Source organism: Bacillus rossius, chromosome 1 (assembly GCF_032445375.1).
Source record: "Bacillus rossius redtenbacheri isolate Brsri chromosome 1, Brsri_v3, whole genome shotgun sequence".
Lineage (NCBI taxonomy): Eukaryota > Metazoa > Arthropoda > Insecta > Phasmatodea > Bacillidae > Bacillus > Bacillus rossius.
In genome coordinates this window covers 36,910,495-37,016,006 of record NC_086330.1, presented here as the reverse complement: position 1 = coordinate 37,016,006, position 105,512 = coordinate 36,910,495, and the positions used below count along the sequence as shown (strand labels likewise).

At 38.8% G+C, this 105,512-nt stretch overlaps 2 protein-coding genes across 3 annotated transcripts; one reads left to right on the top strand and one right to left on the bottom strand.

Annotated features, from left to right (window-relative positions):
- The first annotated feature begins 18,271 nt into the window (after positions 1 to 18,271).
- On the top strand, positions 18,272 to 63,090 carry LOC134534781 (activating signal cointegrator 1). Its single transcript, XM_063373362.1, has 12 exons — positions 18,272 to 18,616; positions 20,534 to 20,652; positions 28,794 to 28,936; positions 39,518 to 39,599; positions 40,857 to 40,975; positions 41,232 to 41,380; positions 44,367 to 44,530; positions 47,282 to 47,421; positions 51,979 to 52,157; positions 54,970 to 55,091; positions 62,644 to 62,838; positions 62,923 to 63,090. Exons 1-12 carry the CDS (start codon positions 18,534 to 18,536, stop codon positions 63,015 to 63,017), a joined length of 1,590 nt encoding a protein of 529 aa, XP_063229432.1. The 5' UTR covers positions 18,272 to 18,533; the 3' UTR covers positions 63,018 to 63,090.
- A 2,247-nt stretch (positions 63,091 to 65,337) lies between these two features.
- On the bottom strand, positions 65,338 to 92,529 carry LOC134534788 (ubiquitin carboxyl-terminal hydrolase 30 homolog). 2 transcript variants are annotated; one of them, XM_063373376.1, is made up of 10 exons: positions 92,293 to 92,529; positions 90,456 to 90,564; positions 89,579 to 89,737; positions 88,890 to 89,059; positions 82,589 to 82,750; positions 81,282 to 81,473; positions 69,521 to 69,664; positions 68,645 to 68,706; positions 68,026 to 68,127; positions 65,338 to 66,291 (listed from the first exon to the last, which is right to left on the bottom strand). In XM_063373376.1, exons 2-10 carry the CDS (start codon positions 90,562 to 90,564, stop codon positions 66,186 to 66,188), a joined length of 1,206 nt encoding a protein of 401 aa, XP_063229446.1. In that variant the 5' UTR covers positions 92,293 to 92,529; the 3' UTR covers positions 65,338 to 66,185. The 2 variants fall into 2 exon arrangements, with proteins under 2 accessions (XP_063229446.1, XP_063229454.1); XM_063373384.1 differs by lacking the exon at positions 89,579 to 89,737 and having other exon boundaries at positions 92,293 to 92,501.
- Positions 92,530 to 105,512: the final 12,983 nt, after the last annotated feature.

Below are 105,512 nucleotides of genomic sequence, written 5' to 3'. Positions count from 1 at the left end.
CAGAAGTGTAAAGGAAAATTTAAACACTTGGCATTCCTTCACCAAAACTTGTCTGAGAATGAGGAATTGTGTGATCAATATTCCTCTTCCACCTTTCAGAAACCGATTACCTCACACCTGAGTAAAACTCCCTTAAAAACGAAGTAGAAAAAAACATTCGCTCAATATCAGTGAAGGCAGCATTTTCTTTCGGGTTGTGCAAAGTGAACTGTTTCAGCACCCAGGGCCAGATTTAGGGGACGGTCCCCACAAATCCTTTGATATTCTTTTTTCGCTGTTTTACCTTTACCTACATTACTTTGTACATACATGATTATATTATTGTTAAATATTAACAGCAATACTCATTAACACTAAAATTTAATTTCATATAATTCTTGTCTCCAATTATATTTTGTCGTTTCCTGCATTTGGCCTCGGCCCCCTTGTGAGAGTGCTACATGCTCATCCCTGAAACAAACACGGCTGCCCCGACACCGCAGGGTATTCTTTACCTCATCTCTATGCATAAGCTAGTATCCTGTAAGATGTGATGCACCCGTTGCCAATAGATGGCAGATGCTGCAGAATGTAAATAAGTGGGATTCATTGTATCATTACTCAGGGAAGGAGCAAGATTCTGCTCGTGTTGGGAGCATCCTGAAAATTAGAAATTAACATATGATCAGGACAGTTAGAATTAACTTAGGCTAGGAAAAAAAAACTTATTTATAGTAGAAATGTTAAATTTAATAATTATTTTTCTCTCTCATGCTGAGTGAATTGGTTGAAACCAGTGATAGATTTAAAGATCGTAAAGAACAGCAGAATATTGATGGGAGCAGTGACCAGTAGAGGTGGGTTGTTACAGCAATTTTCGGTATCTGTCCTAGAGGTGGGTTGTTACAGCAAGTTTGCTAACAGGGCATGCTGAATTGCCCCCACGAGTTCCACCATTGGTGGGCGGTGCCTTTCAGTTGCTCGCTGGTGCGTTCCGCCCATTCGTCCGTGGGTATTCCGGACCTAGCCAGTCGCGTTTCACAATGTTTCAGGAATGTGGTAGGGTCTTCGTGTGCAATCCCACTGAACTCGGGCAGCACTAATTTGCTCTGGTTCCACGATGGTCGCGTGGGCGAACAGGAGCTTGGTCCGGTTAGTGAAGCTAACATTCTAGCTCGTGTTGGGTTTGGTGCGGCATGCACATAAGTCGGGTACGATGTGGTCTTCGTGTCGATCAGCGTAGTGCTAATCTCGGTTTTTACTGTAGTGGGTGATATGGGCATCTTGGTGGGTTGCAGCAACCATGGCCGTTCGTTAGCCCCTGCCTCTTGCTTGCACCCGCCCCATGGGCAGCTGGTCACTTTCCCTGTCAGTGTGCATTGGCATGTGCTGTACCATGGTAGTGTTCCTGTCAACAAGTCTACTTCCCTAGGCAGTAAGCGGTACGCACACACGGTAGTCGCCGGCGGTGACTGCATGTTGTTGATTAGCTGCTGGGGGTAGTGCGCGGTGTTCCGCGCTTAAGTCAGTGAATGGGCGTGGCAGAGACGAGTCCGCTGGCCGGTCGCGCGCGCCGGGTCGGGCCGCTGGCTGAGAGGCGCCCGGACAGCCGCACAAAGAGGAATCGTGAAGGATTAGGGAGGGGAGCGCTGCCCGGATGACCGCGCGAAGCGGTGAGCGTCGAGGGGTGTGGGGAGGTGGAAGAAGAGTGCCCGGACAGCCGCACAAAAGGGAGAGCGGGAGGATGCGAAAGAGGAGCGGGGTTGGGGGTGGGCGCTGTGCTGTGACGTCAAGTGTCCGCGCGTCCCTTGTTCCGCCGGCTCGCCTTTGTCCAGGATGCGGAAGGAGACCCTTTGTCCGCTACTCTGGCCGCGCCTGCCTGTCTGACCCCATTCACTTGTCGCTCGCAAAATGGCCGCTTATTGCCCACGCCGTGGTCCGTTTGAAGATAAATGGCTGGAAACTGTTAAAAAAGTTCGGTTTTCGCCACACGCAAAGGGCGCCAAATGCCGTCACCCGCAGTCTCGCGATCGAGACCCGGGGCGGTCCTAGTGGTTTTAGTGGCTCTTAATGAAATCTCCGGCGGGCGCCAGGTTAATTTGCGTATTAACTGAGGTGGTCGTGGGTTTTTGCCCCTGCGTGTTCCACTAGGATCGGCGGCTGTTTATGGTGGAAGGGTGTCCCTGCTTTTAATACGCACTGGCCCTAAACAGTGTAGAGGACTGTTTCCTAACTGTTAAGGGGGCGTCTATGAAATAAAGAAAACTTTATTTAGGTGCTGGTTTTTAATCCCGCATCTCACAAAGTGTGGATGGGCACAAGTTATACAATTACACTTGACAAATACGCTGACATTACACACACTCGCACTGAATAATTAATTACGTGTTACGTTGCGGCACTTGCAAATAAGATCCCTACATGGGTTTGGGGGTCGTCGAAGAGTTTGAGTGGGTTAACTGCCACTCCCGTGATAAACTGGAACTAGCTTCATGCCCGGGCTCACCTGTGTGAGTCGCGGGCCCACGAAGGTAATATTAAGAGACAAGTCTTTAAGTTTGTAGTCTGCAGGCGTCTGCTCAACGAATTATATTAAGTTCTGTTCGCGGGAGTCGGCCCGGACAGTAAGGTGACTGCGTCGCGAACCGTTGTTGCGCGACGAGCAAAAATTAATGGGGCCGGGTTAAGCCCTGCACCGGAAGAGGGCACGGGGGCATGCGGGGAGAGGAAAAAGAGGTTTTAATGAATTATAATATTTACCAGTATGAAGAATCAGGAGCACAAAAGTTGAAGTCTGCCCGCGGGATCACACGTCCGCCCCGGCCCGTGAGTAAAACTCTACTGCCGCTTTGTGCCGGCTTGGGGGGGGGGGGGGGAGGAAGCATCATGACGCGCCGAACTTTCTAATGTGCCGTTATTCCAAATTTATAATTATAATTAGACTTTATTATTTCTAGAACCTTCATAACTTAATGACATCTGTCTGGATTAGTTGGCGGAAGGCCTATAATAATACATAATAAAATTGAGATTAATAATATTCGAAAATAGAAAGTCAAGCTCGAGACTGTCTGTCACTTGTTGACTACTCCAGTGACTATTTGCAGGAGAAAACGGGGAGGTTAATTAGGTTGATTTATGCCATTGTTAATTATTAGCGGAAGGCCGCAAGGGATGTTCCGAACATTTATGAATTGCGGTTTCCCACGGGGAAAACCGCTGCACCCCTACGACGCACTTTCACTCTTAAGGGTTGTTTTGATAATTAAAAATCACTTAATTACTTCCAGTAATTAATGAAGCATAAGAGCTGTTTGGTGGAGTTGGCCTATGGGCATAATCTATTTAACACTCACCGACGTCGTCGGCTCGCTTGACTCACGTGACCTGGGCTAGGGTTGCGTTCCGTAGCGGGGTTTAATACTGGCGGGTGGAGGCCGGGAGTTATGGCCTTCGGATGGACGACGACACATATTTCTAATTTGTAAAAATACTTTCTTATTTTGTTTCTGTTCCAATCTCAGACTTTGTCTACACACACAATACCTTTAATAAACAGTAAAAAAACTTGGACGACCAATTTCCAAATTATACTTTACTTAATAAACAAACATCGTTCTTTGTAACGTAAATTCATCGAATATACGCGCATATGCGTAAAACATACGAAAAATGCGAGTAACGTGATGCAGCCGTATGTAACATTTCGTTACTCGTTACTAGATGGCGCACCTGTTACTCAGTACCGAATACATACGATTTGCTACAGCTCTAGATCTATAAGTGGCTGAAGTTAACCACGTGGTAGCGAAACAACACGCTAACTGCAGAAGAGGTTATGTACTGACGTCGTCCAGCCGAAGGCCACCCTAAAGCCCGACCTGCAACTGTCAGTATCCAACCCCGCTAACGGAACGCGCCCCTAGCTATGGCCCACCCGAGTCAGGCGAGCGCCGCGGTACTTAGGTATTTCAACGCCCTTAATTAATTGGCAAGACAAACTACATCTGTTACACAGTAAATTCACTAAACCTTAATGAACCCGCCACATTTAATTAATAACACCATGCAACACAAGTGCGACATAGGAGTGCCCGGGTCACTCACGTTTGACTTTCTACTAAAACAGCTGTGAGTGCAACCCTTGCGGCCTTCAGCCTAAATTCAGTAGTGAAATATGTGACGTAACTCAAACCGCCCCAAATTAGCATTATCATTCGCCACTGGAGTAGTTATTAAGAAACAGACAGTCTCCAGTTTGACTCTAATATTCAAACTTATTTTTGACAAACTTATTAAATGTCATTTCTAAAACATATATAGATATTAAATTAATCATTATGTTTTATTATGTAAATTTAGAGCCACTTAAATTTAGTTAATTATATAGATTTTCACGAATAACGGAACTTTAGAAACTCTGGCGCGACAGGGAGCTCACCCCTCCCCTCGCGCCAGGGCCAGACGCCAGTACAGCGCGACTTGCTGACCGGGACGGACGCACGTCCCACGGGGAGCCATTATCTTTCGCATTCATCGAACTTCAATCTGGTAATTATAGTCACAACCGAACCCTTTTTTAAATACTCCCCGTGTGCGCCCGGTCCTTTTCCGGTGTAGGGCCTAACCCAGCCGTGTCAATTTAACACGCCCCACACAACGCATTACGTGGGGCCGTGCAATATACGGCACGGGCCGACTCCCGCCACCACAGAACTTTACTTAATTGCTTAGTGCACAGGCACTAGCTACATTAAAGCGTAGACGTTGACGCCGTCCCCACTACCCCTGATTATATAGACGTGATTTTGTTAGGTTCGTGTTCTCAGGGAAGGTTCGGCCTTGTGGCTAGAGGTAGGGGTCAACGCAGTAGGGCCCCCCGAGCTGTTGAGGCCACTCGGGACGCCTGAATAATAACACAAAACCTCTTCAGATAGTTGGTGAATTTAATACAGCACAGCCCAATACATGGTGCTGCCCGTTCTGGCCGTAACGGTTTGCCCGACACGACTAGTCACACGCGCAGCTCACTTCCTCAGTGGCGGCTCACGATTCTTATGCGCGTGAGGGGCAGACTCGTATACGTGACGCGAAAGTTACAAAAGACACTGACATGGCACACGATATTTTGAAGCACAATACACTACACTAATACCTAGCTCTGGATAAACTGGGCTAGCAACACGTAGGCCCGTGTCTCCGGCGACTCTACGTGGTGACTAGGTGTGTCCCAGGGACTGAATCGTTATTAAGTTTGGTGGCGCACTGCCGTACGACGGTGATACATAAGCCCTGACATGACGAATTACACTTAGGCGAACAACTATTCCACTAACACATTACACTTGATAAACTGGGCTAGCAACACGTAGGCCCGTGTCTCCGGCGACTCTACGTGGTGTCTAGGTGTGTCCCAGGGACTGAATCGTTATTAAGTTGGATGGCACGTGTCGCCTGCTGGCTGCCCCGTGCGGGCCAAAACTAAGTAGCCTGTAGGCTAGGTTGGGCGTGAAGCGCCGACGTAAAAACACATACTCTCCCCACAGTACTTACGTATGACGTAAAACACTCATCTCGGAGCACTGATTGAATTAAGTTAAGTACCTCATGGTAAATTTAGGCCGACCGCGGAACTGTACAAAAGGTTGAAAAGAAATTACACTATGGAAAACTACATGTCGGTGAATGCAAAGGTTGAAGGTTCCGCGTTGCGCGCAGGCTGCCGGCCTGGTTGAGCTCTCGAAGGACACTGCAGGTGTCGCCGCGCACGACCCCCCTCCCCCGCCCCCCCCCTCCCACGGAAACGTGTGAATTTCGCGGGAAACTGAACCGGCCAGGTTCGGGACAAAACGCACATTGAAACATGATTTTGCAAAGACTTAATTATTAATTAATTAATAAATAATGTTTAATAAAATCCTGTGGAAAAACATAATTATAACAATTTGTTGTAGTGCGGCGGAAGGATATGCCACACCCGGCCGGATCCTTGCGCCGGTGTAGCACTCGTTGTATGGCGTTCGCCTCGTCGCACGAACTGCACTTTGCTGCGCGCACGGGCGCGTTCGGTGCACACGCTTTTGCGAGACGTTGATGAGGCATAGCGGTCTATGCGACAGAGGAGCATTGGCGGTCGGCGTCAACGTGTTCTTAATTTAATAGCGAGCCGCGGTCCACACAGGTGGGCCCGCGCGTCGCAACTTACCAATTACGGGATTAGCCGATTCTAATCGAACTCTCTCCCTCAGCTGCAACTGGCGTGAGGGCATAACGTTAGTGACGGCGCGTCAGAGCGCCTCGTGTGTAATGGACAATGTACTTTATGTTAGGGAATTCGTGTGATTGTAAGTGCCGTGTAATTTTCCAAAGTATTTAAAATCTACTCCGCACACTCTGTGCGTGACGTGCGAACGACAGTGCAAACCGTGTATATTATTTCTAAACCCCACCAATCCAGTTAGGGATCAGCGTCCTATGCTGTGTAGGGCCAGTGGGGCAACAGGCATCAGGGATCCCTAGCATCATCACCACCGCCGCAGTTCCTAGTGGGCCACGCAGAGGCCTTCGAACCTCACGACCCACCTCGTGGCTAACCCCCCGCGTTAGCCTGGCGCCCTCCCGGACATGTTTCCCCACAACAGAACAGCCTTCCCGCTAGGAACACCGCTGAGTCTCGAACACGAGAACCCGGGCGACGGCATTACGTAGCCTGTATTGTTTACAAAACTAAGCGGCAACTATTTGTTTCGTTTCTTTTCCCCAAATAGAATTTGTTTACTCTCTCAATTATAATTAAATATATGGAAAAATTAACGGGAATTAATACCTTACATAACCTATTCCTTACAACAAACAAATCCGTACCAGTACTTGAGTCACCTAGATAGCCGACTTCATGGAGTATTACTTATATCAATGAATAAACATGGCTTGTTTGACTATGAATACTTGCGAAACAAGGCAAACTTATTTCATGACTGTGAATTCGTATTGAGCAGTACTTATTTGACGCAGTGCTTCGTGAAGTATTACTTGAAGTAGTCCTAATAAGCAGTGCTCTTTTTGTTCGCTATGAATTTGACGTCGTCCGACCGAATGGCACCCTAAAGCCCGACCTGCAACCGCCAGTATTCAACCCCTCTAACGGAACGCGCCCCTAGCCATGACCCACCCGAGTCAGGCGAGCCACCAGCAACCAAGGTAGAACCCGGCCCCCCCAAAATAAACAGACCGTCATTATAACCAACCTCATTAAAAAACAGGCATAGATTATTAAACAGTGTTACGTAATTATTTGAAGTTGGTCAACGAAAGTGCGACGTAGGAGTGCCCGGGCACTCACGTGTGTAACTACAGCAATACGCGTGTGTGTTTTCCCCTGGCGGCCTTCTGCCTGAATCAATCAATCAGACCTTATGACATAATTATTCAAACCTTGTGTTGCGTCATTAACCTCACCAGAGCAATCTGACAAGAGACGAACAGTCGCTGGTGTGACGTAAAAATTCAAACATGATAATTCTTAAATATAATAACTTTCAATTCGTAGAAGGGACGAATGACCTTGATTCAGCCTTTATAATTAATATAAGAATTTCACATCATTAAATTCTCTTATTAACTTATCAGATCAGAAATTAACGTAATGAGGTCAAACCTGGCGCGAGGGCCACCGAGCCTCGGCCGGACGCCATGACATGACGCCAGTTCAACGCGACTCGTGGACCGGGGCGGACGCACGTCCCACGGAGAGACATCATCCTTTGTCCACACCGAGTTCACTTCTGGTAACTATAGTCATTCTTCAAACCCTTTTAATAATTTCTCCGTGTGTACCCGGTCCAGTTTTTCGGTCCAGGACCTAATCAGGCCGCATAAATATCACCCCCCCCCCCCCATGCACCACACTTGGTCCGCGGGGTAGGTGCATTATCCGGTACGGGCCGACTCCCGAGGACAGAACTTTTGTTAATCTCAGTAGCTCCGGCGCTGACACTCCCCGTAAGGGAACCCTTGAGCGAATTTAGCTGCGGTCCGCGCGCCACTGCCGTGGACGCGAGCACCGCCTCAATACGCAGATTTACGGGATTGGCCACCTCCAATCACCCTCACCTCTCGTTGAACAGCCAGGCTCAGAAACGCCTAGGGACATGATAATACGGAATAATTAGTGACTTTGTAACATTTCTTTGTAACCTTGTGCAACGCACCCTCATGTAACATTTTCTTTTGTAAACTTGTGCAACGCAACCTCGTGTAACATTTCTTTTGTAAACTTGTGCGACGCATCTCTCCACGTAACATTCGTAAACTTGTATAATGCAACCTCGTGTAACATTCCTTTTGTAAACTTGTGCGACGCATCTCTCCACGTAACATTCGTAAACTTGTATAACGCAACCTCGTGTAACATTCCTTTTGTAAACTTGTGCTACGGTAATTCAGTAACTCTCAGACTCAGTTGTGTGTAATTGTGTAATTTGTATCTTGTAACGCCACCTATTGTACGACGCGGCGTGTAACCAACAACGTTACACCAGAGCCACTGTCGACTGAATAAATGACGCACGTCATTTATTACCTCACTTCAGCGTACGCTTCTTTAAACCTGCTATTCCCAACCACCGCCGAGTAGGGAACTCCTCAAACCCACGCAACACCGCCGACGGTCCTAGTGGGCCACGCAGGGCAATCGACCCCACGACCCAACTACCGACTAGCACCAGAGCTAGTCTGGCGCCCACCCGGACTCATTACATTTGCAACAGCCACTCCCGCTAGGAACCGCACCGGGACTCGAGCCCGAGACCCCGGACGACGGCAAATTTAATGCCATACTTAAGCATGCATATAAGCACTACTTTTTTCAAGTATTGCTTATATATCACCACTATGAATTCCGCCCTAAGAGAATCTACTTGATTTCACAATAAATTATTTATTGGAAAACTCGACTGAAAAAAATTGGTCATTTTATTTGGAAAATAATTTGGGGGCATGGGGCCTCCGCTCCTCTGTTGCCCCGAGGCCTCCAGACCTCCAAATCCGGCCCTTACAACACCAGTATTTTCAACTGTGTGATAAGCCATGTGCCTAAGTCCTATAGTTCAGTGTGTTATTTTTAATAATTGTGTAAGTTTTTTTAGTACACAAGCTCAATTTTTATTTTATTTTCTAATGTTTTTTTAATTTTCCAAATCCACTCCAAAACTTCAAAAAATTCCCCCCCCCCCCCCCCCCCCCAAAAAAAAGTTTCTTTTCACCACTGATCATTATCTAAAAGTATCTTACTATCTGTAAATACATATCTAGCAAAAAAAATAGTAATACAAATGGAGTAGGTACGTACAGTAAAATAACTGTAAAATACAAATTGATGTCGCTCCTACTTGGTCTTAATTTGCCGTCGTCCGGGGTCTCGGGCTCGAGTCCCGGTGTGGCTCCTAGTGGGAAAAGGCGGTTCTTGATCTGTGTTGTCCGGGTGGGCGCCAGACTAGCTCGTTTCTAGTCGTGAATTTGGGGTCGTGGATGTATGTGCCCCTGCGTGGCCCACTAGGGCCGGCGGCGGTGTTGCGTGAGATGATTTTAAATAAGAGGCGTGGAGTTGAGGTGGTGGTGTCGTACCTTTTATTCATAGGAACGAGTCGTACACAATGCAACACTCTACAGAGGTCCCCGGGGGGGGGGGGGGTTTATTCGTTATTCCGTGGCACCGTATTGTTTGTGTTCCGCGTTACGTGGCCTCGGACGCTGTTACGTCTCAGACGTCTCACTGGGTACGCAGGTAACGTAATTTCGTAACACAAGGGCGGGACACAAAATACACTGAATTAAGGGGGCGCGCACAGGTTACGTGGCACTCGTTACTCGGGTAACGTAAGATAGCAATACAAAGTACGGGACACAAAATACACTGAATTAAGGGGGTACGCACAAGTTACGTGGCACTCGTTACTCGGGTTACGTAAGTTATTAGCAATACAAAATACGAGATACAAAAGTACACTGAATTAAGGGGGCGCGCACAAGTTACGTGGCACTCGTTACTCGGGTAACATAAGTTAGCAATACAAAATACGGGATACAAAAATACACTGAATTAAGGGGCGGGCGATTGGAGACTGCCAATCCCGTATGCAAATGTCTCGGCGCGGGTGTTGTGCCCACTGTGGTGAAACACGCACCACAATTAAGTTTGTCCAAGTTCCCGTGCGGGTTTGTGGTCAGCGCCGTGCGCGTGACCTTAAATAAAGTTCTGTACGTTGCGGGAGACGGCCCGTGCCGTATGCTGAAGAGCAGCCCCGCTGACCAAGTGTGGTGCGGGGTGTCTTTAAATTGATGCGGCCGGATTAGGTCCTGGACCGAAAAAAGGTACCGGGTACTCACGGAGAGGTTAAGCAATAAAAGGGGTTTTGTTAATTAGTGACTATATTTACCGGACGTTACTTTCAGTGTAGACAAAGGATGTTGCCTCTCCGTGGGACGTAGGTCCGCCCCGGTCCGTGAGCTGCGCTGAACTGCCGAACTGGCATGGCGTCCGAGGGAGGCTCGGTGTCTCTCGCGCCTGGCGTGACCTCATTACGCTAGACTCCAAACGGGTGTGTCTGGAAGAGATTTTATTGTCGCTAAAATCCTAATTTAATGTTTCAGGAGGAATGGGTACGGTTCTTCTCTTGTCTACTCAGGTTTCCGCGGTTTTGCCTTTAATTGCTGTTCGGCTCGCCTGACTCGGGTGGGCCATGGCCAGGGGTGTGTTCCGTTAGCGGGAGCGTATACTGGCGGGTGCAGGTCGGGCTCTGGGGTGGTCGTCGGCCAGACGACGTCAAATTAAAGCTGGGTCCCAACTCTGTCGACAGCATGCCTCCTATCCAGACACAGCTGTTGTCACTGGCCTCCTTGTTGGTAGAAATTAATGTTTTGTGTTTGAGAATTTTTAACAAAAGGAAAACCAAAATCGTCAAGTGTAAATTGTGAATTTCATTTTTCAGCACAAGTTAAAACAGACTGGATACAAATTGTTAAATTAAGTTGTAATCGTGACATATCTTCCACTCTGTGGATGTGGAAGTTGCATCCTGATGTCCTAATCTTGAGTCCATCATGTTTACAGCCAAGGCCATGTGTGGTCGCGAAGTGCTCTGCCATCTTTTGTGTCTTTAAATTATTACTATCGTCACTTATACATTTCAGTAGTTTGTGTACTATAGTCGTCCAGGCTGAGCCCCTGTGGTGTACTAGGTGGTCCAGCTGCTCTGGGGTACAGGGGTTCGAGCCATGTGGCTCTGTCCTCCCAACTCTGCCTCGCACACCCGCACAACCACTCGCTCCGCTCGCTCGCAGCCGACTGCCGCGCGCCCGCTCCTGGTCTGCCCCCTCCCCTAAATGACTATACTGCCCCGCATACGCGTAACTGGCAGGAGGGTCGTCGTCGCATCATAACGGCCTGTAGGAAGCCAGGGCTGCACTTGGGTCGACGTCAAATGCCCCCCCCCCTCCCGCGAGGCTGCTATGCACACCGACGTTTCTCAGTTAGGCACAACATGCCGCACGTGGGTACTCGTCGAACACTGTGTGAGTCGGAACTGAGGGGCCTACTTCACACTACTCCCAGGAGGGTAGTAAGTTCATAACACTGCACCTGGGTCTCGGCTTGTTGTGGCATGCTGGCATGGTTAGGGTGGGACACACATAATCGCTCAGGTAGTAGGGGATCCTACGTGACCTTAAGGAACGTCCTGAAGGGTCGGGTTTGCTCCCCGCTGACCTTGTTGGTGCTGCCTGCGAGTTGAGGACCATAGAAGGAGGCCGCACCCTAGGGTTGACCGTCGCCTGCGGATACAAGTCAAACAGTGTGAGGGTCGGGTCGTCAGCGATGCACTCGCTTACAGCCTGCTGCCTCTCTGGCTACGGGTAGTACCCCTCCTCTAACCTTAGATTCGTCTCGCCATCCGACAGGTGGCACTTGGAGATGTCGACGTAATTCTCAGAGAGTGGATGTAAGAGAGACCCTGTCCTTCCTCGGACTCCTCCCCTTCGTCCTCCGCATCCGGCTCCACGAATGTCACCCAGGACTCAATCGTTCCCATCCAGGGGCTCTGAAGGCGAAGAGGTGCCTCAGCTAACCGCCCCTCACTCTCACTGTCCCTAGGCTCCGCCACTGATGGCTCCCTATACTCCCGCCGCCCCCCGTTGCTGGCGGCCCCTCCTCTCCATCCCGTCTCCAGGTAGTCCATGGTCACTTCCAGGCCCTGCCAAAAGTCCTGGGCATGAGGCCCCTGACATGCCCCCTCCCCTCTGGCCCTACTGGGCACTCCCACTCCCGCAGCCGTGGGAATCGAGTCCATTGTTGAATCAGGTGGTGTAAAATCCAATGTGGTGTCAACTGGGACCGAGTTTGACAAGTCCATGTGTTCCGCAATGTCTGTGCCAGTGGGCGACGGGTCCGTTTGGAGTCCCCTGCCTCCCTAGGGGCCTGTGGACATCTCCCCCTATGCGATTTTGGAGACCTGGTTTCTGCAGAATGAGATGTCATTGGTACAGTTGGTGGCTTGTCCTCTATTCTGGACAGCCCTGTGTCCACCTCTGTGTCCGTCACGCGTCGCAGGTCCTACCTGTGTATCTTTGCCGGTCTACCGCTTGGCGTCTGTACAAGGTAGGAGGTAGGTCCAGCCTGACGCAGAACCAGTCGGGGCCCTGCCCCTTTTGGCACCAACCCCGCGCAGAACTTCTTAGTGCCTGATGACAGGGGATGTTGGCGCACATACACCTGCTCACCAGGCGTCAGCGTGGGCGGCGGCCTACCCCTCTGTGGCGTGTGCTGATGGAGGTAGGTCTCCTGCCACAGCCTGGCCTGCTCCCGCTTCCCTGCCAGCTCTGTCCGCAGCGTCTCGCCCCACCCGCCTGCCGTAGCAGCTACCACCATGTGGCACTCGCCCAGCAGTGCCAAGTTCTGCCCTTGGACTAGTTCTGCTGGCAGGTACCCCATGACCCTACTCGTCCTACGTCTCAAGTAGTACAGGAGGGCCGGAATATGTGTGTCCCCCTTGCTGTGGTCCTCACCCAACAGGAGACAGAGCTGCGCCTTGATTTCCTGGTTCAGTTTCTTTGTTGGATTGGCCCTCGGGTGGTATGTGGGGGTAGTGTGGTAGTCTACCCTCCACCTTCGTCATGCCTGCTTCCACCTGGCTCCTGTGAACTGGCAGCCATTGTCACTTAAGACCACCACTGGGTAACCAAACCGAGGGTAGATTTACCCTTCCAACAGGGCTATCAGCGTCCCTCAACCCACCTGGTGAACAGGTATGTGACAAATACGAGAACACATTCTCCCCTTGCTGCTCTGGGGATAAGGGCCCATAATGTCTAGTGCTATGGTGTGGAAGGGGAACTGGGGTCGTCTGGGATGCTGCTGCTCCTCGCCATCCAACCTCCTCGCCTTGCAGTGCTCACAGTAAAGACACCTCCCCATGTACTCCCTGACGTCCCGGGTCACCCCCGGCCAGTGGAATTTGGTGGGCAGCGCCTATGCTGTCTGCTCCGCGCCGGGGTGCCCCACGAGCTGGTGGTTCGAGGAAGTACGCGAGGATGGCAGCTCGAGCTCCCTCCGGGGCATAGATTCGCCACATCTCCATGTCTGCAGGTGCCCTACTCTGCAGGACCCCGTCGACCACTCTCTGGAACGGCAACACCTTGGTGCCACACACCTCCACAGCATCCTAGGTGGCAGCATCTCCCTGCTGCACCTGCTGAACTGCACTGATGAGGAGGTCGGCTAGGGTGTCTACTTATTTGGGACTGGAGTTCTTGGGCTGGTGTGTCACGGTATACAGGGCCGCACACCCGGACGACTCCCCTATGGAGGAGGAATGGCCGTGAGGGGGAACCAGGTACACCCAGGACTCTTCATCCTCGTACTTATTAGTCGGGTAGGGTGCAGGGAAAGCTCATCAGCGAGCTGGTTTGCCTTACCCGGCACATGCTCAACTTGGAAGGCATAGTTCTGGAGGGTCATTGCCCACCTAGTAAATCTGGACTCACGCCCCTGCCTGGTATTCAGCCACCTGAGACATTAGTTGTACGTCCTCAGGGTGGTCTCCTTGCCTTCTAGGTAGTGCCTGTAGCGGCTGACTTCCCACACTACCACCAAGCATTCCTGCTCGTTTATGTCATAATTCTTCGCAGCCGGCCCGAATTTGCAGCTGGCGTACTCCAACACTCTCCGACCTGGTATAGCACCACCCCCATGCCCCCCTTGCTGGCGTCTATCTTCAGGTACAGGGGCTTTGCTGGTACTATACGTGAGAGGACGTGACTCTCCCATACAGTCGCTTGACGGCAGTCAGGGCACGGTCTGCTTCGGCTTTCCACCTGTACTTCGTCTTGGGCGAGAGTAGGTCTGTGATAGGGGCAGTCACCGTCGCGAAGTTCGGGATGAAAGAGCGCAGCCAATTCAAGAGGCCCATTAGGTACTGCAATTCCTTCCTCGTGTGTGGGGCGGGTTTGGTATCTATCAGGTCCAAGTGCTCTGGCAGCGGCCGGCAGCCCTCCGCATTGACCATATGTCCCAAGTATCGGAGCTCCGCCGCCCCGATGCGGCACTTACAAGGCGAACATGTTAGGCCATGCCTGGCCACCCGCTCGAGGACCATGGTGAGGTGTCGGGTGTGGTCCTCCAACGACTTGGACCAGACGATCACGTCGTCTAGGTAGGCTATGACGAATTTGCCAACGAACCCATCCAATGTGTTGACCACCATGGTCTATAACATCGCGGGGGCGTCCATCAGCCCGAACGGCATGGCACAGAACTGGAATCTGCAGCCATCCAGGGCGATGAAGGCTGTTTTGGGGCGGTCCTTGGGTTTGACTGGGACCTGCCAGTAGCCACTCTTTAGGTTCAGTGATGTGAAAATGGTGGCGTCACCCAGCTCCACAAGGGAATCTGCAATGTTTATAACGGGTGGGGGTGCAGGGATAGTTACAGAGTTTATGGGCTTAAAATTCACACAGAAGCAGAGAGAACCATCTTTCTTGGTGGCCATAACCACTCAGCTATTATAGGGGGATTCACTAGGCTCTATCACCCCATCCCTGAGCATCTCCGCAATCTGCTCCTGTATGGCTTTCCACTCGACAGGTCCAAAACTATGGAGCTTCTCGAAGAGGGGTTGATGGGGAAGAGGGGTTGAAAGTTTGTAATTTACGAGTTTTTTTATCCAAACTATTTGTGCTCAATTTGTCATCTACTGGGCTGTCCCATGGGAGAAGTTAGGAAAGTTTTTGCCTGGTGAGTTCTCAAGGAGGGTTCCTGTCCATGTGGCGAGAGACAGCAATTATGAAATTAAGTACAAAAGATACAGAACAACATTGGAACATAGAGTGACGAGGTGGGTTATGGGTACATGGAGGAGAAGGGAATGGAAAGAGGTGGAAATGCATAGTCTGACAGAAATGTTTAAGGAGCCAGGCTGAGAAGTATTACAAGAGAAGAGAAAGGTGAAAAGGTTAGTCCAACTGTATTAGGTGGTAAAAGTAGAACGGGGCTGAGTCAGCTGGGAACTAGGGTACAAAGATTTGGGCATACAGGGCAGAGAGAACACAGGTATAAGCTATAGAGGGTATGGTGGCGGATGGAAAGAGATAGGAATGCTATTCTTGGGTGGACAGGGAGGGAGTGGAATGGGCTGATGAAGGTGTTGAGGAGTGTAAACTATTGCATCCTCGGCATCTCCTGAATTAAGGGCAAAACCCATTGCCTGGGTTGTAAATGTACTTTTCCTGAACATTTTAAGCTAGTGTAACCATTAGCTAAGTGTACGCTGTCCATCCATCAACTAGTGGAATGGGGTGGCAGTGACTGCAATTATGTCATGCAGCAGTGACTCCGTCCGCACCGCCGAGCGAGCAGTTTGACGTCGTCTGGCCGACGACCACCCCAGAGCCCGACCTGCACCCGCCAGTATACGCTCCCGCTAACGGAACACACCCCTGGCCATGGCCCACCCGAGTCAGGCGAGCCGAACAGCAATTAAGGGCAAAACCGCGGAAACCTGAGTAGACAAGAGAAGAACCGTACCCATTACTCCTGAAACATTAAATTAGGATTTTAGCGACAATAAAATCTCTTACAGACACACCCGTTTGGAGTCTAGCGTAATGAGGTCACGCCTGGCGCGAGAGAGGCCGAGCCTCCCTCGGACGCCATGCCAGTTCGGCAGTTCAGCGCAGCTCACGGACCGGGGCGGACCTACGTCCCACGGAGAGGCAACATCCTTTGTCTACACTGAAAGTAACGTCCGGTAAATATAGTCACTAATTAACAAAACCCCTTTTATTGCTTATCATCTCTCTGTGAGTACCCGGTCCCTTTTTTCGGTCCAGGACCTAATCCGGCCACATCAATTTAAAGACACCCCGCACCACACTTGGTCAGCGGGGCTGCTCTTCAGCATACGGCACGGGCCGTCTCCCGCAACGTACAGAACTTTATTTAAGGTCACGCGCACGGCGCTGACCACAAACCCGCAAGGGAACTTGGACAAACTTAATTGTGGTGCGTGTTTCACCACAGTGGGCACAACACCCGCGCCGAGACATTTGCATACGGGATTGGCCGTCTCCAATCGCCCGCCCCTTAATTCAGTGTATTTTTGTATCCCGTATTTTGTATTGCTAACTTACGTTACCCGAGTAACGAGTGCCACGTAACTTGTACGCGCCCCCTTAATTCAGTGTACTTTTGTATCCCGTATTTTGTATTGATAACTTACGTTACCCGAGTAATGAGTGCCACGTAACTTGTGCGCACCCCCTTAATTCAGTGTATTTTGTGTCCCGTACTTTGTATTGCTAACTTACGTTACCCGAGTAACGAGTGCCACGTAACCTGTGCGCGCCCCCTTAATTCAGTGTATTTTGTGTCCCGCCCTTGTGTTACGAAATTACGTTACCTGCATACCCAGTGAGACGTATGAGACGTAACAGCGTCCGAGGCCACGTAACGCGGAACACAAACAATACGGTGCCACGGAATAACGAATAAACCCCCCCCCACGGGGACCTCTGTAGAGTGTTGCATTGTGTACGACTCGTTCCTATGAATAAAAGGTACGACACCACCACCTCAACTCCACGCCTCTTATTTAAAATCATCTCACGCAACACCGCCGCCGGCCCTAGTGGGCCACGCAGGGGCACATACATCCACGACCCCAAATTCACGACTAGAAACGAGCTAGTCTGGCGCCCACCCGGACAACACAGATCAAGAACCGCCTTTTCCCACTAGGAGCCACACCGGGACTCGAGCCCGAGACCCCGGACGTCGGCAAGTTACAACTGAGACACATACACTACATCCAAGGACATTAGAGTAGCCCTGGAGTGTAAAACATCTTAACCAAGGGAGTCAGCAAGCTTCTTCTGACTCGAGTACTACCCAAGTCATATATCTACCCAGAGGCAACGGAGGCAAATACCACTGGAGGAGTATGCCCTAGAGGGTGGTCCACTCCGTGAATGAGTTCCTGGTGGCTGTCGGAGGCCAGAACCGAGGATATGTACTGGGGCCCGACTCCAAGCCTGGTGGTTGTCCCATCATCTTTGAGGGATCTGCGATGCACCGTGAGAGCATGAGACGAGTTGGCGAGAGCTAGAACTCGGTACTATTGTAGTTAGGCTTCGAGGGCAGCCAGGTTACAGTCTAGCTGGGACTGGTGGCTGGATGCAGGTTCCTGACATATAACGGCTATCGTTGGGATTCTGAAGGCATCCCAGGAAGGCAGCTGCATCATTCCCCGACTCCTGATGTGGACATATCTTACCCCGTGCTTTCTGCATCATACCCACATCACCCTGTTAGCTTTTTCCACATGCCTTGTGGAGACTCCTTTCCTCTGAATAACATGTCCGTCCCCTGCTTCTATTTCTTTATCGCTTCTGTCACTTGTTTTCTTATTTTCTCATCTATATATATAACCCCCCCCCCCCCAGACATTTTTTTCACTCATCATCCATTTAACTTATAGTCTCAATATTTTTAATGTTTTTTTTAAATGACATTGTCATCTCTATCAGGAATTTTTTTATTATGTATTGATATAAATTTTTCTTTTAGTCATAATGTTGCATACATTCTGCTAATCGTCATTACCTAGCTTTATTTTCTCTGTAAGTTTTGAAAACAATTATTTCTTATGAATTATTGATTAAAAAACCCTGGTACCTATCTATGAAGTGAGTCAAAAAAGTGCGCGCGTAAATATATTATCTTAGATAATTCATTAAGAGACAAAAATGTTAAAAAAAAAATTAAAAAAACCTGCCTCAGATAGGTTACCTTGGAGAGGGCTCGGTATTTAAAGCCAGTTGCTTTTTTTCCGCTACATTCTTGTTAAATTACGACGTTGATTTGGCAACCCTTATTGAAAGAATTTTATTGCGTGAGGTTTTACGCTGATTGGTATTTTATTTACCAATTAAAGTGATCGCATTCTAACCTTACTTTGTTGTTCTAGGTTTTGATAGTTTCTGAATTTTGTCAGGAAATTAGTGAAATGTCGCGTGTCGATCTGCATGGTTGGGTGGATGAGCAGTTATCATCTGTATTAAATTTTCCTGTTCCTGAAGATTTGATAAGGTATTCTTTTATATATGTTTTTTCTTAAATAACTGATAAGTAGTTCTATAGTGAACTGAAGCCAAGTTAATATTTTAATATTTTTGGTGTTGTTAGAATATTACTTAATTACCAGGGTAATTTTGAAGGAGAGTAACGTTTTTGAAAAATAATAAAAAGATTCCAAAATGATTTTAGTTATTTCTCATATATTTTTTAATCATTCCTTCAGAGGGTATTGTGATACTTCAAGTAGTTTACCATTTTAAAGAGTGCAGTTAGGTAGGTTAGTTACATTACAAATACATACTGTGATTTCGTGAGAATGCTTGTTTAGGTTAGGTTAGCTTATTTTAAAAATACTTAAAAATAGTTTGAACATTTTTGCTGGTTTTCACTGTTTTTCATAGAGAAACCATAAGAATTGAAGAGAAAGATGAATACACAAACACACATAAAAACAAGCCAAAATCAGCATAATTCAAAAGTTTAATGAAAAGACAGCACAGAGGAATTTAGTGTAAGGAACGGCGCAGATGAAACACATTGGGCTGACAACGATGAGGCAGTTATAAAAGTAACAGAAAATCACAAACAGACGAACTTAGGGCTGGAACTAAACATATATTTTGACAACTCTATAGGAAAGCACAGATAAACACAGCTTCCTAAGACAAAACAATGTAATGTTTTGAGAACTAACATCTGCCCTCTTCTTAAATCATAAAATGACTGATATAGGACACTGAAAAAAAAAAGGGGGGGGGGGGTTATATCAGAATTGGGTTATCTAAATAATAATAATAATAATGTATTTTTAAATATAATTTTTTATTATTTTAATTAAAAGGTCTAATTCCATTCTAATAATAACAATAGTTTACTCATTGATGTTTCTTGTGATTTACAGGAACAAAAAATTGTATGCTAATCAAGATTTTATCTTTTTAATTACCTGAATAAGTTTTAAATCATACCTAGCTAAATACTCTTCTAAAATTTAATTAGTGAACTGTAGTCCAAGTGGAAAAAAAAGAAAGAAAAATTTTATTTTATTTATTTTTATTAAAGAAATACTATTCTATGGGAAATCTAAGATTGTACTGTAAATCCCCATTCTATGCAGAATACTTTTTCTGTAGGGAAATACCCTTTCTGTGGTTAAGTCCCAGTCAGATGTGCAGATTTGCAGGACTTCATTTCTTTGATGTTATAACTTTTCTGTTTCAACATGAGTGGTAGAAGGCGGGATATTGTATGACTTTCATTCGTACATGCTGAGAACCAAAATAATTAATCTGATAAAAAATTGCTGGTTTAAAAAAAAAATCTTTAAAAACTTTTTTTTCGACCCTGGTTTATGTATGTTTTACCTCCACTCCTAGGGTGGCCAATGGCAGAGGAGGACCCACCTGATTGGTCATGCACCTAAGGCATATGTTATTCGTTGGTGTCTTGCAGTGAGGGTTGTAAGTTGGCAATTATTTTTGTTGAATTAGTTTCTGCTGATTTTGGCGTGTTTTTGTATTTGTCTTTTTATTTCTTTTGGTTTCTCTAAGACATACAGTAAATAGTGCTTTCAGAATGGCTTTTATCTGTGGGTCTCATCAGTTAAGTATGTGTTTTAAGTGCAACCTATATTTTTTCATATCTCATAGCACCATTGCACACACGTGTGTGTCTACATCAGTAAATATGAGACTTAGGAAGCTGTTAAAATTGAAGTAAGTAGGTAGGTATTATACTTTTCAACCCCACTTTTAAGGACTTCCATTGTTTTTAATATTTGAGATGGACTAAGGGTATAAAGTCCTTTTTTGGGCCAAAGACTATCTTGCTAAGTTGGTTTCAAATTTTTTTTTTTTTTTAATGTTATTAAATATATCCTGTGATACTATTTATATTATTAAATGGTATTTGTTTGTCACGATTTTGCAGGTACATTTTAGCCATTGAAAATGTTAGAGATCTAGAGGATTATCTGAAGACACTTTTGGATTTCAACAACTCTCAACACCGCAGATTTTTTTCTGAATTGCTGGAACAGAGACAGCTAGGTAGGTATGCCTAGTGGTGACATTTATTAATACAATTTTGAAACAACCATAACTACCTACATTTTCTTTGAGTTGGGAACATCCTGAAGTGGGTTTGTGCTGTTGCAAGTCATTATATAATTTTTACATTAAATACTTCTAAAGATGTTGACTTTTTGAGTGGCTTAACTTAAATATATATAGGTTTAAAGTCAACTCTACTGCTTACTTAAATATATGTTTTGAATGTATGTCATAAATGATATTTTATTATATTCTTTCAAAAATTAGAAAATTTATGAGTATTTTGACTGTAATTTTGACAATAATGTACAATTTTCTGAAAGAAGGTAAAACTATATATAGTTAATATTATGTAGCCAGTAAAATACGATGTTTTCAGTAATCCTATTTATTATTCTTATTGGTACTGCACAGAAATGTTACAAATAATTTTATTTTGGCAGCTACTTAATTAATTATGTACATTATTTGGACCTCCCTAGATGCACCACCAAAAGGACCGTTGCTAAATCGACAATTCTGCTTTTAAGATGAAGTGTGTTGAGTAAGTAGGTAGGGGTTATATACAGCAGCCGTTTCCTTAAACTCAATAATTTAAACATGTATTTCACTATCAGATTGGAAGTAACAAAATACAATTGGAAATTGTAGACTTTGTAGGTTGAAGAATTGTGAAAACCAAAACTAAGTATGATTTTCTCAATATATTTCTCAGTTTTGACACTGCAAATAGGCTGAAAACATTTGTCATAACAGCTTGGTTTTAGTATGTGCCCGTGATAAAACACTTGTACGATTCTTGTTAGTTACAGTCTGTGGACCTGAATGACTGGTAATGTTGATTACCTAGTATAAAAAGCAAAATGTCCTTCTGCAGAACTAATGGTTAAATATGTATGTTGTACAGTGAAAGGTTTTTAATTGGGCATGTTCGGAACCACAGCTTTGTCGGATTATTGAACATCACATAGTCTATAGGGAAACAAAAAAGATGAGTGTTACTGTTTAAAAAATGTTTCTGCTATCATTTCGTGTTCTTGATTCAGATTTCTACTTCAAAAAATCATTATGAAAATCTAACACCAGAAAACAAGAAACACTGTACTGAAAAGAAAACTGACAGTAATGATACATTCTGAGCAGGGCTGGCTGATTTCAATCACAATAGTTTAAAACACAATAGTTTAAACAATGGTTTAAACCACGGTTTAAACAGTGGTTAAACTAAGTGGTTTAAAAATATTTTTTTTAAATAATGTATTTTTAAATAGAGTTCTGTATCTTAATTATTTTAGTCAAAGGTCTAATTCCACTCTAATAACAGTATCCTGCTCATTAATGTTCCTTGTGATTAACAGACATAAAACAAAAAAAAACAAATCAAGATCTTATCATTTAAATTATCTGAATAATTTGTAAATTATACCCAGCTAAACACTCCTCTAAAATTAAATTAATTAGTGAATTGTAGTCAGAACATTAAAAAAAAAGAGGAAATAAATAATTTTGTTATTAAAAAAAATCGTATTCTGTGGGGAATCTCTGACTGTACTGTAAGTCCCCATTCTGTGGAAAACATCCATTCTTTGGAGAATCCTCTTCCTGTGGGGGAATACCCTTTCTGTGGTTAAGGGGCCCGACTAGTCGGGGTGTATGATAAGCGCAATGCTCGCTGGTGTTTCTAGTGCGGTACATATAGACTTTAAGCGCAAGGTTGTGAACTGGCACACAGTCTACTCGTTGTTCATAGGACAACTGTGAAATTTGAGCTGTGACTGTAACATTATATGGCATAGAAATGAAAGTAAAGGAGTAATGCTAGTCCATTAAGTGCTTTCAAGAATCTGTACTGGTTGTTTTATACCTAAAAATTACTCTGAAAACACACCTTTTAGCCATTTTAACTCTTCTAAAAATATAGTTTAAAAACTTAATATGAAATCAAAAGTACTTTTCGGCTCTCAGTTAATTCTTAAATGCTTTTCATAAACAAACCCCACTCAGATGTCTTGAGTACCTAGTTTTTAAATTGCGTTGTTTTTCCTGAAGCTCTACGCACCGTGGGGGTACCTGGGTAGGCGGGTCCTATAAGTCCCTGTCAGATGTGTAGATTTTCTGGACTTCAGTTCTTTGATGTTATAACTTTTTTGGTTCAACATGAGTGGCAGAAAGCGGGATGTTGTATGGTTTTCATTTGTACTGACGTCGTATCTCCTGCGGCGGTAAAGCTTGGTCCCCACCCCGTCAGAACCGGATCCCGCTGGCAGAATGCACCCCTCGTGCAGTCCGCACGGAGAAAGTTCGCGCTACTGCCGCCAGAACGTGGCCTAGGGCGGGAACTCCTTTCCCCGAGAAAAAAAAAAGTGTGTCTTCTGATTAGTATTATGACTACATTCGTGATTGGTTCTCACAGCGCATGTTAACGGTGACAAACGTTAATAGCGTGGTTGGTGAAGAACTATGTGAAGTGTGTGGTGGCTTCCACCCCAGCGTTCCAGCGAACACAACAAGCAACAGGTAATTCTCTGGGAGAATTTCACCGGGTAAGAAAATTTTACATGAACAAGCTTTATTTGGAAGCTCTTGTATACCCGTAAAATAGTTTCGCTGCCCAAAGTTAATAAATTAATAATTGCAGCAAGTCCAGTGATCCACGTGGGGGCCGATAACTAGGGTTGCCATATTTTTTCACGGACCAACCGGGACAGTTCTGTCTTTTTTACTTTAGGTTTTGGGACATTCCATGTCAGATCAACACACTTTGAATTAAAATTTTACCTCACCATTTTAGAAATTCTTCAAATTTTGTATAGTGGTAGTATGTACTAAGAATAAGAAAAATATTAAATTTTAATTTTTTATCTCTAACGGTTTCCAAAATACAGCTATGTAAAGTTTTCAAAAAAGCGCTCAAAAACGCTGGACGAGCGTTTTTGAAATTGCTCTAGAAGCTGTTCTAATTAAGCTAGAAAGGTGGGAGTGGTGTCATTTTACTCCATTTTTAATGGGCTTTCTTATGAAATATAACACACCATAGGTTGTCATAAAATATTTTTTTCTAAACTTAAAATCAAAATTTTGATTTTGAATAAAACAAAAAGTGCGTCCCAAAAAATTTTGAAAAAATTCTTAAAAGTAGGTTGTACTTATGGGAAGCATGTGTCAAAATTTCAAAATGGGCATGCAATGGGTTCAATAGGTAAAAAATATTTGAAATGAGAGTTGATTTCTAAAATCAGTATGGTTTATGTAGTGTATGGTAGTATTAATTGTTTGTACATGAACAAATAGGCATTCCATTTACTTACTGAGTACAAATTCACTTGTTACTTGACATTGCCTGAGTTATTTTTAGTGTCTCTTCAGCTGTAAGTGTATAAATCCTTCCAGTAGGAGTTGTAGGATCAACTTTGCAGAGGACGTCCGTTACTGATATCCACAACACATCAGGCTTCCTTGGATATGAAAATGAAGCTGCCGGTCCAGGAGGGTGTAAAAATGTTACTTTTAATTCATCATCTTCTTCCTTCTTCTCCAAAACATAAGCAACCCACCACTTTTCATCATACACTGCTGGTATGTAGCCATTTACATCACTTATTAGCAATTTATCTGGTGATTTTTGAACAGCTACAGTGTCTTCAGTTTGACTTTCCGAAAAAACTTTAACTCTTAGTTTTGAGAGACTCAATGGTTCAGGTATAAAACAGTGGAATTTTTGAGTACCCTTAATAGTAATAGCCTGGTTGAAACGCTCCTCGAGAAACTTTTCAGATTCAATATGATCTTCTTGGGTTGAAAAGGTAAAATGTATTCCATTGATATTTTGTTTTGCCCATTCATAAAGTTGAATGGCTGTCAGGATTTGACTGTCATATGGCCGCTGTAGACTAGCATTAGCGGCTAGTCTCTTGACCGTGCCACCAATCCCATCACAAGGGCCCTTTCCATGAGCCGTAGCTGAGAAATGCCATTCAGCTTCAACATCAAAATCCTCTTTATGGTAGCACAAGTTTATGAAGTTTTTTTTGTTTTTATATTGCCCAGCACACCCGTCAGAGTAATAGAAAATCTTCTTTGGTAATGCCTGGAAATGTTTTGTCAAGAATTCAATAAGTTTCTTTTGAAACGTATAAACAGACACGGTATTGTGCTCCAAGCAATCTGATACCATAACAAAACTGACATGTTTGAGTTTGTCTTCACTTTTGTAATAAATTACAAAAGGGTGAAGAGTTACATGTTCATTAGCCCAGTGGTAGCTCTGAGCCTCGTCTTGTACCACAATTGTGTAGTTTTCGGAAAAGTCTAGGTTTATCACAAACTCTGATTCATTTAAATTTTCTTTTTTATCATTGATGAAAGCAGACTGCATTTTAGCAATAAAATCATGTTTTATTAGAGGTGAAAGTTTTTCCAAAAAGAAAGTGATAAAGTCTTCTGAAGATTTGTTTAAAGTCTCAAGAGTGCAACGATCTACAGACACCCATTGACGAAAGGTGACATTTTCTATCAAATTTTCTTCAAAGGCATCTTCAAGAATTGTTTGTATAGGTGTAACCCCAGGACAATCGTCACATTCACCCATGACACATGTTATTGCTGGTGGATTGCATTGCATTTTGACCAGACACTGCTTGTACGACTTCAATTCACCATTAGTTAGAGTTCCTAATCGGGCATTTTCTATAATCAACTTCACATTTTGGTGGATAGTACATACGCACACTGCATGCGTGCCACTTTTGCCTGCTAAAATACATTGTTTTGGTCTTAGTTCAGCAAACTTAGAGAATCCTACTTTAATGTGGGGGGATTTCTCCTTGAACAGAGTATAAGCTTCCTTCAGATTACACAAGATAAGACGTTTTGATATTTTGGTTTTATTTCCATTTGCCTCAACAACTGATACACAATCTTTTATGCCGGGCATTGCTCTGCTGATTTCATCATTTAGATAAAAGGAATGAATAGTATTTACAACATCTTCTGAGAGCGTCTTACCAGGCTTGGGATTGGGAGTCTCTAATATACCTTTCTCTTTTAAAATTTTTTTTGCTTGTCTTACCATATAGTTTGGCGCATTAAATTCTCTCATAATCTTCCTTATCCCCCAACCCTCTGGGAGGCAAGTAAGTATCATTAATTTCTTAACACGATTGTTTGAAACGGAAAATTGATCTTTGAGGTTTTGTAAAACTGATTGGTCAAGATCGTCCTCTTGACTGGACGATGATGGATCTGCTGCTACAAAAAGTTTTCGTTTCATTGCAGAGTGAATTTTTCTTGCTTTGGTTATTGCATACTGCTTGGATTGGATTTTCCTTTTGTCAATAGGAGACTCTTCTAGCTCCAAAAGAGAAGTATTCATTTGATCTACTATTATTTTCGAAATAGAAAAGTTAGGGTCCCTGTCTGAATCCGAACTGGACATTTCATCATTCAATGCCACTAAGCAAGGCTTAGCTGAAGGGCCAGGTTGATTGGCATTTAAGTTTGTCTTCAAAGCTGTAATTTCTTTCCTACATTTATTGCAAATCTTAGCTTCCTTTGGAATTTCAGGATATAAACTGCACATCCATGATGTGACATTTCTTAATGTCTTTTTATCCCTGACTGTATATGATTTTCTTTTTTTAAGGGATTAAAACATTGTAATCTAATAAACACAACTTTTTTCTCCATTTTTTAAAGTCTAAAATTTAAAATTGATTAAAACCGTTTTGCAATTTACAAGTTTCAACAAAAAATTGTCTTTAAATAATAATTAATTGAATAAAAATATTGACATGTATAATGTACATTACATAACTGTATTATCATTAGTACTCACTACTGTCACACATTACTAGTAGTTACACTCACTAATACTTTATCACATCACTGTTCTCAGCATAACTACTGATTCTACTGACAAGAGCACCAGACTCAGACGAACTGCTATGTGAGCTATTCTTGTGAGGTGCAGGTCTCAACTTGTCAGCAAAGCTTGCCCCCTCCCCCCTCAGGCCCTCTCCTTCCTGCCTGCTGGAGCAGATTGATTACAGTCTGAATGTTAGTCTTAAAACTTTCTAGCTTATTCTTTACTGTTTTTTAAAAATTACTTGAATGATACCTACATATTTTAAAATCCACTTATATAAAGACATTAACTAATAAACAGTCACCTCAATAATAAATTAATATCAATACGAACTTTCCCGAAGGTACACGATGTTGTTGTCGGGATAAATACGACCATACTGGACCATACCATCATGGCGACCCTCGATTATCGCTACATTGCTGCGTAAACAAAGTTTATTAATTTTTAAACTAATTCTAGTTTCCAGTTTACAGTTTTCATGTAGTTATTTTTCAAGAAGAGACTCTGCAAACTGTGCGAAATGAAAGAAAACTTCTGAAACGTTTTATTGTAACCATAACCATAGCCATAACTACCAACACCTATGTTTGTGTAGATTTATTATAGATAGTAAAATTATTAGCATTACTGATGTTGGTAAAATAGAACATAGTAAAATATCTTTACCAAATTAAAATTCCCAAAATCTCACCTTTTTGCAGATAATATTTAACCATGAAGCCATAATCTGCCCATTTTGAAATTTTAACTTATGCTTACCATTAATATAGCCTACTTGTAGGAATTTTTTCAAAATTTTTTGGGACGCACTTTTTGATATATTCAAAATCAAAATTTTGATTTTGAGTTTAGAAAAAAAACTTTATTACAACCTATGGTGTGTTATATGTCAAAAGAAAGCCCATAAAAAATGGAGTAAAATGATACCACTCCCACCTTTCTAGCTTAATTAGAACAGGTTCTAGAGCAATTTGAAAAACGCTCGTCCAGCGTTTTTGGGCGCTTTTTTGAAAACTTTACATAGCTGTATTTTGGAAACCGTTTGAGATAAAAAATTAAAATTAAATATTATTCTTATTTTTAGTACCTACTACCACTATACAAAATTTGAGGAGATTCCAAAGTGGTCATGTAAAATGGGTGTGTTGATTTGACATGGAATGACCCTTTTAGGGATGTCGTTTTCGGGGGGGGAGGGGGGGTGGTTATGAAAACAGTAATGTAAAAAACACTTAAAATATAGAATAGATAATCTTTGTTATTTTATTCATAATGGTACACAAACATGATATTTTTACGAAACAAAACAGTTTTCTACTTGTTGTACCACTCGTATTTTTCACTTGGCGACTACCGCGAGATTCCGTTAGTGCTCAGTACAAGTCGGGCAGTTTCGTAAGTGGTAGGTATATTTTGGCGCTGCTAGAGTGGGGAAACATATTGACAATGACAATACGCGGGATGCGTATTGGTTGATTCAAGGTTACGTCGACTGCAGGCTTCGCCTCCAACGGACTTCTCTGCTGCCGACTTCTGTAAATTTGTATTACTGTGTTACTTACCAAAATGTTACTGATCACACAAGAGCAGATTAATCATTCTCTGATCTAATAATTTTGCTCAATTATTTCCAAGAAACTGTGCCCTGAATCTAAACCGGGACAATTTCAACAACCGGGCGGGACACCGGGACAACCCAGTATATCCAGGACTATCCCGGCGAAACCGGGACGTATGGCAAGTCTACCGATAACCCACGCAACCACAATGGCTAGCCTGGTGCCCTCTTATAACTAAATCCACTAAATAATCCCCGCGAGCATTCACTGGGCTCATCCCGGGTCCCGAATCCGGGACTTCAGGTGACGGCAGTACATGCTGAGAACCAAAATAACTAATGTAGGTAGTAAAAAAAGTGGTTAAAACCAAAAATTTAGGGTTTCAACACAAAAAATTGGTTCAAACACCAAAAAAAAAAACTTTTTTTAAAATGTTTTATTTTTCCAACACTTATTCAGAGATAACAAAAAATACTGGCAGCGCAATAATGCAACCTAGCTGCTAAGGTAATAGCCAGAATCTACTTGAAGTAATGTGAACAGGAGTGGCTTGATTGGTGCCGGATTACTGAATGCACCAGACCACAGAACACTGGATTAAAAACCATTCACAGTTTATTTACCCAGTGTATATTAAGGTAGCCAGTATTTGACTCGATGAATAAGTATTTAATGAATGTTGTCAAGCAATTTGTTGTGGTTGTTTGTTTTAGCGATGAATGCCAATGTATTGGATGCCCATGGTTACAAGAAGCCACCCAAAGAACAGGATTTTGTCATGCCCAAACATGAGAAGAAGAAAAAATCAAAAATTTTGACGGAAGAAAATGTGGTATTCCAAAATCCTGCTGAGGAGGTAATGTTTGTTTGAATATTAAAGAATGTGTTTTATTTTATTATCACCATATGTATTTTTCATTAAGTTTTTCCCAGGAGGCATAGAAATTTAAATGATTAAAATTTAAATGATTAAAATTTAAATGATTAAAATTTAAATTATTTTATAAACTAAAATGAAAAAATAAATTATATAAATAATTAAACATAGCTATTTAACATAGCTGTGACACTTGTTATGTAGTAATATGTGAAGAAGAAGCAATTACATAAACAAGTAGTACATGTTTATTTCTTTAATTTATATATATATATATATATATATATATATATATATATATATATATATATATATATATATATAAATTTTAAGTGTGCAGCTGAATAAAGGTTTATACTACATTTAAACACATATTTTAATTTTGATGAAATACATTTGTGTGCTATCTCTTTTCTATTGTCATGAGATAGTGGCATTATTTTTCGTTAAGACTCTTATGGAGCGGAGCCCTCACAGCGATGAGCCGGGCCGGCCACGTGTTTCTGCCCTCCGGGAGGCGTGGTTTACAGCCGGGGGTGGAGTCAGGCGGGCAGACGCGACCGTGACGTACGTGCGGCCGACTGCCTGGGTGGGGAGAGTCTCAGGGTTTCCACCCCTCCTTTCCTTCACTGTGCATTTCTTAGCCGTGGAGGCATGATCTTGCGCGCTGCGCTGGGAGCGCTCGTCCACAGGCCTCGGCGACACTCGCTTAACTGTCTGAATAACTCTTATATGGAAGTTTATGTCTTTGAAGGCATCACGCCCAGTATAATGCCTGTTCCTAGGCAAAGAATGGGAAGTATAACATATTCATAAATGTAATTATTTATGGTTATTTTCATACAATGTTATCTATAATCTGTATTATTGTTTTTATAAAGACTTATTCAACAAAGTTTTTCAGAAAGAATTCAAACTCGCTATATTTTACAAACACATACCATAACCATATTTTTAGGGCCGTCAACAAAACCTAAATTAGAATTACGAGACCGGAATTCGATTTCGAATCCTTGGGAATGCAAGGTCATTGACTTACACATATTTTTGAACCATTTTATATCTGTTTTTATTGTAGATCTGAATCTTAATTGCCCCCCCCTCCCTTGAGACGTAGTTTGCGTGGTGTCAGAGTATTCTGAAACCTACACCCTTGCACCCGAAGTCGGCATGAGTCCAACTAGCTACGGATTTTTTCTTGTAGGTGGCGTAGTTAACACAAACAAAGATAAAAAAACATTTAAATTTGTTTAAATATTTCTATTTACCAAAACGAAAAATAGCGAAGGATATCTTCAATAATATTGTATGGAAATCTTACATTTTTGTATATATTTGCGTTTTAAAATTAATACTATACAAGCTGAACAAAAAGTGTTGCATTATTTTTTTTAAAAAATAAAGAAATAGTTAAATTATATTTAAACACAACTGTAAATAAATACATTATATATAGGCTATATGATCATTCTAATTTTCTAAATACACATATATATCATGATGGAATAAAATTCCATCAAAGACACACAAAATTAATGTATGAGTTAAGAATATATATAATACTCATATTCACTTATAACAACATATTTAGAACTTTGGGAAATATATGATAGAATTAACTTGTGAAATGCTCTCTACATGAATGCAAAAATACCTATTTTAAATTTTAAAAAAATGAAAGCGAATATTTCAGTACTCGCCAGAGGTGTGTAAATATCTCACCTCTGTAATGTGCAGATTAATTTATAATACTCAACTCGGACACGAAATTTAAAATAATTAAGATAATGCCAAACGTTATAAATATAAGTATATAAATTGTGTTTTCCCACTACAACGTTAAAAAAACCTATAATTTATTAGCCACGAAAACTATGTTGGATCAAATGTGGCAATGTTATTATGATAAATTAAAATCTAATACACTACGCAGACAACTGTTCTCCATGTAATGTATTACCTTTCCAACCTACTATCTCTAACACGTTAATTCTACTTAATAGACCTATATGAAATAGCAAGATTAATGACAAGTGTTAACAAAGTTTGAAAATAGGGTACGACTTTATGAGCTAGGTCTTAAACAACCCACTTATACAACCTCAAAGTAAAACTTAATTACGGAAAACAATTTTATATGCTTGCATGTTCAATAGATTCTCATACATCTATATAGTAATCAATTTTTGCTACTACATATGCTCCACTTTCAAGAATAATAGTAAAAATAACATTTAGCCTATATAAAAATAACATCCATTTGTTTTAACATTATGTACACTCGTATATTGGTTATTACATGATAAAAAGTTACAGTACCTACTTACAATTTATCTTTACACTGGTGATTATTAGGTACTTCTTCGTTGAACTTAATTTACATCTCTTATCTCCATTTTTCTGGTGTAGCGAGGGTCAACAAGTTCAGGTACCATGCAGTCATTATAAAACTGTACTAGTTTATTCTCCATTTGATCTTTCCAGAAAGTGTCGTCTCTTTGAATTTGTATAACCTTGATGGGGTGTTCTTTAAAAGTCCAGATAGCCAGTAGACAAAATTCTCAGTTGGTTATATGTAGTTGCCCCTGGATTTGATTATAATATTCATGATTTTTATTCAGGCCAGTAATTTTACTTTTGTCGCTGTTACATGCAAGATAACGAAGTTTACCATCCAACACTGCGTTGTCAATTTCAATGCCTGCCGCAGATAAAGGACATTTTATTTCAACCAGACCATGTTCCCCGACGCAGCCATCTGGAGTTGCTCCACGATATGGTAAATGCTTGTCTATGAAGAGACCACAGGGTTGTATGATAATATTCTCTTGTTTTTCGAGTTGCTTAATAGCAACTGATTCATTACTTCTGCCGTATGCAATTGCTGGGATATTGATTATATCGGGTGAGTATATAATACTTTTGACCAAATTTTTGCAGCTTGTGCTACTCGCCGACGACATATTCTGCCAAATTTGGAAGCTGCGAGCATTTTGCGCCTACGTTCCAGCCATTCGCCACTGCCGGCCTGAAGAAGTGTCCCTCTCTCTTTTTCTTTGCGCTCCTCATCTCAGTTTTCTAATGACTTAAACAGATTTTCTTTTTGTAAACGAAACTCTTCAATAGTCATATCAGGTTTTTCGCAGTTTGGGCCATAGTCAGTATCTCCTAGACTGGAATGTTTTTGATGTATGCTTTTTCTTGAAATAAGAGCTCGCTTGGCGCGCTTTCGTTTTGCTGCTGCTTTGTCTCTTTTTTTTTGACCGAGAAATTTCTAGTTTCTTCACAAATATGTTTGGACTGAAGCCATTACACAATGTCTTATGGAGTACAGAGTGAGGTTTCCTGGTGTTGTGTGAAACAACTGCGGCAGAGCATCGTGCTTGGTAAGATCTCTTTAGAGCATAGTTCATCCGTTTGCCACCGACGAATTTTGCAATGATTGAGTAGAACTGTTCAACAACATTGCTGCCAACGTCGTGTATTAAGCTTCGTGAATTCTAAGCCAAATATCGAACAGCTTTCATTATGAGATCGTATAACCCACAACTTGTAAGTTCCGGCACAAAATTTCTTTCTTCATCCTTAGGACCGGAACAAAAATACTGCAGGTCCGAACATTTTTTTGTGCTCTCCGAATACATGGCAGAGTTCATTCAAAATATTATCATGAAGAGATGCTATTTTTGTGGCAATGAGTACTTATTTCTTTCTATGTTTGACAGCCTCGCAATTTCAATATTTTTTGAGATAGCAGTTTCCTTAGAGCTGGAGACCCTATTCGGCTTTGTTCTGAAAGATTTCTTAGTTTAGTACAGTAGTTACATAAAATATGATTTCGGCACTCAATCTTTTCAACTGTTGTATCTTTGTATGGTCGTGCTTCCAAAATTTTCTTATCACAAAAGCTACTGTCACCATCAGAAATAATTTTGCTATATTTTACATTGTAAACTGCTTAACTGTGTTGAAAACCTTCAACAATAATATTAGCCTCCATGCTGCTAGAGCTTCCAGTCCAATTTTAATAACAAGTATGCACAGGAATTTCGTTTTGATTCGAAACTCGAGCACAAACAAAACAAAATTTGTTTTTTTACGGACATAAACAGAACTTTTCTTGTATGGAATTCTACTATTGCTGCCACGCCGGAAAGAGCATTATATTGAGTTCGGTAGGATCGTTTTGACCAACAGCCATCAGCAACAACAGTCAAAAGAGAAATACCATTTTCATCAACATGTCCTCTTTTTACAGCTAGTTCAGATTCTTCCTTCACTGCATCCTTCATGTTATCCATGGCAGCTTTCTCCCACCCATCACAAACTTTGTTATGTATTTTTGAATATGTTTTCGAAGACATACACGGAATACCTATACTAGCACATGTTTCTTCTAAATGCGAAAATCCTCCTTCCACACCCATTATTCCAGCAATAGCTCTGAAATTTACATCCATATGTGTTGATGCAAATATTGGATCATGGGTAGGCATTGAAAATTTTCCGTTGCACATGTTGCACTCAAAAAACAAAACTGACTGAAGACCATGATGTATTTCTTTAATGAACTGTAAATTGTTAAGTGAGCATCTGACAGCAGGATTGTGTGTCCAAGTTCTGTCATCTTTCTTAGAATATACCTACTGTATGTCTACAATACGATCTCCTTCAAGTGTCTGTTCACGTGGAGGCTCAAAACTGTGACTTGTTTCCATTAGGTCTTCTTTGGAGCTGGAAGTCTTGCTATAATGTTCTTCTGCGGCACAATAATTGGAACTGCCACATCTCTCATAATCTTCAGTGCCAATGCAAGGCCACTGCAAATAGAAAATACAAAAACTAAAACATTTGTAAATAATTTCACATAAATTGAAAACTTTATAATCGTTTGTACTATTAAGTTTGTTTGGATAATAGTTTAGCGAAATTAAAATACAAATGTATTTTCATTTTTTCTAAGTAATTAAACATAATGTATTGCACAAATCAAACCAATCAGACTGATATATGACATTTTAAATTCAGTATAAATGTGTGCTGTTTTTAACAGGTCACTATAAGCTATAAAATTTATCTATTGCATGAATAACTACGGTATTTATACATTTTTAAAGACAGTAGCCTCATAATGTTTAATAAGCAAAGAGTTATATTTATGGGACTGAGTTCAAGTTTAATGATATAACAGTATATCATTTTAAAAATTTGAAACCAATAATTTCAATTTATTTAATACGAATGCCTATAGTAGTTATATCCAAAACAAGTAAACATTATTTTGCCGTAGTTTAAGAACAAAAAAATAGTTTTTTTTAAATTTATTAATTGATTTTAATTGTAGGTGTACTTAAGGCATGTGTCTCAAGGTTTGTGAACTTAAGAACTAGTAATTAACACAATGTTATGATTTTGAAACAAGTTAAATTTGTTAAATGTATTTTATGTCTTTTTGTGAAGAAAATGTTCGTAAAAGTTGCTTGGAAATATCAATTCTTTTTGCCAAACCTGACAATTTTAGGGCGCTTAATGTGGCTTTTGCTTGATGGCATTTAGGATCGTATATTTAAATCGGTTCAGTAGTTTTGGCGTGAAAGCGCGACAGACAGACATACAGGCATACAGGCATACTTTCGCATTTATAATATTATTAATAATATTAATAATTAATATAAGTAAGGATTTACTTTGGAAATAATACTGTGTTAGTTTTATTCAAACATATTCTTTGAGAGTTAGGTATAAAAAAATCTAAGTTTATTTTAGGTAATTAAATGGGTAATTTTTATCTAGTACTACTTTAAATTTATACAATACTACTTTTCAAATTATTTTAGCTGTTTTGTAAACGGTGATGTAAAATAATCACATGATATTGCTATTATTTTAATATGACAGTATTTTGAATTATGATTAACTGAATCAAAAAAGACTTCTTTCTGTGTGTGTTCAGCAAATACAAGAAAATATTATTTATAATTTCATTTTTATAAATCAATATTTTGATCAAAGATTATTTCAATTTTTGTTCTAAGTAAACCTTTATGTAGGGCAAAGAACTTTTAATTTTTGTTCCAAAAATTTTACAAAGCATATAGAAATATACATCGTTAATTTTAAAAAATATATTTTGAAATATAAAAACCATTCATTACACACTTTTTATTTCTTGTGTTACAAATTTATATATTTTGAGCATTTGTTTTTCTAATTCATGCACGTATCATGAAAGTCTAGGAATTTTTTTTTTTACATTTGCAATTTCTGGTTAAACTGTATGTCAAAAGGAACCCAAAAATGGAAGAAGAAAAAACAGATTAATATAACCAACACAAAGAAAACAAGCCAAAATCAGCCAAATACCGCAGAGAGAATTCTGTGGAGGGAATTGTCAGAAAAACATCACAGCGCAAACGAACACTGTGGGCTGACAACGACTAGTCCTTTATTGAGATTTTTTATGGCACGCAGGGCAACCAGCAATGACGTGTACCCTAAAAAACATTTTGAATAAATCTTTTCCATTGCAAGAACCATTCAAATAACGCGTTGATTTTTTTTAGAACGTAATTCATACTCTACTGAATCAAGATATGTTTTTAAACGTCACTATTTGAAAAAAAAAAATTAAACAACTGTATCAGCACTAGACTTTAAAAAGTTATTCACTTTTATATTGTTTCACTATGCAACATACCTCATGCTCGTGAACAATAGGAGAATTGGTCATTAGGCAGTTGAGTTGTAATGAAGATTCGGCCACGCATTGGTTATTCTCAGGCCCAGACGAATAGGTTGGATCATCTGGTGGCATCTGTTTGAGAACTTTGTATGTCCAGTAAATAAAGCTGGATGAAATCATGTGAGTAATGTTCCGTAAATTTTCACCTAAAATTTAAAGCCAACGGCTCCAGCTTGAAAGAAAATGTCACTTTTCGTCCAACTAAGTATTAAAAACTAATACTTCACCCAATTTCAGCTGATTGTACTGAAAAAAATTAGTACTACGCTAGTTTGGCAGTTAACTGTAAAAGTTGGCGCATTTAATAATGGTTATAACATGGTATTTCTTGGACACTGTTTTTTTTAGTAAAGAAAAACAGTTTTTTACGTTTTCTTACTTAAAATTATTCTAGTGTACCCAAGTCTTTCCTCAAAGCCCAAACTTTAAAATTCTAGTTTGAGTGAGACTGGGAAGTGTAAGCGAGACAGAAATTATTTTTACAGGTATTAATTTTAAATACTTAACGTAACATTTTCTTTTTAGCTGGAGCAGTTAGACAACAATTTACATAAGCATTATTCAGGATTTACAAATTAAAAAAAATTGTAATAACGGTAGTGGCAACACCAGCACAGGCTGTAGATTTTGTCTGTTGTTTTTTTAACATACCTATGATTATAAGAACACATAACTTAAATGTTTTAATATTTTTCTGATAACTATTATTACTATTACTACAATTTTTTTTTTCAAAGATTACTCTTTTTTTTGTCCTTGTCTTGATCTACGTCATGAATTTCATCTCTGTTTGAAGATTGGGAATCAGTAGACCTATTAATAAATTCTTCTTCCTCAGGCTTTTTTGATGTAACATGAAATTCTTCTTCGCAAGTTTCTTTATTTCTGCACAATGTTGCTTGAAGATTCAGTCTTTTCCTGTGAATATATTAAATGAGTCACAAAAGCATTATTTAGTTGTGTGTGGCACATTATAGATAAAATTTATTGAATGGATAAATTACATTTAACGATGCAGTAGCCAAGGTAATGCGTTATGGCAAGAATAAGGATCCGGTCGTCCACCAAAAAGACAAAGTCCCTTTTTACAGTGTTATAAACATTGTGAGTATTATAAAGAACTTTTGTCTAAAACCAATTGAGAAGCTACATTCGCACACAACACAGCGGTTCGAAAACTATCATCTTTTTTCTTCGTTAATTTTATTTCAAATGTTTTGAATTTTTAAATCATTTCTTATATAAAGCAGTTAATTTCTTAAGTTCAAACACTTGATTTTGCCATTTAGTTTTGAAAGACTAAGAATAATTAACTACAAAGATTGCTTCGCAAATAAATACATTAAAATTATGTTTTACATGTTATCTTTGAAACGCAAATATAAAAAATCACTAGCTACTCTTGTGTTGGTCGTTCGACTTAGTGATTATGTTTGTATCGTATGCTGATTGATGGCGTACCGAAATTCGGTACACAACATGGAGAAAATTTAGCAGTCCTACAACTTTCTGTGCGCCGTTTACGTGCTGTTTTTCTGTGCTTGCACGTTTTTACCAATGTAACAGATGTTATTTGTTTAAAATTCAGTTTGTGTTTTTTTTTTTTTTTCGATGCACACAGGCGAAGACGCGCCTTTTTACCTCTTCTCCAGTCGGGTTTGCCTTCCATGCTTAAAGAGGATTAAATAATTTTTTTTAAAAAATACGCGAATATCAGACGTTTCCCGCCACGTGCGGGTTACTGTATCACAAACCAAACACTATCAACTTGAAGTATTGTAACTCGGCTGGTCAGGGAAATAGGCTCCGTCCACTTCTTCCTTCACACATCCCGCTACCTGTCGCTTCTTCCCCCCAACCCCCAACCCCCAGCCCACCGACCCAGCCTTCGCTGCCACCCCTCCGCAGGAATGTTCCCCCTCCACCCGGCCCAGGAAACAGGCCAGCTGCGCGCGACTTGACCACGCACCGAGCCCCGCCAGGGAGGGCCACTCTGCAGGGCCAGAAAAGCGAAAAACAGCGTTTCTTTGCGAGAGAATCCCGCGTGATTTTCAGCGGCGACAGTATGTTTTTAATATACCATTTTATTAAGCAAAAAATACTCTATGTTTTGGTGTAAATATATCCTTACTCGGAGCAATGCACTGAACGCAGTAATTAAGTGAATTATGGCAAATTAATTAATTTTTCTGTTAAATTTTATGAACATTTTTTATATTTTGATTTCATACGGACATGTGGACGTTCTTCCTTTATACTCCCTTAAAATCTCAGTCTCCTATCTCTCCCCAGTGTTTTTAAAAACACTTTTTTCAAGAACAATAATAAAGTATGTTCGCATGGTGGTACAGAAGACTCTTAAACAGTAGCTAACTACCTTGGTGTTCTCTGGGACAACACTTGTGTTTTCTGTGGGACAAGGGTCTGTATGTATCTGCCAGGTTGTGGGCTGTAGGCAAGCAATTGGCAGGGTTACGTGCAAAGCAGTTTTATTGAACTTATTTGTTCTGTTTGACATCGGAGACTTATATACTGTAGTTTTTCGTTGTAAAGTGATGTATACAAAGAATAATTCATTGTGGCCAACAATCCACCAACAGAATGTGAGAAACTATAGTTTCCTTCAAAATACAGTGTACATACTTCAACTATGGACATAAAATAAAATCAGGTTGCAAGTTTTTTACAAGTGAACAGAAACATTAATTTTTTTAATGCTAGAAATTTGGTTTGTTTGATTAAAACATTTAATTTTTGAAGATGTGTGTGATTTAGAATGACGTGTTGCCATGTTCTTTTGGTAAGGAGTCACACTTTGCACGACCTGCTGGGAGTCTTAACACTTGCAAATAGGCAAGCAAAATTATTTGCAACAATTTTAGAAATTCTCTAATAACTCTCTACCATAAGTGACACAGGAGCAAAGATGGTATTTCCAAACAAACCAAATGAAGGTGTTCGAAGCCCAGTTAAAGGTTAACTCCGTTTCCACTTTAAACAAAGACAAAATTTTACTAGCACCCAAAATTGGCTGATATCGGCTCGATACTCCAACCATCTTTCCAATACTCACTATACCAATTCAAATGGAAATTTACGCACACTTAGTTAAACTAATACACTGCTTTATCTGCGTGAACCCAACATAAAGTAAATTCTTAACCGGCAATGCAATATTTGGGTCACGTAAAATTACTAACATGTATCAAAAATAAACTCTGAATTTACATAACCACATTTGTAGCGGTGGCCCTACTGAAAGGCACCATACCATACTTTAATAAAATAAACCAAAGAACTAAAACAAACTTAAAGTTATTAATACTGTATTATGAAGTAAAGAAAATTCTTCTTTTCTTTTACACAATGTGACTGCACGGTTCCTACAGAAAATGTTTTCCACAATTCAAAAATATAAAATAGGTGTGTATGTTTTTAACTGTTTTTAGTTAGTGGAATAAGGTTTTACGTAAACTACTAGGTTGCTAGGGCTGATATACATATCCTGCTAAAGCTTTAACTTAGACCCTTATTCATTTGTATACTCCATGTGATTGAAGTAATGTGACTACTTTTGCTTCGGATTGTGAGATTACAGGAGCTGTTGTTTTCATAATATTCTTTAAAAATAAGTAAGTTTATACTTTCAGTTATATGTATTGCTTAGTTTTAGCTTAAAATTAATACTGTTATATATTGTAAGCTCTTAAAGATACAGAAAAGTAAAAAAAAAAAAAACTAAAGCATTGATGTGAGTTAAATGTTAATTTTTTTTAATCATATAGTATGTTCTCTAGCCTGATTTAATAAATTTGCAGACCATCCAAACCAAGAGGAAACAAAAGTATGTTAATTTGTATTCTCAAGAAGGTCAAGAAAAAGATGTAATACTGTTAAAAGGTAATATTTGTACTTATCTGAGGTATTTTTTTGCTTAAAATTGCAGATTTTATTCAATTCCATGTGATTCTATGGGCAATTCTGACTTTGAAAGAAAAGTCTAAAATTTACTATCTCATAGTTTTCAAGGTATCTTGACTTAAAAATCCGGTGATCCTCTCACCTACAGTAAAGAAATCATTGTAGTAATAACATTTTACACACATCATTACTTCTTTACTGCAAACATTTTGTGGGGATACTCATAAACTAGAGTTTGTACATGCAGTTATTCCCATCATAGTCATGGGGCCTGTTCAGCAGCCACATTGTAGTGCTGTTTGAAACCTATACTCTAATGGGGAAGACTAAATAGCATAAGTTATGCAGTATGAGCTACTCAATTTCTAGAGCTTTCCTAAAAAATGATGTTATTTAGATTTGAATCAGTGAACTTGAGAGTTAAGGGCGACCATCTTGACTCTGCCCAATCAATGCTGCTAGCTTTGAGGCAGCCACATTAGGAAAAACTAAGCTGTGACAGCATTGGTAACCTGACAGCACTTACCTATCACACCTGAGCTGCAGGTTGAGATAGATATCTGATTACATTGGATGGTCTTTAACCCGTCCATTCTATGATTCACCTCATTCTGTAATCTGGCATCAATCAAGGCACTCGCATTCAGATTATTTTGGGTGGATTTCGGTAGTTGACCTTGGTTCCCAGGTCACATTACTCCACTGCCGGCATTTTTAGTTCGCTCAGAGTTCACCGTTACTGTCATTCACACATCAGTTGTGTTTCCTGTTTTCTAGCAGTACATTTCCGTAATGATTTTGAAATGAATACGTCTTATAAATCGGGATGCGAGTTTGAAAAGTGGAGTATAACAAAAGTAGGATATATTTTGAAATGTTACAGAATATAAACTGGGCTTAGTACATTCAAGTTTATTTAAAAAAAAAAATAATTTATATATATATATATAAATAAAATTATATAGGAACTTAAACTACGACTATGGTGTTGCTAATTTATTTACACGTTAAAAATAAACTAATTATTGATAATAACTACAAAGATAATTTTAGTATTACAAAATTTTGTGTGGTAAAGTTTACTTTTTATAATGATTATGAATAATTTAATGACTTGACATTTCACATTCCAGTTTGTCGGCAATAAAAGGGTCGGCGCAGGGCTTTGCTAGTCGCGAGGCCCTGCTTGCCCACCCCTGGAGCCGCCCCTTGTAATAATGTGTATTTACTCCCTAGGTCGCCATGCGTGCGAGTGTCAAGCTAGCAAGCACCGCCTGATCAACAATTGCTTGAAGTGCGGCCGCATTGTGTGCGAGCAGGAAGGATCTGGTCCATGCCTCTTTTGCAATGCTTTGGTGTGTACACGTTTTTGCTTAAAATTTCTCCTAAATAAGTTAATTAGTATTCTCAATATGTTTATGACTAAAATATCATATATTTATATGCTATAATTGCTATTTTAGTTCAGATTATTCAGTAGTTAGTCCAGTCAAAGAAAGTGATGAATTAATTTTAATAGGAAAATGTTCAGGCCTTGGCAGTATCTGTATCAGAATCGGTTTTAAAGAAATCTGTAAAAATTACAAAATTACATTTTGTTTTGTGCACTAGGTTTGTTCTCCTGAAGAGCAAGAAGTGTTAAATTCCAAAACGAAGAAGGCGGAGAAGCTCTACCAAAAATTGGTGGATGTCAAAGACCCGCAGAACAGGGAAAAAGCTTTACAGCAACGAGATCGCCTGCTGGAATACGACCGCACGAGGTAGGACATGTGGTGCTCCAGTGCTGACACTGCACTGTCAAACAATCACAGTAAAACACAATTTAAGTGTTCTAAAATATGGGACAGCTTATAATTGCAGTGTAAATTAATTAGACCACCACTGAATTGTATATAGTCTTTCTTTAAAATACATTTATACTTAACTTTAATGTACTGTATTCAGTATGAAAACAAATTATTTTTGGATCAATTGTGCCTATGCCATGCTATAACAGTCTGTTATTAACACAATCTTAAATTCTTAACGCTTATAGTCAAATTTATAAGCTTCAGTCTTAGCGTATAAACTGAATTTTAACTGTTTACCACTAATGAAGCATTGTTACAACTTTTAAAATATATCATTCAAAGTTAAGGAAATGTGAAGTATATTACTTTTTCTGCTTTTTGCACTTAGACAACTAAATTTGTGCAGTTATAAAAAGATTTGATATTTTTTATGCAACATGATAATTGCTTGCCGCCTTTACCTGTAAATTTGTGTTTGACTGGGGAACTGGAAAAATTAGCATCTATAAATTTATATTATCTATTAGGTATTCTGAAATTATCAGTTTTAATGCAACATGTTTGAAACTTAATAATTACATTTTAAATGTTTGAAAACTAAATATTCATATATACAAATATGTACCTATAAAAAAAACTCTTTTTCATTTTTACACAAATAACAATTTGTAAATGCTAAAACATCAAAAATACTAATGTTGATTTTACTTTTAAAAAAAATAGGTGGTGCAAAATGCTAACAAACATTAAGTCACAGGTTTAATTCATAGTAATTCATGAATCAATAAATTTATTGTGGTGGGCTAATATTCGATGTTATCTGGAATGTAACTTGACTGCATCACAGAGACATGGCAATATCACGAAACACGCTGGTTACAAAAACTACTGGAGGGAACGATAATCAGAAATTCACCAAATGGGTCAAGTATAACATTCAAGGCCCATCTACAATAGTCTGAACCTGTGGGCAGTCTGTGTCCTTATCCTATGTGAATTACATCACTTTGTCACATGGAAAACAGCCCTGGCTACAATTGTGATGTGTGATGTCTGAATCTACTGATTTCTAAAGTAGTCACCAGAGTGCCATAAATATAGACCGCCAAAATAATAGTTTTTCAATTGTTTTTGTGTACTATTTTTATGCTTTGTAAATGTATACGCAGCTAAGTTTTGAATATTTAGTTAACTTGTGAAATTTGTGGAAGGTCACTAATATTTATTTATTCTGTAAGGCAAAAGTAAAATCTAATAAATGTCAGTTATTTTCTCTTTTACCTTTTGAAACGGGAACCGGATTGTTCATTCGTCTATGCTACCAGATTGAGACATTAAGTTCAAGGTCACCAATGTATTCAGACCAGGGAGATTTGGACCATCACCCACACCACGCATGATGTCACAGGGTCACGTGGGCCAATCAGCGATCAGTGTCCTTCGGACACTTGTAGATGGGCCTGTAAGGGAACACCAAATAGTACTGTTGTGGTTCAGTTCACACTCCCACTAAAGCAAAATGCAAATGAGTGAAGCCTATTTGGTTGTAATCTTATTAGCCAACCATAAACCTTTCATCCGTGAGATATAAAATCTGTGGCAAAGATGGTGAACGTGTTTTGTTTGTTTATTAACTGAAGTGCTGAGTCATAAGCGACAAACATACAGTAAAATAATTTAATCATACATGTGAATGTGTCCCAGAGAAACTGCAAAGTGCGAAAATAAGGTGTCAGGCCACTGAAAGTAAAATATGTTTTTTTTTTCTAAGTATGAAACGATACATTTTGTACAATTAAAAAAACCATTCAAAAATTTGTAGCAGTTATAGTATTTTATTAAGAATATTTTTACAAATTATTAACCTTTTAAACTAATTATGCTGGAAAAAAAAACATTATTATTATTTAGAAAAACAGCTAAAATAGCAATCATGTTTGTTGGAAATAATAAGAAAAAAATATTTTAAAGTTTAAATTAGCACGCAAAAAATAGCAAGATGATAATATTTCTACCCCCCCCCCCCAAACAATATATGAGAATTCTCTCAACCTGTCGTAATGAATACGTATTTACCTAAATTAATGTTATACAGGAAGACAGTAAATATAAGCTGTGTTACAAATGCTTTAATAATGTTAAAATTGTTATAGATAAAATTTGACAAACTGAATGTGGAAATTGAATCTGTTTTGCAAGTCTTTATGCACCGCCACTGTGCTATTGAGCGAGATGTCACTGCATCTAGCTGCTTTACAATTACCACGGCATAGCAAGAGAACAAATTGTCATAGAAAGCTGAGGTTTTCACTGTTAATTCTTCTCCATGATATCTCTTGCTTGGCTTGCTCTTGATTTTCAGTTTACAGGATCTTTAACTACAAGTTATTTGCTATTGTCATGTATCCTCAAAAATGATATGTTCTAAAATGTAATGTTTATTTGTACATATTAGCTCTGTCTGGTTTCATTACAAGGCTTATGTCGTTTTTATTTATTTGTTTATATTTTTTTTCCTCCTAAAAATCAGTTTGGACTGCCCATAAATCAATTAAGAAATGAAAATCAGTACTTTGGAAACGTTTGTTTTAGTTGTAACAGTTTAGTGATTACATTATTTTTTAGAATTGAACTTATGTAGAATTAGTGGGAAACTTTCTGTAAGTACAACACTTGTGAGAAAATCATTATTGTAATCTCTCACTGTTATGTTTAGAATGTGGCCAGCTCAGCTTGGTAAACTGCCACCATCTTTATCATCTATCAGTCCTTTGCAATTCATTACTCTCTGCCAGTGTCTCTGTAATGTTTTCCTTTTATTGGCTGTTCCCATCACTATCTTGAATGAATTTTGAAGCATTCTCTAAAAGTGTTAGAGTTTAAAAAAAATATTACTGTTAGTCATAATTATTATGTTAAAACAAGTATTAAATACTTGTTTTTTACCCGTGTGTAGTGAACGACGGACAAGGGTGATTGACGATGAGAGCGACTACTTTGCGGCGAATTCAGTGTGGCTGACCAAGGCGGAACGGGAAAAACTTCAAGAAAAAGAAGCAGAATCAAGGGCAAAGAGACATGCATCCCAAAGGAACAAAAAGATAACCTTGGATTTTGCAGGTGCATATAAACGTTGTTATTCGTAGATATGTCGTAATTGCTTTTGTGTTAGAACTCTCTGAATCTGAATTTTAATAAAGAAACTTGATATTAATTACACAGTTATTACCGCTTATTAAAACTTTTCTTTTTCTTTTCATTTTTGCTTGAATTTGGTCGAGCAGATATTGAGTACTATTTGAAAGGACCTCAGTGTATGTAGTGTTGAATGAATTAAATAATCAAGAAACAGTGTTGAGCCAGAAACGTTTTTTTAGAATGTTTAGAAATAATAGTAGGATATAGAGCACATGCTGCATGTTTGGTAGTAGCTTAGCTTATTCTTATTTATGTAGCAAATTATTCCAGGAATAAATCCTACATATAGTTATGCTCATCACTTACTCAATGACTCTTTAATGCCAAAGAGATATGTATCTTGGAGACAAGCGTATCATGTGGCACAAATATTAACCTACTCCATAGAGGTGTGTATAAAATATAAAATGGAAGTGAGCAATAGATTAATTATTAAATTAAAGTGGTGCCTTATGAATACCTATGCTTTTAACTACTAAAAAGGCTTATATCTCAGAAAGTTTAGCTCGTAACAAAAAAACTGTGGAAATTTTCCCTTGTTGGAAATCTAAGTATGCATCACTGGAAATCTTTTGGTGCTACTTTGAATTTTGTACTTACGCCTTTCGAAAAACCTTTTTTTTTAATAGCCAATGCTTATAATTTGAAGTTTATAATTTCATTAAAAAAAATTTTTTTTTCTTTATGTATATGCATGTTTTTATGCCCAAATGTTGTAGTTATGCCCTTTTGAATGTGTATGCAGACCTGCCAACTCTCACGATTTTGGTGTGAGGCTCACGATTTTAAGGTCCATCTCATGCCCTCACACCAAAATAGTATTTCCTCACGATTTTTCGGGGCCCCGAGATTTTGTTTGTAAAAGTTACAAAACAAGTTTTACGTAAGCTTACAGTAACGAGTTTCCATCAATACTCGAGTCATGTAAAGGAAGAAATTTTGCATTTTGTAGCGTGTGCCATGCTGATTTTTCTATCTCGCATAGTGGAAGAGGAGACATTGTGAAACATGTCGCTAAAAAAAAAATCCAACTAACACGTGAAGTGTATTGCTTCCAATAAAAAATTTAATTTTGCTGTGAACAGTGATAATAGTGTTACACTAGCAGAATGTTATTTTACATCTTTTTTAGTTGTGGCCCTGCATGATCATTACACGACAGCGCTAAATTATGTTCAACTAAATTAAATCTGGAACCTATAATTTGTTGAAATAAATTTTGAAGCAGAGACCATGTAAATTTATGTACAGGTATGTCACTTAAATTTAAAGATTCTCATTTGTTGTTTTTTATATCTAACATGTATTTATGGGCCAGAAAATTTTTATCGAGGACCTCATGATTTTTTAAATTTGAATGTTGGCAGGTCTGTGTATGTTATATTCTTTTGTAGTCACTTATTTTCTTGCTGCTAAAATTATTGGTTAATAGCAAAGTTGTGTTTGTTATATTCATAATTTTTCAACGGTGCCTTAGGTGCCTTACAACTAACTGTGCTTATAATTATTAAAAATAAGATTATGTTTTATAAAGTTGAGCTCTAAACAGAAAATGGAAAAAAAAATAATTTTCCTGGTCACTTATTTTCTTGTTGCTAAAATTCATTAATGGATTAAAAGAAATTGAATTTTTAATAGAAATTTTTGTTTTATTAAATTTAAGTGTTTGTTATATTCATCATTTTTTACCGGGTGTTTTAGGTGCCTTACAGCATCGTAGTTGTTCAAATATTTGTAAAAATTTCACAGTATAATTTTGTATCTGTCTTATGATATGACATGTAAATTTATGCTCGTAGTCATGATGCCAATATCATAATATTAAGGCATTAAATATTGGTACGTAATCACATTTTGCTGTATGATGTTTTAACTATGATCGTATCGTTATGATGGGGTGAAATGAGATTGGCATTCTACCTGCTGGTGTTAGTCAAAAGAGGAGTACTTGTAGTAGAGGCAGATGAAAGCAGCAAGTCCCTTAGCATTGAGGATTGTTGGTTTCACTATGGTTATCTCTCTTACCCTGTCCGTCAGGAATTTGAAACTTTTGCACTTGGTGAGCGCATCAGGAATCTGGTCGGGCCGTGGGTAGCACAGATGTGTTTTCTTTGTGCTTTTTTAATGCCACCCAGTCTCGGTTGTTAATTGCACACTAGTAATTCAGAAGGTATACTAAAAGAGAATACCTTTAACTTCCCATTTTGTTACGTGGCATTTTAAAAGTCCCATCAGACATTTTTTTTCACTAGTCAACAACAAGAGCATTTTTTTGCACATCAGTGCAAAAGTAGCTCTATTAAGGAGTTAAATTTTATTTTTGTGTAAACTAGCTATACTCTGGCTTTCAGTGTTGGGATTGTGTTCACATTAAATGCAACATTCCGGTCATTAGAGATGTATACAACCTTACCAATTTGTAAGCAAGTACACAGATGGATCATGTGATTCCTAATTTTTGTACCCAACAATCTACTCCATATTCATCTTTGTACAGAATCCTACTATGATACATATTAAAGTTTTTTAATTTAGCACAAGAAGGGCTTGTCTAGATGCATGTATTATATGTAAATGAGTTTTTTAAGTATGTTAACTACATAAAATGAAAAAAAAAAAACTTTACATGAGAAAAACTGATTTCTTTCTTTTTTTCTTTTTTTGACATTGCAGGTCGCCAAGTAATTGAAGAAAGAGGGGATTCTGATGTGTATGAAAATATTGATGAGTATTTGCAAAACTCTAGTGTCAACACCAGTGCCAACATGGATGATAGGTCGGAATTCCCAGACATATTATCCTCATTGTCTTTGGTGAGAGTTGAAATTTTATTTATATGTTAAACTAATATTATTCAACCTGTTTCTAAGGGTTGCCAACCAATGTATGCATCTCATTCTGTTTTACGTTTCAGATGTTTAGTGTACAAGCTAAAAAAAATCCACACTATATTTAGGAAGTAAAAGAATTTGTTAACTGTCCACAAGATACAATTACTTTTATTAAAATTGTTATGCCCCTTAAATCCAGACTTGGTGACAATTAAGCAGCTGGCTGTAAATATTTAAATTGTGCAATCACTAAAAAAAAATATGGCAAAATTTGCATAGATTCCCAGCTCTTTCTCAGATTTTTTATCTAATTTAGGTTGCCTGTATGAGGATATGACCAATATTGGCATGAAATTTGCCAATTGCACTATCAAAATCAGCTGATTTAACACATGCGTTTGTTAAAATTAGGGAGATGTTTGAATCTTTGAATCCCACAGAAACTGTAATATTCAAAAGATTCAAGATTCTATGAAAAAGAGTCAAAGAAAAATATTGGAGTGAATGTAGTGAATTAAAATATTCAACACTGGTAACTGAAGTTTACTATGCTTATTTATGTTTATCTTTGTACTTATTCTATTACCGTTTCTCAAAATATTCTACTTTTAATGTATATGTATTAAGTAAATATAATTACAATACATATCATGTCCTGGTTTTGAAAACTTATTTCAGGAAACGTTTATACATAGATGGTTAGGTTGACATATTGAGGAACCCCAAATATGGTTATGTAGAAGATGATGAAATTCAGCTGTTTTAAAAGTTTTTCACAAAATTTCTGAAGATTTTTATGGAAACTCGAAGTTTGGGTCAAAGAACAGCTCTTTCTGTGAGTTGCGACACCATTACTGACAAGTCACGTGGAAGGTCATAAATATTTTAATACAGGAAACAAATTTCAATAATGAATATTTTTATACATCTCAAACATAGTCTTTTTTTTTTGTGCTGTGTGTATGAGACAAAGTTGTACATCTTGTGTCTTTGTATCTTTGGTTATTTAGTGAAAAAGCAGGATGGCTTTTTATATGAGGTTTACACATTTAATATTTATACCTGGTTTTACGTAACTTTCTGTTGTTACTTGACGTGACACAAAATGAAGTTTTTCAATTGGAGAAAAAATTTGTTTAAATTTAACATTTTAAAAATATTATAGGTAAGGCCAAGAAATAATTGGTAATGGTATGTGATTAATGCATTTAGCCCCATACCTATGTTTTCATTTACATATAGAAATTTACACACTGTGTTTCTGCCCTGTTTTGTCAAATTATAACTATCTGTAATTCTGAAGAAAAGCCTTGTTTCTAGGGGGGTGGGGTTTCCAGGAAAGGATTTTTTCTTAACTTCCTGGCATGTTATCCAATCATTCTGTATCAATGCTGTGATACTTCAAGTAGTTTATCATTTTATTACTGGTTAAGTTTGGTATAAATATAATGTGATATTTTAAAATGGGTAAAATACTGTAAAATAATTAGTAATTATTAATTTAAAATTTAGTTAACAAACTCACCAACCAACAAGTGCTATGGAGAAGCATTTTATGTCGGTTAACATTTTTTATTTCTTGTACTTAATTTCATTTTTGAGCCTTGAGACGTGGATTCAGATTCGAGGCACTCTTTTGAGATTCGGATTTTAAAAATTGGGATTCGACCCATTACTACTTAAAAATTATTAAGTCTAAAGTAGCAATTTGACAAATTATTTAAATGTACTGAAACTTGCGCATACAAAGTGATACAAAATTTTATAACATTGTATACGTAACTGCATGCACCATCCATAACACATTCAATGATGGCTCCAAAAAATTTGCCCTGTGAAACTTGCGTGAGATATTTGATGATTTTATGTGATATTTTATTTCATCATTAGGTTATGGCCCAACCATATAATAAACCAAACCATCTATACTAATAATAAAACTGTTCGAGGTAAATGGTCTGTACATTGGATGAAATGAAAAAAATAACCATTATCGATGATGGCTATGTCTATTTGTTTATTCTGTCATAAATCGAAAACTACTTAATGAATTTTGATGAACCTTTTTTTTTAGGTCTATGGCCAACTTAAATATAATTACAGAATTGCACCCCTAAGGGAGTAAAAAAGGAGTAAAAATTGTTTTAAGATAATTGATTATAACTAGAGACCCGTAAAATTCGCGGGTTCATTTCGTGTTATGCCAAAATTCAAATAATTATACCTTAGAGCTGCTTCTGTCATTGGTTCACTGTTAATCTGGAGGACTGAGGGCCAATTAGAGACCCTCACTCATAGAAGTGTCGAATCATAGGCCACCCAGTAAAGATGACTCGCAAGTCAGCAGCCAATGAATAGTTGGCATTTGCCCGAGCGTGTAGAGGATATTGGAGTCTATACTGGAGGTCATTGAACCCGCGAATTATACGGGTCTCTAATTATAACTCTGAAACTAATCAAGCATAAGAAAGATACTGTGTACCAATAATAAACTTACAAAAACCACCAACCAGAGTTATATGATTTTGCGAATTCCTCCCCTAATTACATCTCTGAATCTAATCAAGAATAATAAAATACATTGGGTTCCAATAATAAACGTGCGAAAACTACCAACCACAATTCTACCATTTGGCCCTAAGGTGGGTTAAGGGATATTAGGTATGTTTTTAAAACCAAAAATGAATCCTCAATTTATTAATAATTAGAAGTAAGAAACTAAGAATAAACAAATTGCATCTAGAGTTACATATTGCATAATTTTTAAATATATTTAAGTTCATCTTTTAGGGGGTGAAAAGGAAGCAGGTTTTGATCAAGTAAGATGTAAATTATTTGGTAAGAATAATAAAAATAATCAACTACAAATTAGGTTAAGTTTGTTTTAAAAGGGGGAAAAAATAAGTATTTCCAAGTATACTAGATCCAAGTGTAAGAAATTAAGAATGAACAACAGTCATATAGAGTTAGGATTTTTTTTATTATAATTTTCTGGGTTTCGACTTAAGGGTGTGAAAAGGGAGTAAGGTTTCTTAATAATAAAAAAAAACTCATATCTCTATAGCAAATAAAGCTGGATGTAAGAAACTGAGCATGAATAACTGAAATAATTAATCGTGTAGGTAGTTCTTAACATTTTTCGATATTAACTTAACAGGCAGTGAAACAGGGGTATGTTAGTTTTTATAGTTGAAAATCATATATCCAAGCAAATTAAAAATTGAGGAAAGAAACTGAGCAAGAATAACTTACAATAGTGATATAATAGCATGTTTTTTTCCCCTTTACCATTTTTCTATATTCAACTGCAAAAGGGGTGAAAAGTTAGTTAAATTGTTTCCATTATAAAAGTCATATATATGAAGCTAATCAAGTGGGATGTAATTAATGCAGCATGATTTGTAAACAAGTACATGTACCAACTCTTTTTTACTACTTGCTGAAGTTCTACTTCTTAAGGGGAGAAAATTGTATGTAAATATGGTTTTAACATAAAAAAAAAAATTGTGATCTAATCAAACTTAATTTAATATATTGGCAATCATTAATAAACATACCTTAAGCTACCTTTTCTTTTAATTTAGCATCCACTGAAATATCACCTCTCATGCTTTAAAAGGGGTTAATATTATTTTAATTCAATTTAGATGTAAGTTTATTATAATTACTTTGAAGTTCACATCTGTGGTAATTATAAATGCAGTTTTATTTGTGTAATGGATCATAGGTATAAAAGAAGGGGGTTAATATTTAGGGTATTTTGTTTAAGTAATACTAAGCATAACTAAGAATCAACTAATATATTAGATAAGAAATTTCATACATATTTGTACTACTCTACATTTCAAAAATAAATGTAATTGTATTGAATATTCTAAAATAATGGAGGTATTTGTGATGAGGTGAAATAATTGAGTTTTTCTAAGCATTTCTTTAACAATAATAAATGAAAGTTTAAATGATGAAATAAACTTAAAATGAAATAGGCATGTGGTTAACAATTTTTTAAAATGTCTACCCCAATAAATGAAAAGGAGGTAAGTTTGATTTTCATCAAGGTAAAACATATTCTCAAACACACTAAAGCAAAAGTTATAAAATCAGGTACTTAATCGATACTAAAAATTAAAAAGTTCTATGCATAATCACTTTAAAAAAAATCATTCTTAAACAATTTTTTTATAAATGAAATTTTTTAATTTGTGTAATTCTTTAATAAAAATGTTTGCAATTAATCACATACTTTCTTTCAATGGTAAGATATAAGAAATACCTGGAAATTTTGTGAGTGAAGCCGTTGGTTATAGGTAGCTAGTTGAATAAGAACAATATTGGTTCAAAATTAAAATTGATAATTTTCTCTTGAAAGGTAGTTCAGTTTTAATTAAGAATTATTATTGATGTAAAGTTTGCTGTAAATCTAGTATAATTCAGTATTTATGTGAGCTAACATATTTTGAATGTGCACATTTTTCAGCCTGACAGGCTAAATAAACTAAAATTTGTGCAAGCTATTCTTTAATTTTTTTTTGGTGACAGTTTCAGGAGTCGTCGTTTTCCCTTGATGAAGATACTTTGAAAAACCACATGTCTGGCTTGACACCAGACAGGAACTGTTACAGAATCCAGGACCGAGAGTTCCTAGAGATGTCCGACGAAGGATTCTGCCTCAGTATGCACCAGCCGTGGGCTTCGCTCCTCGTGCACGGCATCAAAGTGTGAGTTCATACAGTTGGTATGGCTTTATCAGTAATCTAATAATTCTGATGATTGTATTTCATGCAAATAACATAGAAGTTTAAACTAAAACGGAGTAAGTTTTGTTTGGCAGTAGATAAACCATGGCCAGAAAATTTTGATATTTACGTTACAGAGATTGTCTGAAAACAGCTTTGACAGGTTGGAAATTAATCTTTGAGCTTCATAGATTTATTTGTTCACATACAGTGTAAACTCTATATAACGAAACTTAACAGACTAAGCATTTTTCGGCGGTATAGAGAGTGGTCGTTAAATGGAGAGAAACAAAAGATGTCATTTTTCTATTCTATAATAATATTTATTTACTAATATAGTATACATTTTTCACATGACCATTAATATTCATACAAATAACAACACTTATTGTGTATAGTATGTTATTTTTTCTTTGTTTTTCCATATTGTAGACACGGTAGAGCGGCTAAATCCAAAGCGTCTTCCAACATGACTGATCTTTTCCCCTGCCTCTATTGAGTGTATTAATAAAACATTTTTGTCAATACACAAAGATTTTCATTTACTCGCCATGTTTACAGTTCAAAGTCTGTAAGCAACTGCAATAATGATAACATGTAAAAACTTGATAAAAGTCTAGTGACCGAGGTAAACATGTGCAAGTTCATCATAAAAAAACAAAAGACAAAATTTCTTAGAATCTCTGGTACGTCAGTCGAAGTAAACACGTGCTAGATAATAAAACAACAAAACAGCAAACAAAAGAACGTACACAGCTGCAGTTCTTATCAACTTCGGCAACTTAGAAAGTTCTGCTTAATGATTTATAATGCCATCTTGTTGTCGTTAAATAGAGTGAGCGTGACGCTATATAGAGTGTATTATTGTATAGAAAACAAGGTAAACAAACCAAAGTCAAGCAATTTCGACGTTTTAAGGAGTTTTTTGTTAAATAGAGTGACGTTATAAAGAGTTTACACTGTATTTATTTTATTTATAGGACTTGAAAAATGTGCTAATCACCTTACAAGGGAGATAAAAAAAATTAGCATAAAATCAGGCGTCTGTAGTATGTTTCACACTTAGATTGCAGTAAATGACACCCATGATGCCTGGTTGTAAGTACTAGCTTGCTAACACTAAAATTGTATTTTGTATTCCATCTTTAATGATAATACAATAAAAAAACATTTTTATTTTTACTAATTGTTAATTTTTTCAAGACTATAAATTGGTGTCTGTTGACAGTATTCTCACAGTTGTAGTCATATTGACAAAAAATAAGTAAATTCTAAACACCAATTATTATTTTGTAGCAGAAACTATTTGTAGAAGTTGGTTACTATAAATAACATGGCATTCCATAAAATTATGTGTCTTTCTCAAAAGAGCAAAAAAAATTACTATTAATAGTTATAAAAAAATTGTTGACAAAAACAATTGAACCAAGATGGTGATATTCAATTATGAAACATGTGAAATAAAAAAATGAATAGTAACAGATGATCTTGATGAAATGCAACAAAATTCTCAGTCAAAATTTCACTTTACAAAATACACTGTTTCAAATACATATTAATAAATGTTTATTACATAATATTGTGTCTGAAACATTTTTTGTTCTCTGGTGTACACCTGGCAACAGGTCACACAAAAACTACAGCACTTATGGCAGAAATTGTGTATTGGAAACAAAAAGTAATGCCCTTTTAAATGCACATCTAAGGATAACATGCTTACTAATTCCCTTTCTTCCTTTGGCATCATCACCAAGATCAGTAAAAATTGGTTGCAAAATGCAACATTATTGACTATAAACTACTTGGAAGTTGATGCATTTTACACCTAATGTTTATTGGCATACATAAGGATGGGAATGAAATCATCTGTGAGCATATACCATCATTGTTTATTAAAAAAATAAATGTTTTGAGAAATAAAACTGTTGAGCGTTGACGTCGCCCAAGAGCTCCCCATCCACTCGCGCAGATCGTTGTGCCACCTCAATGCCTCTTTGAGGCGTTGTGTGTGATAGTATGCGTGTGAAGTAGGGAGTGTGGTGCAGTGAACGCACGTATGGTGCAAGCAAGTGCAACGCACCGAACGCCAACCACTATCGGCGGGTTGATTGTCTTCCAAGCGACAATCTTTTTAGTGACATCACAAATGTACCGCTAGATCTGGCCCACATTTATTGTAAAATCTATCTACAGGGTATTTTTATACAGCAACACTCCTTATTTAACCAGTAATTAATTAATTTGCACGACCAAGTGGGAACATAGGGTCCTGCCCACCATTTTGGCCTCGGCCGACACATCACTATCACCGAGTGCGCCGCACCTACCTCCCTTATATAGGGAAGAGGTAGTGTCACCACCTGCCCACAGATGGCAGGTGGCTAAATCCGCAATTAATATACATGCAGACCTATAACATTGCCTGTGGACGGCTAGGGTAAATTTTAAGCGTGCCAAGTAGTATAATGATGTATAAGTATGATATATTAGTAGAGATGCACAAGACCCGAAACCCTTTAAGTGATCATGAAATGTAAATAATATATGTATGCACAACAGTTGGACTGGGTATTATTTCCTGTGCTATTATTACTTCTCTCTCTCCCCCCTCTCCCTCTACCACCCCTTCCCTGTAGCGACCCTTCGGGGACCATTCCAATCTTCTTCCACTGTATGTATTAGAAGAAAAATATAAAATAATCAAGTGAACAGAACCCCATATTCCTAAAACTGACTTTGATCCCGAAATAATACTACGTTATAAACACATGTGGGAAATTTTTTTTTTTTCCAGTCATGAGGGCCGCACATGGTACACACCACATCGTGGGCGGTTGTGGATTGCTGCAGGATCAAAAGTACCTAACCCTCAGGATATCACTGAATTTGAAAATGTCTACCGTATACTATTAGCAGGTAATAATGCAGTAAATAATTTACATATTACTGAAATATGTTATAACAGTAGTATCATCTTGTAATTTTAGTGTTGTGTTTTCCTGCAAGTTACATTTCACGGGTAAATTTCCATAACAATTTTTTTTTTTAAGAACACCAACACTCATCTGTATTTTTTCTTTCTGTAGATCAGTTTGTTATAACTTTTTTAAATGCCATTGTATCGTAAATTAATTTTTATTGTGGTATGTCCGTTAAAACTTTTTTGACATTCAACACTCCAGCATGGAAGTGATCCGGAATGTGCCAAATTAAAGGGTACTTATCTGTTATATTCAATTATTGAGATTTTTATCAATAACAACATTACAATCCGTGGTTCTGAACGTCAAGGTGTTGTTTGTTTCTGTATTTAAATGACAATGATAGAATTTTAAATTTTAGAAAATTGTGTAGACTTATTACAGGTGAAAAACAAACAGTAATTTTTTTTTCAAAGCTATGGAATAATTCCTTTCGAAAATTTCTGCATTAACAACCACAAAATGTACTTGTCATTTGGAAAAGTCATAAAATGGAGATTCACTATGAAATGTTGTGAACGTGGTGTTTGGAAAGGAAACTGACTGGAGGGATCTAAATTATCATTGGAGACGATTGTGTTTATATACTGTTGTCAAAAGAACTGACGAATGCATCATTTTGTAATAAAGAGTTTAACATATGCATTGAGGCTTTCTTGATGTAGGCTTTTGGACATACGCCATTGCTTAGCACATGTATGTCTGCAGAAGAAAACTACAAAAAAACACAAATGACAAAAAACACAAATTAAGCAAAAATTGCTGTTGTCAGGATTTAACGCCACACAATATTCCACAACAGGAATATGGTCAACAAACAAGGAAAAACAAAGAAAAATGGACTAACAGAACAAAAAAACCCCCACAAATGATGACAGCACAAAAATTCCGAACCCAAAAAAAAATTCAACACAACAGTTGAAACAAGACGAAAAACACAGCAAAACGAAAAGACGAAACAAGCACAATAGTTTTCCAAAAAAACAAAAAGAGTAGGGATGGGGCGACCGAATCCAATATCCGCCGAATCCGCCGAATCCTAGGGATTCGAAGGTTCGGCGGGTCAGATATAGGATTCGTCAAAGGATTCGGTTTTTACTATTTACGGGAAAAAAAATGCAGTAAAACTCGCTTACGAGGTCCCGGATGGTAGGTTTTTCCGTATAAAGCGTTTAAATTGCCCGAGGTCTCGTCATTTACGCCATTAAATGTGTGATATAATGTCCGTTAAAATTTTTTCTGAAACTTCCTGTCTCAAATAATGGTGGCACACGTAAATATGAAGAAAAGACAAATGAACAACATACGAAGAAATATGGATGATGTACCATAACTACAGTACAAACGCAATAGTTATTTTAAGATAATTACCATAAAAATAACTAAAGATTCTTTGTAGAATACCATAATTACTACAGAAGCATGATAGCTACCATATTTGCACTATAGTTACCGTAACAACTGAGATGTATATTTACCGTGAAAGTAATGTATTATTTATTTATGACATATTAAATTAAAAAACATTGTTAAAAAAAAGGATGTTAAACTTTGATATGTACGGTTGACACATGTTGCTAAGAAATAATGTGATCTGAAAGAATGCAGTACTACTACGAAAAGTGAAAATGGTTCTCGTGGATTTTTAGGTTATGGCAGTCTCTTTCGTTTTTCAGTAATATCGGCCGAAAATTAACGAGCGTACTGTATCGGAAGTCGGCAGAAATGCCGATTCAACTAAATATTGGCAAAATCGGCTTCTTCAATACAGCACAGCTCTACATTTAATGACATGAGTAAACATATTTCAGACTTCAGGATATTGAAAAAGATTTTAATTTCCATGTAGGTTTATTGTGTGTATGTTTTTTTTGCAAGTGTAAATTGAATGAAGTAAAATGTTTTTATTTTTATTACTTTCAATTGATTAAACTTTAATGACCAGTTACAGATATTTATGACACTAATTTTGAGGTTAAGCAATTTTACTAAAGCATTCCAGCCAAGCAGGTTGCCAGCGAGACACTTCTCTTTTGCTGGAAACACTATCTCCAATCGTAGAGCTAATTTAACTCCTGAACGTGCAGAACAAATTATTGTTCTGAATGATAGATTAAAGAACAGAATTTAATACTCTGTGACAATCTCTCTCAGAATTATTGTGCTGAAAAGTGGAAATGTTGAAACAATGTGAATGTACTTTTCAAACAACATGATTTTTGGTGCTAAGTTTGTTGAAGCTCAGTAAGGACTCCAGAAAAATTGACAAGGGTGAAATTTTTCCAAAGATATGTTACATTTACACAAACATATACTTGGTTATGTTAGTTGGATGATATCAGTTACTAATGAACCAATGGAAACAGGTAAGATTTAATGAAAAAAAAAATAATTTTTTTTTCTAGCAGTGCAAAATGTAAACACACTCTGTAAATAGTTACCCAAAATTAATAAGCCCACTTCATTTTAATACTTTATTCAAACATGATACTAAGTTTAAGATAAAAATAATTTCCCAAAAGTGTAACTGTACCACAAAAGCTCGAGCTCGGCTAGAAGTAAAATTCTTAGGCTCGCAGACCTCTAGCTTATTTATAGAAAAAATCCTAACTGCTGATCTGTACTAAAACTGAAATTTCTCAAGAAAAAATTGTTGTCTTTATATACACTTATACCAGAAATGTACCAAACTACATCTGATAAAGTCAAGGGACTTTTAGTGCAAGCAGAATACATCTCACTTACATTAGATATGTGGACATCATCTATTAAAAGATTCGGGTTTGGGTTCGAGATTCGGCAATTCCAGTCGAGGATTCGAGTTAGGATTCGGATTCGAGGAAATCAGGATTCGCCCCATCCCTAAAAAAGAGAAACGAAAAAACCCCCACAAATGATGACAGCACAAAAAATATTGAACCCAAAAAATTCAGCACAACAGTCAAAACGAGACAAAAACACGACCAAACGAAAAGACGAAACAAACACAACAGTTTTCTTAAACAGAAACAAGCGACGTTTCGGGAACTGCTATCTGCTCCCATCATCAGGCAGAGACGCACATGGTACGGAAACATAGGTGCGACTGAGAAGGGGCTGGAAAAATGAGGGTATTTATCAGAAAATGGACTACATCTTGCTCAGCCAATGGCAGACAAGCTGACTCCTCATTGGCTGTGCACCATAGAGTTAAAGCGGATTGGTTATTGTAGGTTGAGTATTGGCTATTGTTTTGTGCTGCAGGGATGTTTCTCTCTTAATCAAAGGGATCCACATATTTTTTAATTCAATGCTCTGCTGGCTGAAAATATTTTTATTGCTTATAATGAAAGCTGATTCTTTGATTTTACTTTTTATATAATCGGGTTCCTGTATGAGTGGTGTGGAGTCTTCCCAGAGAATTTTGTGGCTATTTTCCCATGTATGTTCAGCAAGTCTGGATTTTAGGTTTTCACCCTTCTTGCAGTCGCACCTGTGTTTCCGTACCATGTGCGTCTCTGCCTGAGGACGGGAGCAGATAGCAGTTCCGGAAACGTCGCTTGTTTCTGTTTTAGAAAACTGTTGTGTTTGTTTCGTCTTTTCGTTTGGTCGTGTTTTTGTCTCGTTTTGACTGTTGTGCTGAATTTTTTGGGTTCAATATTTTTTGTGCTGTCATCATTTGTGGGGGTTTTTTCATTTCTCTTTTTGTTTTTTTTTTGGAAAACTATTGTGCTTGTTTCGTCTTTTCGTTTTGCTGTGTTTTTTGTCTCGTTTCAACTGTTGTGTTGAATTTTTTTTTGGGTTCGGTATTTTTGTGCTGTCATCATTTGTGGGGGTTTTTTCGTTCTGTTAGTCCATTTTTCTTTGTTTTTTCCTTGTTTGTTGACCATATTCCTGTTGTGGAATATTGAGTGGCGTTAAATCCTGACAACAGCAATTTTTGCTTAATTTGTGTTTTTTGTCATATGTGTTTTTTTGTAGTTTTCTTCTGCAGACATACATGTGCTAAGCAATGGCGTATGTCCAAAACCCTACATCAAGTCATGCACTCCCATTGCGCAAATCTTTCAAAGATAATATTGAGGCTATCGTTGACTACAGTAATTGTATGTGTGAGGTTGTGTGGCGAATGCAACAGGAAGAAACTCAAGTCGGAGGAATTAGCCTCTACGTCGAAAATTGATGTAACCTTATTCCAAAAATAATAATAATAATAATGCTGTAGTTCTTTGCCAGAACAATGGGTCTTTGGCAGAATTTGCTGAGAGACTAATGAATGTTTTTTTATCACCTGTTTCAAACAGATCTCAAAACACTCTTTTGACACTGAACCTGGCTCTATAATTGTAAGTGATTGTTGGATTTGGCGTGAGGGTTATATACATTATACTGTTAATCGTAGTTACAACTTTCAGAATCCGCACACTCGAACAATTAAAAGATTGTGGGGCTCCACGAAATGGGGCAAGAAGAGAAGAGAAATTCCTGACATCTTAATTAGCCAAATTCATGTTATGAACACAGCTAAGTGGAAAAGACCCATTAGCTACAGTTTTAAATGTTATTAAAGCATTTTCTGAGTCAGTAACAAAAGATTAACATTCCTGGATTTGTAACATTAACCTAAAAATTATATATTCATAATAATTAAAAATCATTGAATCAATATTGATGTATCATAATCGATTTGGTCGATCATAGGTGGGAAGATAACAGATACGTAACAATTAAAGACCATTCACTGTAGTGGTACCGTTGCACAGATCAAATACAGTAAAACCTTTTTGTTGCGACCACCTCTCTATTACAACCCGATTTCGAGGAACCGTGAAAAAATTGCCGAAAATCGGACAGAAAATAAGTTTCTTGTGGTGAGTAGCGTGTTACTGCGTTTCTCTTGCCGAGTGCTGTACTGCCGTAGGCAGCGCATATCTAAAAATAGATACCACGTCCTGTCAATCGCTGTCAGCGCTTAACAACCCCATTCCACGTCCCTTTGCCGGCAGGGTGCAGATAAAGGTTTTTGTGGCAACGTGTTTACGTTTAGCTTTTTGCGAGTGTCTAGTGTGGTACGCAGTTAAAGCAAAGAAAGCTACCTGCTGGATTTCTCTTGATTTAGATTACTATCGGTTGACAATTCACAGCGACCAACTGGATGCCCGCCCGCCTCGACTTGTTCTAACTGCCGCAGCGATGTTTATTTTGACAGCTCAAACAATTATCTTTTCCGGTGGGTTGACAGAAAAAGGTCGCTTCACCCAGCATAAAAAAAAAGGCTACGCCACTTATTCCCCACGCAGGAAACACACTGGCTGCTGTCTCTCTCGCCCGCATTTATCTTTCTTGTAACATTCCACATCTCACCTCTCGCGCGAGCAATAACGAAGCGACCACGCATTGGGCCGTTTTATGCTTTGTTTGGTGACAGCAGCTTGATTTTATTCGGTACCTATATTCCTTTTCATAGGACCCTTGCTATTAAAATACATTTATACTTAAGTTTGAAAGCTTGTAAATTCCTTGCCAGAGATGACTGAACTCGAACTTGGTGTGAAAAATGACATATTTTGACCCCTCCCTCACCACTTTAGTACACCATTCATAATAGCCCAATTTTACGGGAGAAGGGAGGGTGAAATGAGCATTTTCTCACTGAAGGTTTTTCAAAGGAAGCGAAGTTGGGGTGTTATAAGGGAGGACACTAGATGGTTTGTGTGTCTGGGAGGGATGAGCTAGCCTTGAAGAATGTGACGGACTTGTCATGAAGGTTGAAGTGGGTTTAAAGCAAAGCCGTCTAGCATTGTGAGTGACAGCATCCTGCCATTGTACGGCTGGTTTCTTAGCGAGTAGCGGTTTGGGAAGGGGGGGGGGGGGGGGGGTGAAATGAACTGAAAATTTCGGAAAACATCTATTACGACCCTATTCCTGGGAACCGTGAGGGGTCATTTCAGAGAGGTTTTACTGTATGTAAGTATTGAGTTTTAAAAAAAGTATTGTCAAGTCTCATCTGCCAAGAGCAATGAACTCGACTTTTAAGTACCCTCTTTTATTGCATAATCGTCGCACTCATATTTTTGGGCGTCAAAAATTGGATAAAAAAAAACCTCTCGCGTAAACGTCGCATTATGTTTTTGGTCCCGCTATTAGATTCCGAGCGCTTTGTGTGGGTATTTTTTCCGTATAAAACAATGTATTTTAAAATAGAAATCTAATATTTATTCGGACATTACCTCTTACTTATTTAATTAACGGAAATACGTAGTTGTCTGATGTGTAAATTTTCTTTTAAAGACTTTTTAAACGTTATAACGTTCATCTGTTCGTCTGCGTTGCAGCGGTGTACCGCTTACATAAATGTTGCAAGCGCTCGTTGCAATCATTAATGTTTGGTTATGTTGCTTTCCGTATAGAGCGCGCACACGTAGCTAAGTATCGATATCTCGCCGAGTGCTTACAACGCGCGCTCTCTGTCGAGTGCCGAGTTAACTACATCTGATGGCCCGCTCTCTTTCGTGGTGTGTGTACTTGCTACGGCGATAGTTACGCGTTCATTCGGCTTGCATTTGGATCATAGATTTTGTTTATCTATTTAAAGTTGAAAGGTTTTTTATTGCATGACTTATTAATTTAAATTGTTTGGTGTGCTCTTTTATACTTCACGTTTTAAATAAAAGTTCTTTCCATGAATTGGTTTTGTTTTTATGAATAACTTTTATCTAACAAAAAAACTTTTTTCCGCATAATTGTCGCACCCCTACTTTTCAAACTTTATTTTAGAATAAAATGTGCGACGATTATGCAAGAAAACACAGTAGGGTAAAGCTGAAGTGTTTTCTTGACTCTGTGTTAGGCTTCTGCATATATTATTATTATTTTTAATCAAATATCAAAATTATTTACGAATGTTGAATACTTTTCAAATCTCATTTTAACGTAATGTTTTTTGTCTCACCTCGTACTACATAGAAGTCCAAGAAAAGGTTTTCCAAAATAACACTAAAATGAAAAAGATATATAACACATATGGAGCCAAAATAAGGAGGTGTAAATGAAAGAAAATAAAAAACCTGCCAATACGTTTTCTTAAAACAGTAAATTGAAAATTGTTTTGATGATGCACCTGAAAATATTCGTAAATATTGTAAAATAATAATGATAATTTCAAATCATAATCACAGATTGTGTCAATATAAGAACAGTTGCATATGTATTATGTTGCAGAAGCAAATCTAAATTTGTCAGTAAATCATTGAGTCCTAATTGGTGTATCTAATGTCTATTGCTGACAAATATTTTAAAAAAAATTATTCGAAATGTTGAATTGGATATCAAATTATTTATGAATATAGAATTTTTTTTTTTTTCCAAATACAAGCAGACCCCTACTCAACATGATAGTTTTCAAGTCATGGTCCATGTTTAATAACAACCAATGGTGTTATTTTTTTGTTAGCACATTAATTTACTGTGTCATTGCTAAGTACGTACACTATGATGGTAATATACAGATGAGAACATCAAGTTCCCCACCAGCTACCCTGTTGGCTGCCTTCTGGGATGTGTGAACGTGGTGGACTGCCTGCCCCAGGAGGAATACCGAGAAAAGTTTCCAGATGGAGAGAGCGACAGCCCATTCGTGTTCATTTGTAGAGAGCCAAAAGAGCTGCCCATCAAGTTCCCCATCCAGGGTAAACACAAAATATGTAAGTGTCTGAACACAATAGATTGTGGGAAAATTTTAAGTTAAGTTTTAAACTGAAAGCTTTAAATTTGTTTCTCTGCTTCAGATAAACTGGATCCTAAAATTCACGAAGCAGCCAAGAATTTACTTATGCGATCTGCACGGCAAAAGGCTCAAGAAAAGTTTTCGCATGAATTGTAAATTTATTTTTATTTTTAAGTGTGTGTATGATATGTATTTTGTTACTGTTAAAATTAAAAAGAAGTGATTTTAAGATATTGTTTTCAGGGTTTTTAATGTTGTTAATAATTATGATTTGACGTTTATGGTAAAATTATCTTCCAACTATTGAATGTGCTACCGCAATGGGGGTTGAAGTGTTCGTCGAATCCTAGGGCGCCACCACATGTATAATGGGCATGTGGACCCAGCTACTCTGTTCTCAGGGCCGTGACGTAGCCCGTGTGTGGCGAGGCCCGTTTCCCCCTGTCTCACTGAAAACCTCCGAGAACGATGACATGTGCATAAAGCTCCTTCCTCTCGCAGCGTTCGCAACTCACTGATCATTCGTCCTCGCTCGGCAACTCTCGGGAGCAGAGCACTGACGTCACACTGGCGGGCGCGGGCCGACACACGCGCACACACACACTTCGGCGGGCGGTCGTAGAGGGTGGTGGTGGAAGGAGGAGAGGCTCGCAGTGTGTAAGGGGAGAGGTGGTGGCACATCGGGCTCAGAAGGGTGCAGCCCGGGACGATGTCAAATGTGTTTTAAAAAAAAATCTATTCAGTAATTTTGGGACTATTCTAGAATGTGATACCATGCCATTTTTCACTACGTCACCAAGTTGGCGTAGCTTATGTTTTTTGCCACCCCCTACTTTCTTTCCGGACAAACGCTGGAATATAGTGATTTTGAACGGGGAACATTGTACCGTATTTGCCCGTGTATAGGCCCCCATCCTTGTTTTGTAAACATTTTTGAGAAAAAATTTAAAAACGTGTTTTTCTGGGTTTATCTGAGGGCAGGGCAGCTTGGCATGCATCAAACAGCAAGCCATGTATTGTGAGCAGCTGGAGGTGATTGTGTAAGCGGGAGTGATACAGAGACTGGTATTATCGTTTGTCCGCTCTCAGTAGGACTGTCGTGAGGCGTGACAGACGTACGCAGTTAGTCGTATCTCAAACGACATAAAGAAAGCTGGACTCTCGCGCATGTTGTCCGAGAAGAAGAGAGGAAGTGAAGGAGGAAGGGAAGTGGGTGGAGCTGGTATTTCTAACACTCCTTTGTCTGGTTGGCTGGCTATCTGGCAGGAGGGAGATTAAGCCACGCCTCTGCCTCTCCCCCCTCCCTCATTAGAACAAAGACGCACGACTTGCCAGTCGTTCCGCCAGCTGTTTCATTTGATCAAAATTTAATTGGCGTTTAAATAAGTTGTGGCGGTATTTCATTTTGCTTTTATTAAATGTTAGTTTTTCATACCTGAAAAAAAAGAAAAATCTATTTTTTCCTCCAAATTCGCGTATAGGCGTATGGAGTTGAAAATATGGAGGGAAAAAAAAGGGGGGGGGGGGGGGCTTTACGCAAGTAAATACGGTATTCCCTATTTTTTGCTTATGTCATTTTCTTAAAAATATAATTTTCGGTATAGTTAACAAGAACATAATCCACTCTGCTCTATTCCATGTTATGATACCAATTAATAACACTTTTTCATAAATTGAGGATTTCTTACCAACAAAATCCCAGCATTGCCAATTTGATCATATATTTCACAATTTTAACATAATTAAATACTGATATTGCCATATAGAGTACACTGGGTGGGACTGTATTCTGTGATACCAAGAATAAAATTTTTCTACATTTTACACACATTCAAATATTTAAATATTGGTATCGCCAGATAAAGTAAACTGGATGGTACTGTACTCTACTTCATGATACAGAGAAAACATTATTTGAACATTTTTCACTCATTTTAAGTTTTAAATACCAGTATCGTCAATTAGAGTACACCTGGTGGGACTGTACTTTACTTCACGATACAAAAAAAAAAAACATTTTTCTCACGTCGAAAACTATAAATACCGGTATCTATACATGAACTTCTACACTGATAAAGACTTATGAAAAAACCCTAAATTATTTTCTCTTCGCAAGTCACAGCCTTTCCAAAGGCAATCAATTATGCTTTGGGAAGGAATAAATTCCCATGCTCTTACTGAACTGATTTTCATTAATAATGGAGCTCTGAGGAACCTGATGAATCTTTTAAAAGTGTTAATTTCTTATTTTTATCCTTAATAACTTGTTTGTACAGTATTATTAGTAAAACCTATTTCATTATAGTAGACTTTGATTAAATAACCTATAAAGAATTAATTCTACGAGAAAATTGAAAGAAAAATAAAACACACATTTTATAAAATTACAGGGAAAAATCAGTGTATTCTGTTTGAATTCTGCTGAATTATAGAAGAAAACTAGTTCCGAGTGATTTCATAAGCTTTCATAGACATCTTCATGATTTGAGCTTCTTTAATGTTATTTTCCATAAAAAAATTAATACGTTACAAAGCAGATACAAGTTTACATTTGTTGGTTTCACTTCATTAATATAAGGCTATGAACAAGAAATATCTACAACCTGTCAACTTCGATAACATCCTTATTTTTTAACTCATACATCATTTAGATTTAATTAAATTAATGTAACTAATTTTTTGAGCATAACAGAATAACTTTTCCACGAATACCCAGTTTTTGTGCTTAGCTTAATTCAAATCAAGTAATTTATTGAAGCTACAAAACAAATTTGTCAGATAGCTGTATAAAAAAAATTAATGATGTATTAGCAGACTTGCCAATACACATTAACTAAGTACATATGCAAAAGTCAGTGTTACACATATCTGGATATAACTAGGAGCATGTATTTTTACCGAAAATAGCCGAGAGTTAAAACACTGTTGCATTGTTTATGTTTTTGTTATAGGCCGAGTTTCTTTCAGGTAAATGTTAACTGTTGGTTCACAAATCACAGCCATTAGTGTGGAAGCAATTGTGTCCTGAATGGCCCGGCCAAACAGGGCAATGGCTTCTCTTGCAGATGGTCACCAATCACAGGAAAGAAACTGCTGGTGTGGACATACCTTAATGTAGCCTAATGAGTGTTCAGATTTTTTCGCAAAGCTATTAAAACTTATATTATTTTCTGAATTAAGCAGTTTTCTAAATTGGCTAGTTTAACTCTGTGACTTTAACAGCAAAAGTAACTCAGAATAAATTATATATAAAAATAATTCATCACTATTGCCTACCTAATCTTCACAGCAAACCACTCGTGAGTCCTAGCTAACACAGGCCTGTTACTGCAGCGAACTGCACTTGACGTAGAACAGCATGTACGCACAGGACTTCATCACCTCCGGGAGGGAGCACCTACGCACCTCCGTGTCCGAGGTGAACCACCAACTGGAACAAGAAATGAGTGTGTGAAGCCCGAGCCCAACAATGAAGAAATGTACGGAGAAAGGTCTTTCACTCAGCCTTTCAGCATATTTTGGACCATGGCTAGGCGGGTTTATTTAACATCAATGTTATTTCAATAGAACTACAAAAGGAAAATTACAGTGTTTTATCGCAGAATCGTTGCACGTTTTAAACTAAAATCAAATTGGAAAAGTAGGGGTGCAACAACATTTATGCAGGAAAAAAAATTTGTTAGGTAAAGTTATTCATAAAAACAAAACCCATTAATGGAAAGTACGTTTATTTAAAAAGTGGAGTATTCAAGAGCACAACAAACAATTAAAATTAATAAGTCATGCAACAAAAATTTTTCAACTTTAATAAAAAAACAAAATCTGTGACCCGAATGCGAGCCTGAATGAACGCATAACTATCATTGTAGTACACACTTACCACAAAAGAGTGCCGGCCATCAAATGTAGTTAACTTCGATACTCGATAGAGCGCGCGCGTTGCATGAAATCGGCGAGATATCAATATTCGACGACGTGCACTCTGTACTGGAAGCAACATAACCAAATATGAATGATGCCAACTAGCGCTGGCTACATTTTCATAAGCGGTACGCCATGGCGATGCAGACTAACAGATAAAGGTTATAACATTTAAAAATGTCTTTAAAAGAAAATTTACACATCAGACAACTTCGTATTTCTGTTAAATGAATAAGTAAGTGGTAATGTCCAAATTAATATTAAATTATACTATACAAAGTGCTCGGAATCTAATAGTGGGACCAAAAACATCATGCAACGATTACGCGAGAGTTTTTTTATCCAAATTTTGACGCCCTACAATATAGGTGCGACGATTATGCGATAAAAGAGGGTAGTATACAGCATAATGGTCAAGCTGCTCTATAGAAAGAAAAGATACAGATCAACGAAAACCTACAGTAGGGGCAAACTCTGGCCGAACTAAAAAGCAGGCAGCACAGTCATGCAACCTGGCGGTCAAGGCAAACCGGAAAAAATCCAAACGTAAACAACTCAATTCGAGCCAAACTACAAAAAGCTAGATTAAAAGATTTTCACTGCATTTAGAAAAACATGTCTTAAAACTGGTAGGTATATAAATCTTAAATTGGTGTGCCATCAATACGTACCAGATTTTTACTAAAATTAATTAAATGTAAGGGATACAAACAACAGTGTATTAATTTGAAGCAAAATCAATATTACTATTATTAAGAGTGATAAAATTCATATTCAGGCAGGCAAAGTTGACATAGTGGATGGAACATTTGACAGTCAATTCTGTTATTTATGTTTGTTGAAATATGTATTAAATATATATACAGACCAAAGATACTTGAAACATCTTAGATGGGATGAAAAAAAATCTTGGAGGTGTGAGGAGGATCTGAACTGGAAAACTGCAAAAGCACCCGTGAAAAGAAAATAGGCATGCTATATGTTTTTGGACAGTTATGTGCCTGCCTTTACAGTTTTTTTTTTTTTGCTTTCAAGTACAAGCTGGTTTAATAACAAATCTGACAGCAACATAAATTTTATAAAATTTACAGTTATACTCGTACACTTTTTAAATTATTATTAACTGGTAAATAGGCACCGTAGTTACACATCAAGCTGTGTACTTGCAGAATGATTTTCTTGACAAGGACCTTTGTATGAACAATGAAACTGAAATGAATCATAGTGAAGCTAAAACACAGACCTTGTTCTGGTGCCGTGACTCAGCCTGTACGTTATGAAATGTCCACTGGTGGCACTGCCCGAGTGCACAACCACAGACACCAACTGGTACATGTGGTTCAATCTGTGTAAGGAAACACCATGTCATCAACATACCCAGGCATGCTAAACAATATTATGGTAGTTGAAAGTGTTGAAGCGTTTGGCCATACCTTCTTCAGGTCAACTCCATACGTAAGATACAAGCACATGCAGAAACTTTAATTTTCCATTTATTTTAATTTTAGTTAATATTATTTATTGAATTCAATAGCGGTGAAGCATCGAAACAAGCTTTGGAACTGGCCATTCTCTTAGAGAGATGCATAAACGAGCTAAAATATTATAAACAAAGCGAATACTAATAAAGATAAAACATACTCCAATATACCATTAACTTTGGAATATCACCTAGCAGTATCCCTCTCACATCACTTATTTTCTTTACACTAAACCCTAATTGTGGGCTCAATCTCTACACCCCAGCATAACTCAATTTTATCAGCACTGAATCAGTACCAAAGTGGTTCAGAGCCCCACTCTAATCTTGGAGGTCTCGTTGCCTTAAGCCTCTGTACAGTACATCATATCTACTGCCTTACCTGATATGATCTGGAGAGGGTAATACATCATCCTTTTCCAGCTTCGTACTGTTGTCAGAGGACTGCCAGGAAAAAGACAAGTCAATTGCATAAACACACTGATTTCACAAAGGATGTTATAAGCTAAAGCTAAATTACAATTTGAAATAAGTCCTTCAACAATGTATTTAATTATGCTATCAATCTATATAATTTATAGTTATAATTTTTATTTAAAAACCACTACCCATTAACTGTCACACATCAATTTTATTTAGAACAGAAAGACTTTAAGGTTATCTCAACAAAGGAACTAGTTTAGATATTAAGTTATCTGCTCAGCAATCAATTCCCTATACAACAAACATAATTTATATTTAAAAAATTATTATTATTATTATGGTAATTAGCAAAGCAGTTCCTCCAATTTCCATCTTTGTTCCTTATCAAATTTCACAAATTGATCATAAGCAATTATAAAGCTAAAACTTTTCTTTACTATTTACAAAGAAAAAAGTTGTAATTATGAAATTGTGTGTGTGTTTTTTTAAACACAACAGCAGTGTGGTTAAAACTATATCTTATAAATGCAAATTTTAAATACTGATTCCTAAATATTGAGTCAGGAAGAAAATTTATGTAACTATATCAGCACTGACAACTTTCTGGCGGCACACTGTTCAGTGATCACATTTATGCATACAATAAAACAAGCATAAATGCTATTAAATAGGGCTGTTCAGTTCTGGTTTTTATTGATCGGTTTGGTCCCGGTTTTGGTTCTTATAAATAAAACATATACAAGTTGACAATATAAACAATTTATTTTACATAGAGCATACACCACTAATATACAATTTAGGAGTGATAACAGCTACAAGGTGCATACATACTTACGTTTACTGCCTTGGCTGAAGAGGAGAAAATGTATGGATTCATGTTCAACATTTCGGGAAACTCCACATAGTCGAGTCTCTTGAATGCTTGCCCACTATCCTGCCATGTTGTGCGTGAGATATGCAAGCAGAGGCAGGATGGCAGCTGTTCGCACACAACCACACATCAATGTTAATTTGCTACTTCGTGAAGGTTGTGCACACTAACTCAACTGCCTCATCCTTACAAACACCAAGCAATATAAAATGAATAGGTCTGTGCGAATATACTGAAACATTCAGGACATTTATTTTCGGTTTCGAAAATAAAATATAACAAATATCAAATTTAAAAAAATTACAAGTTAAATAGCTAGTAAATAAGAAAGTGTCTAACTTAATAAATAATAATTTGGGTTATATGAAATTACTATATGTACTTGTTAGGAGTCATTAAATTTGTCATTTAAATTTGTTAATGTTAATCATCATATATATACGTGTGTACAGTAGAACCCCGATTATCCGCGACTCGATCATCCGATTCGCGGATTAACCGCAATTTATGTCCATCAAGTCCAATTTTTTAGTTACATAAAACCAATGATTCAAAATGTATGTAAATGTTAAAATACTTTGCAAAATGTATGTTGGTCAAAGTACTTTGACTCAGTTATGTTTATATACACAGAAAGTTTTAAAAAAAATACTAGTACATACATACCTATGTACATAATATTTTTGTGTTCCATGTTACGTGAATAGATTATACACTGGTGCTAAATTCCACGTCCGCATGACCGGACTGTACACTCCCGCGCGCAGCACGGTGTCGTGCCACAGAGTAGAGGTGGGTTGTTACAGCAATTTTCGGGTTCTGTTCCAACCTGATACTGATACAGTAATGTATCCAGTTACAAGTATCTGATACTTTTGTATCAGAGCAGTAGCGGTCCCAGGAAGCGACAAGGTATCAGCATTCTCGTTACAGGGTACACATCCTCCGTGCCGTCATCACCAGCGTAAAAAGGTATCGGTGTCTCTGATACATTATTTATCACGCCCGGTAATTCTCTACCTCTGTTACTCTCATGCCCGCCTGATACAGCCAGTATCATTCAGTTCAACATTCACTGCAGTTCGTCCTGGCCGTGTATTACCATGTACATTGTTGCGGCTGTCATGCTTTGTAGTTAGTATCTTTATAGTGAAATAAGGAATGGATAAGTGCAGGAAAAAGACTTCATTTGTGTGGAATTTTTTTACGGAAAATAATGAGTTTGCTAATTGTAATTTGTGTAAACAAAAACTGAGTTATAAATCATCGACTAATCTGAAGAAACATTTGAAACGTAAACATTGATATAGTATGCTTACTAATGTACGTATCTGTTTTTTTTTTTATTTTTTATTTTTGATATAATCGTAATCTTTTAATGTATGAAAACACTAGTTACTAATTGTTTTCGGAAAAAAAAGTCCATATGTTGATTACATCTGTTATTAGTGTCAACTGAGAATTTATTTGCATTTTCTTAGCTGTTAGGTGCACAAATATAAATATTATATCTTGTATTAATGTACTTTTTAATATTAAAATTTCATTAATTTTATTATTGAATGAGACTGTGCACGCACTGCGCACTGAGCGTACTTTGATGTGGGACAATAACCAAACGACTCGTAACAATTTCACATTGCGCCTCTCCTTCAACGCCTTCCCCTGCGCTTCCTCCCCTACATTATTTCCCTTCTTTATCCCTTATTCGTCGTACCTGCTCCCTCCCCTTTCACAAGCTCCGCCCAAGTGACCGTCATCTGCGATCGGGTTCTGCGCACAGTGGCCGTGGTGTTGTTCCAGGCGAATTCTGAACTGATACTACAGTACTTGATACTTTTCAAGTGTACTCGTTTGCCATTCCTGATACAGGCGCGTATCAGTGCCAAAGTATCAGTTTGAATCTTTTCGACCCACCTCTACCACAGAGATTACCCGGCGCATGGAGACAGTCTATTCCATTAGTGTACGTTGTTGAAGCGTGAAGGTGGTGATCATTTTATGTATTGTAACAGTGATCTGCATTCCGACGGATTATACCGTTGTGTTGTGCGGAAGTGTTGAGCGCAACATTTCATCATGTCATCAAATGAACAGAAAAGAAAGCGAGAGGTACTGTCCATCGACAGCAAAACAAAAATTATAGAAAGACTTTAGAGTGGAGAAACGATTGCAAACTTGCGACTGAGTTTAATGTCGGTAACACAACAGTGCGCGACATCATAAAAAATCGCGAAAAAATCCTTCAGTTTGCTTCACAGGCTGACACTTCAAGTGGATTAAATAAACACAAGATGATGAACGAATCCACATTTAGCAGCTTGGACACTTGTTTGTTTGAATGGTTTCAACAGAAAAGGTCAGAGGGTGTAGCATTAAGTGGCGTAATTTTATCACAGCAGACGTAATTTTTTTAAAAAAACTAGGCTTGACAGAAGAACCATTTTCCTGTTATATTACTTCTCCGTTATTTTTTGAGCACCGACTGTACGGAAGTGTGTGTGTTGCAACTAGTGCTTGGCACGCAAGATAAATTCAGCCTATCACTTGCTAACGCGGCGCAGTGATACAACGGTGTTTGTTTATTTCAAAACTCAGCTAAGTGAACGGATAATAGATATAACGACCTCTCACGGTTCCCGAGATTAGGGTCGTTATAGAGAGGTGGTCGTTATAAGATTTCCGACCCATCTGCAACACTAAGTCATAATAGGCCGTTTTTGCACTAATTCCACGTTCAGCAAACTAAAAATAAAAAATCTAACATTTTAAATTCATATAAATAAAGGGGGATAAAAACACCGTGAATTATACGAGACAGAGACACCGTTTCAAAACCATCAAATCAAGTCTCAATGCACTGGTATGAAAAATCTTATCTCGAAAAGAATTTTGAAGGCAGTCGTTCTGTAAAACAATAACTAGCCCGATGGTGTTACTGACAACAGAGCAATGAGCTAAGTGTGGCAGCATAGAAGTGGGTCGAAAAGTATTAACCTGATACTTTGTCACTGATACGCGCCTGTATCAGGAACGGCAAATGAGTACACTTGAAAAGTATCAAGTACTTTAGTATCAGTTCAGAATTCGCCTGGAACAACACAACGGCCAATGTGCGCAGAACCCGATCGCAGATGACGGTCACTTGGGCGGAGCTTGTGAAAGGGGAGGGAGCAGGAACGACGAATAAGGGATAAAGAAGGGAAATAATGTATGGGAGGAAGCGCAGGGGAAGGCGTTGAAGGAGAGGCGCAAAGCGAAATTGTTACGAGTCGTTTGGTTATTGTCCCACATCAAAGTACGCTCAGTGCGCAGTGCGTGCACAGTCTCGTTCAATAATAAAACTAATGAAATTTTAATATTAAAAAGTACATTAATACAACGTATAATATTTATATTTGTGCACCTAACAGCTATGAAAATGCAAATAAATTCTCAGTTGACACTAATAACAGATGTAATCAACATATGGACTTTTTTTTCCGAAAACAATTATTAACTAGTATTTTCATACATTAAAAGATTACAATTATATCAAAAATTAAAAATAAAAAAAACAGATACGTACATATTAGTGAGCATACTATATCAATGTTTATGTTTCAAATGTTTCTTCAGATTAGTCGATGATGATTTATAACTCAGTTTTTGTTTACACAAATTACAATTAGCAAACTCATTATTTTCCGTAAAAAAATTCTACACAAATGAAGTCTTTTTCTTGCACTTATCCATTCCTTATTTCACTATAAAGATACTAACTACAAAGCATGACAGCCGCAACAATGTACATGGTAATACACGGCCAGGACGAACTGCAGTGGTTGGTGAACTGATTGATACTGGCTGTATCAGGCGGGCATGAGAGTAACAGAGGTAGAGAATTACCGGGCGTGATAAATAATGTATCAGAGACACCGATACCTTTTTATGCTGGTGATGACGGCACGGAGGATGTGTACCCTGTAACGAGAATGCTGATACCTTGTCGCTTCCTGACACCGCTACTGCTCTGATACAAAAGTATCAGAGACTTGTAACTAGGTACATTACTGTATCAGTATCAGGTTGGAACAGAACCAGAAAATGGCTGTAACAACCCACCTCTATGGCAGCGTCGCTTACGGGCGATGAAAAGAATGCGTGACCTTGGCAGCTATCAGCTGTCTTGGGCCCTCGGACTGGCGGACGGCTAGTCACACACCTCGGTGCAACAACGACTCGCGTGCCCATGTCTCCGCACACGAAAGACTTAGAAACCACTGCTGCCCAGCACTAAGCAGTCCGCTTCTATGTCAACAACGCACACGCACACAAAGCATGTGTATATATATGTAATCTCCGAATGTCCACAGATAGCTGTCTGTGGGCTAATGACCTTTGAGGCAAGCATGACTCGGCTAACCGCGATTTTCGATTATCCGACTCACTCGTCCCCTTCATTAACACGGATAATCGGGGTTCTACTGTATTATATATATATATATATATTTATTTGCACAAGTACTAAACTAATTTTTTCACACTGAGATATACAGCATTCATGCTAACAAGATTAAATTGAGAAAAATAAAATTTTAAAAAAATTGAAGAGAAATCAAATAGCATTAAAAAGTATAAAAAATAATATATATTACCTACAGTTTTAAGTTAAAAAAGAAAATGTATCTTAATTTTCAAACAATACTGCACTAAAAACATACAAAAAATTATTTTTTTTTTTAAAAAAAGGCTTGTCTGAAAATGTGAGTATATAAAAACAATAACTATGCTTAGTTTCTAAACCGGTTTTTAACTTCAACTAGAAATAAATTAGAGTTGTTCCGATACTATATTTTCCGATACCAATACCCCGATACTATTCCAATACCAGTGTTTTTTTTTTGTTTTTTTTACATGCCATTATTATTGTGCAGTAATATAAAAAAAATAAAAAAAAAATAAAAATTTAAAAAAATTATTTTATTTTTACTACACTATTAAAAATAACAAAGTAATAATTGAAATATGTTTGCACAGTATTAGAAAGATGGCAAGCTAAAGTAAATCTGATGCCCATTTTATACACACATTCACTTTACTTTGCAGGCTAACGGGGAGGGGAAAGCCCCCACCGCAGCGTGCTACCTCAGCGCTCCAGGCAAATCACAAAAAAATCCCCCGAACCGCAGGGAATACCAAACTAGAGTGTGTCCCTTCAGTTAGGGACGAAAGCAGAGCTAGGATGAAGTGAGCAAAAACATAAGCGACACCCAAAATATTCATTTCAATAGCCCTTTATTTGCAAAAACAATTAATCATAACAAGGTAATACAATGGGAGAGAGGACACGGCCTCAAACCCCGCAAGGAGAACAAACCCGCATACAAAGTAGACAAAAGAACAAGCATATATATCCCCTATATAAGCAACCACACGGTCCCACAGCCCAAATGGCCATTTACAAACAAGTCGCATCAACATTAACTGGAGGTTAATCCTCAATAAATTATAAGTTACTCTAGTGAGAATAGACAGTATGTGCAGTCATCGGCAATACCAGGAATAGATCAATGTACAAACCACTCAAACAGGCTCAAGGTCACTAAAACCTTCTAGAATGGCCTAGCTTAATAGTAAGACGAGTCCCAAGGCCTCGCACCGGAGGTAACATTCTTAAATTTATTACCACGAATTCAACATACAATGACGAGTAGATCACCACCAAGTACCGTCACATAGGCACCCGTAAAATTAAGGGTGGCACGCAAAAACAAACAAAAAAATATGCAACATAACTCACGCAACAAACTCGCGTGCAAACGCAGAGTCAAACGACACTCAAAATGAAGTATCAGGTCAGGCAAAAGGGGCCCTGTAAAGAACGGCGTAACTCAAGAACGAACACCGCACAAACACGCGTGAGGACCTAGAGAAACACCCGTGTCTACTAATGCATATCAAAATAGAGAACGACCAGCCTGCGCGACGAGAATACCACAAAACAAAAACTACGCCTCGCGCCTCGACTGGCCGTCATCAGCAGGCCCGGCAGAACGTCATAAGGGAATCTAAAACGGCAATCACAGTAAAAATAATAAGGGCGGTACATAAGTCAAACGCGGCAAGCCACGGACACAAAAAAAGAAAATGAACAAGGCGCAGATATAAACTGGCATGGTTGGCACAAAGCAAAAACAAACGCACAGTTACCCGAAGCAAAATTTAGAAGTGACAAGCCGAAAGAAAAATTTAACCAAGATTAAGAGGAAAGAAGCTACATGGCTAACACGGCCTAAAGGAACTGTCACCGCGCTCCAACAATCCAATGCCAACCATACCTGCAAGCGAGACCCGTGCCCTGCCGAGCCCGGAGACGACTGGCCGACCCGCCACAGAAACTTCAAACGAAGCACAAAAGCGGAAAGGGAGGGCAAAAGGGGAAGGAGGGGAGGAACAAGGAAACCAATGGAGGAGGGAAAGGGAGGGGGAAGGAAAGCCAACAATGCGCGGACAGTAGAAGCTGACCGCTGCAACTTAAGATAGTGCAAATTTTGTTTCAAAAACACTAATTGGTTTACATGTTCAGGAAGCAATAGACTGCGGTGATCTGTAACAATAAGTCCAGCTTGCGAAAAGACTTGTTCAGATAAGATTGAACCAGCTGGTACAGTAAGCCAGAATTTGGCCAATCTCTTGAGATTCTTGTATGGTGAAGAACCCCAGAAACTAGCCGGGGATGTATCATAGCTGACAGGAGACTTGCTAAGATAGTCATTCAGTTCACTCTCAACACTGGTTTCACCAACTGCAAATCTTTTGTTTTTGGCCTTCTGACTTATCAATCTTTTGGTTACCTAGAAAATAAAGCAATGGACATTAAAAATCGACTCTTATACAAGAAATTTTTAATAAACTTCCTGAACCATTAAAATTTATGTTACTAACCTGCAAAAGAGAGCGTTTATGATTTTCTGTTACTTTTTCACATTCATTGTTGTTATCATCATCATCATCATCATAGCTTTGACTATTCTTGGAACTAGCAGTAGGTTCAATGAGAGAAATTTCTTCAGAAATCAGTTCTCTGCACTTTCTCATAGTGTTGTCAATGTCATCATCATCATCATCATCGAAGAAACTGGATTTGTACCTAGGATCCAGCACTGTTGCCAAAATATTAGCCTTGGAGTGAAAAAGTGGAAACCATCTTACCAACTCTGAATGTAGGTTATTCAATAAACCTGTCACATTCTGTTTTTACAGTTCTTCTTGCAAGTCAAGTAAAACTGATTTCAGGCCATTAATCAAAGGCCAAATATCAGCTACAGATGTGTCTCGTTTACTGATCTCATTTGTGAATTGAGCAAAATGAGATAGAATTGTTAGGACATTGCCAGCCAAGACCCAGTCTGATGGTTGCAAGTTTGCAACTTGTTGGAATTTATTTGCTACAACTGAGAAACAATAAAAAAGTTATCTTACAAAAAGGTACATTTAGGGCTTGTTTAAGCATTTTGTAAATATGGAAAAATGGGATAGAATAAAATGAAATTACACTAACCTGCAACTGCATCTTTCTGCTCAACAAGGCGCTGTAGCATAAGAAATGCTGAATCCCATCTAGTGGGTTCATCTTGTAATAAGTATTTTTTTTTACCCAATGATAAATACGCTGAATTCAAAGCCTTCATTCCAGATGTTGAATGCTTAAAAAGCCCAACAAGTTGTCTTGCCATTTTGAGAAGCTTTCATACATTTGGATGGTTCAAAACTGCTTGACTGACAACCTAAAACAAAAATAAATGGTAAATAGGCCTACATAAAATGAAGAAAATTACTAGTAGAATAGCCTAATCATGAAACTGATCCATTAAGTTTCAAAAATTAAGTTCAGCAGATTGATAGGATATCTCTACAATAAATTTAGTAACATACCTAATAGTTAACTTACCATCTGGATTGAATGATCTGAACAACCCACATGCACAACATTGAGTTGCAGCATTGTCAGTGACTACTGCTTTCACCTTAGTTGAGATATTCCACCGTGCAAAAGCAGTTTTCATGTTCTCAAATATCAATTAATTCGGCACTGTGTGTAGCACCTTCAAATGGCATCACTTCCAAGAAAATAATGATACTTTACAGACGTCATAACAAAACATTGATGAAATGATTGCATACTTTTATGAATAAAATTGAATCATTTTTATTGAATTATCACTATTTTGTATGGATACAAAGAAGGAGTGAAATGAAATCTACAATTTAATTGATAAATTTACTTTTATTTGCACTCATTAATTCAAATATGTTTATTACTTTAACGAAGAGATTATTTAACTATAACTTTTATACATGTTTGCTATTTAACTTCTTCCATTCTGTGTTATTCTGTTAAGGATAGGACAATGATAGGAAAAGTAGGAAACGAATGGGAGTGTTTCAAGGATGATGTGAAGGAAAATAGCTTACCCAACACCAAGATGCAGTCAAAAATAATATATTTGCGCCACGGACTCTGCAGCAATGCTAGGAGAAACGGGTTAGCAAAGAGCAATGAAAATGTTACATTGAAATGCATGAAAACAGAATTACGCCACGGACTCGGTCGCAATTCTAGGAGGTTCAGTTTAGCAAAGAGCAATATAAAATGAGCGTAACGGGACAATGTGCATAACGGGACACTTTTTTGTGCGTGCAGCCGGCGTTCATAGATTTATTAGACATCACGTCAAAAATTTTCTACTTGGAATGTGATATTTTGGACATATCTTGTTCATCAACACTTTAAAACCCTCACTTTCCACAAATATATACATATGGTAGTTTGCTCAAGCAAAGCATTTCTGCAATTGCTCTGCTTATATCTTTCGCCCGTTTGTCATTTTTCTCATACTTGCAATTTTTATTGTAAGTATCTATTAAGGTAAGTTGTTTACTACTGCTACTTTGTTCAGGAATACTCTGACTGGTAGATGCAAACGAAACACTTTCGTGTTTTTTTTACTCCAAGTTTTCAGCTTTCAGTTTCAAGACATTTTGATGTGCATCACAAACACAATGTTTCAAATGCTTGGTAAGATTTGATGTCGTGAAACTACTTTTATCCTTACCACCCCGAGACACGATTTTACCACAGTGGTTGCATTTCGCTTTACTTATGTCTGTCAAGTCTTTAGAGAAGTATTTCCACACACTAGACATTTTTTTTTTACCAGTTAATAATAACTCAATAGCTGCTAAATAAAATAAAAACGCAAGACACGTGATTGCAATCCTAAAAACCGTACTAGTCGAAAACACTAAACACTCGTGAAACCATAGCATAATAACGTAAACAAAACAGTATATGATCGCACCACACGTTTTTGTTGGCATGCAAAAATGTTCACGGAATAGTTCTTTGCTTAGTCACGAGATGTCGCAGTACTGTAACCGGAACAATAACTATAACGATCGTATCACGTGTTTTTGTCATAAACTTCTCCGTGCAGATGCGAGGGGAAGCCTTCTTTTCACAGACGAGAAAGCCAAATGCCCAATCGTGCATCTTCGGGTTTTTTTTTTGTTCATTGTAAATAAATATGGCGGTGTTGATAAAAGGATACTAATGGTCAATTAGGTTAGGTTAGCTACATTGTGGATGGTTGATTTGGTTAGGATAGCTACATTAAAGATACGGAAAAAAAGCATGAACTTCGAGGAACTTCGGGTTTTGGCTCTCTCGTCAGTGAAAAGAAGGCTTCCCGTTTGTTATTACTGCTGTGTTGTGCAGCACGATAGCTAGACAGGCAGGCTATAAAGATAAGATAACGATAACATGAGGTATTCATTACCGGCAATGGTCTATTAAGTAAGCAAACATAGCTCTCGTTTTATTTCTTATCGGACCAACTGGTTTAAAAATATTGCTGATAATGTATTGATAATGCTTAAAAGGCCGTTTGTATTTTTGTAACCCGATACTAATGTATCTGCCCGATACAAGTACATTAAAAAAAAAGTTAAGTATTGGATACTACGTATCGGTATCGGAACAACTCTAAAATAAATATTACGATTGTAACTTCTTTACTTTTCCTTTCTAGATCACAATTTTCTTTCTCTAATTACTTGCAAATATTTAATGCAAAAAAATGTTCAAAACCCACCATTTAAATTTAAAAAATTTTCAGAATGTAAGATGCTTTACAGTGGACATACTGTAAACATATCTGCATATTACATAACTTGTAAAGTTTCCAATGAATTTTGTTGGCATGATACTTTTAATTTTGTCCTACTACATGAGTAAACGAATGCTAAAAAAAATCCAGAAACACACTGGGACCCCAGGGAATTTGGGAAGCATCCCCCCCCCCTCCGCCCCTCTAAAACACTGCTTCTTCGTATCAACAGCCTGGACAACTACAGCAAAACCCCTTATTTGCACTTTTCATGGGGACAAAGTACAAAAGTGTAAAAAGCGGGAAAGTGTAAATAAAGGAAAAAGTAAGAAATACGTTAAAGTACTTAAAGATAATTAAAATACAGTCGTATCCTGCAGCGTTCATAACAAATACGGGCTACATTACACATACGCATTGCACCACAGTAAAAAAATTTAAAAAAAGGGCCGCAAATTGGAAATTTACCGTCAATAGCGCGCCGTGCGCGGAGAAAGGTCATCGTACTCAATCAGCTGTTGTTATGGCGCGGCGTAGCCGCCGGCTGGCTCTCTCTGTTCTCTGAGCTGCGCATGCGCAGTACAACTCTCTCAACGCTCCGCCCAGACTCGTGACCTTCCATCAGCAGCAGCCAATAGATGCGAGCTTAGCAGAAAAAAATATAAGCTCCACCTCCCGTGTACCAGTTTTGTCCAGTTCTAATACCAGTTTATTGGTATACGCACCAGTTTTCTCGCTGCCGTGACATGTTCAAGTTTACGTTCATCTTGATGTCTTGATACCAATAATTAATTATTTACGATCCTCAGAAATAAATGGTTAGTTTAAAAAATATGTGTCAACTGTACAATACTTCCGAAATTATAAAATACGTAAAAAACAGTTACCAAGACACCGCTCATTTTATCTTGTGAAGTTTATGTCTCGTACCAGTATTTCGGTTAAGTTGTGACATAAATATAGCATCAGAAAGTTTATACATTTGTATGTTTACATTTTACCCTAGTACATTTTAGATTGTCTCCTGCTATAATTACTCAGACTTTTACATGCTTAGGCTTAAATTATTATATGTTTAGAAATAAAAGCAACTTTTCATGTTATAAAATATGTATATTTTGCGATTTAAAATGTTCACTGCCGACAATAAAAGTTACGTATTTCACAATGTTTTTAGGCCTACTATGGTTGTTACGTGACGTAAATAGCGGGATGGATTCGATTTTTGAGACGTAATTCGCGTGAAAGTATTGTATTGGATTAAATGGGAACCAAACGGGAGCTGAAGAATATAGTGAAAATAACGGGAAAACGTAAATAACGTTAACGTAAATAAGGGGTCTTGCTGTATTTGGATGTATGTGTTTCCCCTGCCCATTCGTTCTGTTAGTGCTCCATCCTCATTCAACTACCCTTCATATTCTCTAATGACCTCGATGTCGATGAGACGTTAAGCATTCCAAAGACAACGCACTTGGTGGTGACCAGTGGAAAACAGCGAGCAGATTGCCTTTGCTCTTGTCTCAAAGAGCTAGCATGTGCACAGTGGCCCAGCTGCATGCTACGGCACGCACCTTGCCCAGCCTGAGGGTCTTGAAGGCAACGGCTGTGGCAGTAGGTACGTCGCACCCTTCGCAGGCCACGCCCATCACCATCTCCGTGGACACGAACTTGGCGAGCAGGTGAGGCAACGTCTGGCTCTGCAAGGATGACTGTTCCAGCAGGTTCAGGGATAAGCTGTCAAACTTGTCATACCGGAGAGACGTCTGCAACACAGATGCACTGCAGTTGAGAAGTTATGATAATACCTAGGCTAGGTCGAATAATGGCTAATTTATCCATGTTTTCTTAAAATTACAATCAAACCAAGAGTAATACTGCTGTCTCCAACATTCTTTCAATAAAATAGCAATAAAAATATAACCATAACTATAAAGTTATATATATATATATATGTATACACACACACACAGATAACAATTGCTACAGTAAACCCAAAACACACTTTACCATAATATATTTGCAAAAAGAAATACCTACAGTCATAGTAACTAAAATTTTGAAGTAAATGCAGGTTAATAACCCAGATTGGTTACTCAAAATTCAAACTTACTTTCACGTGTTCAATTCATCATCACACTTTTTTTTTTGAATTGTCATAGTTGCCACCTGCCACTAGATGCATCCATTGTTTATCCTTGGACGTTCTTTCTGCAAATAGAGCTCCATCATCAACATAATTTAAACATTATGAAATACTGCAATATCTACCGTACAACAAATGAAATATTTATAAATCAGCAGACAACACAACTTTTTGGCCATAGATAGTACTACCCAAAAGGGCTTGGATGTGTGTAATCATTTCGTGTAACCAAAATATGTGATGCAAAAACCATAAAATGTCATACCAGTGAAGATGAAAAACAACTGAGCTAGCAACAAATGTGCAGCAGAAAATACCACCAAATAGAAAATGCTAAGTGTGATCACCATCATCATGGACACAGATCACATACACATTTAACACAAAGTCAGGCGGCGAGCTCATGAGAGCTTATGCAGTCAGCACCAAGGAACAGGTTGTAGTTCCCTCACTCAGTATATTTTAAGACCAACTAGCACAACATTGGATAGAGACGAAGGAAAATACTACTCTATTTTATTACTTGGCTATGTAAGCCTGTCTTAGTGTACGTATATATAACCAAATTATTAATATTAATAAATATTATAAACCTGTAACTCATCCAGTTTTGTGTTGTTTTAACCATAACTCTTACTACTTACTTATTTTTTTTAACAAGTATCAGACACACCATGGTGTCAGTTTATGTTCAGCAGCAACAAAAAACCCGTTTAGTGCTTGTGTGTAACTCACCTTGTGGCCGCAATGCACACACTGCAGCTGGTTGGTCAGAAGCCCTTGGAAAGGTGACACCGCCAACTTCGATGGTTCGTGACACATCCGTCGCCGAAGCTGTGGGGAAACGGCAACCGCCTCCTCTTCACTGGCTTCCAAGATGTTCACCAGAGACAGTTTCTATCAGTCATAAAAGTTTCAGCATTTATAACTCAGTATTTAATATCAGTAGGTGCTACACAATAGTTGCCTATTCTGTGCACAACACTCCAGCTAATTTAAACATTTTTTAAATATATTGTTGTTAAGTGTAACTCAATCTCACATGACATGTTGCTACATTATTTTTATAGCATTACTTAACATTAAGGGCTATTTCTGCATATTGTAAAATGGTACTTCTCTTACAATCACTGTTCTGTCACAAATATCTTCAACAAAAATATGTAAAATAATGGGTGTCTAACGTTGCACAGGTGTTTGTTATTATTATCTTTATTAAATATCTCTTGAAAATATTTTTGACAGAACAACAAATACAAGAGAGGGATTGTGTTAAATCTACAGAAATAATTAATAGTAACTAGCTGCAGTACCCGGCATTGCCCGGGCTGAACACAGGGTGAAGGGGACCTTTTTCTAAATCAGATGTGGTTAGTAATTGTCTTCTTAATTTGAATGTCAAGTGTGCAAAATAATTTATATGACTTTCAGATTCCGACAGACGTTCTGCCAGTGTGTAGTTATTTACATATATATATCTAAAAATTGGTGGTCTGTATGAAATCTAGACTCTGTAAAGCACTATAAAAAAAAGCTGAAAATTAAGAAATTACTAATATTGAAAAGATTCCATTATCTAGCTAATGCTCGGCATGCATTGCAATGCCTCATTCAGTTTTGTTTTATAATATGTTTAAAGTAATTACACATATACAAATCATTTATCCATCTCTCTCTCTCTCTCTCTCTCTCTCTATGTGTGTGTGTGTGTGTGTGTGTGTGTGTGTATCTATGTATCTCTCTATATATTTATCTCCAGTGTTGTTAAAAGTACTCGGAAAAAGTAATTTGGCTCAATTAAAATTACTGTGGTGACAATGTAACTAATTACAAGTAAAAATTACTTTACATAGAAGTAATCAGTAAAATTACAATTACAATTACTTTCTGCTACCATTTTAAAACTGACTTACGATTCAATTTTTTTTACACACTGTTACATTAATATACATACATATATGTTTTGTTAAAAAATGATTTCATGTAATGATTAAATTTATTATTTGAGGACAAGCTTCCTTGAATAACATCAAAAGACTTCATACAAGTATAGCTACCTGTAATAAAAGTAACACTCTTTAAATTTTGGAATTGACCTTACAAAACAAAATACAATCGTGGAAATACAGTAGCTAATGTCAGTAAATGTTGTAAAAAACAGTGTTAATACATATCATTTATAAAATTCATTATCTAGTTTGCTTACCGTGATGTGTTTCCTTAAATTTTAAGCAGTGCTCCATGCTGATCTGAGTATTTTATTTCCCAAACATAACTTAAACTTCACAGACATATTCTCTTTCCTCTGCTTCCCAGATAATACAAAATATTTATCAAGGTAACTAAAAGGAAAAATTCTATCTTCATTATTTACGACTTCTTCAGCATTTCAATTTGTCGCAGTATCACTTCGGTTACCTATACCATCCATGATTGCGATGCGTTTGCGAGGAAGAGCCTATGATGTACATTCTGTATTGCACAGACTCGAACAAGCCCGAATATCTACCTTCGGCCAACTTTGTCAGTTTTTTTGTTTATTACTTTACAAAATTGTGGATGGTTGGTTGTGTTAGGTTAGTATAGCTACATTAAAAATACTGTCAAATCATTTTAATGCCGACGTTGGCCGAAGGTAGATATTCGGGCTTGTTCGGGTCTGTGCAATAAAGAATGTACATCGTAGGCTTCCCGTTTGCGAGTAGTGAACACAAAACAAGCAAACTAAGTGAAGACAAGAAGGCAAAGATATCTAGAACCTGACAAAGCCACTTCTGTGCTTTGTAATTTTTGATCATAGATGTTGTGCATACAATCGTAGCACTACAAGCGTAAAATTATAAACTTTACTAATACAAAAATGTGTGTTCTTCTTGTTATTAATTTAAGGAATTTGTTATACGTTCCGAGAATAAAAGTAACGGCAAGTAAATAAAAAGTATCGATTACCTTAATGTATCGATTACATTTAATGTTATGTATTCCGATTACAAGTACGAATTACATTTTTTAAATGTAACTCGTTACAAGTATAAATTACTTGAAAAGTAATCGTTACAAGTAATCCGATTACTTGTAATTCGTTACTTAACAACACTGTTTATCTCTTTATATCTACATATATACATATATACCTCCCACTATCTCTCTCTTCTATATATAAATCTCTATATAGCTATATACATCTATATATCTCTTTATCTAACCCATTTCATTCTCTATACCTCGCTCTCTCTCTCGCTCTCTCTCTCTCTCTCTCTCTCTCTCTCTCTCTCTCTCTCTCGTGTCATGCGTGCGCACTTATACAACAAAAACAGACGAAGTGCCGCTATATAATTAATATGAAATAAACACATTTTTTGAAACGATTTGTGCTCCACCATTTTCAAAATACTTATACTGTCTCAGAAACCTTCACAGGCATGCGCATAACAACTCACCAAAATTTCATCGCAATCGGATGAATGGTATAGGAACGCATACGGCACAAACAAACAAAAATTAAAGACATGACAAACGCATCAAACGATGGTGCGTTTAAAATTCAAGGCAACTCTATCCATTGACGAAGTTAAGAACAAAACAGTTATTAGCGCCTTTATTTTGCAAACCGCTGCGAGCTCCACTAAGCGGGCTGGTCTCACCAAGGAGAAAAATATGAATTTGCCAGACCTTACTATGTATATGATCGTGTGGCAGACATAGAGAAATGACACTCACTCACTATTTGTATGTCTATGACCTATGATTTTTTTGTTATAAAATGAAATTATCACTTTTTCACTCCCTTAGGGATGGAATTTCATATTAATATGTGGTCTATGTGTTAATTCAGGTTATGAGCTCGCTGTAGGCCAAATTTCATCAAGATCCGTTTAGCCGTTCTGGTTGAGTAACAAACATCCATCCATCCAAACTTTCACATTTATAATATAAGTGGGATGACAAGAAAATGAAGTAAAGAACTTGGCGTGAGACTGAGCTTTAAGTGTCTTTCATTCAAGAAAAAGTGTTACTATCTGAAACCACAATTAATAAATTTCATTGGTCAAGAAGCAGTTTCATAGCAGTTTTCTCAATTAACAAAAAGAAAAAAAGGTTTCTGTACATTTAGAAAATAAATGGTTATCTTAAATACACTCAAATAGTTCAAGAAATTTAATCGAGTGTGAAATGTCTTTCAATTAACATTTTCCACATGCACTGAATTCAATCTTTGAAGTGCATTCACTTGTTTTCTCAAATTCATTGGATTGAATAAAATTAGTCATATTTAATTGCGTGAAAGGGCTTTACAAGACTGGATCACCAAAATTAGGTGGACTTAATATATTATTTACTACAGACTGTTTCCATGCTTGTGGCCCATGAAAAATAAACTTGATAAAAACTAAAATTTTTCTTTATTTTGTTCTTTACGTGAGTGTGGCTCTCTCAGTTAAGTCTGGGTGTTCTTATCGGAATCCTGGGCACCCTAGAGAAGCCCCCGTGTGGTTGGAACCACATCAGCAGCCGCTCTACTGGTAGGATGGCAGAACCAAGAAGTTTGTTCTCCAAGTCTCTTTTGGCCTTTCAACACTCGGGGTGCCCTTGAGAGTTTTCCTTGCCGGAAACAGAATGGCGGATGGCCATTTTACTCGAGGCTCCCAGGTCACTCAGGTCATGCCCTCGAAGCTCCTTCTCTCAAGGAAGAGTTGCGGTACTGGTTGTTTCTGTGTTGTTCGTAATGTTCAGTGTATTGTGATTTTTAGGAAAATGAATAACTTATGCATCACGCTACAAATGATATGATGATCGCATATTTATATCTCATGATATTTTGAATAAAGTACTTTTGTTAACACATGTTTATTTAATTACTTATGGGTTATGTGGAGTATATTCGTGATCTTACGTTAAAACACATACAACATAATTTTATTGATATCTCATCATTTGTGGCAGGATATTAGGTACTGCCTAAGCAGTTTCACCTTCAGACAAATCTTACTTTGCAATTGTATTTTTCAATGATGTCTCCTTTTGTGCCATATAAAAAACTCCAAGTCATTCTCTTTACCTATATGACTGTTACCAACTCTTTTTGACCATTGTTCATTTGCTCCTAACTCTTACAACTCCTAGGGAACAAAATAGATGGCAAGCAGAACAAACCTAAGAAGTAGCAAGATCCCTATGCCCCCTCTCTTACATCACCAGACTATCCGGCACGATAACAGATACATTACAATACACAGTTTGCACCATTATCATTTATTACTTAACAACTATACTAGTCTGAAAAACAAAATAAATATGTTTACTTAGTCAAAACTTTAATATTTTAATGTGTTTCAAATTAATACACGTTATTTATATCCCTTACATTTAACTATTGTAAGTGTTATGAATTATTAACAGCTCACGAATTTATGATTAAAATACTTATCATTTTTAAGACATTAAGATAGTAGCCTATGTAAAATTGCTGATAGCTACTGTTTAGCAACCAAGGTTTTATCAAATTCCATGTTTTTTTACAGGTTTTTTAAGACACCTTTTGAATTCCCTGAGCTCTTCCTGTTACCCGGATTTTTCCCATCTGCAGGAACCCTGGATGGGTAGAGGCGAAAAGATTCCATGGATTCATTTGGTAGTATGTGCATTTGGAAGCATATGTATATCTTCTTCAATTTAATTATTGCTCTACTACAGTTCTCGTAACAACCCTGAGCCTGTATATACAGGAAGAAGCAGTGTTGATGCTATCACATTTAACCCGGTAAAAATGATTAAAAGCATCTGACCTTGGTATTGGCCAATAACAACACTCAGTTGGCTTGATTACGCACATAACAGTCCAGTTTAGCTGGAGCAAAAATAACCCACAAAAATAATTGCGACTACACTATGAGGTCCTGGAACAGCAATATCCACTCCCGCCTATGTCAAAGCGAAGCTTCAATACTGCCAGCTATCTACGAACAAGCTATCGAAGCATATCCACCTTGGCCTGAATATACATACTTCCTCTACCCAGCAACAGCAACCATGATAGGCCCCGCAAATTCCTAGGGTAATACTTTATATCATCCTGGCAGAAATTTCTACTGTTTAAAAAAAACATGCCTCTAGTCAATCCAAGTACATGGACAAACAATGGCAACCTTACCGAAATGATGTATTATCTGTTTGAAGATAAGTCACGCAGAAAAGAACACTTCCTCTATAGTGTTGCAGCAGTCTGTGCTCAGCCAGTGTTTACACATCTTGGGTAGCTGCAGTTGGCTGTTAGTACTTCGAGCGGACAGCGATTGTGGGTGTATGGTGGAAAACACAGAATACTTCTGTTGGGCCGGTCAACTGTACAGCCAGCTGGAATAGACTTCATCAGGTAGCTGAGTATTATTTGTTTGTTTAAGAAGCTTCAGCATTTACTGAAGGATAAGTAGTTGTTGGGTAATCTTGGCAAGATCAATAATTCCAGTGGCAACTTGATGACAGCAGAGGCATGAATGGGTAATGTAAGAGAGGCAAAAATTCTTAATAACATGAAGGCTTCATAGTTTTCAGTATGAGTAGATAAAATTCTGTTGTAGCAATACAGTCTCTATTTACTGAGTATTTCCTATTGAGAGTAAACAAATTTACCATCAGATATGGTCTGATGAGCTAAGAATCATTATGTGATAGGCTTTGACTCATGTATTGATAGGAATCAATGTTACAAACCCTTCTGCATTACTTTTATACCTCTATTTCTAATGTGGCAATTCGTACATAATTGAAGTTTTTACTGAGCCTTTAATTGACATACTTAACAAAAATGTTTTGGAAGTTATGAAATAATTTAAATGCATTAACACTATGATTATTTTTTTTGTTTCTGTGTATGTTACACACCAAAATAGCAATTTTTAGTAACAATAATGATTGCATCACTCTTCTAGATCTATGCTTCAGAGCCAAGATCACATGCAATAAAAACTAAATCAAAACTACAGGAGACCAACGAAGGCACATGACACTGCGAGCGATGAGAAGAGAGATGCAGTACCTTGCTGGAAAGCTGCTGTGTCTCTTCCTCCAACGTTGTGAGGAAATTATGGAACAACTCATGTGCATCCTGCTGGCCGGGTGACAAGGCCCAGCCGCGCGACTCCAAGGAACTAATTATTCTGCTGGGAACTAGCACATCTTCATCCGATGCCATCCTGCCACTCAGCACTGCGGAAATATACCTTACAAAATAACGTCTGCTCGAACAATAAAGCACATTTTGTTAAAATATTACGATCTGATATACAACGTGCTAAAAAAAAGTTTAAACGATTTAGAACCCTCAATTATCATAATAGTCTAGAAAAATGTTATAGACACTGATTTCAAAATACCATTTCGGGTTATTTTGAACATCATGTATGGGCAAACTCATAGCTTGTCATAAAGTATAGGTACAGGTAATCGCAAGCACAAATACTGCAAGGCCCTTTACAAAACAAAATGGACCGAAGACAACAGTAAAATATGTACACCTCAAAATTTAAACAGGAAAAAGCATTAATTAAGAAGAAGCAAGATAAACTGTGCCATCCCATGTCCGTACCGAAAATTGCACAAATATACTCAACAATCCAATACCCTATTAGGTAAAGATGAAGGCTGAGCGGCCTTTTCACAAGTTTGCAAAAACGCCATGGCACTTGAAGGGCAGCTTACAAAGAAGTAAACTGAAATAATACTCACCAAGTAAAACATGTGATAGAGATGATGTAAGGGTGCTGGAATCTTGAAGCTGCTGTTGCTCCGACAGCCAGCTGACAAACGGCAAGCAGGGAGCAAGTGCTTGAAGCAGGGTATTGAGAAAGCACGTATGGCCAAGGTTAGCCAACCCCAGCACAGCCCCTGATTTAAACAATCACGAAACTTGAGTGCCACAAGTCTAACACATTTGCAGCTGGGTGATGGAATTACTATATGTTAACTGACTTGTAACTCGTGCACCAATTTAAAGTTGGAGGCACATGTATCTGATACCGTACATTTTCACTTCAGGACCAATGGTTCATTGGCTTCCAACTGCCAGAATTCCTACTCTGTACCAAATCAGCAGAAAAGGAGATCTTTCCAAGTGCAGGTTTTCAGGTATGTAATCCCATTATCTTCCCTGATTACATTTCCTCGTTTGTCCACACCCCCTTCGTCCACTGCCAGGCTGACCCTAAGAAATTAGTTCACCATCTGATTAAGACTGCCAGTTTCACTGGCAGCCTCTTCTTACTTCTACTGAACATGTAGAATTTAAAATTATTACAGTACTTTATTGTAGTGATGTGGGTTTAGTCAGACAAGAGACACAATTTGTGATGTAAACATCAGTCATTCAGCCAACCAACTAAACTGAACCACAAATCTACTACAATTGGTCACGAAATCTGCCAAGTCAGCACTGCAAGCCACAGACTCTAATGTAGGTTACTCCTAGAACCATCTCTAAAGCATAGTTTATGCATCCCTGATGAAAACAGTCTTCAACAGATCCTTGATTCTTACCCGTTAAGTATAACAATCCTGACTTGCCCATTATTTTTGTACCAATAACATAAAAAAAATCACGACAAACCTTTTCTCTTCTTGGGGGTGTACACATCTGGACCCCAAACAATAAAAATCCCAATTGACACTGCAACCACTGCGCATGCCAAGGTCACAAGATTTTCTTGCAACATCATCTGCAAAAACATGACCATAACACTGTGTTACTCGGCTACCAAGTCACAGAACATTTCAGAACATGATTCAGTGACACATTAAAAAAAAAGGACCATAAAATTTTTGTTCACTTTTTTTAAATCCATTTTCAAGCTGGATACTTATGGACTTATTTAAATAATAAACATGCTTAGTAATGACTTTTTTTAATAAATCATTTTTAATTCTACCTACTTTACCTTATATATTTTTAATACTTTATTGGTGGGCCATAGCCATATTTATTTACAGTCAATGAACTGAGGGAAGGTTGGAAACCACTGGCTTGTCAGGTTTTTTTTATATACTGGTTTTGAGTCTACAAACGGTGATTAAATGTTAGTAGGCCAAGTATAAATTGATAAAGCAAATCTAACTCAGTGTGAACACAATGCCACCCAAAGGTGAACACAAGTGACTCTACAGAGAGACAGGAAAAGACTAGCAAACAAGCAGCACTTACACCAGCCCTTGAACTCAGAAAGAAATGGAGGGGCTGAATAGACATGTAAGTAATAAAAGTAAATCATGCCATTTTACAATCAAGCAAATGATAATACAGCCATTTTTTTTATTTTTATTTTTTTTTAAAGTTCTAAAATGCTTTTATTCTTCATTTTCAAATTCATTTTTGAATCATTCACTAAGAAGGCTTTATGAAACTTAAAGTAGTTCACCAGTAGTTTGCTGATTTAACTAGTAGTTAGGTTAATGCATTTAAAATACTATCAAATAGTGTTTGATTAGATTAGATTTAGATTAGCTACAGTAAAAAATAATGTACATTTGTGTGACCAGTTGGTTAGGTTAGGTTAGCTGAATTTAAATACTTTAAAATCAAATGAACAGTTGGTTACGTTAACAACATTAAAAATGCTCCAAATAATACAAGCAATTGGTTATGTCAAGTAACCAACATCAGTGCTTGACAGGAACCTGAAGGAGATGCAAAGAGCTGCTAGGAGGGTGAAAGAGTGGAGAATTCTTAATGATGAAACGAGAGAGTATATTATTATCCCGAAAGAGCTGAGGAAGGAAATGGGGTGGGAGAGCCTAAAGGGCAGAAGGCTGATGGAAAGGTTAGTTAGGGTGTATCAAGAGGGCTGGGTAGGAGGATGGGGTAGAGCTGAGGCAACTAGTTGCAAGGGGGAAGCCTAAAAGTAGGAGGGAAAAATAGGAAAGTTTTAAAGAGGAGAATTGAAAGAGAAAAAAAAAAACTTCATGGTAGTGAACAATACGGAAATGGAATATCTTGGATGAGGAGTGTTAAGTCAATTCAGAAGAATGAGAAGAAAGTAGGATGAATACTTGCCACCAAGCTTGTGCCCAACTGCAGCAGTATTCAATTTCAAATCAGCCAAATTTTTAATACAGGTAAACAGATTATTTATTTTTTATAATTTTAAACCCAGCTAACCTAACCATCAGTTCACACAATTTTTAAATTCACCAATTTTAAACGTTGCTAACAAAATCCAACCAGCCATTTCACAACATTACAAATGGTAAACTACTGGAAAACTGCCTGAAGTATCCCAAAGTCCTCAAAGAATGTTTAAAAAAAAACATTAGGGGAAATAAAACTTGTAATATCTATTTTTTTTTATCTGCTTCTCTTCAAAATTACACATTTAAAAAACTTAACTGCATATTTGAGGGGCAAATAGTTACTCAAACAAAAAATTTGTGCTTATTCTATTGAAAATTACCTTCCAACCAGTATTTACGTCTTTATAATAGTGTATGATATCTAAGAATACAGATTACACTTAATTCACATAAGTTTTTCACTCTTTCCATAGTAAGTGCAATTAATGCCTAAGGGAATAGTTTAAATTTTAATTATTTTTAACACCAATACTAGTTGAATAAACCTAATAAAATTCAACTTTTAATTTAACCATGCCGCCACAACAAAACAAAGGTTACTTTCCGTTTGTTGTAATATCTTATATGGCAAAACTATAACATAAATTAAACAAATTAAAAAAATGAATGACTAATAATTAGTCCAAGATAAACATTAGGCGAAATGAAACGGTTAAATATAGAAATAACAGATTCAGCAAAACAGCATTTTAATTTCCCTTTCAAATTAAGTTATCACAAAAAAGTAATGAATACAGTTTAAAAAAATTACAAATAAAATAATATATTTATGGCCACATTTGTATCGTCGATTGATTTTTGCCTATTAGCTCAAAAAAAGTAACACTTTTTTTTTAAAACACTACAAGTAAAACAGATGGGTAAAATTTGAAAGAAAACAAAATTCAAGTGATTATATCCCCTTGTCAACACCCTCTCCAACACAAGCAACATAGGCCAAAGGAAAATGAAATTCTTTGTATCCCACTGTTAAAAGCCTACAGTTCACAGGAATCCGTGTAGGCACCGAAGTTAACCTAATGTTTTTTCAGGTTCGTTGGAAGAAAAAAACGCGGGTGTTTTGAGTTCTCTGTAATCATTGTCGTCGCCCCTCCGAAGGCCATAAGGCATGGCCTCCACCCACCAGTATTAAACCCCGCAAATGGAGCGCACCCTTAGCCCATGTCACGTGAGTCAAGCGAGCCGCCGATGCCAGAGAGTGCCTTCACAGATTACGTCCATATGCCAACACCTCCAAACAGTTCTTATGCATCATTAAATACTGTGAGTAATTAAGCAACTTTGACGTGACGTCTAATAAATCGATGAACGCCGGCTGCACGCACGAAAAAGTGTCCCACTACGGATGTCCCACTACGGATGTTCCTGTTTGCTCATTGTATGCATGCGTGGCATCTCTCTTCCATTCGATTGGAACGAAAATCGATTTGACTTTTCAATCATATTTTCGTCATTTGAATTATTAATATTATGTAATTTAACGATCGTCCACCGATTTTCAGCACAATCGGTACGGTTATTTAAAAGTAATGATAAATATTCAAATACATTTTGAACCAACAATGGTATTTTACAGTTACACATAATAATTCAAATTACAACTGGGATCGTTTGCAAAGTTTTAAAAAATATTGTAACAACTTATAAACAAGTTTGGTGTATTTGGGATGCGTATTTGTTATAAAATCGAGTTATTAAAACGAAATAATATTATTCCCCTACAGTGAACAAAATTTTTATAAACGTTGACGTCGTACCGACCATGGCCGTTAAGCCCGTGCTCCGCACCGCCAGTACCGTATCCCGTTTTCAGAGCGCGCTCCTTGCCCAGCTGGATTGAGTCAGGCGAGCGCCTCGGGCGTGACCCCAATAGACATAATGATATTTAAAGATACGGAACCCCGGAGGCTTAAACCCATAATTCAATTAAGGGAAAAGCCATTAGTATAAAATTACTAATTACCCGCCATGTAATAAGTGAGTCGTAGCCCTCCGGGGGAGTACACCACGCACGGAGCAGACAACAAACCTCATTAACAGTCACCGCGGCCACTGGCCTTAATTAAAATGCCCGTGACTATGATCAAGTCAGAATAGGAGAAATCCCTCTAAAACAATTCACAGTGGGACAATATGTTAGTAAATTTACAGTCGCCAACTTTATGTCACAATTTAAATAATTAAATACATTAAAACCATTGTTAAGCCTTAAGCACCCAATTACCACGTGCTACATTTTAATTGGGCACCTGGAACATTTTTTAACTGGTAACAGAGTAAATTCAATTAATATAAGTTTTTTGACGCCGACTCACAAAGAAGAGAAAGTTTCTCTTCCTCGCGAGGCGGCCATGTTCAACAGTCTCCAACCACTCCGCGCCGGGAACAGACGTGTGTCCGTGGGCAGCATCCAAGTTTTCTTTCTTTGATTATTTTATTCTGTACTTAATCTTTAAATCTAAAACCTCTTATTAATTCATCGCTGCCCACATCGACTCGGCGCGTATTTTACGGAACCGGGCCTATCCCGACCGTCTTCATCGTGATACCGCACTGCGGATCGTATCACTCACGTAAGTGTTTCGCCGAACTTAGGAGCCCGCTCATCGACCCCCCCACCCCCCTGCAACAGTTAACTTACGGCGCTGGCCGTCTCCAGCGAGCATCGAACCACGTCCCGCGAGACTTCCGCCGTAACCATTGTCACGTAGTGTTGTGTTTAGTGTTAGTGAGAATTTTTGTAGCGGGACTGAACCGCGGAGCGGACTTGTAGAGTGTACCGTGTACCCACATGGACCTCCGGTGAAACTCCCAAATTAAATGTATTCTCGCCAACTCGTATATCATTTTCCGTAATTCCCCGTCCTCCACATGGCCGAGCGGCCTTCACAGTCAAGGTAAAACCATTCAGGTTACATTCAGGCCGTGTACCTGGCGGGGCACGCGGGGGCAGAGTACCCATGACCCCACACCAACGGCCTAGCAGCCTGCTAGCCTGACGCCCCTCCGGACAACAAGAGCATCGCGACGCCCGTAGCGACCGTCAGGTACCCCCCGGACATTTCACAGAGGTCGGGCGACGGCAACGTATATAAAAAATCTAACACTATCAATTATCAAATACGGCCTCGTGGCTGAACGGTAGTTCCGTGCAGGTCGCCGCCGAGTGCGCATCGTGTTCCGAGCGCGGCGCGGATCACTCATGTGACAAACGGGGTAACGTCTCTGAAGTGAGACGCCAGTTTTTAATTGTGTCGCATATAGTGTAAAGTAAACATGTCCAACGTTCGAGTAAATATGTTGCGTATAGTTTTTGCTAAACAGCCATCTGCCCTTGAAATCCACGAGTGGTTAGATACTGTTTTGAATGTAACAGAAGACCAAATCGAGGCGTTACAGCTTGACGGTCACCGAAACTGTATATTTTTGAAATTTGTTTCGTCTGGACCATGTGAAGCCATTTTGCGTCGCACCAACGGACTGTCCTCATTTGTCACTGCCGATCAAGAATGGATCAGCGTCACCATTGAACATGCAATTGACAACTTAAAAATGGTAAGAATCCTGAACCTGCCTCTAGAAATAGAAAATCACAAAATTCGTACAGAACTAGTAGGATACGGCAATGTCGTAACTTTGCAAGACGAGGTTTGGGGCACGAAACACAAGTATCAAGTTGACGCCGCCGTCAGTGCTCCCTCTGAGAGCACAGGCCATTATGTGTCCTCAACACCTAATCAGTGCCGCGCCTCGAACGCGCCCGTGCGTGCAACGTTGTGCAGTGCCCCGAACGGCGTGACGTCAGTCACGGCCCCCTACGTGTGCAAAGCGCCCGGCTGGGTGTGGCACTGCGCAACTAAATAATTTGTTCATGCATTCGATAAAACAAACAAAAACTAATACTTGTAAAATAACTAATAATTAATATTAATTCAATAATAATTTTGTAAACTGGTATCATTCACAAAACTGGCCGAAATCATCTTCCCGCACTCCGCAGTTTCCTGCGGAATTTCCCCCCTCCCTGACCAAGGTGGCCAGGGAGGTTAGTCAGTCGTCATCGGTGACTCGCCAGGCCCGGCAGCCCCGCGCACGGGAAGCACTCACCTCTCGCGCCAATTCATCATTAACTACAATAGGTAATTATAGTCAAACCGTTTCAACAGCTTCCCGGTCGGCCCTAACCGGCCGTATGAGATTTCGTACGGTCTTTAAATATAATGAGTGGCTCGCCACCGAGACTTTCTTGTGATATGTAAGCTAAATAGGCGGCCCGCCGTACGCGCCTGCGCCTCATGCTATCAAAAACCCCACGGGGTATTAGTTCATCGTCACGCGGGGCGGCACTGCGCCAAACGCGAGAATAAGTTTACGGACGATTCATCAACTGGGACGTGCGACGGTCACGGACGTGATATCCCGCCGGATTCCGCCGTGCCCGTGCCCAGCATAACGTGGCCCTCGCCACCACGCGGAGTAGCCGCCATTGTGTAACCACCTGTGTGGGACACCCGGACCTGGTCCGAACCCAGGACTAGCCCTAGTGACTTTAGTGTATTGTTTCTGTGTTAGTAACTTTGTGTAAACCGCCGTAAGCGTAATTCATATCACGCCCCGCCCAGACTCTCTCGGGCGCAGAACCCGGCTTGCCGCTCACCTGAGCATTCATCTCGCCTCTCGCCGGGTAACTACCCCTCTTAATGTACTAGCCGCCGGGCCACTGAGCGGCCGTAAAGAGTACCGCCAAGAGAGGGTGGTGTAGGTGGAGCATAGGTCGACGATGAAGCGGCTAGTCGCGTGAGCGTGTCAAGTGTAACGTGTGCGACGGAATAAACCAGTTAAGATTACGTGTGTGTTTTTACTAGTGCAACCCTTGTGGCCTTCAGCCTAAATTCAGTTGTGAAATGTGTGACGTAACGCAAACCGCCACAAATTAGCATTATCATTCGCCACTGGAGTAGTTATCAAGAAACAGACAGTCTCCAGCTTGACTCTAATATTCAAACTTATTTTAGACAAACTTATTAAATGTAAATTCTAAAACATATATAGATATTAAGTTAATCATTAAGTTATATTGTATGAATTTATAGCCACTTGCTTTTTATTATTAATGTAATTTTTTACGAATAACGGAACTTTAGAAAATCTGGCGCGACAGGGAGCTCACCCCTCCCCTCACGCCAGGGCCAGACGCCAGTACAGCGCGACTCGCGGACCGGGACGGACGCACGTCCCACGGGGAGCCAGCATCTCTTTGTTTCACCGAACATCCATCTGGTAATTATAGTTACAACCAAAACCTTTTTTTAAATACTCCCCGTGTGCGCCCGGCTTTTTTTCGGTGTAGGGTCTAACCCAGCCGCGTCAATTTAATACGCCCCACACAAAGCATTATGTGGGGCCGTGAAGTATACGGTAGGGGCCGTCTCCCGCCACCCCAGAACTTTAGTTAATCGCCCAGTGCACAGGCACAGGATACATCCAAGCTTAAACGTGTTTTTAATTTAGTAGCGAGCCGCGGTCCACACAGGTGGGCCCGCGGGTCGCAATTTACCGATTACGAGATTAGCCGACGTTAATCGAACGCTCTCCCTCAACTGCGACTGGCGTGAGGGCTTAATAAGTAAACACAAGTAGAGGCACGCAGGTGTCCCTCTCAGATAATGTGTGGAGTGTAATCGTGTACGTAAGAGCACTACAGGGTGCCGTTTTGTCAAGTGTAATTGTAATAATAGTGTAATCTAAACTTCTACGTGTTCCGACGCCTCACTGGCAATCATATACCGCTGAGTAGACCTCGCGCCCAATGTAATAAACCAGTGTAAATCGTGAACAATAAAACGTCCACCCCGCACCTCCTGTGCGCGACGTGCGACCCGTAGAACAACCAGAACAGTGTATGTAAATTAACCTAAACCACCCGACCTAATCAGGAAACAAATTCCATCACCGCCGACGGTTCTAGCGGGCCATGCTGGGGCAACGAACCCACGACCATCACACGGTTAGACACCGAGCTAGCCTGGCGCCCTCCCGGAACAGAAATCTCTAAGAAAGCCAGCCACCCCGCTAGGACCTGCGACCGACCTCGAACACGAGACCGCGGCTGACGGCAAAGTAAAAACGGGAGTTCGTCTTGCGAAAATGGAAATTAAAAAGACATTCCATCCTATGTAACTATTGACGGGTATCGGGGTGTAGTTATATACCCAGGACAGCCGCGAACATGTAGCTACTGCCAGGACATTGCGCACGAGCGCATAGCTTGCCCGAGCCTCTAGGAGAGAGGCGCGCATGCCACGCGCCGGTGGGGTGCTCCGAACACGGCTGAAGACAGTTCACGTAATCGGGCAACTACGACTGTCATGTCTTCTGGGGACGAGGATTTTCCTCCGTTACACTCGCGTGACCGGGAATCACCCGTGCAGACGCCGGCTGCGAAAACAGTTGAGGAGCAAGCTGTCAACCTAAAGTCGCATTTGACCGATGCGCGTCAGGCGAAGGTGGGCGAAACAAGTGGCCAACACTCTACGTGTAACGACAACTTAAAACACACACAGGGTGGTTCACAAATGTATCTTGTATTGAAACCTGGTTTGTGGGCGGATGACATGGACGCAGGTGAAAATGGAGACACGGACACACGAAAAGTGACAAAAAATAGCGCGCGGGATAAAAGACCGCACGAACGTGACAGACGTACCGGAAGTAAAAGCCCAGCAAGGAAATCAATGGCGCTCTCCAAATCAGAACAACCCGAGCAAACTGACCGACGAGAATCCTTAGAACTTGCCAAATCAGTAATTGAAAAAATTCGTAGTTCAGGATGACAAGATTATACGGTAAATTGTCCAGTGGACTGACACGGCTGACAGGCATTGCGAATGTAAACAAAACGATACAACTCTTATCTCAAGTCTGTTAGGCTAGCTATTGTTTGCATGTGGTTGCAGTTTAGTGTAGCTTTCCTTTATTAATGATTAATGTCCTCACCATAGTGACATTAAATATTTGTGCGGTCTCAGTTCCTGCACGAATATCGGCTCTCGAAGCATTTCTTTGGACCCAGGCAGTCGATATTGCGTTTTTACAAGAAGTTGTGACACAAGATTTTTGCGGCTTTCAATCTTTCAATGTGTATACCAATGTTGGCGATCGGGAACTGGGAACAGCGATAATAACCCCCGCTGGACTGGAAATACAAGACCTCCGTTGCCATCCGTCAGACCGTGTGATGGCAGGACGTATCCACGACGTACTGCTTCTGAACATTTATGCGCCCTCCGGAACTCAGGAGAGACGGGAACGAACAACCTTTTTCGAAGTAGATTTGGTACCTTTCTTTAACACTTCTTGCAACCAGGTAGTTTTTGGTGGCGATTTCAATTGCATCACTCAAGCAGATGACCACCAGGGTGGCGTGTATCCCACAAACGCAGCCCTCTCTACATTGATAACTCACCTGGAAATGAGCGATGTAACTACAGGCAGGATAAACAGACAATTTACGTTTTTTACGACTAATACCCGATCACAAATTGACCGATTTTACATCAAAACACGACATTTAAATAAAGTGCATCGATACTAGGTACTACCGGTAGCGATCAGTGACCATTGGCGGTGATTTTCACGTATGAAAAATTTGCCGAGATTACACGGTATGGGCGAGGCACGTGGCGTCTCAACAAGGAACTGCTACAAGATACAGAAGTAACAGCTGACTTCACAGAACAATGGCAACGATGGCGAGGACGTAAACAACAGTTTCCTTCGGTCGCTATTTGGTGGGAGAAGTATGTAAAACCGAATGTCATGAGGCTTTTCAAATGGCATGCATATCGATTGGCAGAGGAACGACGGGGGACTTACAACTTTTAAGAAACCATACTACACGAATTACAGCAACACGCAAACAGAGGGGAAAATGTAATGCACAATATACGCGCCACCAAACAAAAACTGTTAGATTTATACACTCAACAAATGCAAAACCGTCACATACTATTACATATTAAGAGCCTTTTTGACGATGAAAAACTCAGCTTATTTTCCATTATTAAAGAGCAACAGCAAGTACGTCGTAAAGCCTTTACCAGGATCCTGAACGACGATGGAATAACACTGCACGACCAAATCGAGATAGTGAGTGTACTACGACAATACCTTTCACAGCTGTACAAGAAACAGGAGACAGAACTATATTTGATTCCGGAAGTGATGCGGGAGTGTGTAAATAAAGTCAGTGATGATGTTAAGGATGTGATGGAGGTGACATTATTGGACGCAGAAATAAATAAAATAATACAGCAATTGCCAACAAAAAGGTCGCCAGGCATTGATGGGATACCCTATGAGTTCTACAAGGTTCTGTGGGAGATTATTGGCCCCGACTTCTGTGAGGTTGTACGTGACATTCGTACACGAGGAGAGCTCTGCAAGTCCCATAAAGAAGGCATCATTGTTCTAATTCCGAAAAAGCAACATGCAGTGAAACCTACAGACTATAGGCCAATAACGCTTCTTTGTACGGACTATAAAATAATTGCCCGGATATGCGCAAAACGTTTAAAGTTAGGACTGAGTGATGTAATTGGTCCTGGACAGACGTGCACGGTTCCAGGAAGATCCATTATACAGGGAGTACTTGCATTGCGTGATGTGAATCTACTTTCTTCCTTAGAAAAGAATAAAACTGCCTTATTAAGCATCGACATTGAGAAGGCTTTCGACCGGGTTGATCACAATTATTTATTTCAAATAATGACACACTTTGGATTCCCAGACACTACAATAACATGGGTAAAAATGGTATGCACCGGAATATCCACTCGGCTGATGGTAAATGGTTTTCTTACGCACCCTATACTGATTGAGAGCTCTGTCAGACAAGGTTGTCCATTGTCAATGGTTTTATTTACAGTTGCCATCGATCCTTTGACGCCGTCGTCGGTGCTCCCTCTGAGAGCACAGGCCGTTATGTGTCCTCAACACCTGATCAGTGCTGTGCCACGAACACGCCCGTGTGTGCAACATAGTGCAGTGCCCCGAACGGCGTGACATCAGTCACGGCCTCCTATGTGTGCAAGGCGCCCGGCCGGGTGTGCCATTGCGCAACTAGGTAGTCTGTGTACATGCATTTGATAACACAATCAAAAACTTAACTTTTAAAATATCCAATAATTATTGTTAAATAACTAATCATTTTGTAAACCAATATCGTTCACAAAGCTGGCCGGAATCACCTTCCCGCGCTCCGCAGTTTCCCGCAGTTTTACTCCCCTCCCTGGCCCGGTTGCCAGGGAGAATAGGCAGTAGCGATCTAGCTCTCACCTGGGCCGGCAGCCCCGCGCACGGGGAGCATTCATCTTTCGCGCCTTCTCCACGTTAACAGCAATAGGTAACTATCTTTAAATCTTTATCAACAGCTCCCCGGTCAGCCCTAACCGCCTGTACGATATCTCGTGCGGTCTTTCGTTAAAATGTGTGACTCACCACCGAGTCTTTCCAGTGCTACGTAAGTGCCATTATTTAGGCGGCCCGTCGTGGCGCCTGTGCCTCACACTATTAAAAAACCCCTCGGGGAACTAGTTCATAGCCCACGCGGGGCGGCACAGTGCCGAACGCGAAACAGAGTTTAATAACGATTCATCACCTGGGGCGTGCAACGGTCGCGGACGAGATATCCCGCCGGATTCCGCCGCGCTCGTCCCCAGCTTAACATGGCCCTCGCCACCACGCAGATAAGCCGCCTTTGCGTGACCACCTGAGTGGGACACTTGAAATTTACCCCGAACTCGGGACTAGCCCTTAGTGACTCTAGTGTAATATTTCTTTGTTAAGTGAACTTGCATAACCAGCTGTTAGTGTACCCCGTGTTACGCCCCACACAAACATCCACGTGTGCAGAAACGGGCTTGCCGCTCACCCGAGCATTCGTCTTGTAACTCGCCGGGTTACCTACCCCTCTTAGAGTACTAGCCGCCGGGCTACCGAGTACCGCCAATTGAGGGTGGTGTAGGCTGAGTGGAAGTCGACGATGATTCGGCCAGTCGCGTGAGAGTGCCATATGTGATGTAGAGAAGTGTAACGTGTGCGACGTAATAAATCTTTTAAACGTACATGTGTGTTTTCTCTATTACGGCATCCTGGGAGGCAGTGGCGTCTCGTCAGGGCAAGCAAGGCAAGCAGTGCTTGCCCAGGCAGTTTCCAGACATTGTATTTTTTAAATAAATATTTTATTCAGAATAGTATTTTACTTTGGCTCGTGCAGTTAGGTGTATGTATTTTTTACACTATCTTCTTGGGACCCAATACTGTGCGCTGTGCGCTATAAAAAAAGAACTCGTTGACACAAAAACATGCTGTTTTAGAAGCGTTGCTAGGTTTAGAAGCGCTGGCAGGACCGCTTTCAGCAGGAAGGCTGCCGCAGTAGTTTCCTTTCGGGAGGGGGGGGTGGCATGGTACAAAGGTTCAGGGAGGGGATTGGCTGGAAAAATACGCGGTAGAAGCTACGAAGGTAACGCTTTCTTGCCGAACTGGAGCGAACATGGCCGAAGCAGACTGTGGAATTTTTCCGCCGACTGCTTCGGCTATGTCCGCCACAGTTCGGCAGGGCAGGTGGCGATGTCGCGTTTCAGTCGGCGGTCGTCTCTCGGGGCGCGCGCATCTCTCCCGTGGGCTGTTGGCTGGCAGTGCGTGGGGGATTTGTGGGCGTACGATGATACTCCACTCCCACTTAGTATATAAGTAATGTAGAGTAGGTATTTTACTATCAGAATAATGTAAGTCAATCATTATTTTTCAAAAATAATGTATTTAAAAAAAATGTCAATTTTTCTACCTGTGGAATAGTCAATGTTCAGTTAAGAAAACTACTTAAATAGCACCATTTTGTACCTTGAAATCCATATTTTCCCGGCGGAGGGCCCCCAAACCCCCCCCCCCCCCCAACCTCATCATGTTTTGGTGTGAACGAGTTATTGCTTCCCCTCATGTAAACCTCACGCCTCGCCACTGCTGGGAGGCCATAACAGCCCGGGGGGCCCTTTGCCGACGCGTCCCTGCCTGCAGCCACGAGGCCAGGAACCCCACCCTTGAGATCAAAATTCTCTAAACCTTCTTAATTAACGTAATTTCAAAACAGGCAGCGGGGACGGCATCACCTTTATGTCGAATGCTAGAAAACAAATTGCAAGGCTTTCCTGTAAACCACTTGTTGTTTGAACTTAATGCATATGCAGACTATATCACATGCGTCATTCAATCAGAAGATGAAATCACAACAGTTGAAAATTGTCTAGAACTTTGCCGTCGTGTATCAAATTGAGAGTAAATGCTACAAAAACGGCGGTGTTGCAGCTGGGTGGCACAGACGAGATTTTTGAAGATGTACGCCCTTTTCGATCCATAGATAAGATTAAAATACTAGGTGTGTATTTTTAGACAGATATAGCTCGTACTGTGAAACATAACTGGGACGTAGTCACAAATAATTTGCACACTTGTAAAATCAGCATGAGCTATCGACGTACGAACATCTTGCAACGGGTATCCCTAGTAAATACTATTTTACTGGCAAAGATGTGGTATGTGTCACATTTTTTCCCTATACCTAGATAATATAATGCTCGTGTTCTATCGTACGTCGGTCATCTTCTGTGAAAATCGCATATTTTAAATTAGCCCGGCCACAACTCTATCTACCTACGAACCAAGGGGGGCTGGGACTTGTCGATCATGGCGCAAAATGCGAAGCAATTTATCACGCAACAGCTATCGCCACTGTATTACGACAGACGGACATGTACGCGGATCTCCAGAAAAACGTCTGAGCGGAAGCAGGGCGACTGCCGCTCATATATCGAAGAGCACAAGAAGCGCTTGCTACTGTCGTACGAGCCATGCCTGAAGACTCAACTGCCTCAGTCAATAATTTGTATCACAGAACCATACAATCCCGGGAGACAGTACCTGTCATTGTAAGTCGCACGCAAAGTATCCATTGGATGCGAACTTGGAGAATTATTGCGGACAATAATAATCTTCAGATTTACGATCGGCAGCATACAGTTTCTACAATAATCTAACAGCCACTGCAATGCGTAAATACAGGATACATCAAACAGACGACTGTACATGCGCGCTCTGTGGTAGTATTGATACAGCCTTGCACAGGATAAGTAACTGCACGTATGCGGTGCCGATATGGCACTGGTGTCGCACAAGAGTGCGACGACTTATCAAAGATGGTCAAGGTGACGTCAGCGACGAGCGTCTCATACACTGCGACTTCTTCGTGTTCCCGTCAGTGAAGAGAAGAGCGGCGGCGTGGTTCATCCTGCAAGCTGTACATTTCCTGAAGGACGTCACGGGGCCGGTGACTCTGCGAGACTTCGTGCAAGTCCTGCGACAGGAGCGATGGAACATGGACCTCCGCGGCAAGCTCCGAACATGGTTTGGAACATTCTTATTTTCGTTTTGACAGGACAAATTTAAATCTGTCTTGGCCACATAATGAACTGAAAACTAAAAGTGTATTTGTATGTGTCTGTAGATCTATTTAACTTTTTATATTTATACCTTTTTCTACGGACCTCAAATGAATTGCCATTAATTTTATTTATATTTGTATTATTTATTTTGACTGAAAGTATTTAAGTCTTTTTGTATTTGCTTTTAAATTTGTTTAAACAATAGTTATTTTTTTTAACACAGGAAAAGGAATAGCATGTAGTATGTTTTCAAATATGTTATTGACTTAATTTTACATTGGTTTTGTGTGCATTATATGTAACTTAAAAAAAAACGGTCAGCGGTGGTATTTTCTAATCGTAAGGTTGTTGGTTCGAATCCTGGCAGGTGCGAAGTTTTTTTTTTGAAGTTGTAAAAATAAATACGGCGCACGTAACATTTTAAAAGTAATAAATATATTTGAATAATGAATGCAAATGAAAGTAAATTTATTAATTAAATTGTACATTTCATTTCACTCCTTTGTATCCATACAAAATAGTGATAATTCAATAAAAATGATTCAATTTTATTCATAAAAGTATGCAGAGGTAGATTTAATCATACAAAAGATAGAAAAATTAAAAAAAAATTCTTCCTCAAAGAATATAATATTTTTAATGCCTATATGGTTTGGTTGCAAAAACCTATTACGGCTCAGTCTCAGGCCGAATATGATATTTCCTTTTCTTCTGGATCAATCATTTCATCAATGTTTTTTTATGTCGTCACGTTAAACTAACGTCCGTAAACCGACTTTACAGACAACCAATTTTTTAATTAACAGAACAACCCTAAATAGTGAAAGTGCTTCGTAGGGGTGCAGCAGTTTTCCACGTGGGAAAATGCAATTAATAAACGTCCGGAACGTCCCTTGTGGCCTTCCGCCAATAATTAACCACAGTGTTAATCAACCTAATTCACCTCCCTGTTTTTACTTGCAAATAGCCAACCGAACCGCCGATGCTCCATCTGGTCCGCAAAGGTCGATATGTTACAACAACACTTACTCTTAAGTGCATCG

Bases quoted from the DNA above. Each gene is read 5' to 3' on its own strand.
- LOC134534788 (XM_063373376.1), bottom strand. From the start codon at position 90,564: ATGATGTTGCAAGAAAATCTTGTGACCTTGGCATGCGCAGTGGTTGCA. The intron at 89,738-90,455 runs GTTTGTCGTGAT...TGTTTAAATCAG, and splicing joins CACCCCCAAGAAGAGAAAAG to GGGCTGTGCTGGGGTTGGCT. The intron at 82,751-88,889 runs GTACTGCATCTC...TATGACTGATAG, and splicing joins CACAGCAGCTTTCCAGCAAG to AAACTGTCTCTGGTGAACAT.
- LOC134534781 (XM_063373362.1), top strand. From the start codon at position 18,534: ATGTCGCGTGTCGATCTGCATGGTTGGGTGGATGAGCAGTTATCATCT. The intron at 40,976-41,231 runs GTGTGTACACGT...TTTGTGCACTAG, and splicing joins GCCTCTTTTGCAATGCTTTG to GTTTGTTCTCCTGAAGAGCA. The intron at 41,381-44,366 runs GTAGGACATGTG...ACCCGTGTGTAG, and splicing joins CTGGAATACGACCGCACGAG to TGAACGACGGACAAGGGTGA.